Raw genomic sequence first — 144179 nt, 5'->3', positions numbered from 1 at the left:
CCATGTCCTCCCATAGAGGCTGTGGCCTGGCCCGCAGAGCTGGGACTGCAGGGAACAAGAGCCACAGTGGGTGAGAAACCAGACAGTTGGGCTGCCCTGAACTAAATTTTATACCAATTTTTTTTAATCTACTGCACAACTTCTTAATTATTTATACATATTGTGAAAGGAATTAAGGATCTCTTACTTTTTGAATACGTTAGTTTTCTAAATGTCAAATTGATTTCTAAGAAATATAATTGCCATAAATGGCCTTGATTATATAAAGTATCCATGTATCTCATTGTATAAACATTCTTTTATGCATAATAGATAAGCATGTAGGTACCTAAATGCTACTCATGTTCAACTCTTTGCTATACCATGTACTAACTTTGTGATTTGGGGCAAGTTACAGATCTTTCTGTGCCTCAATTTCCTCATCAGTGATTGTTGGCAATCCTGAACTACCTAACTTTAACTATTGTGAGAGTTAATAACAGTAAAATGCTAGTAGAGAGAATGTGTCCCATAGCAATTGTTTATAAATATTTTTGGTTCTGGATATTTAAGTGCTCCAGCCACTGCCTAAAATGCTTTCATTTTTTAAAAACTTTTATTTAATGAATGCAAATTTCATAGGTACAACTTTCAGAATATGATGGTTCTTCCCCCCATTCCCACCCCCACTCCTGTCCTACCTCCTACTTCCTCTCCCATCCCATTCTTCAATAAGTATCATTTTTAGTTAACTTTATATACAGAAAACCCACTCTTTAGTAAGTAAAGATTTCAACAGTTTGCACCCACACACACATACAACATATAAAGTACTCTTTGAGAACAAGTTTTGCAGTTAATTCTCATAGTACAACTCATTAAGGACAGAGATCCTACATGAGGAGCTAGTACACAGTGATTTCTGTTGTTAATTTAATAATTAACACTCTTATTTATGATTTCAATGATCACCCGTGGCTCTTGCCATGACCTGCCAAGGCTATGGAAGCCTTTTGTGACCAAAACTCCATCAGTATTTAGACAAGGCCATAATCAAAGTGGAAGTTCTCTCCTCCCTTCAGAGAAAAGTACATACTTCTTTGATGGCCCCTCTTCCCACTGGGGTCTCACAGAGATCCTTCATGTAGGATATTTTTTCTATGGTGTCTTGGCTTTCCATGTCTGAAATGCTCTCATAGGCTTTTCAGCCACATCCGAATGCATTAAGGGCTGATTCTGAGGTCAGAGTGTTACTTAAAGCAATTGTCATTCTATGCGTATGCTATGTGGACTGCTTCCCATGTTGGACATTCCCTCCTTTTTGATTCTGTCTATTATTATTACCAGGCACTTGATGCTATTTATATGATCTCTTTAACACATAATCCTACCTATATGTTCACTTTGACACTTAATATGATCACTTTTACAATTAAGATGACATTTTTACCACCACCTTTAATGGGATTTTGAGTCCCATGACAAGTTTTTAAACTGTACTCTTAGAAGTAAGTCCATAGGGCTGTATGGAGAACTATACAGCTATACAGTTACAAACTTCCTCCTCCCTCTTATTCCTCTTCTTATTTTTTACTGTGATCTATTTTCAATTGACTTTATGTAAATATGAATAACAATGTTAAGTAATGAGTTCAACATATAGTACGAAGAAGAAAAAAATAAATTAAAATGTAAAAACTGTTCCTTGATAGTCAAGACAGGGACTGCTCAAGACATTGCTTCTCAAAGTGTCTGTTACATTTCTGAAGATTTCAATTGAGGTGTGCTATTATTTCTCACAGATCAGGGAGAACATATAGTAGTTGTCCCTTTGGGACTGACTTATTTTGCTAAGTATGAACTTTTCCAGATTGGTCCAATTTGTTGCAAGTGACCAGATTTCATTTTGTTTTATTGCTATGTAGTATTCCATAGTGTACATATCCCATAACTTCTTTATCCAGTCTTCAGTTGAAGGGCATTTGGGTTGATTCCATGTCTTAGCTATTGTGAATTGAGGTGCAGATAGCTCTTTTGTTTACTTATTTCATTTCCCTTGGGTAAACTCCCATGAGTGAGATGACTGAGTCATATGGTAGGTCTATATTCAAATTTTTGAGGTATCTCCATACTGTCTTACATAGTGGCTTTACCAGTTTACATTCCCACCAACAGTGGATTAGGATACCTTTTTCCCCTCGTCCTCTCTGACATCTGTTGTTTATTGATTTCTGCATGAGAGACATTCTAACTGGCGTGAGGTGAAACCTCATTGTGGGTTTGATTTGTATTTTCCTGACAGCTAGGGGTCCTGAAGATTTTTTCTTTTTCTTTTTTTTAAAGATTTTATTTTAGCACTCTGACCTCAGAATCAGCCCTTAAGGCATTCGGATATGGCTGAAGAGCCCATGAGGGTATTTTAGGCATGGAAAGCCAAGACACTCTGGAAAAAAAAAAGAGGACCTAAATGAAAGATCTCTGCGAGTGAGATCCCAGTGGAAAGAATGGGGCCATCAAAGAAGGAGGTACCTTTCCTGAAGCGAGGAGAGAACTTCCACTTTGACTATGACCCTGTTGGAATAAGATCGAATTCGGAAAATTCAACAGGCTTCCATAGCCTTGGCAACTCATGACTAGAGCCTGGGGAGATTACTGACGCCATAAACAAGAGTGTCAAATTGTTAAGTCAACAACAGGAGTCACTGTGTACTTACTTCTCATGTGTGATCTGTCCTTAATGTGTTTTCCAATGTGAAGTAATGCTATAACTAGTACTGAAACAGTATTTTACACTTTGTGTTTCTGTGTGGGTGCAAACTGATGAAACCTTTACTTAATATATACTAAATCGATCTTCTGTATATAAAGATAATTGAAAATAAATCTTGATGTGAATGGAATGGGAGAGGGAGTGGGAGATGGGAGGGGTGTGAGTGGGAGGGAAATTATGGGGCGGGGGAAGCCATTGTATTCCATAAGCTGTACTTTGGAAATTTATATTTACTAAATAAAAATCCAATAAAAAACAAAAAAATAAATAAAATCTATTAAAAATAAATAAATAAATATATAAATAAAAAATATTAGTTCTGTATTCCCTTGTTACCATTGCTACATAACTGTCATTGATGGATTAGACAGCTTTTAAAACCAGTGCTGCTGGTTGTTTGTTCCCATGACTACAGAATAATCACTGTTTCTTTGGGAGTTTGGCCTTTTTAATTTCTAACCCTCTTTTTGTCCCTGTTAAACCAAAGTTGCACAAGAAAACACTAGACCATGAATACCAATAGGTCTTCATCATTGCTGTCAATTTGTATGAAGTAGACGCAGAAAGACAAAGTCTAGAAAATAAGAGAGAACAATTAAAACCAAACCATTTATAAGAGAGGACCTAAAACCATTTTTGTAACTCTGACCAAAGAAACAAGAAGCAATGACTTCTTTATCTACCTTATTGAGAGTGTAATTTTTAAAATTTGCATAGTTATTAAGGGTGCAGTTTTATGAATTTTGGCAAATATTTTTACTTGTGCAAATGCCAGTACAATTAAGACACAGAACATTTTCAACATCCGGAAGTTTCTTCCTGTCCCCTTGCAGTTAATCCCTCCCCACTTACACCTAACCCAGGTAATTGCTTCTCTGCCTTCTTTCTCTATAGATTAGTTGGTTTTGCATGTTCTATAATTTTGAATGAATAGGATAACACAGTATATGTACTTTTGTGTCATTGTATGTTTTATTTTGAAAATGTAATATTTTTGAGATTCAACAATGTTGTGTGCAACAGTAATTGTCTTTAAGTTTCTAAGTGGTATTCCATTGTTCGCAGCACTTAACGTGTTTCAAGCTGTTATTTTGAATAAAACTGTTATAAAATTTCATTTACATATCTGTTGGATTTCATTTATTTATTAGATAGCATCGTACTATAGTTTGAATATAGTCCACAAAAAGTTCATGTGTTACAAGCATAATCCCCAAATTCATATGTTAATACTATTATAAGATGGGGCTTTGAGGAGGTAATTAGATGAAGTTGTGAGGGTGGGACCCCCCATAATGGCATTTGTACCTTTATAAGCAGAGGAAGAAATACCTGAGCTAGCACACTCTTGCTTCCTCTCCCAACATATGACCCTTCAGCCTTACCACTGTGTTATGAATTAGCATGAAGCTATCACTGAAAATGGAATAGGTTCTGGTGCCATGCTCATACTTCCCAGCCTCCAGAATCGTGAGCCAAGGTGAATGTCTATTCTTTATGAATTACCATGTTGTGAGATATGTTACAGCAACAGAAAAGAGACTAAGACGTGGTACACATATATCTATTAAAAATTGGCCAAGAAGTTCTTCAAATTATATGATTTCATAACTTCACCATAAATATGTGAGACTTCCATTATCAACACTGGTAGTTGTCTATTGTCTTATTCCATTTCAAGCTACCATAACAAAATATCATAAAATGGGTAGCTTATAAAAAACAAGATCTCTTTTCTTGTTCTCAAGGCTGGGAATTCCAAGATCAAGGTGCCAGTCGATCTGGGGTCAGTCAAGCACCCATTTTCTAGTTTATATTTGATGCTTCTGCACTGTGTCCTCTCATGGTGGAAGGAACCAAGAAGCTCTCTGGGACCTCTTTTATAAAGGCAGCGTTCTCATACCTAATCATCTGCCGGAAGTCCCAGTGCCTTACAGCATCAGATTGGTGAATATGGGGGCATATATGATAGCATCTGTCCTATTTATCTTGAAATGTTTATATAACATTTATTTATATAACATTATTATATCACACTGTAACTTTAATTTTTATTTTTGATGATTAACCCTGTTGAATATCTTTAATATATTTTGCTACTCATATATCTCTATTTGTGAAGCACTCATATCTATTCAAATTCTTGCCTTTTAAAATACTGTGTGCTATTGAGTTGTAAATATAGTTTAGATATACGTGATTTGCCACATCTGTGTATTGCAGATATTTTCTCTTAGCCCACAGCCTTTAGTTTCAGTTTTATAATGGTGTCTTTGTAAGAGAAAATTCTTTTAAATTTGAAAAAATCTTTTTATGTCTATGTCTATGTGGTCCATTTTTAGCTCATTTTCTTACATAGTGTGGGGTAAACATTGAGAATTTGTCCCTGATATCTAGTTGTTTGAGCATTGTTTGTTGAAAAGAGTGTTCTTTACCTCTTGAATAACCTTGATATTTTTCTTGAAACTTAGCTGATTATATAGATATGGTTATATTTGTTAAATGTCTATGTATCTGTTCTCACCCTCAATACAATACTAATTATATACTCTGGCTTATAGCAGAGCCCTGAGTTCAGACAGTATAAAAGTCATCCAAAATTATTCTGTCTTTAAACATTTTTTGGCTATTCTATACTTTTTATATTTTAATGAAAATGTTAGGATCTTCTCAATTTATACCTCCCATCCCAGCTCATCTTAGAATGTATTTGGGATTCTTTGGTTCTATGTATCAAGGAACATTGATCTTTGACAACACATACTCTTTTAATATACAATATGGTCTCTTAGTGAACTTTTTTTACATAATAAAATGCCTGAGAGAAACTAAATCTATATAGTAATGAGTTTATTTTGGCTCGTGATGCTGGAGATGCAGTCTGAGGTTAAGTGGGCCCATTGGTTTAGCCTCTGGTGAGTGCCTTCTTGCTGGTGAATCCTGAGGTAGCACAGTGCATCACATAACAGTGTGTGTCAGTGTCTGTGTCTACTTGTCTTCTCTCCCTCAACTTATAAAGCCGCCAGGATTCACTAATGGGGGCTCCACCCTAATAACATAATCTAGTCATTTCCAAAGGTCTCACATTTAAACTCCATAGTCAGAATAAATTTCCACCCTATTAATACTATTAAATTATGACTTTGGGGTTTAAACTACTGTATGTTCTAGAGGAGACATGTCTTATTCAAACCATAGCAAATTGATATATCACTCCACTTATTTGGGATATCTTTAATTTCTCCTATCAATATTATTTTTATTATTTGAAAGGTAAGAGAGATCTCCAGTCTGCTGTTTAACTCCTCAAATGCCTATAAAACTTGGGCTGGGCCAGGCCAAAGCCAGGAAACAAGAACTCAATCTATGTCTTCCACTTGAGTGGCAATGACCGAAGTACTTAAGTCATTACCTGCCACCTCCCAGCATGTGTATTAGCAGGAAGCTGGGCTCAGGACTGGAGCTGGGACTTGAGCTCAGGTACTCCATATGGGTTCAGACTTCCCTGGAGTTGTCTTAATCACTGTGCCAAATGCATGCCTTTGCACATAAGTATTTTATGTATATATCAATATTTGTTTCACTTATGTATTGTCTGATTTATCCTGAAGTATTTTTATGATAAATACTTCTAAATACTCTGTGTTACTTTTGATTTAATCAGTAAATTATCTCTCTCTTTTTTTTTTTTTTTTTTAGCAACAGATAACCAATTTATGAGTCACTTGCAGATTCTCATCTGGAAATGATCCCATATCTTACAACATTCACAAGAAGGTGTTTTTTCTTATAGTAATTCTTTCACCTTGAGTTTCTTTTCCTTTGATCCTCTAATCAAACTTTAGAACACACCATCTCCAGAGATCATAAGTTGTAATTGATTATGGCAATTCTTTTTTTCTCCTAAAGGTTATTTATTATTTATTTGAAAGGAAGAGTGACAGAGAGGAAGTGAGAGAGAGAGAGTGATCTGCCGTCCACTGGTTTGCTCCACAAATGGCTTTAATGGTCAGGGCGGGGACTGGGCCAAGCTAAAGCCAGGAGCCTGGAATTCTACCTGGGTCTCCCAGATCTGTGGCAGGAACACAAATATTTTAGCCGTCTTCTACTGTTTTCCCAGTTGCATTAGTAGGGAGCTGGATCAGAAGCAGAGCAACTGAGACTTGAACTGGTGCTCTGGAATTGGACGCTGGTGAAGCAAGCAATGGCTCACCCTGCTGCACCACAACACACAACAGTGGCCATTGGTTATGGTAATTCTGATTCAGTAGACTACCAACTCTGGTCCCATGAATATCTTTGCATTATGTTTAAATGTCAAGGTTGTGGCATGGTTTCCTGACTTGTTTCTCAGGAGTAACAGCAGTGAGTCAAGCCAGAGCAGATGACTAGTGCTCCACAATACATATAAATACATCTTTATCTAAAACACAATTATCTTTTTAAGACATGTAACTGTGATAGAATGAACATGACGTAAAGCTTGCCATCTTATCCATTTTAAAAGATTTATTTATGTCTCTGAAAGTCACAGTTATATAGGGAGGGAGAGGCAGAGAGACAGACAGAGAGAAAGAGAGAGAGAGAGGAAATTTTCCATCTGCTCATTCAGTCCCTAAATGACTGAAGCAGCCAGGGCTGGGCCAAGCTGTTGTCAGGAGCCAGGAGCTGCTTCCAGGTTTCCCACATGAGTGGCAGGGGCCCAAGCATTTAGACCATTTTCTGCTGCTTTCCCAGGCCAGTGGGGAGCTGGATCAGAAGCAGACCAACTGTGGCATGAGCCATCACCCATGTGAAATGCCGTTGTTGCAGGCAGTGGCTTTACCTGCTATACCACAACACCAGCTCCAGTCTTATCCATTTTTAAATGCCCAGTTCAGTAGTATAAACTGTATTCACATAGTAGTGCAATGGATCTTCAGAACTTTTCATCTTGCAAAACTGACTCTATACGTATTAAATATCTCCCCATTTCTCTCTCCCTCTAGCCTGTGGAAAACAACATTGTATTTTCTATTCTTTATTCTAATTGAAGTGGGATCACGCAATATTTGGCTTTCTGATAATGGCTGATTTCACTTAATTAACGTTTTCAGAATTTATCCATGTTGTGGCATGTGATAGAAGACTGAACAATATTCCATTATGTATGTGTCTGTCTATAACCTGCATACCTACCAGTTTACATACATTTTTTTCCATTTATCCATCAGTGGACATCTAGATTGCTTCTACCTCTTGTTCTTTGTGAATAATATTGCCATGATCATGGTTGTGTTAGCATTTCTTCAGGATCCTAATTTCAGTCCTTTGTATAAATAACCAGAGGTGGGGTTGCAGGAACATAGTATTCAACTATCTCTTAAAGAATCCGTTAAATGACAAAAGATAGTATTTGATATTTCTCCTCATATTGTCCATTTCAAGCACTCTTTATTTCTTTGGAGAAATCCTAGTTTTCATTTGAGTTTGTTTTCTGTTTGCCTAAAGAATTTCATCTATTGTTTCTCCTTGTATATACCTGCTAGCAATAGAATTCACTAGGAATATATAATTTCAAGCTGATATACTTTTATATTTCCTTTTTGAATGAAGCACTTGTGGGCGTTCTCACCTTTGTTTCCCTAGTTAACCATATAAAATATAGGAGAGGCCTCATAAGGATATGATTACTAGGAAATGAGGATCAGTGGCAGTCATCTTGGATGTCCTTGTTTTTGTTCTCAAAGATTCCAATTCTTACTATATGTAAAATAAAAATCACAATGCTAATGCCTTTAAATGCTTCATCCATTGCAATGTTATCTTTTTTTTCGGATTTTATTTTTTGAAAGGTAGAGTAACAGACAGTGTGAGGGAGAGACAGAGAGAAAGGTCTTCCTTCTATTAGTTCACTCCCCAAATGGCCGCAACGTCCGGAACTACATCGATCTGAAGCCAGGATCCAGGAGCTTCTTCCAGGTCTCCCACGTGGGTGCAGGGGCCCAAGGACTTGGGCCATCATCTACTGCTGTCCTAGGCCACAGCAGAGAGCTGGGTTGGAAGAGGAGCAGCTGAGACTAGAATCGGCGCCCTCATGGGATGCCGGCACCATAGGCGGAGGATTAACCTACTGATCCACAGTGCTGGTCCCGGCAATGTTCTCTTAAAAGTTCAAGATCTCATCATGCCAATCATGTCAAAGTGTGGATATTTCCCTTAAGATAGGAATCCTTGAAGACAATTTCTCTTTATCTGAAATAAAGAAAAATTATGTGAGTCAAATGGGGATAGAATATTTGCTATAGACCTTCAGTTACAAAAATATGGCAAGATGGAATATGTAGGATTCACTAGTTGTAGAAGTTTGGAAATCCAGCATGACACTGGTGGATTACTACTTGATTAGTTCTCAAGGTATAGTGTAGCATGACATAGCTCTTGGATACACCCTCTGAGAACTTGATTTCGCCTTCAGAACCATCATCCCTATTCAGTGAAAGCCATTGTTTCTTTCCTTCATATAGTTTTCTTTCCTGGTTTCTGCTGCTTGAAGTCTGAATGTCAAAAGGCCTGTATTCACTTTGTACTGTTTCTGTATCTTTAAGTCCACGTATGTTGTACTTCCTTCAAGAAATTTAGCTTAAAATCTTTGTCATTCTCATGTGGAACTTAATAGGCTCCACTTCATTATTTCAAACTCACACTTATACATCTCTTAGAGACAAGTCATTGTCTACTGTGGGCTTCTGTTGAGACCCTTGAAGAGCAATGCTCCTAAACTTCCTAGATGCCTTGTTGTTTGGCTGAATGGTTCTTCAAGTCATAATCTTTGGTCTTCCTTGGGTCTTGATAAAGAATTTTACAGTTATATCTTTAGCTTTATCTTCTTAAAATATTTATGTATTTATTTGAATCCCATAGTGACTTAAAGGAAGGAAGGGATGGAGGGATGGAGGGAGGGAGGGAGGGAGGGAGAGAGAGAGAGACAGAGAGAGAGAGAGAGAGAGAGAGAGAGAGAGACTGAATCTGCTGATTTATTTTCTAGATGCCCACAATAGCCAGGGCTTAACCTGACAAAGCCCTGAGCCTAGAATTGCATTCAGATCTTCCACATGGGTGGCAGGGGCCCAATTATTTGAGTCATCATCTTCTGCCTTCCCAGGTACAGTAGCAGGAACTGGATCATAAGCAGAGTTATCAGGACTCAAGCTATCACTCCAATATGAGATGTTTGCATCCCAGATGGTGGCTTAACCCTTGATGCCACAACATCCACCCCTTAGCTTTGTCTTTTGATCATATTTTATTGATAGTATCTTATGGTTGATTTTTTTATTGGAAGCCATTCCATCACATTTTCATCCTCTGGATATTCAGATGAAAAATTCCTGGATCCTTTTAGTTTAAATCTTTCCTTAGATTGTATCTCTTCTCTCACATCTGAATTTAAGCAGTAAGAAGAAAGAAGGTGATACCTTCAAAAAATCCAGTAAGATCTTTTAGAATATCAAAGGATAAGACTGCCACTTAATATCTCAAAATAAATAGAGTATATTGCTCAATTAAGGGAGAGCTACTGTGCTTAAAAGTAGTCTGAATGGCAGCTAAAAAGCCCATGAGAGTTTTTCAGGCATGGAAAGCCAAGACACTTTGGCAAAAATGACCTAAATGAAAGACCTCTGTGAGATCCCAGTGGAAAGAACGGGCCATCAAAGAAGGAGGTGCCTTTCTCTGAAGGGAGGAGAGAACTTCCACTTTGACTAGGGCCTTGTCTAAATAAGATCAGAGTTGGTGGACTCAAGAGGCTTCCATAGCCTTGGCAGCTCATGACAAGAGCCTTGGGTGATTACTGACGTCATAAATAAGAGTGTCAATTGTTGAATCAACAGCAGGAGTCACTGTGCATCTGCTCCCCATGTAGGACCTCTGTCCTTAATGTGTTGTACTATGCAAATTAACAGTAAAACTACTACTCAAACAGTACTGTATACTTTGTGTGTCTGTGTGGGTGCAGTCTGTTGAAATCTTTACTTAGTATATGATAAGTTGACCTTTTGTATATAAAGATAATTAAAAATGAATCTTAATGAAGAATGGTATGGGAGAGGGAGTAAGACATGGGATGGTTTGTGAGTGGGAGGGTCATTATGGGGGGAAAAACCACTACAAACCAAAAGTTGTACTTTTGAAATTTATATTTATTAAATAAGAGTTTTCTAAAAAAATAAAATGAAAACAAAAAGAAAAAGAATACTCTGAATGAACAAAGTAAACTGTTGAACTTATATAGAAAATTATAAAGGGATTGTTTTCAGTTACATTGACTATAAGGGTAGGAGTGAATTGTCTGTAGCTTTGCAAAGTTGATTTGTGTTGGTTACAGGAGACTGACTCCTACAGTCTTAATGATTACACAGATTTAAAAGAAGTTCTAGAATTATTTGCTATCGCAGATTTTATTTTCAAATTACATAAACTCTAAAGCATTTTCAAATAGAAAACTTCTGTGTTTCTAACCTACTTATCATTAACCTTTCTGTTTAAATTCCTTTATGCTCTTATCCTTCTTTGCTTATAGACTTTTATCCATTTCCTCACACACCCAGGAAAAGTTATTCAATTTATAAAATCTTTACACAAAGGTTATCTACTTTTTTCCAGCTCCTTTTTCTCACCTACACACTGTCTTCTGAAACAGAATACCAATTAGATCCTTAATTTCTTTGGTTCCTCACATCTCAATCTGTGAATCATCTTATTCAGTAATGAAATAAATTTAACAATTAATCTATGACTTGCTAAGCTATTTTGAAAGATAAATGTCATGTTACAGCATTTTGCTTATAATAAAAATGTCATGAAATTGATTATATATTTGTAAAATATTTAATATAAAAAGGTCATAAAAATATTACAAAGAAATAAGAACATGGATTACCAAACTTTTTCTGTACATGACTAAATGACAAATATTTTAATTGTACTCACCAAGAGAAGAATAATTCAGGATATTATATAAATACTCCTATAGAAATCAATTTGACACATAATTATAAATGAGTAAGTACTTTTGTAAAATACATCAACTAATGAGAAGAATTAAATTCTGGAGGGCTATACCATTTTGCTTAGTTGAGGTTCAATGTTACTGTTTCTGTCTTGATTGAAAATGTTCATCTGTTAATACAGATCTGTAACAACATTTTATATATTTCATCTTTGGAAATATCTTTTAGTGTTAAATATGGATGTCAATCCACAAGCATGTGATTTTAATTGGGCAAACTTATCATTTGGAATAGATTTATAAAATTCTATTAGATCCTTCTCTTGATATTTTCCTTTTAGCATGCCCTTAATTTTGATGAATTACTTCCAATTGATTTTATGAGAAAACTCCTCAATGGCACAACTAGAAGGAATTGTAAATATGAACATTCTCTTTGTACTGACACTAAGGTTTAAAAAAGATTCCAAGACCTGAATGCTAAACTTGGAAGATGTACTTGTTACAAACTTACATATTTAGGGAGGCCTAACTTCTTGTTTTAACTTTTGAGAAATGTAGAAAGCAGCTTGATATTATTTTAGATTCAAACAAAGTTAGTTATTAAATGGCTTTACCGCAGTGTGTTACCTATAAACAAAGTAATTCTACATTGAATTTGTTAAGATATATAATCAAGTCTGCAGCAAAAACTAATTTCCACAGCAGTTAGTATTTGATAATAGTTCTTTTCATTTAGAAAAACTTAATCTCAATCCTGACCTCATAAATTCACAATAAAACTTTACCACTGTGAAATTATTGACGTGGTATGTGGTAGGAAAAAAGAACATTCAGTTTCTGTTCATAACAAAATGTTGCAGAACTGATGATGGTTATGAGAACAAATGAAATAGACAATTGAAATAACTGATGAGATGATCGACTGATCTTCTGCAAATTACTTGCTGCTGAACAACTTAATGTGTATTTAGGATCTTTAAACCACTGTATTTTCAAAGCTTTGTAAAATTGTTTATCTTGAGATATATTTTCTATCAACATCAGTTGGTAAAATTAGCTGATTCCACTCCAATTTACATTGAATTTGTTTCTTAAATTATTTGAAAATATTACTGCTGATATTTGTTCCACACAATTTCTTCAGTGACTTCAAAGCTAGCTATACAGCTGCAGTGGGCAACAACTGAATAGTGTTGTTAACATTTGTTCATCAGGAAAAGCCAATGATTTGTCTTATTTTGAAAATCACCATTCATAGATGTTGGTCTCAAAGTCTTAAATTTTTGAGAAGTTGCCCTTACCAAAAGGTTAATTATAGTTTCCTTAATGTAAAATTGTTTAATGGAAATACCATTATTAGCTCCCAGACTACCCAGAAACAGGTGATCCCTAGGGAAAAAATGACCAAAGAAGAAGTTCCTCCTGGAAGAATATGACAGTGTCTAAACTTAAGAAATAATAATGGATACCACAGAAATAAAAAGAATTATCAGCAATTACTACAAAGAGCTGTATGCCAACAAATCTGAAAACTTAGAAGAAATGGATAGATTCCTGGACACATACAACCTACCTAAATTAAGCCATGAAGGCATTACAATCTAAATAGACTGATGACCAAAATGAACATTGAATCGGTAATAAAGACCCTCTCAACAAAGATAAGCTCAGGACTGAATAGCTTCACATCTTTTATAATGAAATAAGTTCACAATCTCTAGAAACTGGTCTGTGTAGTTTTTCATAATGCCATTAATTTACAGTCATCAAATGAGGCAAAGCATTCTCATAGCTCTTCTATAAGTATAAAGGCAAAAATTAAGTCAGAAATTAAATAGGAAATATATGACAATGACAATGACATTTATGTATAATTAACTAAATTGTGAGTTATTTCTTTTCGTGAAATGAAAATGCTGCTTATGAAAAGACAGTGATTCTTTCTCCAGGATGGTTCACTGTTTCATTTCATTTTTTTAAAAGATTTATTTATTTATTTAAAGGTCAGAGTTACACAGAGAGAGAAGGAAAGGCAGAGAGAGAGAGAGGTCTTTCATCTGCTGGTTCACTTCCCAATTGGCCGCAATGGTCAGAGCTGCGCTGATCTGATGCCAGGAGCCAGGAGCTTCTTCTGGGTCTCCCACATGGGTTCAGGGGCCCAAGGTCTCAGTCCATTTTCTACTGCTTTCCCGGGCCATAGCAGAGAGCTGGATAGTATGCGGAGCAGCCGGGACTTGAACTGATGCTCATATGGGATGCCAACACTGCAGGCGTTGGCTTCACCCACTATGACACAGAATTAGCCCCTGTTTCATATCATTGAACTTTGACATTGTGAGAATACATCAGTTAAGCACTATGTTGGTTTTCTCATTGGCTAGTATAATTAAGGTGATATAATTATTGCTGACATAAAGAAATGTTGGTAATAAAACCAGAAAGCCATATTGGTTATTTTGCAGTTCATGAATAGTTTCTAGATTATTATCAATATGATAGTAAAACAATTTGCTAATTATACAAAAATATTTTTTTGAAGTGTGGCAGAGTGGAATTTTTATTTTTTTATTTATTTGACAGATAGAGTTAGACAGTGAGAGAGACAGAGAGAAAGGTCTTCCTTCTGTTAGTTCACTCCCCAAATGGCCCACAGCCGGAGCTACGCTGATCCGAAGCCAGGAGCCAGGTGCTTCCTCCTGGTCTCCCACGTGGGTGCAGGCGCTCAAGCACTTGGGCCATCCTCCACTGCCTTCCCAGGCCACAGCAGAGAGCTGGACTGGAAAAGGAGCAACCAGGACTAGAACCCGGCGCCCATATGGGATGCCGGTGCTGCAGGTGGAGGATTAGCCAAGTGAGCCACGGCACCGGCCCCAAAAAATATTTTAAATATCAATTTTGTTGAAAAAAGATCTTTTCTAGATTGCACTGTCATGGGAGAAGAGTTTAGATTATCATTGCAAACATTTTTATCTATATTTGTCCTTCCTTATATTCCGGTTATTAATATTTTATCAGTTGAATAATTTGCAAATAATTTCTACCATTTTGTCGGTTGCCTCTTCACTTTGCTGAGCATTTCTTTTGCAGTTCAAAAGCTTCTCAATTTGATGTAATCCTATTTTTCAATCTTGTCTTTAATTGCCTGTAGCTCTGGGGTCTTTTCCAAGAAGTCGTTGCCTATGCCAATGTCTTGCACTTCTTTGCACTGAGATGATTCTAAAATAGGCCAATTACTTGGTAAATTATATATGGATCTTTGTGTAGGTGGTGTGGCTTATATTCTAAAACTGACCTGCAAATTTGGTGAATAGGCACAAAAATTACTCAACTTTATAATTTTCTTTTCTTCCACACATTCTGACCATCTTTGCCATAAAATTCCTTTGAACTAAATCAATGGACTTCCCTCTTAGTTAGGAAAATTGTTTTGTATCTCTGTTTCTTCATCGGAAAAATAATAGTAAAGCCTGATTCATGTGGTTATTGGAGGTACTAAATGAAAACACATTGGAAAATTTCTGTAATGTAGAAGCTAAAAATATCAATTTCCTCTCTGCTTGACACCATCACATGTAGTAGAAAGGTAGCAGAAGTGATGGCAAATCTAGTTTTAGTCAGAAGTCAATTTTGGTTAACTAATAGAAAAGATAATTTAGCTAGTATTGATTAGGAGTATTCATGGCATTGCTTCAACAGATTCATGAATACATAAACTGTAAAGTGTGCTGGGAACTTAAAAAATTTGCTTTGAAATATTTCTATAATATACTTTATATAATATAAAGTATTTATATATGTTATATGGGATATCAGAGTACCAAATAGGTAAAAACCATATATTTGATATCCTACATTTTGATAATTTCCCAGATACAATTTTACTCACTTAATTGAGGGAGATTGCATGAGTAGGCTCTGAAGACTTCTGTCCCTTCACATGAAATTAACATTGATTGGGAATCAGTGCTTTAAGGTAGTATAGATGACGAAGTATTAGGTAGAATAGCAATCATTTAACCATGGCATAAATTCAATTATAATTGTTTCTTACATTATAAGGTATAATTAGGCAAAAAATTAGGTTGTGATTCCAGTTCACATAATTACTGTGGTAAAAGATGTATTATAGTGTTTGAGTTAAGTACTTAGATTTTTTTTTCCTGGGTTTTTGTATTCTGATTCTCTCTCACAGTTTCTGCTTCTCAACGTGTTTTTTTTCTTATTCGCTGCCCTAGACATTCTAAAGTTGCAATATGCGCTTTTTCAAGAAATTTCAGCATAACTTCATTTCCTATGAATGATGAAGCAGCTCAGCTATGAAAGGAGAAGTACAATATCAACATTTCAGGGGTGGGGACATACAGCCCACATATTAGACCCACAAAATCATTTGGTCTGGTCCTGCCAAGGCAACAGTAAGCAGACTCAAAGTTCGATAAATTTTCAAAAGGCTAATTTTTTTTTATTTAATAAATGTGAATTTACAAAGTGCAACTTGTGTATTGTTGTGGCTCCCCCCTCCAACCTCCCTCCCTCCCGCGGCCCTCCCCCTCCCACTCCCTCTCCCATCCCGCCCTTCATCGAGTTTCATTTTCAATTACCTTCATATACTGAAGATCAACTTAGTATACACTAAGCAAGGATTTCAACAGGCTGCACTCACACAACCGCACAAGGTATAGGGCATTGTTTGACTAGTAGTGTTGTTTTCAAGTTTCATAGTAAAACACATTAAGGACAGAGATCCTACGTGGGGAGCCTGTACCCAGTGACTCCCGTTGTTGATTTAACAATTGGCACTCTTATTTATGGCGTCAGCAATCACCCAGGCTCTTGCCATGAGCTGTCTAGACTATGGAAGCCCCTTGAGTTCACCAACTCTGAACTTGTGTAGTCAAGGCCGTATCACAGTGGAGGTCCCTTCCTCCCTTCGGAGAAAGGCGCCTCCCCCTTGATGGCCTCAACAGGGTAATTTTTAAAGTGATATTTTTGAATGGCCCACAGATGCTATTATAAATATCCAAATGATCACAATGTTCTTAAATCTGTGTATATGGAATATATGAAACTTGTAAACATAAATAAATAAAAAAATTTTTTATCTGCAGATCAAAAGATTCCCCACCCCTGCGAGTGTGGGCAGAGTTAAAGGCACTTACCTTTCTGCTGTTCTTGGACTTCAAGTCACTTAAACTCTTCCTGAAAACAATTTTGTGTTAAATACTTACATGACATGAACATCGACTAAATTAAAGACGGTAAAATGCTCACTGTCTTTTTAAAGTAGTTATGAGAATAAAACAAGGTGATGTTTCTCATTACATTGTTCTTTTAAAGGTCTATTGATCTACTATGTTGAAAGGCTGAGCCCACAGGAGAGGAGAGCTAGAGAGTGAACGATCACCCATGTGCTGGTTTACTTGTAAAACAGCCTCAATAGTCAGGTCTGGGACAGGCTGAAACCAGGAACCTGTAACTTCATCCCATCTCTCAAGTGGGTGGTAGGAGCCCGACCACTTGGGCTGCCTTCCCAGGTGCATTAGCAGGAAGATGTGTTGGAAGGAGAGTAGCCAGGACTCCAACCCACTGGCACTCCCATGTGGGATGCCAGGATCTTCAGTGACAGCTTAACCTGCTGCACCATAACACTGGTCCTCTGATTATATAATTGTTAAGTAAGAATGATCATGGATGTAAGGAATTTTGTAGACTTTGTTTAGGTAAAGCAGAACATAATTTGAAAGTGTGTGTGTTGTATTTCCAAGCTTCCTCTGAATTGTTCTTAACTACCATTGAACTTAATTCAGTGTTACATGTCAGAACTAATACATATAAGAATATATATTTTCCTTGCGGCGCCGGCACACCGGGTTCTAGTCCCGGTTGGGGCGCCGGATTCTGTCCCGGTTGCCCCTCTTCCAGGCCAGCTCTCTGCTATGGCCAGGGAGTGCAGTGGAGGATGGCCCAGGTGCTTGGGCCCTGCACCCCATGGGAGACCAGGAAAAGCACCTGGCTCCTGGCTCCTGCCAGGATCAGCGCGGTGCGCCGGCTGCAGCGGCGGCCATTGGAGGGTGAACCAACGGCAAAAAGGAAGACCTTTCTCTCTCTGTCTCTCTCTCTCTCACTGTCCACTCTGCCTGTCAAAAAAAAAAAAAAATCAGAAAAAAAAGAATATATATTTTAAGTGTTAGTTTGCTAAATAACCTTTGAAAAACATTGTTTGAAAGTGGAAAAATGTAACAATACTAGATAATAGATGTTTTAGGGTTAAAGTAATTGTTGCATTTATTTAGTGGCATCTAAAATCAATTCTTCTCTTATTTTACAACATTGCTGTAAATTTTACATGGCCATGCCAATAACACAGCATGAAATATTCTCTGTTTGCCTTTTCTGATGTTCCAGTGGTTCCTGGATAAACATTCCCTCTCTCTAAAAAAATTCGACAGAATTCAATCCACTGAATTCTGATTCACTTCAATGTATTCTCACAACCTTGTTTTGAAGGTTGTTCTTTACATAATGCCTTTTAAGATACTCTTTTATTTGTCTTTTGGTACTCTTTTCTTTTTTGAGCCAAACCTTTTAAACTCTTGTCAAAAAAAAATTCGCATTGAGACTATTTGGTTCTTATTCAAGCTTAGAAAATCAAGTTTTGAATTCAATCCTTGTTGAATTATTTATTCATAATAATGCATCACATTAATTCATTCTTTACATTTTAAATTACTTTTGGGAGTAGATCTTTTTAAAGTCAGCACATTCGCATTTTTATATTCATAATGGGTACTTTGTGATAAAGAAATGAAAGTGTGACACGTTTGTGGTCATCGAATCCAAATTAATAGAAAACTATGTCAAGATCCTGGGATTATGAACTCACCTCTTTCCAAAAGACTTCACTGCCATGTCCACCCTCCACTTGTTTTTGTTGCGTGGTTTCCTTTTTGTGTCCTGAGTAAGTAAGGGAAATGCAGCTCTTTGCAGTTTTGCAGCTTTGGGAAGTAAAGGGAAGGGGTCTGAAGGGTCAGCATGATAGGGCCCTCCCAGGGCTTTCTTAGCCAGGCTGCTGCGCAGCCTTGTAGTCCTGCCGCCTTTGGCAACACGCTCCTGACAGTAACTTCTGCCAGTGCAGGGGTTCAAAGATGGGCAAACCCTGTGCAGTTTACCAAACATAAAGGATCATCAGCTTCAGGTACATGTGTTGCAAAGGGTAATAAGAGAAATAGTGTGTGTTAATGTACCTCTTATGGCATTCAAGATGTGGTGACAATGCAAATTACCATAAGGAGTTAATCTATATTCAGATAAGTGGTTGATTAGTGATTATAACATTTTTCTGTTAATGAATTATTGAAAAAAATAATTGCTTCATAATTATATCATGAGAATGGATTAAAATTCCAGCATAATTATTTTCTATCTCACAATGCTACTGCTAGAAAAGTGTTTATTTTTGTTTTTATATATTTTTAATTTATTTCAAAAAAAGAGAGCGCACACATGTGTGATCTTCCAGCTACCGGTTTGCTTGCAATTGAGTGCAACGGTCGGGGCTGAGTCAAGCTGGAACTGGAGCAGGGGACTAACTTTGCGTCTCTGGGTCCCCTCTATGGGAGGCAGGGACCACCATCTGCTGTCTCCCAGGGTACTCGTTAGCAGGAAGCAGAAAAGCTACAAGGTGAGCCAGGCATGGTAATATGGGATGCTAACTTCCCAAGCAGCATCTTAACCCCTGGAACAAACACCTGCCTGAAAAATATTTTTTGAAATGAATAAAAGCAGTAGACCTTGTTGACACAGCTGACCTGTTTAGGAAATCAAGGAACAAAAACACTGCATATTGTGTGATTCATTATCTTGTATGTATACCTAGTAATAAGACTATTAGATCATATGCTACTTTGGTGCTTAACATTTTGAAGGACTGCCAAAAAGTTTTCAAAGTGGTTGTACTACTTGAAATTCTGACTAATAGTACGAAGCTTCCTGTTTCTTGACATCCTTACCATTGTTATCTTTTTCATTATAGCTGTACTAATGAGTATAAAAAGTAAATCACTATGGTTTCTTTTTTTTTTAACGATATATTTATTTGAAAGAGTTACACAGATGTCCTAAACAGCACTCTGGTCTCAGAATCAGCCCTTAAGGCATGCGGATCCCGCTGAAAAGCCCATGAGAGTATTTCAGGCATGGAAAGCCAAGACACTCTGGGGGAAAAAAAAAAAAAAAACCTAAATGAAAGATCTCCGCGAGTGAGATCCCAGTGGAAAGAACGGGTCATCAAAGAAGGAGGTACCTTTCTCTGAAGGGAGGAGAGAACTTCCACTTTGACCATGGCCTTGTCTAAATATGATCAGAGTCAGTGAACTCAGGGGGCTTCCATAGCCTTGGCAGCTCATGACAAGAGCCTAGGGTGATTACTGAGGTCATAAACAAGAGTGTCAATTTGTTAAGTCAACATCAAGAGTCACTGTGCACTTACTCCTCATGTAGGATCTTTGTCCTTAGTGTGCTGTACGTTGAGATTTAATGCTATAACTAGTACTCAACAGTATTTTTCACTTTATGTTTCTGTGTGGCAGCAAACTGTTGAAATCTTTACTTAATGTATGCTAAACTGATCTTCTGTATATAAAGAGAATCAAAAATGAATCTTGATGTGAATGGAAGGGGAGAGGGAGTGGGAAAGGGGAGGGTTGCAGGTGGGAGGGACGTTATGGGGGGGGAAGCCATTGTAATCCATAAGCTGTACTTTGGAAATTTATATTCATTAAATAAAAGTTTTAAAAAAAAGAGTTACACAGAGGGAGAAGGAGAGTCAGAGAGAGAGAGCGTCTTCCATCCACCGGCTCACTCCCCAATTGGCCGTAATGGCCAGAGGTGTGCCAATCTGAAGCCAGGAGCCAGGAACTTCTTCCTGGTCCCCCTCATTGGGGAGGGGGCCCAAGGACTTGAGCCATCTTCTACTGCTTTCCCAGGCCATAGCAGAGAGCTGGATTGGAAGTGGAGTGGCCGGGACTCAAACCGGCGCCCATATGGGATGCCAGCACTACAGGTGGCAGCCTTACCCCCTACGCCACAGTGCTGGCACCACTATTGTTCCTATTGCATATTCCTGATGGTTTATGATGCTGAGCATCTTTTCATGTCTTTATTCATAATTTTTATATTATCTTTGGAGAATTGTATTTTTGGATCCTTTGCCCATTTTTTACTTGGGCTATTTTTCTTGTAATTTTTTTTTAATTTATGAGAGAGAGAGAACCAGATAGAGAGAGAGAGCCTCCATAAGCAAATTCACTGCCCCAAATCCAACAATGGTCCCCTGGCCTGGACCAATGAATTCAGGAACTCAATGCGAATTTCTCATGTGGGTGGCAGGAACTCAATACCTTGAGTAATTACATGTTGCCTCCCAACCTTGCATTACCAGGAGGCTGGGTTCAGGAGCTGGAGTGGTCACTGAATCCAGATACTCTGATGTAGGAGATGACTGTGTTAACCAGGATTTTAACTGCTAAGCCAAATGCCCACCCGATTTGTATTTTTATTATGGAATTATAAATTTTTTTTTGACAGGTAGAATTGGACAGTGAGAGAGAGAGAGACAGACAGAAAGGTCTCCCTTCCATTGGTTCACACCCCAAATGGCCGCCACTGCCTACCCGCTGCGCCAATCTGAAGCCAGGAGCCAGGAGCTTCTCCTGGTCTCCCATGCGGGTGCAGGGCCCAACCACTTGGGCCATCCTCCACTGCCTTCCCAGGCCACAGGAGAGGGCTGGACTGGAAGAGGAGCAATGGGGACAGAATCCAGTGCCCCGACCGGGACTAGAACCCAGGGTGCTGGCGCCACAGGCGGAGGATTAGCATAGTGAGCCGCGGCATGGCCGGAATTATAAATTTTATATATGCTTTCAATTCACTTATCAGATATATGGTTTGCAAATGTTTCATCCCATTTTCTGTGTGTGGTTTTCTTCCTCCTTTTTTTTTTTTTTTTTTTTTTTATTTGACAGATAGAGTTAGATAGTGAGAGAGACAGAGAGAAAGGTCTTCCTTCCATTGGTTCACTCCCTAAATGGCTGCCATGGCCTGAGCTATGCCGATCTGAAGCCAGGAGCCAGGTTCTTCTCCTGATCTCCCATGCAGGTGCAGGGCCCAAGCACTTGGGCCATCCTCCACTGCCTTCCCGGGCCACAACAGAGAGCTGGACTGGAAGAGGAGCAACCAGGACTAGAACCCAGTGCCCATGTGGGATGCTGGCGCAGCAGGCGGAGGATTAACCAAGTGAGCCATGGCACCAGCCCCTCTTCTTCTTTTTTTAAAAATTTATTTATTTATATGAGAGGCAGAGTTACAGGCAGAGAGAGGGACAGACAGAGAGAAGTCTTCCATTTTCTTGTTCATTCCCCAAATGGCCACAATGGCCACAGCTGATCCAAAACCAGGAGCCAGGAGTTTCTTCTGGGTCTCCCATTTGGGTAGAGAGCCTCAAGCACTTGAGCCATCTTCCACTGCTTTCCCAGGACGTTAGCACAGAGCTGGATCAGAAGTGGAGCAGCCGGGACTTGGACAGGTGCCCATAGGGGATGTCAAAACTGCAATTGGAGGCTTAATCTAATACACCACAGTGCCAGCCCATGTGTGTGTGTGTGCGTGTGTGTCTGTGTTTTACTTTCTTGTTGATAGCAGCACAAAAGTTTTAATTTCTATAAATTTGAATTTTATTCTTCTTCTCTATGCCTTTAGTATTTTATGGCTGATTAGGCTTTGAATAATCCAAGGTCCCAAAAGTTTATTACTATGTTTTCTTCTCAGAGCTTTATAGTTTTAGCTTTTGCATTCAGGTCTATGATCCACTTTGAGTTCATTTTTATTCATAGTATAAAGAAAGAGTCCAACTTTTTATTTTTTTAATATGTGGATGTCTGGATGTCCCACTTATTTGTTGAAAAGATTTCTTTTTAAATGGAATGGTCTTGTCGCCCTTTTTGAAAATCAATTTACTATTAATATTAGGGCCATTTCTGGATTTCACTCCTGTTCCATTTATTCATATGTTTAATCTTAAGCCAGTATCATAGTATCTTGATTCTATAGGTTTGTAGTAGTAAAATATGAAGTGTTGATTCCATCAAATATGTTCTTCATCAATAGTGCTGTGACTATTCTGGATCCCTTACAATTCTGCATTAGTTTTATGTTCAGCTTATCAAATTCTAAAGAGAAAAACACTTATTATTTTATAGGCATTTTGTTAAATATATAGAACAATTTTTGAGTATAATCATCTTAAAATATTATGTATGCTAATTAATTTTTGCCAAATATGCCAAGGTTATTCAACTGGGAATGTCTTGTCTTTTCAAGACAAGATGGTACTAGATGATAGACCTAAATGCAGTAGCTAAATTATTACACTTCTAGAATGAAACATAGGAGAGAGTCTATGACTTTGAGTTGAGCAAAGGTTTCTTAGGTACAACACCAAAAATAGAATTCACAATAAAGAGAATTTGATAACTTGGTTCTGAGCAAAATAAAACTATTGATCTTTAAATAACCATTACAAAATTGAAAAGGCAAACTGAAATTTTGGAAGAAATGTTTCCAAAATTAGCAATTCAATAGTAATAAGAAAATTCCCCCACTATGTTCCTAAATCTGTATATGTGAAATATATGGAACTTGTAAAACCTAAATAAAATTAAGTGAAGGCAAAAGAAAAAAAAAAAAGAAAATTCACAAATTCACAACAAATTCCATAGTATAATATTTGAGACAATATTTTACCAAAGAAGACATAAAATAAGAAAATAATGTTCAATATTACTGGTTCTTTAGAAACGGGCCAACTTGTGGCACTGCAGATTACGTTGCTGCCTTTGACACTGTCATCCCATAATGGTTCAAGTATCTGCTGCTCCAATCCTGATCCAACTGCTTGTTAATGTGCCTTGGAAGACACTAGAAGATGGCCTAAGTACTAAGACCCCGTCACCCACAGGGGAGATCTGGATGGAGTCGCTGGCTCCTGGCTTCCATCTGGCTCTACCCTGACTACCATAGCCATCTAGGGAGTAACTACCAAATGGAATGTACCATTCTGTCTGCCTTTCCTTCTTTCTGTCACTGTGCCTTTCAAATAAATCTTTTAAAAAGAAACTAGAAATTAAAACCACAACCACTAAACATCCATAAGAATATCTGTAATCAAAAAGTCTGACAACACAAATTATTGTTCTGAATGTGTCAAAACTGGAAATCTCATACATGCTGATGGAAATGTGTACAATGCAAAACCACTTTAGAAAATACTTTTGGTAGTTTCTGAAAAAATCAATAGACACTTTGCATATGAGCCAGAAATTTCATTCCTTGACATCTACTCAAGAACACAATCCCACAAAGTCCTGTCTGTGCAAGCTTATAACAGCAATTACTCATAATTTTAGGACAGAAACAATTATAATGCCCAACAACTACTAACTGAGTGAGCAAAATGTAATATATTTGTATAATGATAGTCTTTCATTATTTGGCAATGGAAAGGAAAAGAATCAATTGTTCTGTGAACAAGCTGTATGAAATGCAACGTAAGTTGCAGAGTGGAAGTGTGATTCCATTTATATAAAGTTCCAGAAAAAGAAAAACTTTAGTGACAGAAATAAGAACAATTTTTGGCTTGCATTAAAGTGGGAGTATGGGCAGATTATAAACTGGCAAGGGGGAAGAGTTCGAGTTAACAGAACTGTTCTAAAACTGGCATATGGTGACGGTTGCACATCTGTATAAATTTACTAAACTTAAACCTCAATAAAACTGTGCAAAAGGAGATACTTAAGAACAATAGCTTACAATTTGTGGGAATTTCATGTATGTTATTAATTTAGCATTCAGTTGGAAACAATTGCTTAGTTTTATTTTTCCCATTTGCCAGTTTTTCCTACTTTCTATTGTATTAATGCATCAGAATGACTTTGGGAGAGTTCTTTAGTGAGCAATTTCCCTCTGTTTCATGAACGTAAAATTTACAACTTTTCTGCTACTTTCAGTAGGTAGACCTTCCTTTTGAATTCTCTCTGTCTCATCTCCTGAACTTTGCTAGCACCTGGGGAATATTGCTGTTGGATAGTGCTTTCTTATCTGTTTTGTCATGTATGCTTATTTTGTTTTAATATCCTGAATCAAAAGGAGGGCTGGTTCCTTTTATTCTGGCTGTTGTTGAACTATCTCAGTCATCTATGTTTTAGTCATTTTTCACCTACATAGTCTTAGTTGACACTATCTTGCCCATTGGTCCTTTTAACATATCTAGTTTAATATTAGTGCTTATAATATATATACATATATATTATTCTCCCATTTTTAAACAATGAGCATGTTTTGACAAGTAAATAGGTATGTTAGCACCAGTTTATAAAGGCCAATTTTTGTAGGGGAGAATTAGGTTTTGGATTGTAGCTATAATTCTTATCCAAATACCTGTCACTATAGTCACTACCCAAGTATCCATCTCCTTCGGAAGATGCCTTCTTGGCACTTATTTTGCCAGAGGATTTTCTTAAAATATGACCCAATACAATTTCTAATGGCTGTAGAACATTCAGTTCTGTTGGCAAGACTTATTTTCCAGCTATTATGTATTGTTATGACTGAGCTTCAGCAAATCTTTATACATGGTTGCTTCCCTCTCTAGCTACAATTACCCATTTTTATCCATTTTTATTCTAAGTACTAGAAATGATACTTATCCTACTGCCAAGGTTTTTGTATATCCTACTCCACAGTTTTCAGTTGTTTTTGGGTGAGCAGCTCTTTACTAATAGTTGACTAATAATAATATCCAGGAATACTTAATGGGGCTGTAGAGGATGGGGCTGCAATATGACCATTTTCTTTTCAAGAAGCAATGAAAATTACATATATGTGTATATTTGTTTCATTGTTCCCTTTTATTAAGTTAGATATGTGAATTAACAAAAATCTTAATGATATTTATGGTTATTCATGTCTCTAATTTTAGAGATTCATTTTTTAAAATATTTATTTATTTATTTGAAAATCAGAATTACACACAGAAGAAGGAGAGGAAGAGAGAGAAAGAGAGAGGTCTTTCATCCACTGGTTAACTCCCCAATTGGCTGCAACGGCCAGAGCTGTGCCAATCTGAAGCCCAGAGTCAGGAGCCTCCTCCGGGTCTCCCAAGTGGGTGCAGGGGCCCAAGGACTTGGGCCATCGTCCACTGATTTCCCATGCCACAGCAGAGAGCTGGATCAGAAGTGGTGTAGCTGGGACTCGAACCGGTGCCCATATGGGATGCTAGCACTGCAGGTGATGGCTTTACCCACTATGCCACAGCACTGGCCCCTGGAGAATCTTAAAATGCTAACCTTACTTGGAAGTAGGGCACCACAACCATTGCTTAAGCCAAAGTCAGGATCCCAAATGGTGAATCATGGTTATAGTACATTTGCTATATCTACAATGATCACAATAATTATTATGAGAAGAGTAGGAGGAGGATGATAATGATGACGAAAAGGATTGCAATGTTGTTCTTGAATGCTATCTGGAAACTCAGAATTACAGAGGGACGAAAATTATTCTGGAAACCTGTAGCAAAAAGAAGAGTGAAACATATGCAATATATTACAAATTTATTGCTTTGGATGGCAACACTTTAGATATGCCTTTTTCAATATTTAACATGTATCTATTAATAAACTTTTTGTGTTCAAGTTACATATTAAATGTACATTTACCGGCCAGCATTGCAGCTCACTAGGCTAATCCTTCACCTGCAGCACCAGTATCCCTGGTTCTAGTCCCGGTTGGGGAGCCAGATTCTGTCCCGGTTGCTCCTCTTCCAGTCCAGCTCTCTGCGGTGGCCCGGGAAGGCAGTGGAGGATGGCCCAAATGCTTGGGCTCTGCATCCGCATGGGAGACCAGGAGGAAGCACCTGGCTCCTGGCTTCAGATCAGTGCAGTGCACCGGCTGTAGCGGCCATTAGGGGAGTGAACCAATGGAAGGAAGACCTTTCTCTCTCTCTCTCTCTCTCTCTCCCTCTCACTGTCTAACTCTGCCTATCAAAAAGAAATGTACATTTACCAGGGAACAAGACAGAAAAATCCATAGAATCATAAAATTTACAATCTAATTAGGAATAAAGAGAATCAATAATAAAACAAGTAAATATAAAAATAAAAATTGTCACCATAACAGAATATTTAAGAACAAGCAATTTTAGAAAAGTCAAGGAGGGTCTAAAGAGGTGTTTTGGGTTTTTCATATTTTAACTTTTTAAATTTTTCATTAGTTTTTTAATAGATTCATTGTGCTTTATGCATACAATTCTCTTTTTTCTAAAGATTTATTTTTATTTGAAAGAGTTACAGAGAGAGAGAGACAGAGAGGTCTTCCATCTACTCGTTCACTCCCAAAATAGCTGCAACTGCCAGAGATGAGCTGATCTGAAACCAGGAGTCAGGAGCCAGGAGATTCTTCCATGTCTTCCACATCTGTGCAGGGGCCCAAGGTCTTGGGCCATCTTCCACTGCTTTCCCAGGTGCATTAGCAGGGAGTTGGATTGGAAGTGTATTAGCCAGGACTCAAACCAGCACCCATATGGGATGCCGGCACTGTAGGCCAGGGCTTTAATCTGCTGTGCCACAGCGCTGGCCTCTTGTAGATATAATTCTAAGAATGTAATGATATTCTCTTCCTCCCCTTCCTCCCTTTATCTACCTCTCTCCCACTCTGTTCCTCTTTTTCCCTTTCTTTCTTTTTTTGTGAGTTTTTTAAAATATTTATTTTATATATTTGAAAGACAGAATTACAGAGGGAAGCAGAGACAGAGAGAGGTCTTCCATCCTCTGGTTCACTCCCCAGTTGGCCGCAATGGCCGGAGCTCCTCCAATCTGAAGCCAGGAGCCAGGGGCTTCCTCTGGGTCTCCCATGTGGGTACAGGGGCCCAAGGACTTGGGCCATCCTCCACTGCTATCCCAGGCCATAGCAGAGAGCTGGATCAGAAGAGGAGCAGCCAGGACTATAACCAGCTTCATTCTATTGATGTGATTTATGACTCTTAATGATTTGTGAACATTGAGCCACCCTTGGCATTTCTGAGATAAACCCCACTTGATCATGATGTATAATCTTTTTTATGTTGTTTTGGGTTTTATTTACTAGTTTTTTGTTGAGAATCTTTGCATCTATGTTCATTAAAGATATAGATCTGTAGTTTTCTTTTTGTGTTGTGTCTTTTTTTAGATTTGGTATCAAAGTAATGTTGCCCTCATAAAAGTAGATTAAAGAATTCTATCCTATTCAATATTTTGGAATAGTTTGAAGAGTGTTGAAGTTACTTCCTCTTTGAATGTTTTGTAGAATTCAGTAGTAAAGCCATCAGGTCCTGGACTTTTCTTTGATGGAAGATTTTGATTACTGCTTTAATCTCATTGCTTGCTATGGTTCTGTTTAAGTTGTCTATATTTTGTTGATTTAATCTTGGTGGAATATATGAATCCAGGAATTTATCCATTTCTTTGAGATTTTTCAGTTTATTAGCATATAGTTTTTCGAAGTAGTTTCTTATGATCTTTTGTACTTCAGTTGTGTCAGTTGTAATGTTTCGTTTTTCATCTCTAATTTTATTTAATTGAGAGTTTTTGCCTTTTATTTGTTAGTCTGGCTAAAGATTTATCTATTTTGTTTATCTTCTCAAAAAAAAAAAACAGGTTTTTGTTTTGTTGAACTTTCGTATTTTTTTTTAGTTTCAGTTTCTTTTATTTTTGATACTTATAATTCTTGCTCCCTGCTGATTTGTGGTTTGGTTCTTATTTTTCGAAGTCTTCAAGATGCATCATTAGATCTTTAATTTCAGACATTTCTCTTTTTAAAATGTAAGCACTTACTGCTATAAACTTCCCTTTTAATATTGCTTTTGCTGAACCCCATGGGTTCTGATATTTTGTGTTTTATTTTGCTTTATTTCAAGGAAGTTTTTTAATTCCTTTTTAATTACTTCAATGACCCATTGTTCATTCAGTAGCATGCTGTTCAATTTCTAAGTATCTAAGAGTGTTCAATTGTTCTTCTTATTGATTTCTAGTTTTATTCCTTTATGGTCTGAGAAGATATAAGGTATGATTTCATTTTTTTAAACTTTTATTTAATGAATATAAATTTCCAAAGTACAGCTTATGGATTACAATGGCTCCCCCCCCCATAACGTCCCTCCCACACGCAACCCTCCCCTTTCCCACTCCCTCTCCCCTTCCATTCACATCAAGATTCATTTTTGATTCTCTTTATATACAGAAGATCAGTTTAGCATACATGAAGTAAAGATTTCATCAGTTTTCTCCCACACAGAAACATAAAGTGAAAAATACTGTTTGAGTACTAGTTATAGCATTAAATCTCAGTGTACAGACTACTTCTGGGGGGGCAGAGCCAAGATGGCGAAATAGTGAGGGCACGCACCGATAGTCCAGGAAAATTTAGTTTAATAAAAGTGGAGTTACTGTAGCCTCAGAAAAAGGATCAGGAAAAAATTGCAGAGGAAACTCTTCCGCATCTAGTGGCTATGACTCGGAGGACCTACTGGGAGAACAAGGTCACCCACCGCGCGGAAGCCGAGCCGCGGGAGCCGCAGGGTCTGCGCGCCAGTGCAGGAAGGGGAGTGCATGTCACACAGACACCAGTGGGGAGAGCAGGGATGCCCAGGGCTCTGAGTCCACACATCGGCGCTGGAAGGGGAGGTGAGCTCAGTAACCCGAGACGTTGGCGGGGAAACGGCGGTCAGAATCTAGAGGGGAGCGGGAAAGTTCACCAGACTGACTACAGGAGAGAAAAAAAAGGTGTGGGGGGGTACTGGTACAGACGAGTTTCTCTCTAGTTTCTCTCTCCGCCAACCTTGCAAAGGCGAGCAAGAGACAAAGAGCGGGCCCCACTCTGGATATACATAACAACAGGGGAGAGCTGAGGAACTGAGTCGCTACAATTCAGTAGCCTAGGCAACCCAGTGGGAGTCCAGAGGAGAAACAGAGCCTGCACAGACTCTTTGGGTAGAAGCCAGAGATCGGAAGCTAAATGCCATCAATTCTGCACAGCCGTGCGGTATTACTTACCTCCTGAATAAATAAATAAAATAAATAAATAAATAAAAATAAATAAATAAATAAAAAGAGAGAGATTTACCACGCATAACCTGAGGGTGTCACCTTTGCAACCCGTAACCCGGAAGAACCAAGCAGAGTTCTCAGGCTACACCCATCTCAAGCCTCCAAGGCTCCTCCAACAGCAGGCAGTCCACTTAACACAGACATAGTATAAAAAAAAAAACACAGTGAGGGAAGAAGAATTAACTATGCCAAGAAACAAACACAAAAATCAAGGGAACAAGATCAACGATGACACTATGACGCCTCCAAATAAACAAAACACCCCAAGCCAAGATTATGAAGATGATGAGATAGAAGAAATGCAAGATAAGGATTTCAAAAAATTTATGATAAGAACATTTAGAAGTTTTCAAAAGCAAATCCTTGAACTACAGAAATCCTTATTGGACAGGATTGAAAATCTCTCTCGTGAAAATGAAATTTTAAGGAAGAATCAAAATGAAATGCAGAAACTAGTAGAACAGGAAAGTGTGATAGTGAAGAGAAATCAAAATGAAATGAAGAGCTCAATAGATCAAATGACAAACACATTAGAGAGCTTTAAAAACAGAATGGGTGAAGCAGAAGAGAGAATATTGGACTTAGAAGACAGAGCACAGGAAAACATACAGTCAAACCAAAGAAAAGAAGAGGAAATTAGAAATCTAAAAAATATTGTTGGGAATCTACAGGATACTATTAAAAAAACCAACATTTGAGTTCTAGGAGTTCCTGAAGGCATGGAGAGAGAGAAAGGATTAGAAGGCCTTTTTAATGAGATACTAGCAGAGAAATTTCCAGGTTTGGACAAGGACAGAGACATCCTAGTACAGGAAGCTCATAGAACCCCCAACAAACATGACCAAAAGAGATCCTCACCACGACATGTTGTAATTAAACTCACCACAGTGAAACATAAAGAAAAGATCGTAAATGTGCAAGAGAGAAACGTCAGATTACTCTCAGAGGATCTCCAATTAGACTCACAGCAGACTTCTCATCAGAAACCCTACAGGCTAGGAGGGAATGGTGAGACATAGCACAGGTGCTAAGAGAGAAAAATTGCCAGCCCAGAATATTATATCCTGCTAAGCTCTCATTTGTGAATGAAGGTGAAATAAAGACCTTTCATAGCAAACAGAAATTGAAAGACTTTGTGGCCACTCGTCCGGCCCTGCAAAAGATACTTAAAGATGTGCTACACTCAGAAACACGGCCATCAATATGAAAGAAGGTAAAGGAAGAAAACCTACCAGTAAAAGAGCATGGGAAGCTCAAAGCATATACTAGAAAATATCTCCGGGAAAATGGCAGGGCAAAGTCACTATGTATCAATAGTCACATTAAACATTAATGGACTTAACTCTTCAGTAAAGGACACCGATTGGCTGATTGGCTTAAGGAACACAACCCAACTATTTGTTGCCTACAAGAAACACATCTCTCTAACAAAGATGCATGCAGACTGAAAGTGAAAGGGTGGAAAAAGATATTCCATGCCAACAGAAACCAAAAAAAAAGCAGGTGTAGCCATATTAATATCAGACAAAATAAACTTTAATACAAAAACTGTTAAGAGAGACAAAGAGGGGCACTATATAATGATGAAGGGTTCAATTCAACAGGAAGATGTAACTATTATAAATGTATATGCACCTAATTACAGGGCACCGGTCTATTTAAAAGATATGTTAAGGGACTTAAAGGGAGATTTATATTCCAATACAATAGTACTGGGGGATTTCAATACTCCACTCTCAGTAATAGACAGATCATCCGGACAGAAGATCAACAAGGAAACAGCAGATTTAATCGACACTATTGCCCAAATGGATCTAACAGATATCTACAGAACTTTCAATCCTACATCTAAAGACTTCACATTCTTCTCAGCAGTGCATGGAACCTTCTCTAGGATTGATCACATACTAGGCCATAAAGCAAGTCTCAGCAAATTTAAAAGAATTAGAATCATACCATGCAGCTTCTCAGACCACGGCGGAATGAAGCTGGAAATTAGCAACTCAGGAAACCCTAGAAAGCACGCAAACACATGGAGACTGAACAACATGCTCCTGAATGAACACTGGGTCATTCAAGAAATCAAAAGAGAAATCAAAAACCTTCTGGAAGTAAATGAGGATAACAACACAACATATCAAAACTTATGGGATACAGCAAAAGCAGTATTGAGAGGCAAGTTTATAGCAATAGGTGCCTATATCAAGAAATTGGAAAGGTACCAAATAAATGAGCTTTCAGCGCATCTCAAGGACCTAGAAAAACTGCAGCAAACCAAACCCAAATCTAGTAGGAGAAGAGAAATAATTAAAATCAGAGAAAAAATTAACAGGATTGAAACCAAAAAAAAAAAAATCACAAAAAATCAGCCAATTGAGGAGCTGGTTTTTTGAAAAAATAAACAAAATTGACACCCCATTGGCCCAACTAACTAAAAAAAGAAAAGACCCAAATCAATAACATCAGAGATGAAAAAGGAAACTTAACAATTGACACCACAGAAATAAAAAGAATCATCAGAAATTACTACAAGGAATTGTATGCCAGCAAACAGGAAAATCTATCAGAAATGGATAGATTCCTGGACACATGCAATCTACCAAAATTGAACCATGAAGACATAGAAAACCTAAATAGACCCATAACTGAAACAGAAATTGAAACAGAAATAAAGGCCCTCCCAACAAAGAAAAGCCCAGGACCAGATGGATTCACTGCTTAATTCTACCAGACATTTAAAGAAGAACTAATCCCATTTCTTCTCAAACTATTCAGAACAATCGAAGAAGAGGGAATCCTCCCAAATTCTTTCTATGAAGCCACCATCACCTTAATCCCTAAGCCAGAGAAAGATGCAGCACTGAAAGAAAATTATAGACCAATATCCCTGATGAACATAGACACAAAAATCCTCAATAAAATTCTCGCCAATAGAATACAACAACACATCAGAAAGATCATCCACCCAGACCAAGTGGGATTTATCCCTGGTATGCAGGGATGGTTCAACATTCGCAAAACAATCAATGTGATTCACCACATTAACAGACTGCAGAAGAAAAATCATATGATTATCTCAATAGATGCAGAGAAAGCATTTGATAAGATTCAACACCCTTTCATGATGAAAACTCTAAGCAAATTGGGTATAAAAGGAACATTCCTCAATAAAATCAAAGTAATTTATGAAAAACCCACGGCCAACATCCTATTGAATGGGGAAAAGTTGGAAGCATTTCCACTGAGATCTGGCACCAGACAGGGATGCCCACTCTCACCACTGCTATTTAACATAGTTCTGGATGTTTTAGCCAGAGCCATCAGACAAGAAAAAGAAATTAAAGGAATACAAATTGAGAAGGAAGAAGTCAAACTATCCCTCTTTGCAGACGATATGATTCTTTACTTAGAGGATCCAAAGAACTCTACCAAGAGACTGTTGGAACTCATAGAGCAGTTTGGCAAAATGGCAGGATATAAAATCAATGCACAAAAATCAACAGCCTTTGTATACACAAGCAATGCTACGGCTGAGAAAGAACTGCTAAGATGAATCCCATTCACAATAGCTACAAAAACAATCAAATACCTTGGAGTAAAGTTAACCAAGGATGTTAAAGATTTCTACAAAACCTTAAAGAAAGAAATGGAAGAGGATACCAAAAAATGGAAAAATCTTCCATGCTCATGGATTGGAAGAATCAACATCATCAAAATGTCCATTCTCCCAAAAGAAACTTATAGATTCAATGCAATTCCAATCAGGATACCAAAGACATTCTTCTCTCATCTAGAAAACATGATGCTGAAATTCATATGGAGGCACAAGAGACCTTGAATTGCTAAAGCAATCTTGTACAACAAAAACAAAGCCGGAGGCATCACAATACCAGATTTCAGGACATACTACAGGGCAGTTGTTATCAAAACAGCATGGTACTGGTACAGAAACAGATGGATAGACCAATGGAACAGAATTGAAACACCAGAAATCAACCCAAACATTTACAGGCAACTTATATTTGATCAAGGATCTAAAACCAATTCCTGGAACAAGGACGGTCTATTCAATAAATGGTGCTGGGAAAACTGGATTTCCACGTGCAGAATCATGAAGCAAGACCCCTACCTTACACCTTACACAAAAATTCACTCAACATGGATTAAGATCTAAATCTACAACCTGACACCATCAAGTTACTAGAGAACATTGGAGAAACCCTTCAAGATATTGGCACAGGCAAAGAGTTTCTGTAAAAGACCCGGGAGGCACAGGCAGTCAAAGCCAAAATCAACTATTGGGATTGCATCAAATTGAGAAGTTTCTGTACTGCAAAAGAAACAGGAGAGTGAAGAGACAACCGACAGAATGGGAAAAAATATTTGCAAACTATGCAACAGATAAAGGGTTAATAACCACAATCTACAAAGAGATCAAGAAACTCCACAAAAACAAAACCAACAACCCACTTAAGAGATGGGCCAAGGACCTCAATAGACATTTTTCAAAAGAGGAAATCCAAATGGCCAACAGGCACATGAAAAAATGTTCAAGATCACTAGCAATAAGGGAAATGCAAATCAAAACCATAATGAGGTTCACCTCACCGTGGTTAGAATGGCTCACATACAGAAATCTACCAACAACAGATGCTGGCGAGGATGTGGGGAAAAAGAGACACTAACCCACTGTTGGTGGGAATGCAAACTGGTCAAGCCACTATGGAAGTCAGTCTGGAGATTCCTCAGAAACCTGAAGATAACCCTACCGTTCGACCCAGCCATCCCACTCCTTGGAATTTACCCAAAGGAATTTAAATTGGCAAACAAAAAAGCGGTCTGCACCCTAATGTTTATTGCAGCACAATTCACAATAGCCAAGACCTGGAACCAACCCAAATGCCCATCAACAGTAGACTGGATAAAGAAATTATGGGATATGTACTCTTTAGAATACTATACCACAGTAAAAAAACAATGAAATCAGTCATTTGCAACAAAATGGAGAAATCTGGAACACATCATGCTGAGTGAAATAAGCCAGTCCCAAATGGACAAATATATGTTCTCCCTGATCGGTGACAACTGACTGAACACCAAAAAGGAAACCTGTTGAAGTGAAATGGACACTATGGGAAATGGTGACATGATCAGCATAGCCCTGACTGTTAATGAAAAACTTAATACATTATCCCTCTTAGTATTTATTTTTGTCTGTTCTACTTAATACTACTTTTTTAATTCTGTAATTAATACACAGTTATTCTTAAGTGTTATAATTTAACTGAAATGTGATCCCCGTTAAATATAGGAGTGGGAATAAGAGAGGGAAGAGATGTATAATTTGGGACATGCTCAAGCTGACTTGCCCCAAATGGTAGAGCTAGAAACATACCAGGGGATTCCAATTCAATCCCATCAAGGTGGCATGTGCCAATGCCATCTCACTAGTCCCAGTGATCAATTTCTGTTCACAATTGATCGTAATGATAGGACTAGGAACCAAAGGGATCACATAAACAAGTCTATTGCCTGCTAATAGTAACCGATAGAATAAATAAAGGGGAGAGTGATCCAACATGGGAAGTGAGATACTCAGCAGACTCATAGAATGGCGGATGTCCTAAACAGCACTCTGGCCTCAGAATCAGCCCTAAAGGCATTCGGATCCGGCTGAAAAGCCCATGAGAGTATTTCAGGCATGGAAAGCCAAGACACTCTGGCAAAAAAAAAAAAAGAAAAAAAAAAGAAAAAAAAAAGAAAAAAACCTAAATGAAAGATCTCTGTGAGTGAGATCCCAGTGGAAAGAAGAACAGGTCTTCAAAGAAGGAGGTACCTTTCTCTGAAGGGAGAACTTCCACTTTGACTATGACCTTGTCTAAATAAGATAAGTGTCGGAGAACTCATAAGGATTCCATAGCCTTGGAAACTCATGACTGGAGCCTACGGAGATTACTGATGCCATAAACAAGAGTGTCAATTTGTTAACTCAACAACAGGTGTCACTGTGCACTTACTCCTCATGTAGGATCTCTGTCCTTAATGTGCTGTACATTGAGATCTAATGCTATAACGAGTACTCAAGCAGTATTTTTCACTTTGTGTTTCTATGTGGGTGCAAACTGTTGAAATCTTTACTTAAGGTATACTAAACTGATCTTCTGTATATATAGAAAATTGAAAATTAATCTTGATATGAATGGAAGGGGAGAGAGAGCGGGAAAGGGGAGGGTTGCGGGTGGGAGGGAAGTCAATGGGGGAGGGGGAGAAGCCAATGTAATCCATAAGCTGTATTTTGGAAATCTATATTCATTAATTAAAATTTAAAAAAAAATCTCAGTGTGCAGCACACTAAGGACAGAGATCCTACATGAGGAGTAAGTTCACAGTGTCTCCTGTTGTTGACTTAACATATTGACACTCTTGTTTATGGCCTCAGTAATCACCCTAGGCTCTTGTCATGAGTTGACAAGGCTATGGAAGCCCCCTGAGATCACCTACTCTATATTCAGATAAGGCCATCGTCAAAGTGGAAGTTCTCTCCTCCCTTCAGAGAAAGGTACCTCCTTTGATGACCCGTCCTTTCCACTGGGATCTCACTGGCGGAGATCTTTCATTTAAGTTTTTTTTTTTTTTCCCCAGAGTGTCTTGGCTTTCCATGCCTGAAATACTCTCATGGGTTTTTCAGCCAGATCCGCATGCCTTTAGGGCTGATTCTGATGCCAGAGTGCTGTTTAGGACATCTGCCATTCTATGGGTCTGCTGTGTATCTTGCTTCCCATGTTGGATCATTCTCTCCCTTTTTTATTCTATCAGCTAGTATTTGCAGACACTATTCTTGTTTCTGTGATCCCTTTGGTTCTTAGTCCTATCATTATGATCAATTTTGAACAGAAATTGATCACTGGGACTAGTGAGATGGCATTGGTACATGCCACCTTGATGGGATTGAATTGGAATCCCCTGGTATGTTTCTAACTCTACCGTTTGAAGTAAGTCAGCTTGAGCATGTCCCAAATTGCACATCTCTTCCCTCTCTTATTCCCTCTCTTATATTTAACAGGGGTCACTTTTCAGTTAGGTTTCAGCACTTAAGAAGAATTGTGTATTGATTACAGTATTCAACCAAAAGTATTAAGTAGAACAAACAAAAAAAATACCAAGAGGGATAACATATTAAGTTGTTCATCAACAGTCAGGGCGAGGGCTGATCAAGTCACCATTTCTCATAGTGTTCATTTCACTTTAACAGGTTTCCTTTTTGGTGCTCAGTTAGTTGTCACCTATCAAGGAGAACATGTGGTATTTGTCCCTTTGGGATTGGCTTATTTCACTCAGCATAATATTTCCAAATTCCTAACAGGGATCACTTTTCAGTTAAAATTTAAACACCTAAGAATAATTGTGTGTTAATTACAGAGTTCAACCAATGGTACTAGAACAAAAAAAATACTAAAATGCATAAAGTATTACATTGTACATCATTCTTTTTTTAAGATTTATTTATTTATTTGAATGTCAGAGTTACATTGAGAGAGAACGAGAGGTAGAGAGAAAGGTCTTCCATCCACTGTTTCATTCCCCAATTGGCTGCAATGGCTGGAGCTGCGCTGATCCAAATCCAGGAGCCAGGAGGTACCTCCAGTCTCCCATGTGAGTGCAGGAGCCCAAGGACTCGGACCATCCTCCACTGCTTTCTCAGGTCACAGCAGAAAGCTGAATCAGAACAGGAGCAGCTGGGACTAGAAGCAGTGCCCATTTGGGATGCCCACGCTTCAGGCCTGGGCTTTAATACACTGTGGCTGCCCTTATTTCATTCTTTTTGGATTTTCTGAGACTTGATTTGTGGCCTAATAAGTGGTCCAGCCTAGAAAATGTTCCAAGTTCTGATGATAAGAATGTATATTTGGTAGCCATTGGATGAAATGTCTTGTAATTGTCTGTAAGGTCCATTTGGTTAATAGCATGTTTCAACTCTGATGTATCTTTGATTTTTGAGTCTGGATGACCTATTCATTGATGAGACTGGGTGTTGAAGTCACCCACTATTATTGCATTGGAGTCTGTCTATCCCTTTTGGTCCAATAGTCTTTGCTATATATATATCTGCATGGTTTATGTTGGGTGCATGTATATTTATGATTGTTATCTCTTCTTGATGAATAGAACCCTTTATCAAAATATAATGTCCTTATTTATCTATTTTTACAGTTTAAGTTCATGTTTTAAATATTATTAAGTACACAAATTTCATATATAAACTTTCAAGAAGACAGTGATACTTCCCACCCTACACTAATTCCTGCTCACAATACCTCCTTCTTTTTTCTCCCTCTATTTACACTATTAATTTTTATAAAGACCTGTTTTCTATTTACTTTGTATGCATAAGATTAACCCTACACTAAGTAAAATCATATGAAGGGAAAAAAAAAAAAGAAAAAACCCTGTTCCTCAGCCATAGAGAGAAGGGCTGTAAACAATCATCAAATCCCAAAATACCAGTTTCATTCCAGTACATTACATTTTAGATACCCTATTAGTTACCACAGATCAGGGAAAACATATGGTATCTGTCTTTTGGGGACTGGCTGACTTCACTAAGTATAATGGTTTCCAGTTCCATCCATTTTTTTTTTTTTTTTGCAAAAGACAGAATTTCATCTTTTTTTAAAATCACTTAGTAGTGCTCCATAGTGTACATATACCATAATTTCATTTTCCATTCATCAGTTGATTCCATAAGTTATTTATTGTGAATTAAGCTGCAGTGAACTTGGAGGTACAGATAACTCTTTTAACTCTTTCATATACTGATTTCATTTTGTCTGGGTAAATTCCCAGGAGTGGGGTTGCTGGGTCATATGGTAGTTCTATATTCAGCTTTCTGAGGTATCTACCATCCTGTTTTCCACAATGGTGCACCAGTTTACATCTCATATTAGGATAGCTATGCCTGCTTGTTTTTGGTTTCCATGTGCCAGTTATATCTTTTTCTAACCTTTCACCTTCAGTGTGTGTGTATCTTTGTGAAGTGACTTTCTTGTAGGCAGCATATAGTGGGGTCCTGGTTTGTTATCCATTCAGCCCACCTAAGTCTTTTGGTTGGTGAATTTAATCCATTTACATCCAAAGTTATTGTTGATAAATAAGAACTAAGCTCTGTCATTTGTTGATTAGATAATGCTTCTACCTGCTGTGTCAGTGAATTTGGAGGTGACTTGTGTTTCATGTTTAGGGACAGAACTAGGGTGTCAGAACTGAAGACCTTGAGTTTGTGTTTATTTGCAGTTAGCAATGTTGACACTAGATTAGGAGAAAAAAGTTAGTAAAAATATTAACCAATATAGTGGATAATTATTACAGGCATCTTTTTTTAAAAAATTTATTTATTTATTTGACTGTCAGAGTTACATAGAGAGAATAAGAGAGGCAGAGAGAGGGGTCTTCCATCCACTGGTTCAAACCCAATTGGCTGCAATGGGTGGAGTTGCACTGATCCAAAGCCAGGATCCAGGAGCTTCTTCCAGGTCTCCCATGTGGGTGCAGGCGCCCAAGGACTTGGGCCATCTTCCACTGCTTTCCCAGGCCACAGCAGAGAGCTGGATTGGAAGAGGAGCAGCCGGGACTTGAACTGGCGTCCATATGTGATGCCAGCTCTGCAGGCGGCAGCTTAATCGGCTACACGACAGTGCTGGCCCCTTTACAGGAGTCTTTAGATTCACCAGGAAAAAACACTTTATCTCTTCTTGTATTTTTATCATTAATAATTAGCTATTCCTCAATTTTGGTGAATGGAAGTATAACTTGAGTGCCATAAAATATATGCTTATTTCTTTAACAGGCTGTTGCTATGAGAATGACTTAAACTGGCAAATTATCTCAGATGAGGAAGCTTGAAAAGTCTTATACCCAGTGTATGAATCAATTTTCAATGTTAATAGTTTTAGAATTTTAATTCTTTGTCTTATTACAAAACAAGCACTCATTGTGCGATATTTACAAATAAAATTAAGCAAATGCATTCCTAAAATTTCTCATAATCCCTATACCTGAAGAGATAAAATGCAATTCATTGTTTTCATTGTCATTAAAATGCACATTAAAAATGTGCACCCAAATTTATATAACAAAACTAGAGTTCTAGTGTGTGACTTATTACATACTGCTTCAAACAAAACAAATTTTCTTTAAATTCAAGTATCTGCAGACTTCTAATTCTGTGGATACAGTTGCAGGTATATAACCTCTCTGGAGTTTTTGACTTTTGTGTTCACCTTCTTTACAGAAGGTGTAGCCTTGGTCAAATTGCAAACTAATATCATTATTCTGTCTGGGAATGTTCTAGTGGTTCTTTCATTTGTTTGTAACTTGCTCTTTTGTGTTCCTTGATATTACCATGATATCACTAAGTCCTCCTGGTGCTACAGTATTCCCCTGATGGTTGTAGAGACTTTCTGTACCCCAGAGGATTCCACATTGTTCTGCCGGATATGACCACTGGTCTCAGGGAAGCTTGCAGAGTGGATTATGCAGGAAGTTCAATTGTGCAGCTGAAAGACCTGTCTTTGTTTTATTCTGTTAGAGGGATACTGAAGGAATGATCACGTACCCTGGTGTCGCAAGAGGGAAACATGAAATCATCCAGAGCAGACACCTTGCATGAAAGGGAGCCATTTAAATTGGTCTTTATAGGAACTGAATTTTTGTATATACTAAGTAGATGAATCATGTATATCATCAAGCCTTGTGAAGTCAGAGGCACCTGCTGCTCAGAAGGTACTCCAGGCCTCAATCCAAACAGTAAAAAGTAGTAAATGGAAATCACTGTCTGATGCGAGAGAGTGACTACAAATGGGGACAAGTAGATGACAAGAGAAACTGATTTGCTCCTGTGCAATTCTTCCCACTGACACTCTCCCTACCCACTCTGACACTATATCTCAGGATGCATTTTGCTTGTGACCTTTTACAGATACCTTGTGTATTCATGGTACAATAGAAATAGTAGGGAAACTCAAACTTCCCCTGTTGTATGCCTTGAATAATGCAGAATTTAAACCTTACCTCTTTGAGGAAGTCTCCAATTGTGATTGGAGTTCAAGTTAAATACATTGTGTTCTCAAATGAATACTTTCCACAGACCTCTACTGAAGTCTATATAATTTTCTCACATTCTCTTCCCAAACCAGATTCCTGATGGTACAGATTATTGAGCTGCTATTTAACTTACACTTCTCATGTTTCCTCTAGAGATTGTCACACCTTAGGTCTGGGTGTGTGCAAGAAGCATTTCCAGAGACACTGATTATCAGGAACTTTGGCAAACATTTTTCTCAGTGTGTTCTTACTGTCTCTTTACTTTTAGGCCTCAGTTTACTAGCCTGACTGGAATTTAGAATCTTGGATCCCACTCCCAGAAACTTAATTCTGATTGGTTTGCAGGAAGACCTTGATTTTAGAGTTAGTTCTAATGCTCAGTCAGTGTTGACAGTCACCACGTTGGGAGATGTAAAATCAGAGGCTATAAGAATCAGCAATTGTTGAACTGTGAGCATCCTTTGGAGTATCTAATATAAATTTTTCTGGCTGCCAAGTTACTTTTAAAATCGAAATTTGCTCTATGCCCTTGAAGTTCTTTTAAAAGAAAAGGCTTTTCTGAGACTTTTGAAATAAGCTATTGTTTCTCTGACCCCACAGCCCTAAATATTTTTTGAGCTTCAAACTACCTTTCTTTATCTGCCATGCTTCCAGCTTTAAAGAAAAGTTATTCGTGTTCACTTGTTGTGTTTTCAAATGAGAAACTAGGTGACTAGATCCACTTGAGGATTTTGAGGATGAAAACATGTCTGAAATAACTGTTATTTAGGTTGCAGCAACAAGCCTAACTTAAAACATGCAAAGCCACAATGAGGTGATTTGAGGACTGATTTTTTTCCACTTGCTGTTGTTGGGATCAAGTCAAACTTTGTCCGTCATTGAAGGAGCCCTATGGATGTATTTGCTCTGGCATTGCTAACCAAGCTAAGTCTACCACTTTGGGCAGGAAGCTCACAACATTTATTCTGACTGGTTGACAGTTTTATTTGTGGTCCCTATTTAAAATGGAGAAATTCCACCCAGCCCTTAAACCTTTGGCTTTGACGAAGCTGCCTTGGACAAGATACAGAAGGCTAACGAAGGAAAGGGTGAATTTTTTCCTTCATAAACCTTTCCTTTGTAAAATTGGCAAGCTGTAACCTCCTAAATGGTGGGTGAGTTAAGCATGCTGTTCGGTGCCAGCATGACCTAGAATTTCTTTACCAGGAAGCACACTAGCTCCTTGTCATAGACAGTGTGGGCACTTTTCAGTCAGGTATCCCAAAAGAACCTTGTAGATGTTTGAAGTTTTATAAATATCAATTTGTGGCCTTGGTGTATGTGTGGGGAGCTATGTGTGGCTTCATAGATGCTTGACAGCTGTTTATAAACTTTTCTAGGGACAGCTTAGAATGATGAATCAGCAATTAAAACATGGAAGAATATTCTCCAAATGAATGATTTATGTTTGCAACAGCAAAAAAGAAAGATTTACCAAGGACAAAATGTTAGTCGTGAATTGAAAGTTTTATCAGAAAGAAGACTGGAAGCCAATTGGAATGGCACTATGAGTTATAAATATTGTATTCAATTAAACAATATTTTTATGTTTGTTTTGAAATATAAGGGGAGGATTAGGGGAAGGTATTTATGAGTGAGACTCATAAACTATGCTATTCTCAGATATTTGAAAGATGTTCAATTTGGGCAGCGATTCATTTCACCAATGCATGGAATTTCTATGGGCCCTTCTCACATAACTTGCTCTATATTTCTCTTCATTTTGGTCCTTTATAATATCCTGTACAAGAAACTAGTGAACATAAGAAAGTGTTTCCCTGAGTTCTGTGAGTTTCTCTAGCAAATTAATCAAACCCAAGAAAGGAGTCATAGGAACCCCAATTTTCTGCCAGCCCACCAGAAGTACAGGGCAGTCATGTGCATTAAACCCTAACCATGTGGGTTATGCCACCTCCTGATAGATAGTTCCAGAATTGAACTGAATTAGAGGACACCCATCTGATGTCTGCTAGAGATTTGTCTTCAGAATTATTTGGTGTCTGTGGGAAGAAACCCTACATAGCTCATGTCAAAAGTGTTGACTGCATGGATAAGAATAAGAAACACACTTTAATTTTTTCTCTATATCCTTGCAGTAGTCTTAATTTTATCTGCCAGCAGTGCCTAGATTAGTGTTTAGATAACCAGAGAATAAATATTTTGTGGGAAACCTCCTTCGAATTCTGCCTACCAAATGAGGTCATGTCTTGGGATGATTCATACTCAAATGCAGAAGGTCTTTCTAGAGTGGGAAAGAGCAGAAGGGAGCTATAGTACTACAACATTTGTTCTCTGGGGAAGAACTGGTAAAAGACAAGTGATTCAATTACAGCTATTGATAGTTAATGGGTGATGAATTGTGTGTGGTGGGGGAGGTTGATTTTTGAGAGGTATTCCAATCTATATTGCAATATAGTAAGAGTTCTTTTACAGCCAGGTCAGTAATGAGTTAACCAGAAAGCAGAGAATATTGAGATCCAAATGGATAGATGGTCATCATTTGTAGAATTGACCTGTTCTATAGGCATAATTCTCCTTTATTGGGTAAGGTGCATAATGTGTCTCTGGTCTTTAGATGGCAAAAGGCTATAAGGGAGGGCATAGGAAACTAGGTAGATGACAGGTCAAAAGTAAATTATAAGGTTTATAACAGAATAAGAAGACAGAGAAAGCAGGGCTGTAATAATGGCAATTTAGGGACAGGGAGCCAGCTGTGTTCAGCCTTTGATGGCACCAATTTCTGGTTCATACTTGAAATAACACATTTTCCCATAAACCTAACAGTTCTCCACTAGTACTGTAGGAATACAAATCTTTCAGTCTTTCTGTATCTGGGAAGCGCCCCATTGTAAATGCAATGACTTGGTTAATTTAATATATAACAGGGGTTGATAACTTACAACATTTTAGAGGTGAAAGGGAGCAACAGCCCTAAACCAGCTATTGTATTGACTTAAAAAACTTTACTTTATGCCTATTTACCTTCAATATGTATTACAAGGAATTTTAGGACTGACGAAAAAGTCGGGCTGGAAATAGACTTTATAGATCAAGAATAAAAAATTGTGTTTTTAGTTGCAGGTGCTTTTTTTTTTTTTCTTTTGAAGCCAGGAGCCAGGTGCTTCCTCCTGGTCTCCCATGCGGGTGCAGGGCCTAAGCACTTGTGCCATCCTCCACTGCCTTCCCGGGCCACAGCAGAGAGCTGGACTGGAAGAGGAGCAACCGGGACAGAATCCAGCACCCCGACTGGGACTAGAACCCAGAGTACTGGTGCCACAGGCGGAGGATTAGCCAAGTGAGCCGTGGTGCTGGCCCTAGTTGCAGGTACTTTAACACCTTTGTGTTTGGTCTGAAATGGGGGGTTATTTCATGATAACCTAGAGAATTCTTGGGTTTGGGAGAATGGTCCCTTTTGATTTATTTATTTATTTATTTGAAAGTTAGAGTTACAGAGAAAAAGTACAGGCAGAGAGAGAGAGAGAGAGAGAGAGACATCCACTGGTTTACTCCCCAAATGACAGAAGCTAGGCGCTTCCTCAGGATCTGCCATGTGGGTGTAAGGGCCCAAGGCTTGGGCCACCTTTGCTGCTTTCTCAGGCACATTAGAAGGGAGCTGTATTGGAAGTGGAGCAGCCAGGACTTGAACGAGTGCCCATATGGGATGCCAGTGCTGCAGGCAGTAGTTTTACCTGATATGCCACGTGCCTGCCGTGGGAGGAGAATCTTAATTGGTCCTTTGGGGAAAGCATCATCCATAAACTAAGAGAAACAAAGTGAAGATTTTCAGTGTATTTTTAGAGTTCATTCCTGGGATATGTTTCCTGGGCCCTTGCTTGTTGGTCTTGAAACAAAATATTTTTATCAAAGAGATGCATTTCTTATTAGATGTGTATATATGAAGATGGAGAAGTTGGATGGAAAAAATGGCTAATTGTTGAGAAGTATTCTGTTTTTAATCAACTTGCACCTCTATAATGAGCAAGTTTCTGCTTCACATTTTTTCATAGCTAGCTGACCTGGCCAAAAATTAATCTGTCATCATCTAATCAGATGATTGAGTATGGCATTAGCCAACGCTATACTGCCTCTAGTTTCCTGCCCTGGGCTGCCTCTCCTGGGGTTATTATATTTCATGTCTGGTTCTCTACCAGATGGCTCACTTATCACAAAAATTGCTTTAATGTAATGTGGACAGGTTGTGACGTGAGTTAAGTTTCAGAAACCTACCCTCTATCTACTCACTGATGGTCTTTGCAAGTTATGTTAGCATCTGTATGTGAATCCATATATCTGTGCCAGGTAAAGGTAAAATAAATGCTCTAATAAGTGTTAATATTTTAGATAATCATACAGAATGGTGTACATTTTGCTGTAGACAATTGATATTTTTATAAGGCACACAAAAGTTGGGATAGCACTGATTACAGTTAGTATGGAAGGTAGTCAAAGTAGGATAAAATAATAAGAAAAAGGCAGTGCTTAAATTTTCAAATGCATGGAGGCCTGCAAGTGATATCATATCATTAATATATTTCTACCACTTCTCAGTGATCATGTCCTTCCTGGAAGTCAAGTGAATCTGCCTTATCGAATCCAGTGAGTTGCTATTTGGTGTTAAATTGGCTAAAGTTAGGACTTCATTTCCCCATAATTGACCATAGATTATATATTTCTTTCTAAAATTGAATTATAATTACATTCTATTTATAAAAGACTGTATGGGGATATCAGAACAATCTTCCCCAATCTGGAGAAACTTCTACTCTTATTGCTCTCTTAATAAGAAATTATTATTCTCATTGACAGAAGATTAGATATATAATTATCATATTCAGAGGAAGTTTTAAGATATGAATTTGAAAGTATAGAAAAGGGGCCATCACTGTGGAGTAGCAAGTAAACTGGCGCCTGCAGTGTCAGCATCCTATAGGGGTACTGACTGGAGACCAGACGACTTCACTTCCAATACAGCTCTCTGCTATAGTCTGGGAAAACAGTAGAGGCTGGCCCGAGTGCTTGGGCCCCTGCAACAGCATGTGAGACCCGGAAGAAGTTCCTGGCTCCTGGCTTCAGATTGGTTCATTTCAGGCCATTGTAACCATTTGGGGAGTAAACCAGTATATGGAAGACCTATCTTTTTCTCTCTGCCTCTGCCTCTATAAAACTCTGCCTTTCAAATAAATAAGTCAATTTTTTTTTTTTTTTAAAGCATAAATAAGAGAAGTGCAGCCAGCACATGACAGCTAGTTCTCTGGACATTTTCTGATAGGGTAACCATATCCTGGTGTGAGGATCAGAATGTACATGTAGTGGCAGTTATCTAAGCTCAACTAAATTCATAGGAGACCTATTACATAAAAGAGAATGCCAGTTTTGTTTGTTTCAAAAAGAGAAAGCATAGGGAAAAGAATCCTTGATGAAATTGGATTAATCCTGTAGAGATGCATTATCATCCCAATGCCAACATTACAAGTAAATTAAAGCGCTTTCTAACTTGAAATATTTAATGTAGCTATTTTGTGATCCTACTTTTAACCTTTAGAGTAGTATAGATATCTGAAGATTTTGATCTCATATATTTTACTGAATTACTCCAACCAACAATATTAATCAAAGATTCCTCCGTTTTTGGAATATTTTCAGCATATATATATATATATAATTTAAGGTATATAAATTTTATGTATTTCATATATACAGATTTAGGAACATAGTGATTCTTCTTACCCTGTGCTCTCTATTCCCGCACTCCCATCTTTCATTCTCTTTCCTGTATTCCCACTCTTAATTTTTACATAGATCTATTTTCAGTTTACTTGATATTTAATCCTACAGCAAGAAAAGAGTTCAACAAATAGTTTGAGGAACAAAGCCATTATTCTTCAACAGCAGAGACAAGAGTTATAATAATCTTTAAATATCAAAATATTAATTTTGCTACTATACATTACAATTTAGATACTTTATTACTTACCACAAATCAGTGAAAACATATGGTATTTGTCTTTTTGGAATCAGCTAATTTCACTAACTGTAATGGCTTCTACTTGTGTACATTTTGTTGTAAAAGATAGGATTTCAGTTTTTGTTACTGCTGAATAGTATTCCATGGTGTATATATGCCATAATTCCTTTATCTAGTCATCATTTGATGGAAATCTGGGTTGATTCTGTATCTAAGCTATTGTGAATTGAGCTGCAATGCATATGAGGGGCACAGATCAGTCTTTCATATACTGATTTCACTTATCTTGGTTAAATTCCCAGGAGTGGGATTGCTGGGTCATAGGAAAAATATACTTTCAACTTTTTGAGATATCTGCATGCTGTCTCCTATAATGGCTGTACCAGTTTACATTCCCACCAACAGTGGATTGTGGTATCTTTTCCCCTACATCCTTGCCAGCATTTGTTGTTTGTCAATTTCTGCTTGAGATCCATTCTAACTGGGGTATTGTGAAGCTTCATGGTGATTTTTATTTGCATTTCCTGAATGGCTAGTGATCCTGATAATTTTTTCATGTGTTTGTTGGCCATTTGAATTTCTTCTTTTGAAAAATGCCTGTTCAAGTCATTTGCTCATTTCTTACCTGGATTGTGTTTTGTCATTGTTGAGTTTCTTGAGCTATTTATAGATTCTGGATATTAATCCTTTTTCAGTTTCATGGTTTCCAAATGTTTTCTCTCATTCTGTTGGTTGCCTCTTCACTTTCCTGAGTGTTTACTTTGCAGTGCAGAAGCTTCTAAACTTGATGTAATCCCATTTGTCAATTTTGTTTTGTTTGCTGTGCTTCTGGGTGTTTCCAAGAATTCTTCACCTATGTCAATTTCTTGTAATGTTTCCCCAATGTTTACTAGTAATTTGGTGATAGCACATCATAGATTTAGATATTTTTGATCCATTTTGTGTGGATTTTTGTGTAAGGTGGGGTTCTTGCTTCATGCTTCTACATGTGGAGATCCAGTTTTTCTTGCAGCATTTATTGAAGACTTATCCTTTCTCCAGGGATTGATTTTATCTGCTTCATCAAAGATTAGTTGGTTGTAGATATATGGATTGATTTCTATTCTGTTCCATTGGTCTACATGTCTTTTTTTTTTTTTTTGCAACTACCATGCTGTTTTGATTATAATTGCCCTGTCGTATGTCTTGAAATCTGGTAATATTATGCCTTAGGCTTTGTTTTTGTTGTATAAGAAAGTTTTAGCTATTAGGGATATCTTGTGAATCCATCACAAATTTTAGCATCATTTATTCTAGATCTGAGAAGAATGTCATTGGTATTTTGATTGGGATCACATCAAATCTGTAAATTGCTTTTGGTAGTATGAACATTTGGATGATATTAATTTTTCTAATCCGATCTTATTTGAAATGTTTTCAACTTTTCTTTTTTTTATTTTTTTTTTTATTTTTGATAGGCAGAGTGGACAGTGAGAGAGAGAGACAGAGAGAGAAAGGTCTTCCCTTGCCGTTGGTTCACCCTCCAATGGCCGCCGCTGCAGCCGGCGCACCGCGCTGATCCGATGGCAGGAGCCAGGATCCAGGTGCTTTTTCCTGGTCTCCCATGGGGTGCAGGGCCCAAGCACCTGGGCCATCCTCCACTGCACTCCCTGGCCATAGCAGAGAGCTGGCCTGGAAGAGGGGCAACCGGGACAGAATCCGGTGCCCCGACCGGGACTAGAACCCGGTGTGCCGGCGCCGCAAGGTGGAGGATTAGCCTATTGAGCCACGGCGCCGGCTCTAAATGTTTTCAACTTTTCTCCAATCAATAAGATGCCAGCTGTGTGTTTGTCATAAGTTTTCTTGATTGTGTTGAGGAACGTTCCTTCTATATCCAATTTCTTTAAGGTTTTCATCATGAAAGGATGTTGTATTTTATCAAATGCTGTCTTTCATCTATTGAAAGGATCATATGGTTTTTGTTCTTTAATTTGTTAATGTGATGTATCATATTGATTGATTTAGAATGTTGAACTATCTCTGATTTTTTTTTTATTCCATTAGGTAGTATTTTGTTGAAGGTTTTTGTGTGTATGTTCATCAGGGATATTGGTCTATACTTCTCTTTCTCTGTTGTATCTTTTTCAGATTTAGGAATTAAGGTAATGCTGGCTTCATAGAAGAGGTTTGGGAGGATTCCCTTCCTTTCAAATGTTTTGAATACCTTGAGAAGAATTGGCATTAGTTCTTATTTAAATGTCTGGTAGAATTTGGCAGTGAAGCCATTAAGTCCTGGGCTTTTCTAGTTGGGATGGTCTTTATTACTGCTTCAATCTCCATCTTGGCTATTTGTCTTCTTGGGTTTTCAATGTCCTCTAGACTCAATTTATTAGACTGTATGTGTTCAGGAATCTATCTATTCTTTCTAGATTTTTGATTTGTAGGCATACAGCTCTTTGTAGTAATTCTTGATATATTTTTTTTAAATTTCTGTGGTATCTATTGTTACATTTCTTTTTTCATCTCTGATTCTATTGATTTGGGTCTTCTCCCTCTTTTTAAGGGGTTAGTTTGGTCAATGGTGTATCAATATTTTTTGTTTATTTTTCAACAAATCAGCTCTTCATTTCACTGATCTTTTATATTTTTGTTTCAATTTTTTAAATTTCTTCTCTAATTTTAATTATTTCTTCCCTCCTACTAACTTGGGGTTTGGTTCCTTGTTGTTTTTCTAGGTCTTTGCAATGAATTCATGGCTCATTTATTTGATGCCATTCCAATTTCTTGATGTAGACAGCAATTGCTATAAACTTCCCTCTTAATTCTGTATTTTTGTATCCCATGAGTTTTGATATGTTTTCTTCTTCTTTTCTTTTAATTCCAGAAATTTTTTGATTTGGCTTTTGTTTTATTGTGTGACCCACTGTTGATTCAGGAGCATGTTGTTCTGTCTCCATGTGTTTGCATATGTTCTATAGATTCTTAGATTGTTAATTTCCCACTTCATTCCATGTGGTCAGGCAAGATGCATGGTATGATTTCAATTTTTGAATTTGCTGGGACTTGCTTTAAGGTCTAGAATATGGTCTATTCTAGAGAAAGTTCCATGCACTGATGAGAAGAATGTTTATTCTGCAACTGCGGGATGAAAAGTTCTGTAGATAACAGGTCAATTTGGTCCATAGTGTTGATTAGCTCAGTTGTTTCTTTGTTGACTTTTCTGTCTGGTTGATCTGTGAATTGATGAAAATGAGGCATTGAAGTTCCCAGTACTATTGTTTTAAATTCTCTGTGTTGGAGTCTGTGTCTCCCTTTAGATACACTAACATTTCTTTTAAATAGACAGGCACCCTGGAATTGTATGCATATACATTTATTATAGTCATATCTTCATGTTGAATTGATCCCTCAGTCATGGTGCCATTCTTTGTCTCTTTTAACAGGTTTTGTGTTAAACTCTATTTCTTCTGATATTAGGATGGCTATACCTGCTCTTTTTTGTTTCTGTTATCATGAGATATTTTTTCCATCCTTTCACTTTCAGTTTGCATGTATCTTTGTTGGTGAGGTGTGTTTCTTTTATGCGGCAAATCGACGGTTCTTTTTTTTTTAATCCATTCAGCCAGTCTGTATCTTTTAACTAGAGATTTGAGGCCATTTACATTCAAGGTTACTATTGATAAGTAATGACTTGGCTCTTTCATTTTTCTCTGAATACTCCTATTGTTTACTTTCATTTTTCTGAGAATATTCCTATTTTTTACTTTGGATTTCCTTTGTACATTTATTCATGTTTTTCTGCTTTCACATTCTTTCATAATGATGACTTTGTGTTTCTACGTGTAACACATCCCTAAGCATCTTTTGTAAAGCTGGATTAGTGGTGACAACTTCTTTAAATTTCTGTTTCTATGGAAGAACCACACAAAGGATATGTAGAGTCCTCAGTATGAGCGTAGATCCCATTGCAGTGATCTAACCCAGGCAATCAGAGCTCTCAGCTTATGGAACTGCTCATAGTGATTGCCTAGAGATACAGCTAAACCTTGCACCCTATCTTGCAGCCACAATGTTCCAATAAATTCAGCACACAAAGCTCCCACAGTCCTAGGGTGCAAAGGATCTGTTCCACCTCATTAGTCTGTCCTGTCCACAGAGAGGCAGAGATGCTCCTAGAGCCAACTGCCTATGAGTGCTCACATAGGTGGTTTGAGCCCCAGAGCTTGTGATATTTTGAGTGACTGGGGGCACCTCACAGTCCTCTGTGGGTGCCCAGCCCTTTGTCAATCCTCCCATCCAGACTCAAGCATCTCCTTTCAGCTGGTTGTTGGGCATGTACACAAGGGCTATAGCCCTATCTCAGGCAGTAGTCAGGTGCTGTTGTTGGAGGGGAGGGAGAGAGAAAAACATGCCCCTTTCATCCCTCTGGGATAACAGGTATCCTATACCTCACAGGATTCCAGGCCAGACTCATACCAGGCTCTCCCTGCAGTCATATCACCAATGGCACAAGCTGCTATTTTCTCTCACCTCACTCTCCAAAGCTGATGATCTCTCAGGTTCTCAGGTACTGTGGTCTTTTCTTGTGTCTGTACTTATCTTGCATGTTCATATCCTTCACGTAGATCCACAGCATCCATCTTCCTTCCATAGAATTTCCACAGAAGCTTTCACACTAACTCTTCCCTGGGAATGCACCCTCTCCACTTTTTTTTTAAACTGTCTTCATCTAGTCTAGAGCAGTAAGCTTGATTTCAGCACATTAAATATTCTTTATAAATATTCATGGATATGAAATAATATTCAACAAAGGATTCTACTATATAGCTATCCATTCACCAAGTTTTCTGGTACTGTTAAATGGCTACCTACTGATAAACATTGATACAAAAATCCTCAAAAAATATTAGCCAACCGAATTTAGCAACACATGAATGATCATTCACCCAGACCAATTGGAATTTATCCTTGTTGTGCAGGGATGTTTCAAAATATGCAAATAAATAAATGTGATGCATAACATTAAAAAATAAAAGAATAAAAAAGCATATAATTATCTCAATAGATGCAGATAAAGTGTTTAATATAATAAAACATAACATCTTTCCTTGAAGAAAGCCTTAAGCACTTTGGGTTTAGAAGGAAAATTCCTTAACACAATCAAAGCAATATATGACAGACAGCCAGCATCATATTGAATGGGAAAGAGATAGAAACATTTCCACTAAGCTCTGGAACCAGATAAGGATGCCCATTGCTATTCAATATGTTTCTGGAAGTTTTAGAGCTGTTAGACATGAAAAAGAAATCAGAATAGAAATTGGAAAGGAGGAAGTTAAATTATCTCTGCAGATTACATAACCCCATATATAGGGAAATCAAAAGACTCCACTAGGGACCAGTGCTGTGGCATAGTGGGTAAAGCCACAAACTGCATTGCCGACATCCCATATGGGCTCTGGTTCAGGTCGTGGCTGCTCCACTTCCAATCCAGCTCTCTGCTATGGCCTGGGAAAGCAGTGTATGATGGCCAAGTTTTTGGGCTCCTGCGCCCATGGGGGAGCCCTGGAAGAAACTCCTGGATCCCGGCTTCAGATCAGCTCATCTTTGGCCACTGCAGCCATTTGGGGAGTGAGCCAAGTGGATGGAAGACTTCTTTCTTTCTATGGCTCTACATCTCTTTGTAACTCTCAAATAAATAAAATAAAATTTTAAAAAGGGAGACTCTACTAAGAATGTTTGGAACTCAGTAAGAATTTGGTCAAATTGCAGCGTATAAAATCAGCACACCAAATTCAATAGCTTTTGTATGCACATAAAATGCCATGGCTGAGAATGAACTTCTAATATCAATCCCATTCACAATAGATATAAAAAATTTAAATACCTTCCAATAAATTTGACCAAAGAAGAGAAATATCTCTCAATGAAAACTACAAAGTGTTAAAAAAAAGGAATGAAGGTACAAAAAAGGGAGAATCATCTATGTTTATGAATTGGAAGAATTAATATCAAAATGTCCATACTACTGAGAGTAATTGAGATATTCAACACAATCCCAAATCAAAATACACATGACATTCTTCTCAGATCTAGAAGAAAGGATGCTAAAATTTATATGGAATCACAAGAGACCCCTAATAGCTAAAGCAATCTTATATAACAAAAACAGAGCTGGAGGCATCACAATACCAGATTTTAAGACATATTAAAGGGCAGTTATGATCAAAACAGCCCAGTACTGGCAAAAAGATAGACATGTAGATCAATGGAACAGAATAGAAACCCCAGAAATTAGTCCATACATATATAACTAATTTTTTACCAAGGAGATAAAATCAACCCCTGGTGAAAGGACAGTCTCTTCAGCAAATGGTGCTGGGAATATTGGATCTCCATGTGCAGAAGTATGAAACAAGATCTCTCCCTTATACTGTATATATAAATCAACTCAAAATGGATCAAGAATCTAAATCTATGACCTGATACCATCAAATTACTAGAGGAGAACATTGAGGAAACTCTTCAAGATATTGGCATAAGCAAAGACTTCTTGGAAAAGACCTCAGAAGCATAGGCAGTCAAAGCCAAAATTGACAAATGGAGTTACATCAAGCTGAGAAGCTTCTGCACTACAAAGGAAAACCCAACAAAATTAAGAGGTAACTGACAGAAGGAAAGAAAATATTTGCAAACTATACCACTGATAAAGGATTAGTACACAGAATCTATAAAGATTTAAGAAACTCAAAAAGAAAGCCATCTAGTTAAGAAATGGGCATAGTACATGAACAGGCATTTTAATTGATGAAATTCAAATGACTAATGGCCAACAGACATATGAAAAAAATGCTGAGGATAACTAGCCATCAGGGAAATGAAAATAAAAACCACAGTGAGATTTCACCTCATCCCTATTAAAATGGCTATCATGCAGAAATAAAAAAAAATAAATGTTTCTGAGAATGTGGGGAGAAAGGAACCCTAACACACCATAGGAGGGAATATAAATTAATACAGCCATATTGGACAATAGTATAGAGATTCTTCAGAAATGTGAAAGTAGATCTACCATATGACCCAGCCATCACTTCTTTGAATTTGATCAAATTAAATGAAATCAGCTTATGAAAGAGTAATCTCTACCCCATGTACATTGCAGCTCAATTCACAATAGTTAAGATATGGAATCAACCCAGATGTCCTTCAACCAATGCCTGGATAAAGAAAATGTGGTGTTTGAAAACTGGAAATACTACTCAGCCATAAAAAAGAGATGAAATCCTGTCTTTTTTAACATAATGATTGCAACTGGAAACCATTATATTTAGTGAAATAAGCCAGTCTCAAAAGAACAAATATAATAGGTTTTCCCTGAGCTGTTGTAACTAATAGAGTTAAAAAACATAGTGTATTTTAGAGGAGTTGACGTTTTGAGATTTGATTATTTTTTATAGCCCTGTCTCTACTGTGAGGAACAGTGGTTTTTTTTTTTATTATTTGTTGAATTCTTAGAGGAGAGTTAAGCTTATGATTATAAAATAAACTGAAAGTATATCATTACGAAAATTAAAAGACAGAACAAGAAAGGAGAGAGGATGGGAGCAATCATAGGAGGGAGGGTAGGGTAGTAGGAAGCATCACTATGCTCCTAAATCTGTATATATGAAATACATGAAATTTGCTCACCTTATATAAATAAAATATTTTTAATTACATGTAATAGCTCCCCAAAATAGATTTTTATCAAAGTGTGGGGTCAGAGAGTTAAAATGATTTAAGTAAATACAAATATTTATAAAATTCCAAGACATGAAATTTCCCATTTTTCCATATGATTCCTGTGACTTCCAATTATTTTTTTTCATATGTTGACATTTTGAAGTGGAGGTGTAGAGAGACAAAATAACACCATATTTCTTTATTCTTAGGTAGCTTGCTTTGTCTGGCAGTTGTGATGCTATGATTTCTTGGTGAAGAGAGCAAGGTAATAGGGTAGTTACTTGTGTAGTTTCTATTAATTCCTCATCAATTATCATCTTCAATGCCTGGCATTTGTGAGACTCATGGTTGTCTTATAGCAACATATTTTTCTCCTCTTATACATTAGGTACAAAAAATAAGAGTTAATCTATACCATGCTTAAAATTCAATCTTGTAATCCCTACTAAGTGGTGTTTCTGCCTTCTACCATAAAATACAGATCTATTATGTTGTACACGGCTATAAATTCATTCCAACATTTTTACTTGGTTAAATATAAGAAATAATTGCTGCTTATTTTCCAAATATGGAGTCTTTTGCCTTGGTGGGTAGTCACCAGAAGCTTTACAAATCAAGCTAGGCAACTTCTTTGGTGAAATTGATGAACTTCTTTTATCAGAACTTTCTCCTCTATCACTGTTCCTTTGGTTTCATCCTATTAGAAACATTTTGCTACATGTGGTAGATTTCATGATATTATTATTCAATGCAATGAAATGAAATTTTAAAATGTTGGCAATCATCTATAATAACTTTTTATTGTTTCTTCTGTATATTTTGTACTAAATATTTTAATAGTGACTAATTTGTTGCCACTGTAGAGTACACACAATAGTTTATTCAACATCCATTTCTAATTTCTTTCTTGCTACTATAACCCCAGTATTGTGGAGAAAGGCAATATTCTCTACCTCATATGATCAAATATGACTCATCTTAAGCCACACAGGCAATTCATGTTCCTTTTACCACATACTGGATTTGTAACCTCTATTGTAATTTGTGGTCAAATCTTAGCAAAGAATATAGAAAGAAAGTGAATTAGAGAATTTGGTGGAAGATTTTGTTGAAATGAAGAGGCTTATTTGATGCTACCCTCCTTTCCTCTTTAAATGTGTCAAATGAGCATGACTTTTGGAATTGCAACACACATTTTTGGCAGCATGAGGCTATATGAAAGAAGGAAAAAATCCCAATAAACTAAAGATGGGAAAATACAAAGAGTAAAAGAGTTTCTAACTTTGCTGTTATTCCGGAGCAGGCAGCTTCACTCCATGATTGGCTCACTTGCAGACTTGTGTTTTGAGATAACTAAATCTCTAGTTAAGCTACCCTGATTTATATATTTATTTATTTATTTTTGATAGGCAGAGTGGACAGTGAGAGAGAGAGACAGAGAGAAAGGTCTTCCTTTGCCGTTGGTTCACCCTCCAATGGCCGCCGCGGCTGGCATGCTGTGGCCAGCGCACTGCGCTGATCCGATGGCAGAGGCGGAGGATTAGCCTAGTGAGCCGCGGCGCCGGCCTAGCTACTGTGTTTTTTGATATAGTTTTTTCTCTCTTAGTACATTATATTCCTAATTAATGAACTAAATAGTTATGTAAGCCTTCAAGATGGGTTATTACAATATATTCAGGATGTAGATAAGAATTGTTGACTAAATTATCATGAAACTTGGTGAATCTTTATACAATTACTTTGTAAAAATACGTAAGTAATAAAGTCTTTACACATACAGCTACCATTTTCAGTGCTCTGTTTTTGGAGTAGACACATTTTATCTGCTATAATTTTACTTCTGTCTGAAGGACTTTTCTAATGTTTCCGATAGCACAGATCTGCTGTTTACAAGTTCTTTCAGAACTTTATTCATGGTCTGGAAAAGATGTTTGCCCATTGATGTCTTGCTTACATTGTGTCTGACATAAATCTACTGTCATCTTAATTTTGTTCCTCAGTATATAATGTTTTCCCCTGACTTGCTTTGAAATTTTTCTTTTATCTCTAGCTTTAAGAAGTTTAATTATAACATACATTGATATAATTTTATTTGTATTTCTTGTTTTTGGAATGCATTGGGATTATTGGCTTTGTATATTTATAATTCACAGAAAATTTGGACAAACTGGCCATTGTTTCTCTAAATATATTTCTGCTGGGACCAGAGTTGTGGTACAGCAGAAAAAGCCACTGCCTGCAACACTGGTTTCTCCTTTGGGAGTGCTTGATGGAAACCCAGCTGCTTTGCTTCCCATCTAGCTCCTTGCTAATGTGCTCCAGGAGGCAGAAGATGGCTTAAGTATTTGGACCCTTGCCACCCATGTGGGAGATCCAAGTAGATGGAAAAACCACTATATTACTCAAGTTTTAGGTATGAAAATTGTATTCATTAAATAAAAGCTTAAAATTATCAGGTAGTTTTTACTAATGTATTGACTTCCTTGGACTCTGCAGAGTTTTGAGTGAAGAGTAGCTTAATCTGTCCTTGGGAGCTACTGTATATTCTCTCTAGGAAAAGATGGATCAGGGGATACAAATTCAGGCAGAAGAGAAGTATCTCCTTTCCTTCCTTGTATTTATCCTCCTCCTCCTCATCATCATCATCAAACACCCACAATGTGAATTGCATGTGATGAGCAGTGTATGCCTATAGTTTGACAAATTACAAGATCAATTTCTTTTGTCTTCTACATGTCTATATAGGCAGCTTGTACAGGGGTAGGGTCGAGGTCTAGATTGCTTGAATTACTGCAGCTTTTGTACTTGTAGATTTTTTTGTGTGTGTGAAGAACATGGTGTCCCTAAGGGAGAACCCGACTTCAATTAAGAAGAGAGTTTACACAAGTCATTTAAACATACTGGAGTGCTTTATTTCTGGAATGAAAGACAAGGAAGTGCTTTTGCAAGAGAATTCATCAATGATTATGGGCACTACATAATAAAGAAGAAGTAGAATATAATGGATGTGGGGGCAGTGGGTTAAGATAAAAATACATGTAGTTGAAGAAGTTTTCATCTATGTTTTGTATTATGTAGACCTCAGGGATAAGAGTTATATTTGGTATAGATCTGATGTGCTATAAAATAATTTCAATGTTAAGTATTTTGCCAAATACCTTTCATACTGTCAAGTCAATGATGACATGTACAATTATTCAGCTGACAGAAGCAGAAAAGGTGTGTTTTTTTGTACCATATTTTAATAAGTTCAAAATTTAGGGCAAATGATTTTAAGTTCTGCTTATGAGAGTTCTTAATTTTTAAAATTAAGATCCTTGTGATTCAGGATTTTACTTTTAGTCACTTTGGGATTTTTAGTTTTAATCACTTCAGGATCTGTATTTATTCAAAATAACTTCTTATTCATTGAAAAAATATTAATTATTATTAAAATTTTAAGAGGAAATGGTTAGAAGAGCACTCTTATTTGTGCTCTAAAATTTCAGCTATTCCTCAGCTGATCCAGTAAATATTAGTATCATTTCAATTTCTTTTGGTAGGTAACCATCTTTTTACCCCAAGTGTTTCAAATCTCAGCCTAAGAAGAACATCCAAAGGTTCATAGAAGGAACAACCTCGTATTGCAGAGGGTGAAGTTGCCACTTGGGATGCCCACATCTTTTATGAGAGTTCCTGGGCTGGAGTCACTCTTCTGCCTCTGATCCAGTTTACTGCTAATGTGCACCTGAAAGGCAGCAGATGATGGCTTAAGTTCTTGACACCCTGAGATTCAAGTAGGAGACCATAGTGGGGTTCTTGGCTCCTGGATTCAGCCTGAGCCAATCCAACTCTGTTCCAGGCATTTGGGGAGTGAACCAGTGAATGGAAGATTCTCTCTCATTGCAGTTCACTGTCACTCTGCCTTTCCAATTACTAAAAAGTAAGACTTCAAAAAAAAAAGTTTAAGCAAAATACATATTATGGAAAAACTGCATAGATTTTTTTTAACTTTTATTTAATGAATATAAATTTCCAAAGTACAGCTTATGGATTACAATGGCTTCCCCCCCAATATGGTCTCTCCCACCCGCATCCCTCCCCTTTCCCACTCCCTCTCCCCTTCCATTCACATGAGGATTCATTTTCGATTCTCTTTATCTACAGAAGATGAGTTTAGCATACATTAAGTAAAGATTTCAACAGTTTGCTCCCACGCAGAAACATAAAGTGAAAAATAATAGATGATTTTTAAAATGATGATGAAATCAGATCAGACCCATTGTCATGTTTAATCCCAGTGAGAGTCAAGTTGGGAATTGATAATTTCTTCTTTTTTTTTTTTTTTTTTTTTTTACAGAAGATAAGTTTAGTATACATTAAGTAAAGCTTTCAACAGTTTGCACCCCCATAGAAACACAAAGTGAAATATACTGTTTGAGTACTCATTATAGCATTAAGTCTCAATGTACAGCACATTAAGGACAGAGATCCTACATGAGGAGTAAGTGCACAGTGACTCCTGTTGTTGACTTTACAAATTGACACTCCTGTTTATGGCATCAGTAATCTCCCTATGCACCAGTCATGAGTTTCCAAGGCTATGGAAGCCTTTTGAGTTCTCCGACTCTTATCTTGTTTAGACAAGGTCATATTCAAAGTGGAGGTTCTCTCCTCCCTTCAGAGAAAGGTACCTCCTTCTTTGAAGACCTGTTCTTTCCACTGGGATCTCACTCACAGAGATCTTTCATTTAGGGTTTTTTTTTTTTTTTTTTTTTTTTTTTTTTTTTTTTTTTTGCCAGAGTGTCTTGGCTTTCCATGCCTGAAATACTCTCATGGGCTTTTCAGCCAGATTGGAATGCCTCTAGGGCTGAATCTGAGGCCAGAGTGCTAAAACTGCATAGATTTAAACATTTTCTGCACAATAAATGTATATTTTATTTTCATTATCCATGAACTTTGTCAAGCACCTTTGGGTTTCATGAAAACAATGTAGCATTTAATCATTTTGTCTAATATTTATAATATTTTCTTATCCTTAGTTTAAGATACAGGAATAAAAGTTATTTAGCTAAATGTACTTTGACGTATATACACATCTAGAAATTCCTTTTTGAATAAATTGTTCATTTGAATTTAGTTGAATTTCATTATAAATCAATAAAAGAACTGACCATGCCACTTTACAATCTGTGAGCAAGATTGTTAACTGAAGCAAAGACTGAAACAAGCTTTCCTTAGAATAAATTTTTAGAATCAGAAAATTATGATTTTCACTATTTTAGTCAATGTCCTTTGAGATTTTGTCATCATTCAAACATATTATCGTTTTAGCAGGAAGAATTGCTTCAGTTGAACCTAATCTGCCTGACTACAAATTAAAGGAAGGGTAAATTACTATCTTTTAAAATTTTAGGAACTTCTTTGAAACAAAAAGTTGGAACTCAGGTTTATTTCTTGAAGTACAGACATTGTCTACATTTCTCTACATTGTTTTTTTTTTTTTTTTTTTTTTTTTTTTGGGTTAACCATGAGTCAGGTACTAATTTACTGCCTGGTGGCTGTGTTCTGTGTAGAAAGCTGAGTTGCTTTCTCATGTTGTTAAGAAGCCAAAAGTTAGTTGCTGTGAAACCAGTTTCCTAACTTGATAAAATGGAAAATTTATATGACTTATTAGATTACATTTTGAAAGTTAGTGTGTGTAGGGAGTTACATCTTCATTTTCACCTCGAGAAGGGTAGTTTGAATGTAATTTATCATTTCATTTTAACTTTTTAGTTCAGAGGGAGAGAGAGAGAAGGAGAGAGAGAGAGAGGGAGAAAAGGCAGGCAGGCAGGCAGGCAGGCAGGAAGGAAGGAAGGAAGGAAACACACTCTCATCTGCTGTTTCATTCCCCAAATGCCTGTAATAGCCAGGATTGGGGCATCCCAAAGCCACTAACTAGGAACTCATTTTGAGTCTCTCATGTTGGGTGGCAGTAACAAGTACTTGAGCTATCATGCTGCTTCCTGGGGTCTACATTAGCAGGAAGCTGGAGTCAGGAGCCCACGCAGGGAACCAAATCCAGGTACTAACTGTAGGAGTGGCTATCTTAATCACTAGACTAAAAGTCTGTCCTTGTCATTGCATTCTAACTTGTAAAGTTGTTTGTTGTTAGTCCCTTTTCAGGTACAAATGGAGTCAAATTACAAGCAGCACTCTATTTTTACTGAATACAAGCATTTTGAAAAGCCAGTATCTTTAATGATACATTAGGAGGTATGCCCAGTTTGAAATATATATATATATATATATATGTATATTGTTTTCCTTTTTACAGTGTGCAACCTCAGAGGAAGTTTAACAAAATCACCACAGGACATAAAATTATGATTTAAGGAGATTATTCCTGGGTTTCAGGTTATAGCAGCCACTACCCCCTACCCAGCAAGCCCTGCCAGCAACAGTATTACCCATGGTTTTTCATTTAGTTTTGAATTAGTTGAACAAAGTTGTACTCTACAATCTAGATGAAAATGTTTAAATTTCAGTTACCAACAGAATGCTCCCGAGCTTTTCTGGACTTTAAGCATTGCTCTTTACAATTCAGGGGAAATGCACAAGTTTCTTTTGTATGTGCAAATACTGTGCTTCTGTCCTATACTTTATATATGCATACTTGTTTGGAAAATGCATTGTTAATGTAGGTCCTTATAACAGCCTAGATGGGAAGTTAATTTCCAGTGTGTTCACAGTACTTTCTCTGATTTGTAATTCTTCAGTGGCTGGGATCTGAGCAGGTCACTGAATGTCTTGAGGATTATTATTTGATGAGAAATTCTGATAATCATCTCCCTCAGACATACTGTCTCCTACCTGATCCAATCACTTTATCTCTTCTAGAGACATATAAATGTCATATGTTGATATAATATTTTCATTAATTCCTTGATTAAAGTATTGGCATCAGCTCATGACAAAGATAATATAATTATCTAATAATCAGCTTTATGAAAGCTATCATAATCACTCATAATGATAATTATTGTCTAGGGTAAGTTCATCAATGTTATTCAACATACTGCTAAATGTTTTCATGTATGTTTATCCTGTGTACTAAATCTTTTAAGGTATTACTTCTGGAAGAGTACAATATTTTATTAATATATTTAAATTTTTTATATTAATGAACATTTTCTGAGAGATTCTGATTCTATCCAGAAAGATAGCACATAAAGAATTCTATTGCTAGAAACAAACTAGCAAATCAATCAGCCAAAAATCTGCTTTCTTACAAAGAAAGGATTTAGGTGAATGACCCCTCATTCATTAATGAAACTATTAACAGGAAATGCAGTTTTGAGGGAAAGCCCAGGCTGATTGTATACAATATGAAAGATTGAGTGCAGTTATTTTTATTTACTAAAATATGACCAACATTAAGAGGGTACACTTTATGATTCTTTCAGGAGAATTTTTGATAATGTGGCGAGGGCCATAATCACCTCCTGAAAAAAAATTACTCCAAGCAAGCCCACAATCTCAGTCTGTCACAGTTCAGACTGCATTTGGAGAAATGGATTTTCCTTTAAGTTGAAGAAAGAACACAGGACTCAGGATTGCAGTTGGTCCTGCATCTAACTATCTTGTGCAATAGAAATGATTAGGGAGAAAAGGTAACAAAGAACTGATAAGCCTTGTTATTATGATTTTAAAATTCTAAGGAGAAAAAAGGTGAAGAAAGTGTGAGAATTTCTCAAGGAATATAATTCAGGTTAAGTACAGAAAAAGTGGAAATTTTCCTTGACCTTTGGCATACAATAAAAAATAAATTACAGTATATGCTTTGCAATATATGCTTATATGTTCATTTTAAGATAACTTGTGTTTATACTGCTTAAGGGAGGGCTGCTGGAGACAGACTGAGAAAATAAAAGGACTCAACCTTTGGGGGCCATCTTATACTGAATCTGTAATGTCTGGTGATTATGGCACTGTTTTGTTTAGTAAGAGACTACAATAAAAATCATTTATTTCATACATAATGTTCACTTCTTTATTCCTTATTAAATAAAACACTTATTGGATAATGGAATATTCAAGTGTTTCCCATATTTGGAAGATCAAAAAGTGATGTTGCCCTGTCTTTGCTCCTAATGACTTACTATTAATTCACAGTAAATACACAGTTATAATACAGTCCAAAAAGTGCTGTAACGGAGAAAAAGCACTACAATGGGAATTCTGAAGATGCAGATTCAAACTAGTAAAGGGCAAAGGAAAAACATTTCTTTTGTGAACAGCCAGGGATAATTTGGTGTTTTTTAAAGAAATTATTTTAATTGTACATATTTATGAGGTACAGTGTGATAATTAGATAAATGTAAACAATGTTTAATTATCAAACCAGGTTAGCTAATGTGTCCAACTCTTAAACATGAATGGTTTTTGATTAGTGCTTAATAATTGTACATATTTTTCCAATGCAGTGTGATATTTTAATACATGTATTTGTATAAATGTACAATATGTACTGGTCAAATCAGGGTAAGTATCATTTCAACCTCCTTGACATTACTTCATGTTTAGAGCATTTGAACATCTCTCTCCTACTTATTCATTAAGGGTATGAGAGTACCTCAAAAGTTTGTGGAATTAAAAATATTAATGGAATTAAAATATAAATCTATTTTGAGACAGTATTTTTGGTGCAAAATTTCTTTTTCATACTAAATGGAAAATTCACATTTTGAAATAATGATGTGTGCATTTCAAAATTGTTTTTGCACCAGAATAAAGTGGTATTTTAATACCATTATTTTCTAGGAATGCATTGCAATACTGGTGTATAATAGGTTATTATGACCTATAGTCATCTCACTGTGCTAGAACACTAGAATTCCTATAATTCCTCCTATATAACTGTGTTTTGTTGTATATTACTCTACCCCCCTCTATCTTTGCCCATATCCTTTTCAACATCTAGCAATCATTATCCTAGGTTTCATTCAAGTCTCTCTTTTAAACTTCCACCTATGTGGGAGAATGTGTGTTATGTCTTTCTGTGTCTGACTTATTTCACTTACTGTGATGTCCTCCAGTATCCTCTATATTTTACAAATGACTCTATGGCTGAATAATATCCCATTGTGTGTATATATACCACCTTTATCTGTTCATCTGCTGAGGGACAACTAGCATAATTTCATATTTTAATTAACATAAATAGGGCAGCAATAAACATCGGAGTACAGAAATTTCTTTGATACATTTGTATCACTTCCTTAAGTTATAAATGCAGAAGTGAGATAGCTGGACCATGTAAAGGATTATTTTTAGTTTTCTAACTACCATATGGTTTCCCATAACTACTGTACTAATTTACATTCTTTTTTTATTTTTTTTTATTTCATTTTTTTTGACAGGCAGAGTGGACAGTGAGAGAGAGAGACAGAGAGAAAGGTCTTCCTTTGCCGTTGGTTCACCCTCCAGTGGCCGCCACGGCTGGCGCGCTGTGGCCAGCGCACCACGCTGATCCGATGGCAGGAGCCAGGTACTTATCCTGGTCTCCCATGGGGTGCAGGGCCCAAGCACTTGGGACATCCTCCGCTGCACTCCCTGGCCACAGCAGAGAGCTGGCCTGGAAGAGGGGCAACCGGGACAGAATCCGGCACCCTGACCGGGACTAGAACCCGGTGTGCCGGCGCCGCAAGGCAGAGGATTAGCCTAGTGAGCCACGGCGCCGGCCTAATTTACATTCTTACCAACAGTGTATATAAATTGTCATTTTCTTCATATTCTCACTAGCATTTGTTATATTTTATCTTTTTGATAGTAATCATTCAAATTTATGTGAGACAATATATAATTTGGTTTGATTTGCATTTCCCTAATGGATGATATTGTTGAACAACAATTTTTTCATAAATTTATTACCAATTATTTCTTCTTTTGAGAAGTGCCTATTTGCCCATTACTTAATTTCATTTTTACTGAACTTTGTTAGTTTCTTTTTTTTTTTTTTAAAGTGAAAAATAATAGATGATTTTTTTTTAAATGATGATGAAATCAGAGCAGACCTATTGTCATGTTTAATCCCAGTGAGAGTCAAGTTGGGAATTGATAATTTCTTTTCTTTTTTTTTTTTTTTACAGAGGATCAGTTTAGTATGCATTAAGTAAGGATTTCAACAGTTTGCACCCCCATAGAAACACAAAGTGAAATATATTGTTTGAGTACTCGTTATAGCATTAAATCTCAATGTACAGCACATTAAGGATAGAGATCCTACATGAGGAGTAAGTGCACAGTGACTCCTGTTGTTGACTTTACCAATTGACACTCCTGTCTATGGCATCAGTAATCTCCCTATGCACCAGTCATGAGTTTCCAAGGCTATGGAAGCCCTCTGAGTTCTCCGACTCTTATCTTGTTTAGACAAGGTCATAGTCAAAGTGGAGGTTCTCTCCTCCCTTCAGAGAAAGGTACCTCCTTCTTTGATGACCTGTTCTTTCCACTGGGATCTCACTCGCAGAGATCTTTTGCCAGAGTGTCTTGGCTTTCCATGCCTGAAATACTCTCATGAGCTTTTCAGCCAGCTCCGAATGCCTTTAGGGCTGATTCTGAGGCCAGAGTGCTATTTAGGACATCTGCCATTCTATGAGTCTGCTGAGTATCTCACTTCCCATGTTGGATCACTCTCCCCTTTATTTACTCCATCGGTTAGCGTTAGCAGGTACTAGACTTGTCTATGTGCTCCCTTTGACTCCCAGTCCCTCCACCATGACCAACTGTGAACTGAAACTGATCACCTGGAACAGTGAGATGGCATTGGTACATGCCACCTCGATGGGATTGAATTGGAATCCCCTGGTATGCTTCCAACTCCACCACTTGGGGCAAGTCAGCCTGAGCATGTCCCAAATTATACATCTCTTCCCTCTCCCATTCCCACCACCATGTTCAACAGGGATCACATTTCAGTTAATTTTCAACACTTAAGAATAACTGTGCATCAATTACAGATCTAAACCAGTCATATTAAGTAGAACAGATAAAAAAACTACTAAGAGGGATAATGTATTAAGTTGTTCATTAACAGTCAGGGCTATGCTGATCAAGCCACCGTTTCCCATAGTGTCCACCTCACTCCAACAGGTTTCCCTCTTGGTGTTCAGTCAGTCGTCACCGATCAGGGAGAACATATGGTATTTGTCCCTTTGGGACTGGCTTATTTCACTCAGCATGATGTGTTCCAGATTCCTCCATTTTGTTGCAAATGACTGGATTTCATTGTTTCTTACTGCGGTATAGTATTCTAAAGAGTACATATCCCATAATTTCTTTATCCAGTCTATCGTTGATGGGCATTTAGGTTGGTTCCAGGTCTTAGCTATTGTGAATTGAGCTGCAATAAACATTAGGGTGCAGACCTCTTTTTTGCTTGCCAATTTAAATTCCCTTGGGTAAATTCCAAGGAGTGGGATGGCTGGGTCGAACGGTAGGGTTATCTTCAGGTTTCTGAGGAATCTCCAGACTGACTTCCATAGTGGCTTGACCAGTTTGCATTCCCACCAACAGTGGGTTAGTGTCCCTTTTTCCCCACATCCTCGCCAGCATTTGTTGTTGGTAGATTTCTGAATGTGAGCCATTCTAACCGGGGTGAGGTGAAACCTCATTGTGGTTTTGATTTGCATTTCCCTGATTGCTAATGACCTTGAACATTTTTTCATGTGCCTGTTGGCCATTTGGATTTCCTCTTTTGCAAAATGTCTATTGAGGTCCTTGGCCCATCTCTTAAGTGGGTTGTTGGTTTTGTTTTTGTGGAGTTTCTTGATCTCTTTGTAGATTGTGGTTATTAACCCTTTATCTGTTGCATAGTTTGCAAATATTTTTTCCCATTCTGTCGGTTGTCTCTTCACTTTCCTGACTGTTTCTTTTGCAGTACAGAAACTTCTCAATTTGATGCAATCCCAATAGTTGATTTTGGCTTTGACTGCCTGTGCCTCCCGGGTCTTTTCCAGAAACTCTTTGCCTGTGCCAATATCTTGAAGGGTTTCTCCAATGTTCCCTAGTAACTTGATGGTGTCAGGTCGTAGATTTAGGTCTTTAATCCATGTTGAGTGGATTTTTGTGTAAGGTGTAAGGTAGGGGTCTTGCTTCATGATTCTGCATGTGGAAATCCAATTTTCCCAGCACCATTTATTGAATAGACTGTCCTTGCTCCAGGAATTAGTTTTAGATCCTTGATCAAATATAAGTTGGCTGTAGATGTTTGGGTTGATTTCTGGTGTTTCAATTCTGTTCCATTGGTCTATCCATCTGTTTCTGTACCAGTACCATGTTGTTTTAATTACAACTGCCCTGTAGTATGTCCTGAAATCTGGTATTGTGATGCCTCCAGCTTTGTTTTTGTTGTACAAGATTGCTTTAGCTATTCGAGGTCTCTTGTGCCTCCATATAAATTTCAGCACCATTTTTTCCAGATCTGAGAAGAAGGTCTTCGGTATCTTGATTGGTATTGCATTGAATCTGTAAATTGCTTTTGGGAGAATGGATGTTTTGATGATATTGATTCTTCCAATCCATGAGCATGGAAGATTTTTCCATTTCTTGGTATCCTCTTCTATTTCTTTCTTTAAGGTTTTGTAATTTTCATCGTAGAGATCTTTAACGTCTTTGGTTAAGTTTATTCCAAGGTATTTGATTGTTTTTGTAGCTATTGTGAATGGGATTGATCTTAGAAGTTCTTCCTCAGCCATGGCATTGTCTGTGTATACAAAGGCTGTTGATTTTTGTGCATTGATTTTATACCCTGCTACTTTGCCAAACTCTTCTATGAGTTCCAATAGTTTCTTAGTAGAGTTCTTTGGGTCCCCTAAATACAGAATCATGTCATCTGCAAAGAGGAATAGTTTGAGTTCTTCCTTCCCAATTTGTATCCCTTTAATTTCTTTTTCTTGCCTAATAGCTCTGGCTAGAACCTCCAGAACTATATTGAATAGCAGTGGTGAGAGTGGGCATCCCTGTCTGGTTCCAGATCTCAGTGGAAATGCTTCCAACTTTTCCCCATTCAATAGGATGTTGGCTGTGGGTTTTTCATAGATTGCTTTGATTGTATTGAGGAATGTTCCTTCCAAACCCAGTTTGCTTAGAGTTTTCATCATGAAAGGGTGTTGTATTTTATCAAATGCTTTCTCAGCATCTATTGAGATAATCATATGGTTTTTCTTCTGCAGTCTGTTAATGTGGTGTATCACATTGATTGTCTTGCGCACATTAAACCATCCATGTATACCAGGGATAAATCCCACTTGGTCTGGGTGGATGATCTTTCTGATGTGTTGTTGCATTCTATTGGCGAGAATTTTATTGAGGATTTTTGCATCTATGTTCATCAGGGATATTGGTCTGTAATTCTCTTTCAGTGCTGCATCTTTTTCTGGCTTAGGAATTAAGGTGATGCTGGCTTCATAGAAAGAATTTGGGAGGACTCCCTCTTCTTCGATTGTTCTGAATAGTTTGAGAAGAATTGGAGTTAGTTCTTCTTTAAATGTCTGGTAGAATTCAGCAGTGAATCCATCTGGTCCTGGGCTTTTCTTTGTTGGGAGGGCCTTTATTACTGTTTCAATTTCTGTCTCAGTTATGGGTCTGTTTAGGTTTTCGATGTCTTCCTGGTTCAAATTAGGCAGGTTGCATGTGTCCAGGAATCTATCCATTTCTGATAGGTTTCCCTGTTTGCTGGCATACAAGTCCTTGTAGTAATTTCTGATGATTCTTTTTATTTCTGTGGTGTCTGTTGTTATGTTTCCTTTTTCATCTCTGATTTTATTGATTTGGGTCTTTTCTCTTCTTTTTTTAGTTAGTTGGGCCAATGGGGTGTCAATTTTGTTTATTTTTTCAAAAAACCAGCTCCTCGTTTGGCTGATTTTTTGTAATGTTTTTCTTGATTCAATCCTGTTGATTTTTTCTCTGATTTTAATTATTTCTCTTCTCCTACTAGATTTGGGTCTGGTTTGCTGTAGGTTTTCTAGATCCTTGAGGTGAATTGAAAGCTCATCTATTTGGTGTCTTTCCAATTTCTTGACGTAGGCACCTATTGATATAAACTTTCCTCTTAACACTGCTTTTGCTGCGTCCCATAAGTTTTGGTATGTTGTGCTGTTATCCTCACTTACTTCCAGAAAGTTTTTGATTTCTCTTTTGATTTCTTCTATGACCCATTGTTCATTCAGGAGCATGTTGTTCAATCTCCATGTGTTTGCATATGCTCTAGGGGGTCCTGAGTTGCCAATCTCCAACTTCATTCCTTTATAGTCTGAGAAGCTGCATGGTATGATTCTAATTCTTTTGAATTTGCTGAGACTTGCTTTATGGCCTAGCATGTGGTCAATCCTAGAGAAGCTTCCATGTACTGCTGAGAAGAATGTAAAATCTTTAGCTGTAGGATTGAAAGTTCTGTATATATCTGTTAGATCCATTTGGGCTATAGTGTCGTTTAAATCTACTGTATCCTTGTTGATCTTCTGACCGGATGATCTGTCTATTTCTGAGAGTGGAGTATTGAAGTCCCCCAGTACTACTGTATTGGAGTCTAAGTCTCCCTTTAAGTCCGTTAATAAATCTTTTAGATAAACTGGTGCCCTGTAGTTAGGTGCATATACATTGATAATTGTTATATCTTCCTGTTGAATTGATCCCTTAATCATCATATAGTGTCCCTCTTTGTCTCTCTTAACAGTTTTTGTGGTAAAGTTTATGTTGTCCGATATTAAGATGGCTACGCCTGCTCTTTTTTCATTTCTGTTGGCATGGTATATCTTTTTCCAGCCTTTCACTTTCAGTCTGTATGGATCTTTGTTGGAAAGATGTGTTTCTTGTAAGCAGCAAATAGATGGGTTTTGTTCCTTAACCCAATCAGCCAATCGGTGTCTTTTAAGTGGACAGTTCAGGCCATTCACGTTCAAAGTGACTAATGATAAGTGGTAACTTTGCCCTGCCATTTGCCAAAGATAAGTTCTAATATATGCTTCGAATTCCCTGTGATCTTTTGCTGTGAGGTTTCCTTCCTTGGTTTCCTTCCTTTACCTTCTTTCATATTGATGACCGTGTTTCTGTGTTTTTGTGTTTCTGTGTGTAACACATCTTTAAGCATCTTTTGCAGGGCTGGACGAGTGGCAACAAATTCTTTCAATTTCTGTTTGCAATGAAAAGTCTTTATTTCACCTTCATTCACAAATGATAGCTTGGCAGGATATAATATTCTGGGCTGGCAGTTGTTCTCTCTTAGTACCTGGGCTATATCTCGCCATTCCCTCCTAGCTTTTAGAGTTTCTGATGAGAAGTCAGCTGTGAGTCTAATTGGAGATCCTCTGAGAGTAATCTGACGTTTCTCTCTTGCACATTTTAGGATCTTTTCTTTATGTTTCACTGTGGAGAGTTTAATTACAACGTGTCGTGGTGAGGATCTCTTTTGGTCGTGTTTATTAGGGGTTCTGTGAGCTTCCTGTACTAGGATTTCTCTGTCCTTCTCCAAACCTGGGAAATTTTCTGCTAATATCTCACTAAAAAGGCCTTCTAATCCTTTCTCCCTCTCCATGCCTTCAGGAACTCCTAGAACCCAAATGTTGGGTTTTTTAATAGTATCCTGAAATTCCCGACAATATGTTTTAGATTTCTAATTTCCTCGTCTTTTCTTTGGTCTGACTGTATCCTTTCCTGTTCTCTGTCTTCTAAGTCTGATATTCTCTCTTCTGCTTCACCCATTCTGTTTGTAAGGCTCTCTATTGTGTTTTTCATTTGATCTATTGAATTCTTCACTTCAGTCACTATCACAGTTTCCTGTTGTACTAGTTGTTTCGTTTCATTTTGATTCCTCCTTAATATTTCATTTTCACGAGAGAGATTTTCTATCTTGTCCATTAAGGATTTGTGTAGTTCCAGAATTTGTTTTTGAGAACTTCTTAATGTTCTTATCAATTTTTTGAGATCTGCTTCTTGCATTTCTTCTATGTCATCATCTTCATAATCTTGAATTGGGGTGTCTTTTTCATTTGAGGGCGTCATAGTGACTTCCTTGTTTTTATTACCTCGGTTTTTGCGTTTGTTATTTGGCATCTTGGAGATATTTGGTTTCTTCACTGTGGTGCTTTTTCTTGTTATACTATGACTCTAGATTAAGTGGACTATCTGTTTTTGATGGAGCCTTAGGGCTTGAGATGGGTGTGGCCTGAGAGCTCTGTTTGGTGTGCCAAAGTTGACACTCCCAGGTTAGGCGTGGTAAATCTCTCTCTCTCTCTCTTTTTTTTTTTTGATTCAAAAGGGAAGTAATTCCGCACAGCTGAACGAAGTTGGAGGTAGTTAGCAGGCAAATAATATACCCACAGGAGCCAGAGATCGGAAGCTCTTTCCCAAGATCCCCACAGGGAATCTGTTCGGCCCTCAGAGTGGGCTCAAATTCTCCTTCAGCCTCCCACTGGGTTGCCAAAGTTACGGAATTGTAGCATCTCTGGAGAGTGCTCACGTGAATTCCATGAGTTCTCTCCCCCACCGTCTCTTTTTTCATAGTCTCAGTTCAGTAGCACCACAAATTTACTAGGTCTTAATCTCCTGTTAATTCGCCCCGCCCAGAGTCAGGTTTTTCTGCTAGGCTGAGGGCTGGTGCAGACCTGAGGTCGCTCTGCTTATGACGTATGTCCAAGATGGCGCCTGCTCTTTGTCTTGCTCGCCCTTGAGAGGTGAGCGGAGAGAGAGAAACCCGTGTCCGTACTAGTCACCTTTTTTTTTTTTTTCTCTCTCTCTCTCTCTTCCAGTTAGCCTTGTGAACTCCCCCCCCCCGGGGGTCGTTCCCTCTAGTCTCCTCTCTCCGCTTGCCTGCCGGTGTCTCGGGCTATTGAGGTTCGGCTCACCTCGCGTTCCAGCGCTGGTGTGTTGAGTCTGCTGCTGATGTCCCGAACTGTGGGCTCCCACACTCTCCACGCAGGTCCGCTGTGAGTCACGCGTTCCGGAAGAGTTTCTTCTGCTGTTTCCTCCCCTACTCTTCCTTGAACCTGCAGTATCTCCACTTTTATTAAACTATCTCTCCCCAGACTATCAGTGTGCTCCCTTCCTATTCCGCCATCTTGCCGGAAACTGAACTTTGTTAGTTTCTTATCTATTTTGAATACCAATAATGTCAGATGGATACCTTGCAAATATTTTCTTTCATTATGTCAGTTGTTTCTTCCCAGTGTTTTGTTTCTTTTCTGTGCAGAAGTTTCAGGTTTACTGTTGACTATGATTCCTGGGGTTTTATCTAAAAAGGCCATTGCCTATATAATGTTTCCCCTTTATTTTTTTCTAGTAGTGTTATAATAGTTTTTGCTCTTATATTTAGGGCTTTAATCCATTTAAAGTTGGTTTTTGTATAGTGTGAAAAGTAAGAAAAAGGGGTCTTTCAATCTTCTGCTATGTATACAGTTTTCCAACAACATTTATTTGAGAGGCTGTCCTTTCTTCACAATTTTTGGTCCCTTTCATTGTGAGTCAATTGTCTGTAAACATGTGATTTTATTTCTATTCTGTTCCTTTGATCTGTGTGTCATATTTCTGTCACTACCATTCTGTTCTGGTTACTATTGATCTACAGTATGTCTTGAAATCAGGTATTGTGATACCTCTGGCTTTGTTCCTTTTGCTTGGGATTTCTTGTGCTTCCATTTGAATTTCATGATATTTTTCCTAGTTTTGGGAAGAATGTTGCTAATATTTTGGTGAGAGTTGTATTGAATCTATAGATCGTTTTATATAGTAAGGACTTTTCAATACCATTCATTCTTAAAATCCATAATATTGGGAGAGCAGTTGTTTTTTATCTGTATCTTATTTAATTTCTTTGAAAGGCATAGTTATGGGGGGAGGGGCAGGGGGCTAGAGAGAGAGAGAGAATCTTCCATCTGATGCTTCACTCTGAAATGGCTTCCTTTGCTGGGACTAATCTAGGCTGAAGCCAGGAGCCTGGAATTCCCTCTGGGTCTCCCATGTAGGTGGCAGGGGCCCGAGTACTTGGACCATCTTCCACTGTTTTCTCCGACGCATTAGTAGGAGCTGGATCACAAGTGGAGCAGCTGGCAATTGAACCTGAGCTTATATGAGATGATGCTTGTTTGTGAAATTATATGTGCACGGATTCACTCAGAATAAGAAACTCCATCAGTCTTTTGAATATATGAAATTCTGAAGATTCATGTTACGTTTCACCCTTGAGAAGTGATGCTGAGACAAAGATAGTGAAAGAGCTAAACTCTCTGAGGGTGTCTTTATTACTAAGGGAGGTGCAGAACACAGTGGAAGCATTCTACTTTCTCTGAGGAGAATTTAATTTTTCATAGCTTGGTATATGAATGGACAGTTAGTTATTCGGTTGCTCAATTTTAGAATCATATGCAAACAGTAATTGACTATTTAGAGACAAAAAAGAAAATCAATAAATCACACTATAGTAAGCCTTTACTGAAACCTACTTGGTTCTATGAGAAAAAGTCACATTAAGGTCATAAAGAAAATGCAGACATGTTTCTTATCGTTCCTGGTCCTCTTCATCACTCAGTAAAAAGGAAGGAAATTAGCATGAGATTTTAGGAAGATGGAGGCAGTAGCCTAAATTTTGATTCTTCCTGGTGTTTCCACAAATGCAGAGGAAGAAAGTGTAGCACTCTGAGGACAGTTGTCAAAACTGCAAGGAGTTTTTCAGCATCTAATTTGCTGGTTGGTGCATGGAGACCACAGTAAGGTCTGGGTCCTAAGGACTTTCCTACCAGAAATGGAAGCTCTCTTTTAGGTCAAAGTCTCTAAATAGAAGACAATTCTAGGAGACAAATCTGAACTGATCAAGTTGATGACAGCAAAATCAACAGAAAGTGTTGGTCTAGGACTCAGGAGTTGGCAAAACTTTTCTTGTAAAGAGCAAACTTCTGGGGAGCACATTCAGACTCACTCTTTCCTTCCTTAACTTCATAAACCTTAAAACGTAGTGCTAGCTTGAAGAAGCACTGAAACAGGCATAAGGTTTATATTTGGTCTAATAGGTCCTATGTTTTCTGCTTTGAAGGAGGGAAAGAAAGTAAGGGACGTATAGGAAGTGGGTTTCAGATAGGACTCCATGCTTCCTTGTTCACATTGCGAAAATAGCAACAGAAGAGCTGTGGAGCTACAAAGTTGGAAAAGCTAGCAGGGTTCAGCCCTTTAAAAAAGGACACTGGAAGCCATTTAGAATTGAGCAGTAGAAAAAGGGGTGTCAAATCTCACACCACTTTAATACAAGAGAGTCAGGAGGCCCAGAACATTCTTACAGATGAAGAAAATGCTTAAAAGGGATGAGCTCAAGGAAATGAAAACTGTAACCTAGTAGTTCAAAAACAAAGTACCTTAGGAATATAATGAAAAATATAAAGAAGATATGAACAATAGAAACCCAAATCATGAAAACACAAAGGTGCACTAAAATACACTACTCTGAAGAAAACTGTTAACATAGTGTCTCTGTGTACCTCCCACATACAACATTTTTAAATTTATGCTTATTTCAACTCTCTAATAATGTGAGCATGAGGAAGTAACCTCCCCACCTTTATTTTCTTATATCTTAGGGAGAATCTCCATGCTTCCACAAGAATATAAATATGAATATATTGCCTTAATCTTCTATCCTTTCTCTTACCAAGTATTTTGTCTAAGAGAATTTAAAGCCTTCCAAATACTGGAGTATTTAGAAAAATGATACCACTGTATTTTGTGAGTAATCTTATTGAACAGGTGTATGGTAATGGAAATAACATTTTAATTTCAAAAGTTAGACTACATTAGTACTGTTTATAGGAGGCAAATGATATGGGAGAGATGGATATTTTCTTGCATCCATTTCTTACTCCATTGTTTTGATCAGCTCTCAGGGGATGATTAAATCTGCTGAAATTCATCAAATTTATCATTTATCTGAAAGATGACCTTTTCTAAACTACGTAGTGCACTTAATCCATTATATGAACGTACACCATTCCGGGAGGAGAGGATTTCCATTTTTCTAATATTACCCTTGAAATCAATGCTATTCTCAAGAGGATTTTTGTTTCATGGACTAGATGTTCTTTGTAAATTCTCAACATGACCTAATATAAAAATCGATGCATCTTTAGGTAAGTTCATTTCTATTATTAGATCTGGCTGTAGCTTCATGCTAACGTGTTTTGAAATATAAGCAGTGCCCTACCACAGGGTATGGCTTTTTCCTGGTAATGCATTAAATTTCATTATGGTAAAAACCATTACAACAACAATAAAATCAACCACAAGTTTTAAAAAAGTCTCTCAGCTCCAGCCAATTGCCAGCAGTGTTTGTGTTTTAATGTTCTCATTGATATTAGTCTTGATTAAATTAAAATGTGTTTGTTCAGGTTCTCTATTAGCAATCTCCCCCACCCCAATAGGAATCAGGGTTTCTGACTTAGCAAGGACCACTCTGCTGTTACCCTTGACTCAGGAAGGGGCACAGAGCAAAGGAAGAAAGTAAGGCAATGCAGTAGAAGGTAGATTAGCATGAGCACTTTATTGCATAAAGAAATTATGATTAATGCTACATTTGGCATATTCACGACAGAACCTGCCCAAATTAAAGTTAGGCTACCAAAAGATGTCCTGGGGCATTTGAGCTCTCCTTTCTTTTATTCTCATTCTGAGGAAGAAGGTGATTAATTATCCCACGATGTGGTTTTTCTAGCCATAATAATTAGAGCATTCCAGCACAAGGAAAGAATGAAGATACTCTATGAAGTGGTTGCAGAAGGATTTGTCTTGAACTATAATTTCTCTAGAATGTAGAGTACTGAGAACAGTTCAGCAATTATGTTTTCTAGTGGGCTTACTCTCCCATCTGAGCACTACTTTTCATAATTCTCATATGTATCTGGGTGTGTGTGGCTTTCCGTTGGTCCACTTAGATTTTGGGTGCTCCATTTTAAACAACTCACTTTCAAATTCTAACCTTCTTAATTATGTGCTTGATTGGAACATGTTTTTCCAAGGTTGGAAGAAGAAGGAATGGCAATTTTAAAACAAATCCAGTGTCATCTGTACTCAAGGGAGATTGGAGTCAGCAAGTTTTCAGAGACTCTTTGATCATAATGGCAATGCCTGTTTGAGAGGTGGTTCAAGATGAGTTCAAAAGTGATATAAAGGTGCTAATGGTACATAATACAGAAAAATGGTAATCAAAGTTTAATGCTCACATCTCCATATTTAGTTTTTAGTTTTTCCAGAATAACAGAGGTGGTCAAAAATCACAATGTATAAAAATAATTCTTTTTCAAGACAAATAAGTCATAATTAGAGTGCCATGGCACTGTTGAGTACAGAATATTTTTCTCTTTGTTAGTGTTCTATTCTTATAATTGCATCTTATAAGATGCATCATCTTGACTCTTAAAAGCATGAGCATACAAATGATGTCCCTTAAAATTCCATTACTCTGTGCTGTGAGAATTTTCCTAACATAAGGGGAAAAAATCTGCATTACTATCACAGGATCCTGATGACTGGACTCTCCCTGTGGAGAAGTGGAATGAAAATGTAGAGGTGCTCTTTTAAAATTTTAACCCATTATTTTACATCATCTGTATAAAGGGCATCTCTAAAAACTTCAATGGAGCAGTAAATATATGAGTTGTGGTAACTTTGAGATAAATACTATGTGATTGAAATCGTCACATAATTGAAAACTTGGGATTTAATGGGTTAAAGAGGTTTTTGGTATAAACTCTCTTTCTCTGAGTGTTAGTAGAGATTGCAATACTGTCTCTTCTTGTATTATTTGCCAGCTTTGCATCACAGTTGGCGAGCGTATTTTCCTATTTGGTACAATTAGCCTTGATCTTCATGAGCAAATAATTGAGAAATAATGAAGAATGTTGAAATCTCTTACAAGTGCATAGACCAAGCAAGACTGATGACAATAGCCTATCTACCGGGGGACCTAGATGTTGTAAGGCTGATTATCTGTCTATGAAAGAATTTCCAAAGGTTCGTGGAAAAATGGAAATAGAGGGTAAGTTTATTTTAGTACTCAGAATTTTGAAATCCATGCACAATTTTTCTTTCATAATAAGAATTTTCATAAAATTCTTGAATACCCCTTATATTTGAGGGGAACTCTTATTCAGTGGAAAAAGATAGGCATAAGCTTCAGAGCTCAGTGATTTTAATCCTATTCTGCTAGTTACCAGCACTCTGAATTTAAAAAGGACTCTCAATAAATCAGGATCTCTATTCCATAAAAGACATTTGACAGGTTCTGTTTTAACATTTCATGATTTACTTTTATTCATTATATTAGTATTGTTGGGAGATTTGTATACCTTAGTGTATAGAAAGGATGACATCTTTATCATTATTTTATGCAGTTTCCTAAGTAAATTTATGTAAGGGATGAAGAAGACACAGTCTAAAACATTTCTAGAGAAGCCATTTTTCTCTGTGTCTCGTCTGGATTTCTTAGAGTTAAATTTAAGAGAATATAAAGAGAAGACTGAGAAGAAAACAGTGCTATTCAGTTGTACATTTTCAGTGTCAAAGAGTTATTGAACACTTTTTCTACCAAGATTCTTGACTGAACAGAGAAGGTTATTAAATTCAATGTTTTCCAGAAAAAGAATGATTTTTAGAGTAATCAATATTCTTTGTCGAATTCCAGGACACACCATCTTAGCTCTTCAGTAACAGACTTCTCTAATTCTTGTTTGTAATTGCAGTACAGCCTCTCCAAGGATTTATCTCAAGCGATGCACGCCAACAGTGTGTGGCCTTTTCTTGAACCCGTCAGAATGGTGACTTTTCTTTGAACTCTTGGCCGCTTGGTGCTACTGACCTTGTTGCTCGTTTATAACTTAGGTGCCATTTATCACTCCCAGACTTACAGATATTGTTGTGGAAAGAGACTGAATGCAATCATTCATGCCTTTGCCTCTTTCCAGTGGTGCCTTCCAGCTTCCTTCCTTACAGGATAACTGATAGGGAGAGATTAGTGACAAAGCTGTAATTCTATTGAGGGATTGTGATGTAACTGTATCATAAAGCATGAAGTGAGACTCGAGAGATTTGAGATCACCAGGATGCTGAGATTAAGTTACAGCAGCCACAGTCAATCTCTGTCAATATGTGTTTTGTGATGGTTTGTAATCTCCCTGTAAAATATTAGCTACCTGTGGAAAATACCCCTTTTTATAGGATTGACTTTAATATAGCATCTGCAATTACAGGGTTTAAAAGAAATATTGACTTTTATTTTATTTTTACAAATACATATTGGCATTTTAGAGAACCTTAGGAAAACTTGCTCTTTGATTTGGTTATATATATATTTCAATTCTGAGAAACTTTTTTTGGTTTCCCATACAAGTCTTGAAATATTTATGTTTTGCTATTTTGAAACTAAGCCTTTTATGCATGTGAGAAATTTTGAAAAAATAATTATTGAGGTAAAATTCACACAATAAAAAAAATTTCAGAGTAACAGCTCAATGGCATTTGGTAACTTTGCAGTGTTGTGTGTAGCCATCATCTCTGTCTAGTTCCAAATACTTCTATTGTCCAAAGGTAAAACCCTGCACCATCTGGCAGGTTCTCCCACTTCCCCTTTCTTCTCACCCCAGCTGTGAAATTTTCAAAGTAAAACCAAGTCAGTTAATTTCTGATTTTATTTACTTAACACCTAGAAAGAATAAAAGCCATTTTGTGAGTTATCCATATCATTTCAATAAGCCTGTGTCTTTAGCAGTACTTTCATAAGCCATATGTGTAGTGAAATTTATCCAGGTAGCACAAGTCTTTGGAGATATTAATTATTATTATTTAGTAAGTATGCTAAAAAAACCTCTGGATAAGCTATTTTGAACAGAATTCTTTCTTGCAGGATTTTTCAGAAACCCACTATGGATTAATAAACTCCGCTTTTCTTAATTCTAGAGCTACAGTATCTAGTATTTTCTGAATTATTTGCCTTACTTTCCCTGGAATATCCTCAGTCTAATGTTAAAATACATTCTATGTTGAGCAATAACCTAGACTTAATTAAGCCATTATTGCAAAAAAGTTTCAACAGGAAATTTACTAAAGGGATTTTAAAAATATCACATTCATATCATACTTTTTGTTAGAAAGAGCAAAAAAACTGAGATCCAGGGTTTCTGAAATTTCTTCTAGTAAATTAATATAGCAATTAATGTTTTAAAAACATTTTTATACATTATTCACATTTTTATCAGTAACTCTGAAAGCTAGATATTATTGTCCCACCATTATGGACCCATACACGGAAGTTCATGATTAAATTAGCTAACTTTAGGTGTGTCAAGATACCTACATTTGAGTTAGATGATATACCCAAAGGTGTGCACTAATAAATGGTGAAGTCATTATTTGAATTCAGGTGCCTGGGCTTCCAAATCCTGCAGTCTTTCGTTTCACTCTGCAGCATTTTTGTGTAAGCATGAGCTTGAACTCTTTTTCTGGGTCTTAGGTTAGAAATATAGACAAAACATTCTCTGTAAGGTCTCTCCCGGTTTTGAAATTCTGTTTTTAAAATCCTGTCTTACCTCCTAGCTTGTCTAGAGATTTTATTTAAAAAAGTTATATCTATATATTAGAAATCCCAAGATCTCAATAAAAGTGTTAAAACACATTCTTGAATTAATGAACAATTATGACAGCTGACCTTTATACAAAGCTCCCAGAACTCAGAATCAGTTATACAATCAAAGGATGAACTCTGCTCTGCTTTTATGGCTAAGACCAATGTCAATACATAGCTTGCCTTAAACACATTGAGGATTTTTGGATATAGATGGAACTTCCTAAGAGGGCATGTGTGTTTGCCTGGCCATCCTGGTTGATCAGATAAAGGAGTCAGTTCTGGAGGTTAGACCTATATCCATGGAGGGTAGGGCAGAGGTTCAAATGGATTGACAACCTTTAAAATAGCTCCATTGTTATTATATTAAATGAAAAGATTAGAATTGATACATTTGGTCAAATGTCAAATGACCAAATGATTTTATTTTTTTCCTTCCACATTTAAAGTATTTTATTCCAGTTTATTAAAATCAAATTTCTTTCTTCATATTTTTCTATATACTTGCACCATCACCCCCAAAATACCCCAATTTTCCTTTCTTCTAATTATGATAAACCCTCTTAAAATCACTACATTACATGCATATTACCACCTAATAAAATTTCATGATTTTATTTTCTATAATTTATGTTGTATGCTACTGTGATGCCACAAAATACTATGATTGCTTTATAAAATTTCAAATAAATGTAATAGATATAGTTTTGAAGCTATGCGTTTTTCTCTCACACTTTTTGAGGCTTCAGAATAAATTTCTGATCTCACTTCATTTTCACAAGGAGAGCTGCCATCCATTATTGGATAAGGAAGCTGCAAGCAGAGTACATAAGGGAGAGCTAATTGGTAAATAAAATTGCTACAGGTTAAATGGATCACAACAGGAATGGGAATAATCTCTCAGTAGATTCAATTCTCTCAGCATTTACAACAATTAAAAAGTAATAGGAGTAGGCATTTGGCCTAGTGGTTAGAATGCTATTTGGTCATCTGTAGCCTATATCACAATGTCTGGATTCAGTCCTGACTCCAATCTTGATTCCAACTTCCTGCTGCAGCACACCCTGGGAGGCAGCAAGTGATGGCTCAATTAGTCGAGTTCCTGCCACCCACATGAATTCTGAGCTCCTGCTTGGGCTTGGCCTCACCCAGCTCTGGCAGACATTTGGGGAGTAAACCAGGGGTGGGAAAACACGTCTATCTGTTTCTCACTCTGTGTCTCCCTGTGTGTCTCTCTGCCTTTCACACTGCAAAAGCAAAACTCGTCCTGAATGAGGATGGTATGAAAATTAATTAAAAGATCTGAGACTTCTGTTGCAGCAGACTCAATGGGCTTCAACTTCACACTTAATTTTTATAATTACCAAGAACAGCAACTTTGAAAATAAAATGCAATCTTCATAACTGTTCCCCAAATCCCTCTTAATCCTTTGATATTTAGTCATTTGCTTTTGAGTCAATTGTCTTTTCTTCAATTGCTAACAAGAATTAAGCCAGCTAAATTTTCATTGTCACTTTCTGTGCACTTCAAATACACAGTCTTCCAAAATCATTTTCATAGACAACTTGAAATGCCACATCTTTTGCAAAGTTTGTAATTTTACTTAGCAAGCAATTTCCACTGTCAGATTTTTATGACTGCTGTCAGGAAGCCAAAAGACTGGTTCTATTAAATCGTTGATATGATGGGCAGGAATGGAAGTTAGCACCAGGTGAATGGGAAAGTCTGAGTGGAATCTAATTTCTTGAGTCACAATTTTGTGATGGATTTACTCATGCTATCTGGCTTCAAGACAGGGATGGGTCAGAAAAGAGATATCCAGGTGTCATAGATCCCTTTGAAACTACCCCAAATGTTCTGGAAAAAGATCATTAGTGCATGCAGTATAGTTATTCTTCACACTTGATTATTTTAACCTTAATAAAATTGAGTCTCTTTTTGTATATCTTGCTACCATGCAGTTTAAGCATTTGATTACATTTGTAAGCCCATACCCATTTATCCCTGATCCATCCCTCAAGAGAGAGAAAGCAAAAATGAGCATACAGTCAGCGTGGCCAGTAACCAGCACTCCTAACGTACCCTGGAGCTCATAGCTTCCTGACTGTAGCATATGGCAAATCCTTCTTATAGGGCGTCCCAGATATTGACCTGTTTCTGGATGTGCAGCACTGCTGCTCAGCAGTACCCAGAGGCCTTTGATGTCCCCTTGGAGAAATGTGGCTTGTCCTGACTCAACGTGGATCTGTGACAGGAACTATGAAGTCCACTGATTTATCCTATGCAAACACTGGATCATTGCCCACACTGGTCCTTTCTACGTGGTAGGGGCATACAGCAAGCTATTCTTGCTTTTCATTAGAGAATATTCATGGCAATTGTCATGATTTATTTCATTGTCAAAAAGATTGATTTTCCCATAGGAACTATCATAATGGGTGCTAGGTATTGTATTTCTAGCTAAGGATGGAGTAAAACCTGTAACAACTATAAAAGTCTACAATAATTTGAACTAGTAAAATGTTGCCTGATGCCACAGAATAAAAAAAAATAGCTAAACATATCAATTGTATTGGTTATATAAATAAAACTTTTATTATAGACTAGACTAAAATATGGCTTATGTGATAAACACTTAATAAATGACTGTTTTATTTGCTTTCTAAGAAATTAAAGTGAATTCTCTGAAATGACTTCTCTTTTTTTTAAAGCTGGCTTTAAAAGCTGTCCAGGAAATTTTGAATTAATGCTTTATTTTTCTTTCCACACATTTTTTTCTGTAGTAAGCAGATATGTTGTGCAAAAATTATCTGGTTTCTTTCCTTTTTTGAAAAAACAAACTAGTGATTCACTAAATGTTGAGCAAGACTTGCAAAGAAGTCAAAATTGAATAAGGCTAGCGGTGAAATTTCCAAAAGCAGTTAGTTGTGGAAATGAGAGGGCCTCACAAGAGAATATTCAGGGCAAGTGCCCTAGGGCAAATTTAGGGATTTTTAGCAGTGTCAGTGTTAGCTTTGATTGTGCCATGTTCAGGTCTCCAGAGAACTCTCTAGAGATGATATTTAAGGAGGCTACCTCGATAATGCCACTACATAAGCCTTGGGTGAATATCTTGGAACCAGAAATTTACTCTTTTTCCATTTCTAGTGGATTGAGCAGTCGTGTGCCAGTGACATCTGCTTTTCGGGTCCTTCGTTGGCATCTCGATGTCTACCTACACACTCCTTGTCCAGGATAAAGCCTGTTTTATGGAACCCATACATACTCATTCTCAGCAAAAGACTGGTGTATAATACATGTAGAGAGGAATAATAATTAGCTTAGGAGATCACTGGACATGCTCATCCAACACAGCGCGGAGCCAAGTGTGACCTTGGGGACCCACTGTGAAGCTTTCTGTTGAACACTAGACTGCAACTCAGAACAAGTGTGCTAGCACTGACGGTTCTGCTGCTTGGTTGCTGTATGTCTTTGGGCAAATGTTGAGCCTCACTGCATTTTAGATTCTCTCTCTGTGAAATGGACAAACTCTAGCATCAATGATTGTGTACAGTTAGAATTTATTTTTGTTCCTTTCTACATATCTTAGCTGGTAATTGGCAAGTACCTGGACTAGAGTAAGTATGGAAGAATATTAATTTTGACATTCTCTTCTTAACTTCCCTATATAATTCTTCATCTCATTTATATCTAGCTTTATTAGGGTGATCCAGAGAAACAGAACCAACAGGATGTGTGTGTGTGTGTGTGTGTGTGTGTGTAAGGGACTGGATTACATGATTATGAGGTTCAGAAATCTCAGCACCTGTGGTTCTCAAGCTAGAGATGCCGGAGAGCTAACTTGTAGTCTCAGTTGGAAAGTCATCAGGCTCAAAACACAGAAGAGCTAATGTACATGAGAATCAGAGGTGCCACCCTCAACCTCATGAAATGGGGTGCCTCTGCCTTTAGTAAAATCACTTTGTGGCAAAAATAGCAGTGCTTTTCCTTGATCTTTAACACGAGGTGAAGATATTGGAAGCCCTGAGATGATAATTTCTGTTTCATTGGGATCTTTCATCCATGATGTCATCTAAGAATTTCTTGAAACCCCTGATTTGAATCTTTACCACCATTCAGTGGTTTTGAATTGATGAAGTTAAAGTGTGCAGTCATTTTCTAAAAAGGCCTCCTTCACATTTAATTACATCAACGTGAGCATGTCCTCCATGTTTATGTATTATTTCATGGCCGTTAGCTTACATACCCTAAACCTTAAATTGTCTTTGATCCATTTTCATCTACAAAACCTGTATTTCACAGGAATTGTTTTAATTGTGCTTGAGTTACAATAACTGCCATTGTGCATGAATGAATAGGTGGGAATTGGGAAATGAGGATTCTGAATAACTAACTATGGAAGAAAGATGGTGATGTCATGGTGAGCATGTTGGGTTTTTATGTAAACAATGTAGTGCTCTCAATGTTCACAGAAGTCCTGCCCATAATCTTCCCTTGTGAGCACTGAGTCAGATCCAAAATCCATGTATCTTATACTTTGGTTGTCTCACTCAGGTACACTTAGTTTTCCTTTCCACTTTTCCAGACAACAAATGTGAATATATGTAAAGCAAAAGATAGTACAACTGCAATTGGTTATGACTTGAGTCAAATTTCACTCATTACAGACATTAGAGCATTTTTGGCAATTTTAGCTCCATTATGGATGTACTTAAAAATGTTTTACTAAAACAAGTGAAAAATCATATATTCGCGATCCAGATATTTATTTTAAAAAGTGGAAAAAATTTGCATAAAATAATGGAATAGCAACCAAAAGACAAAAGTAATTAAATAAATTAAATAAAAGTAATTAAAACTTTTCTAACATGGAAAAACAAATTGTAACAAAAATATGTTAAGCACCTGGCTCCTGTATTTGGATTGGCACAGCGCGCGGCCGGCGTAGTGGCCATTTGGGGGCTGAACTAACGGAAAAAGAAGACCTCTCTCTCTCTCACTGTCTAACGCTGCCTGTCAAAAAACAAAACAAAACAAAAATATGTTAAAATGACTGAACACCAAGAGGGAAACCTGTTGGAGTGAGGTGGACACTATGGGAAACGGTGGCTTGATCAGCATAGCCCTGACTGTTAATGAACAACTTAATACATTATCCCTCTTAGTAGTTTTTTTATCTGTTCTACTTAATATGACTGGTTTAGATCTGTAATTGATGCACAGTTATTCTTAAGTGTTGAAAATTAACTGAAATGTGATCCCTGTTGAACATGGTGGTGGGAATGGGAGAGGGAAGAGATGTATAATTTGGGACATGCTCAGGCTGACTTGCCCCAAGTGGTGGAGTTGGAAGCATACCAGGGGATTCCAATTCAATCCCATCAAGGTGGCATGTACCAATGCCATCTCACTGTTCCAGGTGATCAGTTTCAGTTCACAGTTGGTCATGGTGGAGGGACTGGGAGTCAAAGGGAGCACATAGACAAGTCTAGCACCTGCTAACGCTAACCGATGGAGTAAATAAAGGGGAGAGTGATCCAACATGGGAAGTGAGATACTCAGCAGACTCATAGAATGGCAGATGTCCTAAATAGCACTCTGGCCTCAGAATCAGCCCTAAAGGCATTCGGAGCTGGCTGAAAAGCTCATGAGAGTATTTCAGGCATGGAAAGCCAAGACACTCTGGCAAAAGATCTCTGCAAGTGAGATCCCAGTGGAAAGAACAGGTCATCAAAGAAGGAGGTACCTTTCTCTGAAGGGAGGAGAGAACCTCCACTTTGACTATGACCTTGTCTAAACAAGATAAGAGTCGGAGAACTCAGAGGGCTTCCATAGCCTTGGAAACTCATGACTGGAGCATAGGGAGATTACTGATGCCATAGACAGGAGTGTCAATTGGTAAAGTCAACAACAGGAGTCACTGTGCACTTACTCCTCATGTAGGATCTCTATCCTTAATGTGCTGTACATTGAGATTTAATGCTATAACGAGTACTCAAACAATATATTTCACTTTGTGTTTCTATGGGGGTGCAAACTGTTGAAATCCTTACTTAATGCATACTAAACTGATCCTCTGTAAAAAAAAAAAAAGAAGAAATTATCAATTCCCAACTTGACTCTCACTGGGATTAAACATGACAATAGGTCTGCTCTGATTTCATCATCATTTAAAAAAAATCATCTATTATTTTTCACTTTATGTTTCTGTGTGGGTGCAAACTGTTGAAATCCATACTTGATGTATACTAAGCTGATCTTCTGTATATAAAGAGAATCGAAAATGAATCTTGATGTGAATGGAAGGGGAGAGGGAGTGGGAAAGGGGAGGGTTGTGGGTGGGAGGGACGGTATGGGGGGGAAGCCATTGTAATCCATAAGTCGTACTTTGGAAATTTATATGCATTAAATAAAAGTTAAAAAAAAAAGAAATCTGAAAAAAAAAAAGAAAAAAAATAACATCTACAACAGTAACTAAGAGGGCAAGTTATTGTGAGCTAATCAAATTAATGAAAAATAATGAGTCATCTGAACCCATTGAAAAAAAGACAAATTTATTGCTGATTAGACATGGTTACTGACTTCGATGAGGACAAAATGAAACTCATAATAACATCAAAGTAATGAAGATACGTGGAACAAACTGGTAATAAGTCTTGTCAACTCATAGTATATGAGAAAGTCAGTGTACTAGAACATCTGTAATACCTAAATCTTATTTATTTGCAAGGAACTTCATAAAAGCTTTCCAAATTGTGAAACAATCTAAAGATTTTCATCACTATCAATAGCAACGCGTGAAAATTAAAATTTCCTAAATTAATAATAAATGATATGAATAATAATAATTTAGTAATCATAAAATTATGTTAAGAGATCATTGATTTTGCTGATTTTCTGACATTTGTGTCAGATTTTACATTTATGATGTATTTTATCATTCAGATACATGACTAAGTTGATATTTTACACTTTTTGAAAGAATGTTCCCCAAATTCAATGTTTCAAACACTAGAAAACCTGGATTATTCTGCACATCATATTCATATTCTAGTAAGTATTTTTATTTGTTTGTATGTTAACTCCTTATAGGAGGAAACCAGGATTTTTATCTTTAAAGCCTCTGTGCTTTGTACACTACCTGATACATGGTACTAGTAATTTCTTGATAAGCAATAATACATTGCATGAATGTCTGACAATGAATGGGGCTGATCTTCTGAAATCCTCCCAAGGAGGCTTTGAGTCTCTGGCTTTCTCTAGGAAAAGGCATTGAGATGTTGAAGGTAAGCCATGAGATGACTGGGATATGATTTATTTTTATTTTTTTATTATTATTTTTTGACAGACAGAGTGGACAGTGAGAGAGAGAGACAGAGAGAAAGGTCTTCCTTTTTCATTGGTTCACCCTCCAATGGCCGTTGCGGCCAGCATGCTGTGGCCTGTGCACCACGCTGATCCGAAGCCAGGAGCCAGGTGCTTCTCCTGGTCTCCTATGTGGGTGCAGGGCCCAAGCACTTGGGCCATCCTCCACTGCATTCTTGGGCCACAGCAGAGAGTTGGACTGGAAGAGGAGCAACCGGGACAGAATCTATCACCCCGACTGGGACTAGAACCCGGCGTGCCGGTGCCGCAGGCGGAGGATTAGTCTATTGAGCCACAGCGCTGGCTTTATTTCTGAGGTTTATTTCCTCAGAAACTTGATTACTATTGTGGTATGTTGGGAGATGAGACCTTTAAGAGTTGCTGATGTTGGTTACAAACTTCAGTGATGTCTGTTCAACAAATGGTGCAGGGAAATTTATATCTCCATCTGCAGAAGTATGAATGAAGACCCAAGCCTTACACCTTACACAAAAATCTCAAAATGGATGAAAGACCTAAATCTAAGATCTGATATTATCAAATTATTAGAGAACATTGGAGAAACTCTGCAAGACATTGGCATAGGCAAAGACGTCTTGGAAAAGACCCCAGAAGCACAATCAAATCCAAAATGACAAATGGAATTGCATTAAATTGAGAAGCTTTACACTGCAAAAGAAACACTTAGCAAAGTGAAGAGGCAACTGACAGAATGGGAGAAAATATTTACAAACTATGCAACTAATAAAGGGTTAATATTCAGAATCTAAAAAGAGCTTAAGAAATTCAACAACAGGGGCACATGCTGTAGCACAGTGGGTTAACACCTTGGCTTGAAGCGCCAGCATCCCATATGGGCACTGGTTTGAGACCCGGCTGCTTCACTTCCTGTCCAGCTCTCTGCTATGGCCTGGGAAAGCAGTACAAGATGGGCCCCTGCACCCACATGGGAGACCAGGAGGAAGCACCTGGCTCCTGGCATCTGATCAGTGCAGCTCCGGCCATTGCGGCCAATTGGGGAGTGAACAATTGGATGGAAGACCTCTCTCTCTCTCTCTCTCTCTCTCTCTCTCTCTCTGCCTCTCCTCTCTCTGTGTAACTCTTTCAAATAAATAAATAAATCTTTTAAAAAATTCAACAACAACAAAACAAACAATCCAGTCAAGAAATGGGCAAAGGACCTGAACAGGAATTTTTTAGGAGAGGAAAATAAAATGGCCAATAGACACATGAAAAAATGCTCATGATCATTAGCCATCAGGTAAATGCAAATCAAAACCACAATGAAATTTCATCTCACTCCAGTAGGAATCACAAAGTACAAATGCTGGCGAGGATGTGGGGGGAAAAGATACCCTAATCCACTGTTGGTGGGAATGCAAACTGCTGTAACCACTGTGGAATACAATATGGAGATATCTTAGGAATCTGAATATAGACCTACTGTATGATCAGCATCCTACTCCTGGGAAAATACCAAACCAAAATAAATCAGCATATGAAAGAGTTATCTATACTCCCATGTTTAACAGATCAGTTCACAATAGCTAAGATATGAAATCAACCTAGATGTCCATCAGATGTTGACTGGATAAAAAAATGATTGTATATATACACTACTGAGTACTATTCAGCTGTAAAAAAAAGAAAAAGAAAAAGAAATTCTGTCATTTGCAACAAATGAAAGCATCTGGAAAACCATTATACTTAGTGAAATAAGCTGGTCCCAAAAAGACAGATATGATATGTTTTCCCTGATCTAGGCTAACTAACAGAGTATGTAAAATGTAATGTAATGGAGTAAAATGGGCATTTTGAGATTTGTTGATTGTTTACAGGCCTTGTATCTTCTGTTGAGAAACTGTGTTCTTTTTCTTCATACTGTTTGTTGATCTCTTTACTTAGTGTAGGGTTAAAGCTCTGAGTATAAAGTAAACTGAAGATAAATCTTTGTAAAAATTGTGAGTGGAAATAGGAAAGGGAGGAGGAAGAAGGAGTGAGTGTGGTGGGAGGGAAGGTAGGGGGAGAAGTGTCACTAAGTTCCTAAATTTATATATATAAAATACATGAAACTTGTATACCTGAAATTTTTTTTCTTAAAAGTTCAATTTCTTCTGGAGCAGGTGAGCTCTTACATTTCCATACATTAGTGATTGTGAGCGTGGGTTTTGAATAGTGAGGTCACCTCTTGTGCTTCATCTTTCGTGGGTGTTGACCATCCATTTGCTTTTCTGCCATGTTATGATGCATTGTAGATCTCTCCACCAGAGAGATCTCAACAACTGTGCCCTTGGCTTTCCTGTCCTCCAGAACCTTGAGCCAAATAACTTGTCTCTTTACAGATTACCAGTCTTGGCTCTTCTGTCCCAGCAACAGAAAATGAACTAAGACAGAGTAGTATTTGGAAAATATTGCTTTGAATACAATGGATATTGAATCCTCCAGTGAAACACAGTTTCATTTACTTTAGAGAAAACACTTCTACAGGTGTCAGATTTCATCCTTGACTAAAAACATAAAATTCTATCTCAAAAGTAATGAAGACCATTTGAGAATAAAATTTGGATCAGAAAAAGTCTTACAACTCAACTTTCTTTTGACTTTGTGTGCAAATTGCATACAAAATAAATTCTATTATGAGCTCCCTTTAACTTGAGAGAATGTTTGGATGTGGTTATTAGTATTGTAATTGATTTTTCTACCTTTTGAATGTATCTGGAGAATATAATTACAGTGAATCAATACAGTCAGTTATGTGAGGTTAAAGAACAAAATCTGAACTAAAGATAACTCGAATTCTTGCTTCACTGAAGGTGGGATATTTTCCTTTCAAAGATGAGACAATTCATACTGGGAGGAAATTTAGTTCATTCTGTGTGTGGATAAACAAGGTTTAGGAAAGGAATAATAACAAACTCTAAGTGTGGTGATGAGATTGTGTACTGCACTGAGAAGTATGAATTCAAATTGTAGGTATATAATTAAACACATTTTCTTATCATTGCTTAGGATTAAACAAGTGAATACAAATTTCTATAGAATGTGCCATGTAACACAAAGTTATGTCTTTCTCCTATGTTCTCTAAATACTGTGATTTAGAGTATGCAATTAAAATGAAGTTATCCAGTCTTTATCCAGTCTACTGTTGATGGGCATTCAGGTTGATTCCAGGTCTTAGCTATTATGAATAGAGCTGCAGTAAACATTAAGGTGCAGACCGCTTTTTTATTTGCCAATTTAATTTCCTTTGGGTAAATTCCAAGGAGTGGGATAGCTGGGTTGCATGGTAGGGTTATATTCAGGTTTCTGAGTACTCTCCAGACTGACTTCCATAGTGGCTTAACCAGTTTGCAGTTTATAAGAAATTATGGGATATGTACTCTATAGAATACTATACAGCAGTAAAAACTAATGAAATCCAGTCATTTGCAACAAAATGGAGGAATCTGGAAAACATCATGCTGAGTGAAATAAGCCAGTCCCAAAGGGACAAATATCATATGTTCTCCCTGATTGGTGACAACTAACCGAGCACCAAAAAGGAAACCTGTTAAAGTGAAATGGACACTATGAGAAATGGTGACTTGATCAGCCCTTGACCTGATTGTTGATGAACAACTTAATACTTTATCTCTTTTAGTATTTTTTTCTGTTTGTTCTACTAAATACTATTGGTTGAATTCTGTAATTAATACACAGTTATTTTTAAGTGTTGAAACTTACTTGAAAAGTGACCCCTGTTAAATATAAGAGTGGGAATTAGAGAGGGAGGAGATGTACAGTTTGGCACATGCTCAATCGGACTTGCCCCAAAAGGTAGAGTTAGAAATGTGCCAGGGGATTCCAATACAATCCCATCAAGGTGGCATGTACCAAATGCCATCTCACTAGTCCAAGTGATCAATTTCTGTACACAATTGATCATAATGATAGCATTAAAAGCCAAAGGGATCACATAAATAAGACTAGTGTCTGAAAATATTAATTGATAGAATAAAAAAGGGAGAGAACGATCCAACATGGGAAGTGGGATACACAGCAGACTCACAGAATGGCAGAATGTCCTAAACAGCACTCTGGCCTCAGAATCAGCCCTTAAGGAATTTGGGTCTGGCTGAAAAGCCCATGAGAGTATTTCAGGTATGGAAAGCCAAGACACTCTGGCAAAAAAAAAAAAAAAAAAAAACAACCTAAATGAAAGATCTCTGTGAGTGAGATCCAGTGGAAAGAACAGGTCATCAAAGAAGGAGGTACCTTTCTCTGAAGAGAGAAGAGAACTTCCACTTTGACTATGACCCTGTCGAAATAAGGTCGAAGTCGGCAAATTCAACAGGCTTCCATAGCCTTGGCAACTCATGACAAGAGCCTAGGGTGATTACTGATGCCATAAACAAGAGTGTCAATTTGTTAAGTCAACAACAGGAGTCACTGTGCACTTACTCCTCATGTGGAATCTCTGTCCTTAATGTGCTGTACATTGTGATTTAATGCTATAACTAGTACTCGAACAGTATTTTTCACTTTGTGTTTCTATGTGGGTGCAAACTGTTGAAATCTTTACTTAATATATACTAAATTGATCTTCTGTATATAAACGGAATTGAAAATGAATTTTGATGTGATTTTAAGGGAAGAGGGATCAGGAGAGGGGAGGGTTGCGGGTGGGAGGGAAGTTATGGAGGGGAAAAAGCCATTGTAATCCATAAGCTGTACTTTAGAAATTTATATTCATTAAATAAAAGTAAAAAAAAAAGAAAAAATGGAGTTGTACACCTTAAAAAATAAAAAAAAAGTTATAATAAAAAAAACAAACATGGAAAATATCTATCACTAAATTTCATTTTTTTGCTTTTATTTTTATTTTTTAAGGTGTACAACTCCATTTTTTCTTTTTTTTAAACTTTTATTTAATGAATATAAATTTCCAAAGTACGGCTTATGGATTACAATGGCTTCCCCCCCACAACGTCCCTCCCACCCGCAACCCTCCCCTTTCCTACTCCCTCTCCCCTTCCATTCACATCAAGATTCATTTTCGATTCTCTTTATATACAGAAGATCAGTTTAGCATACATTAAGTAAAGATTTCAACAGTTTGCTCCCACACAGAAACATAAAGTGAAAAATAATAGATGATTTTTTAAATGATGATGAAATCAGATCAGACCTATTGTCATGTTTAATCCCAGTGAGAGTCAAGTTGGGAATTGATAATTTCTTCTTTTTTTTTTTAATAGAATATCAGTTTAGTATACATTAAGTAAAGATTTCAACAGTTTGCACCCCCATAGAAACACAAAGTGAAATATACTGTTTGAGTACTCGTTATAGCACTAAGCCTCAATGTACAGTTTTTAAAAGTGCTGAATTAAAATACTGAAATTAGGAATTCCAGTGATATCTACCTCTCAAGTGTTTAGAGTCAGTTCTTATATATCTGGGAAGACTTAGATATATTTTTCCTTTTAAAATGAGATGTCTAATTTCCTAACAGTCCAGTGGAGAACATGAGGACCTTTGGATTCTCCCAAGGGAAAGCATCAGAAGTTGGGGAGGAGGCAGGGGGCAGCGGGGAGAATTTCTTTCTTGGGTTTCAAGATTGAGAAAGAGAAAAATATCTAAAAATGTTTTCAATGATTCACTGTAGAGGTACTTTTCAAATAGATGCTTTAAAAGTTAACAAATGAATTCTCTTTCACAGCCCTAAAATCATTATTTTATACAATTTCACTCCTTTAATCAGTAAATATTTTTTGAATGACTGACACTACAAGTGCCAGACATCATGTTATTTTATGTTGATGAGATAAAGAAACTGGTAAAAATGTAGCTTGTCTTTGATGAATGCTTGATCTATTTTGCAGGAAAATGTTATGATAAATGCTAATATTACAAATGGTGATGGATCTGGGGGGAGTAGGAAGGTGAGGGACTAATTGGTAAATCAGGAAAGGAGTCATCAAGAAGATGGAGCACACATGTGTTCATTCATATTAGAGTGATAGCATGGGGGGGATTGATACCATATTAATCCATGGATCAGGTTCATAGTAAAAGATGAAAAATTACAGTCAATGCTGACACTTTCCACTGATTATACAACAAATGATCATTCAGTACCCCTTTGTGCTCCACACTTTTATATAGGCACTGGGATTAATAATGGTAAAAACAGCAGCATAAATTCTTGCCCTCATGAAATATAGTAATGAAGGTTACACAGTGAAACTAACCTAAAACTGGCATTGAGAATTACAGAAATAGGTGAAATAGCGAATAATCAATAATAAAGATATGTACACTAGGGTGTAGATTTTTTTTTAAGTTTTATTTATTTATTTGAAAGAATTATGGAGAGAGAGAGAGAGAGAGAGAGAGAGAGAGAGAGAGAGAGATATTCCAGTGGCCACAACGGCCAGGGCTGGGCCAAACCAAAGCCAGGAGCCAGGAGTTTCAACTCAGTCTTCCACATGGGTACAGGGGCCCATGCACTTGGGACCATCTTTCAATGCTTTCCCAGGTGCATTAGCAGAGAGCTGGATTAGAAGTGGAGCAACCAAGTCAAACTGATGACCATATGGGATGTTGGTGCTGCATGCGGTGGCTTTACCCACTATGCCACAGTACCAGCCCAAGGTGTAGATATTTTTACCAACACTCAGTCTATTAAACAAAAAGTCTTCAGTGTACTATCTGTAACAAAGTAAGGGCCAACACATTTAATTTTATAAAATAATAATAAAATATTTGTGTTTTTAATGGTAGATTTCAAGATGATATTTGCTGACTCCTTGCACATCATAAGAGTATTTCTGAAGATGTATAGGCAAGTGTAATGTTGAATTTTCTGCATGCACTATTTTGTAGTAGGGAAATTAAAGTGAAAGATCTTTATTTAGAAGGCTGGTTGGAAAAACAGGAACATATCTGTGTTATAAATGGACTACCTTATGGAAAAGTTTTTGTAATTCTATGCAATTATGAAAATATAATGCTGCTATAATTGGTTGAGAACTAGCTACCGTACTTTGGGAGATTATGATTTACAACGTGTTTCTATCATATTTTGTCATTTACCCTTTTCACAGAAGTTGTTAAACCCAGATTCAAGCTCAGAAGTGGTCCTTTGCTCTTTGTAGAGTTGCTGGCTAATCTTAGGAATGAAGTGCCAGTTAAGCACATAGCAATTTATAAATTATAATGAAAGTTCTTGACTTCTCAGAGTTATTGAATAAAATGGGTAGCTTATTCTTAATTCTTCAAGATTTGTGAATGATAAACAATTTCTCCATATTACACAAAACATAATATACCACAATTTAAAAACTCACAAACCACCCTTGGCGAACATCTCGCCTGGAGTTTGGACATAGTTTATGCATCTAACAAATGCAATTGGTAACTTGTGAAGTTGTTACTTTTCACACATCTGGGAGGAAAAAGTTTAAGGTTGTTTGAATATTTCAAACTCTAAGGATCAATCCTGAAGTTTTTCTGAAATGTTTCCTTTTCTACTTAAAGTTCTTTTATTCTATATGGTACTATTTCAAAAGTGCTATGATTCATTTTCTTTGTAATACACAGCTGTTCTTTTTTTCCCTATCCCATAAACTACTTCTTTTATATATTTCTTTCTTTCTCCATTTTCTGGGGAAGAATATTTTGTCCCTGTTTTCTGAAGTACACGGAAGTTCATGGTATAGTTATGAGTTACAAAAACAATTAACTGGTATTCAAATAGTGTTTTGGGGCTGGCGCTGTGGCTCACTAGGCTAATTCTCTGCCTGCAGCGCCGGCATCCCATATGGGCGCCGGGTTCTAGTCCCAGTTGCTCCTCTTCAGCTCTCTGTTGTGGCCCCGGAGTACAGTGGAGGATGGCCCAAGTGCTTGGGCCCTGTACCCGCATGGGAGACCAGCAGGAAGACCTTTCTCTCCGTCTCTCTCTCTCTAACTGTGTAACTCTGCCTGTCAAAAAATAAATAAAAAATAATAAAATAAATAAATAAATAAAGCATAAAAGTAAAAAAAAAATAGTGTTTTAAAAATAAATAGAAGAGAATGTAAAATACTAGAGTGTACAGTATAAGGATAGGTATTGTTTTATCAAAACTTTATATATATATATATATATATATATATATATATCCATGATGTAAAATATATTTTTTTATAGGGAGTCTCAGTAAAATGTTAAAAGCCACTGGAGTAATTACTATCAAGGACTTTATAAAATTGTACAGAATTATTTTGAGCAATGTATTTTAAACACTCAATGAAGCATGGGTGTGGGTCATAAGCCAGGGCTTATGACTATTTTTCTTATGGTGAATATTTGTTTTAAAATTTTTGTGGTGATAGAATTTGGGCCTGTTAACATTTGCTGTAATACTTATTCGTATTAAGCATATTCAGGTTGGAATGGGTTCAGCACACAGAACAATCTGGCCCTCAGTAAAGAGGTGAACTGAGGGGAGATGTTTTTGACAGTCAGAGCTAAGAACAGGCAGCTACCTCCTCTTGGCGTTGTCTTCCCCTTCCCTATCCATGCACTCCTATACACAAGTTATGTTTCCAAGGTCATTTGCCTCCTGAAAAATTTCCTTTGCAATGACTGATTCGTGTACCAACTGACTACTAATCAAAGCTTAATGTGAAAATGTTGGATGTGGTTTTGTATTAATAAAATAAATCTGATGCTCAGTCTTGATTTGGGATTCAATATTTCATTCTTCTTCATTGTTGCAGGAACAAAAGTGAGAAGGAATTTTTAAATTGTTACTTTTTCCTTAAGAAGTACAATTTAGAGTTTTGCCTAAAGTAAGGAGGGCAAAAACTACATGACCTATAATTACTTGGTTATTTTTAAAACCAGTTTAGAGGTTACGAAGTTATTGAGGACTTGCTATCTGAATGGCCGATACACAGTATGAACAAATTGCTACTATTTTGTGCAAAATAAACATCGAAGGACCAACTAATACTGGACAAAAAGGGCTTAGAAATGGATATATGTTTACCCATCACCCATCATTTGTCCTGACCCACTATTCCTATTTGCCATCAGTGTTCCAGATTCACTGTACTAACAGTGAAGGCACAGAGTATGTTATTATACTGTGGTTATGCAAAAAAGTGTTTTTTGAGAAGGTAGATGTCATATATCCTCGAGATTCAATCAAGGCCAGCATAAACACAAAAGCACAGAATTTTGGTGTTTGAAGGACCCTAGACATCACAATTTAGGTCAGAGCTGACCTCTAACCCATGGCTTCTGAGATGGTTTAAGTGCTGGTTCTGGTGATGGTTCAGGTCTCTCTATCCCAAGTAGTTTGGCATTATGAGCCCTAAGACATGGCCAGGCACAAACAAAAGCCAAGTGTGTGGTAATATACCCTATGAACTTGAATTCTACGTATCTATCCAAATGTTTCAGTAATACATGGTTAAAGTAATATATGTGCCATAAAATTGTGCTGTATTTTATCTCTGGCTTGGTGAGCTCCCAGATATATCACAACTTAATAGTAAAGGTATGTGTGTATACCATTTATTGTTACTTTAACTTACTGTGTCAAGACAGAAAAACAAAAGAAAAGAAAAAGGGCATCTCACTTCATTGCAAGATGATGCTTACCAAGTTGTACTTAAAATAGAACAACTATTTTAATGAGTCTTTGATCATGATAACCTTATAACATGATGTTATTTAAATTTCTGTTGGATCATTTTATACCAAGTTAAATTTTAGATTAGTATAGTATATGAGGGTTTATGGATTTCATAGTTTTTAGCACCAAAATACTTATCTTTTATTAAAATAATATTTGTCTATTCTTTTGAGAGGCAGAGAAACAGAGAGAGATGAACAGAGACAGTGCTTCCATCACAGGATCACATCCAAACGATCGCCAGTAGTTGTCAGGTAAGGGAGGGGAGTGAGGACAGCAATCTGGGTCTCCCTTGTGAGTGATAGGAATCCAGTTACTTCAGCCGTCACCTGCATCCTCCAAGGTCTGCTTTAGCAGGAAACTGCAATCAGGAGCCAAAACGGAAAGTCAAACCTAGGCACTCCTATACGAGACATGGGCATCTTAACTGGTGTTTTAACCGCTGATCTAAACACCTGTCCACAAATCTTTAATTCCGTTTTTACCCGCTGCTTGAAGTCATTTCATACTTGTTAAAATATATTTGGTTCGGATTTAATCTCCCACCTATTTGTAGCTGCTGTGTTCTCTCCCCTGATTTCAGGGAATCCAGATACGTTCATATGACTCATTACATCTCCAATAAGCTGTACTTTGAGTAATCCCATGCATCATAGGAGATGCTCTTTCAAGATTGTATTGACTTGCAAGTATCTTTACTAAGCTTGGCTTGTAAATCATCACTAACATTTTTAATAAGTTTTAATTTTTTATGAACTCTTTTTAGTGTCCATCTAGCATTTCAAATAATGCAAGGGGAACAAATGAGTTATGATGTGATTCTTATGGCTACCAAATAGAACAGATGCTTTTTATAGTTCTAAGACATACTTCCCAGCCAAATCATAAGAACCTGGTGCTTTTAAAGATGTTTCTGAAATTAAGCACTCACACAGTGTGCTGTACTTTTCCTATGTTAGCATTCATCACTGTTTTCTGTTCTGGTTTGATACTCTTTAGTTTCTCAGCTGAGACTTTACAATCTAGGACCTCAGACCAAGTCCGTCTTGTCACCACACTGTCCACTGTCATTTAAACCTAATATAATGCCAAGTACATTTCAGATAGAAAACAAATTTTGTTGAATTACTGACAGGTACTTTGACCAGCATTAAGGTTTCATTGGCTATTTGATCTGTACATTGGTTGAAACATTGATGTTATTTGAACAGCATCATATTTAGTACTTGAAAACAATGTCTGCTTTTTTTTTCAAATTTATTTCTTGAATTACCTGAAAGGCTCAGGAACTACCTGGAGTGTGCAAAGGACACTTTTACTGCAAGGTAGATGGCTCGGTATTTGTAAGAGCTTCCAAGATCCCTCCCAAAACTGGTGGAACATGCTCCTCAGAACATATGCAAAATCCATTCCATTTATTCTGCTGAAATGTTAACTGTTGAATGTTAAAGTTGATGGTAGAATATGCATGTAATTTGCAAATAAGCATAATGTATTGCAGGAGTACTCCATTTTTCGGACAAAGATAAATATGTGATTCAGAAAGTTGTGAATATCACTGTACAAAGCAGTCATTGATACATATCCAGAATATGATGATGATGTGAAATATTACACGATGTGTGAACCATTGACATAAGTGCAGATGGTGTAAAGTACACATTATAAATGTGTATATATTTTAAACTTCCTTTTAGAGATCACTTTGTAGAAACTTCTGGAGATTATAAGCAAATGACAGATACAGAGAAATCCAGTAGAATTTAGGACTTACAAAAAAAGTAAAGTAGAAAGTCAATGAAAAATTGATATTTCCCAGCAAACCTTGGAAGACTTCCCAAATTGGAATTAACAAGAGCTTGGCCAGCATAGACACTGTGGTTGTTACTGGGATAATTTATTGAAAACTCTAAGCAGGCCAGTTCGAAAAGCCACTTGGACTGTGGACACGTGTGGCATCAGCAGCAATATGGAAATTAGATTCAGAAGAATATTATCTTCAAGAAGTGAAGGATAAACAATTGTTTATATACTATCTTGTATCAGTAAACATTTAGGGAAAAAGATAAAGAATTTTGTAGACCAATGCAATGGATAGCATTTTTCATGAGCAGTCTTATGATAAAAGTGAATTGATGTCCCAGTTGCTCCTCTTTCAGTCCAGCTCTCTGCTGTGGCCCGGAGGGGCAGTGGAGGATGGCGCAAATGCTTGGGCCCCCGCACCTGCTTGGGAGACCAGGAGGAAGCACCTGGCTCCTGGCTTTGGATAGGCGCAGTGCCGGCCATAATGGCCATTTTGGGGGTGAACCAATAGAAGGAAGACCTTTCTCTGTCTCTCTCTTTCACTGTCTATAACTCTACCTGTCAAATAAATTTTTAAAAAAAGTGAATTGATGTCAAAGGGAAATCTGAGATAGAGGAAGAAATGGTGAAGAATTAAACTATAAGTTATCTGTGGAACACTGATTCAGCAGACAAAAAAATTTCAACATTTTTTAATTTATGAGATAAAAATCAAGAGAAATACGGAATGATAAGGATGTAAATGATGGGGCCAGTGCTGTGGCATAGTAAGTTAAGCCTCTGCCTGGTACACCCTCATTCCATATGGATGCCAGGTCTAGTCCCAGCTGCTCCATTTATGATCCAGCTCCATCCTAATGGCCTGGAAAAGTAGAGGAAGATGGCCCAAGTACTTAGGCCCCTGCACCTATGTGGGAGATCCAGAAGAAGCTCCTGGCTTCTGGTTTCGGATTGCTCAGCTCTGGCCATTGCGGCCATTTCAGGACTGAACTAACCGATGGAAGACCTCTCTCTGTCTCTCCTCTGCCTCTCAAGTAAATATATAAAAATATATAAACTGAGAAATCACTAATTAGGCAAAAGTATTCTGAGTTTGTTCAGGAGCAGTATAAAGGGAGTGGTTAACTTTAGCGTTTATGTGAAATATTATATTGAGAGACCTTGTGCTGAGAAAACAGCGATGGGCTAGAAACAGAATGTTTAAGCAGAAACATGTGGAAAGAAAAAAACTTATGTTTTAAATAAAATAATTGAATAAGAGTTTAGTAAAACATGCAAAATTATAATACTGACACTAGAGGGCAGAGTGTCCCTTAGACTGTGTCAATAATTTCTTGAAATTGTGGAGTTTCTCATGTTATCCCTGAAATCGTATATTTCATGTGTTGAGATAGATCTACAATGGATTTTATGTTTAAAATATACTGAAGAGGCAATTTGCTTTTTATTAAAAACAGAGAACTTGCTATGATCTATGTGATAATAAGACAGCTTCTAGACAAGGAAATATTGTATTTTGTTATTAGTCTTTGGGTTTAGGAAATATTTTGAGGTTTGCTAATGTACTTTTAAGAGTCAATTCTTTTTTGTTGAAAAAAGTTTCTGGGTTAAAAAAGAGAAAAATATAAAATTAACTATTGGACAGAGTAGTGAAAACCTCATTTGCTAAGTCTGTAGATAATCTGATGAACAATACTGTTTCTGCATGTTTTTCTTTGGCTATATGTTTTCTTATTCTGAAAATAACTTAAAATATGACTTGGAATATTAATCCCATACAGCATCTTGTGGTCAGTATACACAAAACTCGGTGTCACATCCTGTTTTAAGTAATTATGTTAACATAGGAAACATGCAAATGCTTTTCTCTTTTTGAGTAAATGAAATGTTTTATGTGGTTGCCCTTTCATGTTAATTATTCTAATTAAAGTGTCAAAGGGTAATGTATAACTGGACTTTGACGTTTTATTAATTATTCAATTAGGGTAGCCTAGACTATCTTGTGATAACAACTGACCTAAACTGTTGGTGACTAATGGCAACAGAGGTTTCTCAGTTATGCTACATGGTCTCAAGCATTGGTATCAGCACTATGCTATGCCATTCTCACTCTGGGCCCCAGGTTTCTGAAGCAGCTCTTATCTGGAATACTCTGGTCTTTATTGAAAAAGAGACAAATGAGCCTGGCAAACCGCATGCTGGCTCTCAAAATCTCTGCTTGCCAGTGGTGTGTGTCATGTCTCACTTTTCATAAGTCGTCTGACCAAGGCTGACATCAGTGAGTGGGTGAGTATAATTCTTCCTGAGAGACAAGTTACAGACACTTGGGAACAATAACACCATCTACTACAATCTCCTTATAATATTTTTTTAAACATCTTGATACAATCGTAGTCAATTGATTTGTGTGAACTACTTATTTACAGGGAATTTATGGTCTATATATCCTGTTTGGGTTTTGGTGTCTGAGAATTCTGAAGAAAACATGCGCACATACCATGTTGAATAGAAATCACTGTATTTTAGGCTGGTGGTCACTAATATAAGGAAAATTTTAAAAGGTCCTTAAAGTTGAAAGAGTAATAGGATTATGCATTTCCTTTGAAAAGAATAACAAAGATTCCAAACTCTAAGCCTCTTCTTTTCTACATTCCTGATGAAAAGGATCCTGGGTTTCTAAAGGAAAAAGGGAGAGAAAAGAAAGCAACATTTTTTTTTTTTTGTAAATACTTGTTAAGTCTTTTGAGACCCCCTTTGTAAATACAGTGCTTTAAATTTATGATATGCTTTTTTAAAGATTTATTTATTTTAAAGACAGAGAGACAAAGGTAGACAGATATTTTCCATCCACTGGTTCACTCTCAAAAGGCTACAACAGCTGGGGCTGGTGCAGGTTATAGTCAGGAGCCTAGAACTCCATCCAGGTCTCTCATAGCGGAAGCAGGCACTCCAATAGTTGGGCCATCTTCCGCTGCCTCCCCAGGTGAATTAGCAGGGACCAGGATTGGAAGTGGAGCAGCCAGAACTTGAATCAGGGATGCCCATTGTCATAGGCAGAGGCTTAGCTCACTTGCTGTGCCATGACACCTGCATTTATTATTATTTTTTCATACCACTTTCACAGGTAGCCTTGTAAACTAATAGGTGATGGGTCAGCTATTTTGATGTGAAGGACTCAGATTTAGAAGGAATAGTCTTGAAGTACCTAATAATGTTAAGATGAGGAGTTAATGACTCCTCTTTCTCTTGCCCCTAAATCATGTAACTTTTCAATTGTCTTCAATTGTCTTCATGTTACCTCGATTCATTCTTTATTTATATATGTGACTTTCAAATAAATTCTAGTTAAGACTGCTTTAAAAAAATCAAATAGCTAGCCTGATCTATTGATTATTTTTCAACTTTATAAACATAAGAAAAGCTAAACTTGACTTAAAATGTCTTTCTCTATTAATTTGAATTTTAAACAACTGAAGAGCTATAATGTCCAATATTATACTTATGAAACAATTTTTATTAAGGGACAGAAATCCTTAAATAAAATAGACTATGTATAAATTGTAAGATTTGGTTCAACTAAATATTTCTATAGTACAAGAGAGTCCCAATTTATCTTTTCCTTTTCCCCCTCCTCCGTTTTTAGAAGATCTGTTTCTGCTTGCATATTCACTCTAAATCAGTACTGTCAGATCCACTTTTCGTTAGGGGAGTTCAGTATCTGGATTATGGTCTCTGAGCATGCAAACCTCTTTGCTCACCAAGTCAGAAGTCACAATTCACATTAAGTAGTCAGTTTCTTTAGAACAGAACTGTATAGAGAGGCTTCATAAATGGAACTAGTGCGCTCCCACTGTACAAAGAGAAACTCACTTGTTTTCTATCCTTTTCTTGTGGGGAAGTTTAGATATTCAGGGTATAGATTTGAGTCTGAATCTTACTTTAGTACTTTCTAGAGCAGGGGTTGGCAAGCCATGTCCCACAGACCCAAAACTCGTCTAACTACGTTCATTAATTTAAGCATTGTTTAATATAGTTGAGTATTTGTGACCTAGATCCTATGTCCAGTGCCACCAAAATATTTACTCTGATCCTCAAGAAAGTTTCTTCACCGTTGTTTAGACAGATACTCTTGGCCAATATACTTAAAATTATTTACATAAACTTTTCTAAGTGTAAATGTGAGGAATAGTTTCTACCAGTTGGGGTTTTTGTCAGGATTGAGTGAGTTGGTCCATATTAAAAAAAAAGCACATCTTGAAAAACTGATAAATACATAATCACATCCAGAAATATAAAATGGCTACATCACCTCTTCACTAAGACATTGGTAAGAGCTTTTGAACAAGAATAGCTCTTTGGTTATATTTGGTAAAGGTTCTGGCTTCTTTCTGCATGATTTCATTTCTGCTGACTCTCTTTTCTGTGTCCCACGTAATTCTAGCCTCGTGCAAGCCTGTTCTTGTACTGTCACTCCTCGTAGCAGGCCCTTTCTTATTATTTGTGGAAAAACTTCTATGTCTACATCTGGAATTGTTCAAAGGTCACTGTAAGTATTGGGTCTTTATTAACAGTCCGTTCCCCGCCAAAGTGCTTGCCAAAGTGCCAGCAGCCAAAGACTTATAGCTGGGGAACAGTTTTCCAAACTGTGTGCAGAGACCTCACAGCTTTGCTCTTTATTTTCTCTCTCAATGAAGAAGAGAGGTTTTATTCTGCTTGCTATTAGGCATGAAGTTTTCACGAGTTACAACAAGTTCATGGGTGGACATTCAGTCAATTTCAGCATTCCAGATTGGAACAGATTTAGGGACTTTTCTGTATCTTAATAGTATGTCTAACATCAGCTGAACTACAAAGTATGCAAAGTCTTACTTCTTCAACTTTATGCCTATTTTCTTTTTTTTTTACCTTATAATATTTTCTTAAATAATGTTTTTTAGGTGACAAGTAAAATATGTACAAATTTTAGGAATTCAAATGAATATCAAAGAGGATAAAAGAAATTTTAAAAGTAAGTTGTAGCACTTTCTACAATGTGTCTTCCGTAAATATATTTCTATATAATAAAATAGTATTATAATGTAACTTTGGTTTGCTAAAAGTATACTATATCTTTTTACTTGATATAGTCCTATGCATAATTCCCCATATCATTAATTTCTGCGACATGGGATCTTAGTCTGTGAAAGTATCAGAATTTATTTAAACATGTTCATATTGAAGGCTTAGCAAAAGTAAACTGTTACAATTTTCCCAAAGGGTAATTGTTAATATAATGCAAAATATTAAACTTAAAACTATTCAACATAGAAAATTGCATTTCTAGGAATTTATCCGCAGGGAAATAATAAAGCAAACTCACTCAAATAGGTGTATTGAAATGCCCACATTAGAGTGTATAATAGGGAAAATAATTTTGCAGACTAAATGTCCATCAGAAGATTGTATAAATAATTCATGGTACATTCTTCCTATGTAACAGAGTGTGATTTAAAGTGAAGGAGCTCATTTGTATTTATGTACATTAAAATTGCTTATGTTACTTTAAGTGAAATAGAACAAATTAAAGGATAGTTTAACAGAACGTATACTGGTGGACCTCCATGCACACACATATAAATGTGAAAGGATATTTTTCTTAGTACCAACTGGTTATCTAAATACTAGCATTGTGAGTGGTAGTTCTTGTCCAGGCTTTTATTTGTTAACATTTGACAATGAGCCATGTGATCGGGGACAGAAAAGATAACTTCCAAAAGATAAGACATGATTTATTAGGACTGAGATTTCATAAATCTGTATTTCTTTTTATTTACAGTAGAGGAGAGATACAGGAAACGATTCTTACTTCTTAGTAGAATTTTTTAAAGTACCTACAAAACTTTGTAGTGACTCTACTTCCAGTAGAACAGGATGAAATTCAAGGCTTGTGACGTCAGCCTGGCCCAGCACTGGCTGTGGTTGTCATCTGGGGAGTGAAGCAGCAGATAGAAGATCTCTCTCGTTCTTCTCTCTTCTCTCTCTCTGTCTCTCTCTGTCTCTCTCTGCGTGTGTCTTTCTGTAACTCTTTCAGAAATAAATCTTTAAAAAACAAAGAAATTCTAATTCTCATCCTCTTATTATTATATATCGCTATGCCTTAAGTGGACTTATAGCTTATCTTTATTACTAATAGAAACTTTAGTTTTATAAAACTAAAACTACTTGGGGCTTCTTGAATATTTTTAACATAATTTTACTCTTTTCTTTTCTCCTGTTACTCATTGCTTTTCCACTACTTTTCCCCTGTCCTACTTCTTAGTATTTCCTGCTAATGACTTTTTTGTTCTGTTGATACCATACGGTATCATTACTCTGATGGAGTATTTTTTTTTTCAATTAAGAAACAAGTAGAAAGCCAGTGCTGTGGTATAGCAGGTTGAGACATGGCTGCAGTGCCAGCATCCCATATGGGCTCAAGTTTGAGTCCTGGCTGCCCCACTTCTGATCCAGCTACCTGCTAATGCTCCTAGGAAAGCAGTGGAAGATGGTCCAGGTGCTTGGGCCCCCACACCCATGTGGGAGACCCAGAAGAAGCTCCTGGCTTGGCTCTTGGCATTGGCCTGGTCCAGCTCTGGCCATTGTAGCCACTGTGGGAGTGAACCAGCAGATGGAAGATATCTCCCTCTTTTTCTCTCTTTTTCTCTCTCTCTGTCCTTTCCTCTCTCTCTCTCTAATGCTGACTTTCAAATAAACAAATCTTAAAAAAAAGAACCAATTATGTTGTTATATAGCTTTTTAAAAATACATGATTAGTCACTAGATATTTTCACAATTTAAGAAATGGTTGTGAATTCTTCTCATTCATACTTCTACTATGATTCAATCCATTGTTTTATAAGTGTTGCTTCACTTTGGTAGTGATCAAATAGTGTTACTGTGACTTTTCTATGTATCCATGATCACTGGCTTTTATAAATATGGATAGATACAAATCACTAGTTTGCATGATAATTTTCCTTTCTTTCCTAGACACCGGTAAAGACTTCCCAGCCTTATAGTGTGAACTAGGACTGTGAGAGGAAGTGACAGTTGTCACTTTAATTCTTATTTTTTTTATGTACAATCACATCTTTTGATGTGGCCAACTCAGGAGCCACAGGTTGAAATGGCAAGGGTGGAAACAGAGGAATGACCAGTAGTTGATTCTGTGGTTGACTGTATTGAGGATGTTCCTTTAGGACTTTTGCATTTCATAGGAACAAGGAGTTCACCTGTTGCTCTAAGACACTGAGATTCTGTGATAAATTTGTTGCCATGGTATCACCTCATCTTTTCTCATTAATATAGAAATTAGCTTTACAGGGGCTGGCGCCATGGCTCACTAGGCTACTTCTCTGCCTGTGGCGCTGGCACCCCAGGTTCTAGTCCCGGTTGGGGTGCCGGTCCTGTCCGGGTTGCTCCTCTTCCAGTCCAGCTCTCTGCTGTGGCCAGGGAGTGCAGCAGTGGAGGATGGCCCAAGTGCTTGGGCCCTGCACCCACATGGGAGACCAGGAAGAAGCACCTGGCTCCTGGCTTCAGATCAGCACAGTGTGCCGGCCGTGGCAGCCATTTGGGGGGTAAACCAACAGAAAAGGAAGACCTTTCTCTCTGTCTCTCTCTCTCACTGTCTAACTCTGCCTGTCAAAAAAAATAAACAAACTTAAAAAAAAAAAAAGAAATTAGCTTTACAAGCAAGTTTCTACAGTAATAAAACTTGGTTGGCAGTGGACAGCAGTGAGAACACTGATCCTGAAGTAAACAAAGAAGAAAATCTATGTTAAGTAGTAGTAAAAGTTTTGATGAAACTGTCACAGTCAGAACTTGGCACATCTTAGGCCTACAGAACCCTTAGTTCCAGGACAGGAAGGGAAAAATAGAACCATATTTATGTTAATGAACATTGGCTATGTTCAATGAGGTATTTAAAAAATAAAGATAAATTCAAGAAAGAATTGGCTGGTTCACAGCAGAAACTGGAAGAAATAAGAAGAATCTAGAAATGTGGGTTCCTACAGTAGTAGAAAAACCAACTGCTTCTAGACCTCAAACTGTAAGAAAAAGAATGTTACCAAGACTGTACATGACAAAACCTTTCAGTTGATTGAAAGTGATGAAAGGTTACAAGTTGATTAAAGTCATTAGGGTGAGTCCTTCCCACTTGTTCCTACAGATTGGTTTAGGGTAGCCGCCATCAAGTTGAGAGCAAACAACATGGGGTTAGAAAACAAAGAGCTCTGGGAGATTTGAGAAGTAGGTGCTTAAAATTGTGGGTGTGGGTGCTGGCACGTGGAGCCCACTGGAAAGCAATAGAGAAGAAGCCTCTTAAGTAGTCGAGAGAAATGTACTGCCAAAGAAACCACAAGTCTGGCCTGAAGAGCCCTTTGACTGCTGGAAGCTGAAAATGGCCTCTGTGCACTCAGGCTTCTGTGGACAAGGAGGCCGCTGAGGAGGCTGTGCATTCTCCAGCAGATATTTTCAAATACAGTCAAAGAGATTGGGAAAAAAGCATCTGTTATAGGATGGAGATGGAAGCCACACACAGGTAGGGAGCCTTCTTTGGGTGCTTTGCTGGACCCCAGGATGTGAATGGGCTGGGATGTGTGTCCCATTCTTCCCCTTCTCAAAAGTCTGTTGTTATAATTACCCTGGCCTGGTCACACCTTTGTTTATTGAAAATTTATGCATGTGATTGTGTGTGTTTTGAGCCAGGTAACTAGGTTTTTAAATTCACTGGTCTCTAAACCAACAGGAACCATACCTGCACCTGTTAGGGATAATGACCTTTCACCTGCATAGGATGGTCTTTGAGGTTCAGCCACTGGCTTGCTTGGGCTTCAGTCTGTTTCCTATGTGAAGGTGTTGGGTATGTGTTATGTGTGGGAAGAAGAATGAACTGAAAATTTAATGAGTAGGAGACGGGAGAGATTACTAGTCATCACCATAATTGTATCCTCTCCCTGTGCGTCAACATTTCCCAACATTCCTTGAAGTTATGTCTGGGGCATAATTTGTCAATGAAGAGTGAGCAGAAATGAAGTACTTTTCTTAAGGGCATTTATGAGTTTCCCTACCACTCTCATCCCTTGTTGTGGTCAATGCTAAAGCCATGTGCCACCATCAAAAGGTAGTTAAGCTGCCCTCAGCCATCTCCCAAAAACATCCTGAGGAAAAGAAACCTTTGTCCCTCCACACCAGATTTATATCTGCACAAGAAGAGATCATCTGTTATTTGAGATTTGGAGTTAGCAATTTTTAAACTCAGTTTTGCAACAAATTTCCTGTTTTAAAAACCTCGCTTAGAATTAGCTCCAGGTAGACACTGGTCAATACTGCTTACATAAGAAAGCCAAAGCTTCTTAGAGTGACGACTTTTATACGGTTTCAAGCTGGGAGAAAGCTGAAAACTACTGTTCAGCAATTTTCATGCCGTAATCGATCGTTCCTAAGTCAGGAGAGGTACATTACTTGTTTCCAAACATATCCCATTTTTAACATTAACTGCCCCCAAAGACTAATTAGTGCTCTGTGTATTTTCTTTTTAGTACAAGATACTTGTTTTTCGTCTATGATTATGGACACGTAGAAAGCCACATAGAACTCGATTTAATTCGACTGGTCTCATTTTCTACATTAATTTATTTTTACCTTAGGACATCCGAGAAGCTTGCTAAATATTTTATAAGAATCTGAACAAACAACAGTGTTTACATTAGGGAAATAAAGCATCACTTATTAAAAAGGATTTCAAGGACCTTAATAGGCAGTTAACAAATTATGCCCATGTTTAATATGTGGCAATGAGTCAGTAACCTCTATCCAAAATATGACTTTACTAGAATATCTATTCTTTTTCACTGGCACGAACTTTGACGGAGAATGGACTTTTATAGGAAGAGTAAATGAGCATAACTAAAAATGTGTAGGGTTCACTGATGGGAAACTTTGGAAACTGAAACAGCTTTATAGAAGGAAAAAAAAAACCAAAATAGATATGTAGAATTGATCTTCCATATATTTCTTAGGATATATACACACATACATCAATTTTGTTTCTGTAAGCTATCATTTCCAGCTATGCTGTTTATTCCAACATGGAAACTGGCAACCTTTCATGTTTGTAAATTAAAATTTGCCTTGAAATTGCCTAAACTATGAAGGGCCATAGATATTCCCCAGGCTTTTCAGTGTGATTTGCTAATGTCGTGCCTTGCATTCTTGTTTAAACTTAACTCTTTTCTTTGGAGTACAGTCTATTTTTTATCTCTCTCATAAGCAGACTCAGATCTGCACTCGACCTGCCCATAAATATGACACCGATGGAAATGAATAACCCACTCGAAAATCCACTTGATGCGAGTACTGCCTTTTACATCTTACAGCACTGGAAATGTGTCTGACTTTGAAGTCACTGCAGCACTATATGACACTTAGGGAAAATAAATCTTTTTCCCCTGCTAAGCTAGAGCTCCCTGGCCTTTGAACTTCTTGCAATAATGAGCTCACTCATATTGCATTTGCCAGGTTGTTGTTTTCAGTTCTAGGACAAGAATGCTTATTACAATTGGATAATATGTTTCTCTCCTGGTCAAAGAGGCTTTCTAAAGTGTACTTCACAGGGCAGAAAGAAAAGTGAGTCTCACTCATTTTTAGTAGCAGATTTGTATTGCTTTGTTATAACGTAACTTTGCAAAAGGTTTTATAAACCCAATATGCAAGCTAACAATGATTACAGCAACACATAAAAGGTTCTAAATTTTATTTCCTAAATTATATTAATTTCAAGTCATTTGTATATATTTCCTGGTGAGAGATGATGTTTCTTTCCTTTCCATGGTCTCCCAGAAATTCTTAATGCAATATTACTGCATTGAGGATAACTCTTGGTTTAGAGGACTTCCATGAATTTCTTTGCTATAGTAATAATTAAAGCCTAGTGTCCACAAAGACTTTAAATTTTGTGAAAGCAAAAGCAAACATGTTAGAATATGGGACTGATATTCCACAATTTTTTACCCTAAAATTTGAAATTAAAGCAACTGATAAAGACAATTAGCCTACTAAATAACTATCTCCTGGAGCTAACTTTCACTTCAGTAAGTGAACAGAACTTTGAGGGAAGGCAGGCAGAGTGCCAGAAGGGTGAATTTTTGAGATACTGATGTCCCCCATTCGTAGACTCATCTCTGCTGTTCCTTGAGCACTTTTGGGCAGATAATGTCTCTACATCTTCCTGTGTTTAATGAGAAACGTCTTTTTGTTTTTAAAATGATTGAACTACTTTCACTTTGAGGGCTACCAAAGCCCACCTAAAGCTTCTAGCTGATTAATCTGAACATTGAAGTTATAAAGACAAATTAAAACTTCTCTATCAGTTGAATTCTTCTGCCTTAACAAAAACAAGCAAGAGTAGCCTGCTTATTTTTATTTAAAACACTATCAAAATATAAACAGGGGTACTAAATGCCAGTTGTGCCTTGGACTACCAGCAATTTCTGAAACAATTAATGGGAAAAAATCACTTGCTTCAGTTACTTGAGAAGCAAGCTCCATAAACATTACTTACAACTTTTGAAATATTTACATGAGTCAGAAGTGCTAAAATTGCAGTAATTCAAAGATGTTTATTTGCCTCAAATTCTACGCCAGGAACATACTTGATGCCACTGAACACAGATTTTTTTTTTGTCATATGTATTGATATATGTACTAATTATTCATTTTGTCAGAACATTTGAAAAATATATCTTAGATTGCTTTAGGAACCCAATTTAAAATATTTTTGGATACTCAAAATCAAGTGCAGAACTTTGGTACAACTTAAAAAAAATCTTTAAAAAAATACAAGAATTTTCATTAATTCAATCTTTCATTGCTACAGTCCTGAAGTTTATTTTATCCTCCTCATTATAAAGATAAGGAAACTGAATCTTAGAGAAATTCACTTGTCTCAGGACTCAAAACCACAGGGTAACTGAGGTGGGACATGGAGTCCAGCTTATAAATATGACACAAATTCTGAGCTTTCCCTATCCCTTCCTATGTAACATGGAGGTGAGACCCACCTCTCATTATACTTAGTACCAGAAAATGAGTAGCACATCTGAAAATACAGGACACATGTTGGATAAATATTATTTATCCTCCTTAATCAACTATGCACATCACTAAACTCTGTTATGTGTCACTGTATTTAAATAATGTGTGTATTCTTTATGAATTCTGGGAGGAGTTGATCAGAGCCATGTTTTAGTATTTCTGACTACTGAGCACTGAGTACACACTGCTGGACACAGTAGCTAGCAATCAATAACTGTTGACCTCATGAGTAGTGACTGAAAGATAGGCAAAGGGACACAACCAATTACCTTATTTGGGAGCCAGTTGAACAACATGGTTTGATTCTAAAATACGCTGACTCCTTGACTCCTCAAGTTCACTTCTAAAAATGTATTCTAAGGCAAGGATGGGGCTTGTGTACCAACATAGATTTTTCAAAAATGTGATTTCAACAGGGAAGAATTGGAAACATCATAGTTGCCAGTTTGAAACCGGTGCAACAGACCAACCATGAAACACTGTGAAGTCATTACAAATGGGGTAGAAGTGCACTTACTAGTAGTGAAAGAGTCTGACGATATATTTGCTGATAAGGGAAAAGAGATGGTGATGCAAATAGACCAGAGTACTTTCAGAAGCTTTTGTAAAAGTGAAATTAAGAGATAAATTTACTATGAAGCAAAGATTATTTTAAAACAAACACATATAAGGGGTCATATAAAATTCAATGAAAATGCATGTTATAAAATAATTGTGTATATATTTCATTTTTACAGCAAAAGTAACTTATTTGTTAATCCCATTTTTACTTGAGCTTTATTGAAGTATCTCACATGATTGCCTTTCTGATAAACACATAAAATATACTATAAATTTATAAGAAAAAAATTAGCAAAGGTTACACCTGGGTAAAGAGTCCCAAGCTATACATCCTAAATATCACATGTTCTCCTGTATATGTGATAGCTAAAAATTTTTTAGAAAGAGAAAGAAGGAAAAGAAATTCCTATGTATGTCAGCATCAAAGCAAATATAATTTTGTACTATGTTGTCTTAATGTCTTTGTCAAACCAGTGGTTAGGAATGTTATACTACTATAGCTTTAGTGTGTGATGTGATTAATGTAAAAATTATTGTATATGGATGAAATTGTCATTTTTTTCATTCAATTATTGTTTATAGCCATTGTCTATATTCCCAATAAACTGGAGTCATTTTGCTTTTTACTTGTTAAGCTTCTTATTTGGTGAAGCATTAAGCCTTTTTATTGTAATGTAAATTTAAGATATCTCATCTTAAAAACTAAAAAAAGGGAAAAAAAGGTAGAGGAAGAGAGAGTATAAGGAAGGGAGGGGGAGGGAGCAAGGGAGGGAGAATGGGAAAAGCAGTATATTTTTAGAATTGTAGCTACAGACTATATTGAATCTGTAAGACCTAATTAAAAATTAAACTAACTTAAAATATTTTCTAAAAAGCACTTTTATTATATTTTATGAATTAATAGATATTTTTAGAAAGGAATGGAATCATTGTCAGTAACTAAGCCTTGGCATCGGTCGTTAGCAATGGATATTGTTTAAAATCTTGAGTAGATCTCTTCTCCGCCTTTTGCTAAGCTCAAGTGTAAAATCTTGAGTAGACTACATCTTAAAAGCTTCATACAGTGTTAATGGAATTATTAAAAACAATTCACTTGGGGCTGGCTCTGTTGCATAGAAGGCTAAGCCTCCACCTGCAGTGCTTGCATCCAATATGGGTGCCTAGTTGCCTAGGTGCCTAGTTCGAGTCCTAGTTGCTCCATTTCTGATCCAACTCCCTGTTCGTGCACCAGAGAAAACAGTGGAAGATGGCCTGGGTGCTTGGGCTCCTGCACTCACATGGGAGACTTGAATGAGGTTCCTGACTCCTGGCTTCAGTCTGGCCCAGTTCTTACTGTTGAGGCCATTTGGGGAGTGAGCCAGCAAATGGAAAATCACTCTCTCTCTCTGTGTCTCCTCTCTGTACTTCTGCCTTTCAAATAGATAAAATAAATCTTTAAAAAAATTCATCTAATGGTAGTTGTCACTTTTGTTTTTTTTTAATATTGACTTTTACTTTAAAAAAAAAAAGATTTATTTATTTGGAAAGCAGAGTTACAGAGAGGGAGGAGGATAGACAGTGAAAGAGGGGTCTTCCATCCGCTGGTTCACTCCCCAAATGTCTCCAGTGGCTACGGCTAGGCCAGGCTGAAACCAAGAGCCAGGAGATTTTTCTGGGTCTCTCATGTAGATGGTAGGGACCCAAGTGCTTGAGCCATCTTCTACTGTTTTTTCCAGGCTCTTTAGCAGGAAGCTGAATCAGAAGTGGAGCAGCTGGTACCTGAACTGGAGCCCATATGGGATCCCAGCTTTCAGGTGGTGGCTTAACTCATTATACCACAATGCTGGCTCATAGTTCTTTCTTAATAACTAAACATTGGAGCCATTTTGGAGTTTCTCAGTGTATTATTTTTTGAAAAGTGAAGTAACAGGGACAGAAAGAGCCAGTAGCCAGGAACTCCATCCTGTGGTCTCCAATGTGGGTGGCAAGATCCCAAGTCCCAGGGTTATCATCTGCAGCCTTTCAGGAACATAAGCAGGGAATTGGATTAGAAGCACAGGGTAGTCAGGATTCAAACTAGGCACTCTTATATAGGATGCTATGTTCCAAGCAGTGTTTTAAACTGCTGTGCCACAATTCCTGCCCCTCAGTTTACTTTTTTCTACTTTTTGTTCTTATATGAGGTCAAAGATACACCACTTTATCAAGGTGGCATGTACCAATGCCATCTCACTAGTCCAAGTGATCAATTTCAGTTCACAATTGATCATAATGAAAGGACTAAGAGTCAAAGGGAGCACATAAGCAAGTCTAGTACCTGCTAACACTAACTGATAGAATAAATAAAGGGGAGAGTGATCCAACATGGGAAGTGAGATACTCAGCAGACTCATAGAATGGCAGATGTCCTAAATAGCACTCTGGCCTCAGAATCAGCCCTAAAGGCATTCGGATCTGGCTGAAAAGCCCATGAGAGTATTTCAGGCATGGAAAGCCAAGACACTCTGGCAAAAGATCTCTGTGAGTGAGATCTCAGTGGAAAGAACAGGTCTTCAAAGAAGGAGGTACCTTTCTCTGAAGGGAGGAGAGAACCTCCACTTTGACTATGACCTTGTCTAAACAAGATAAGAGTCGGAGAACTCAGAGGGCTTCCATAGCCTTGGAAACTCATGACTGGAGCATAGGGAGATTACTGATGCCATAGACAGGAGTGTCAATTGGTAAAGTCAACAACAGGAGTCACTGTGCACTTACTCCTCATGTAGGATCTCTGTCCTTAATGTGCTGTGCATTGAGATTTAATGCTATAATGAGTACTCAAACAATATATTTCACTTTGTGTTTCTATGGGGGTGCAAACTGTTGAAATCTTTACTTAATGCATACTAAACTAATCCTCTGTAAAAAAAAAAAAAGAAAAGAAAAGAAAAGAAAAGAAAAGAAAAGAAAAGAAACTATCAACTCCCAACTTGACTCTCACTGGGATTAAACATGACAATAGGTCTGATCTGATTTCATCATCATTAAAAAAAATCATCTATTATTTTTCACTTTATGTTTCTGTGTGGGAGCAAACTGTTGAAATCCTTACTTAATGTATACTAAGCTGATCTTCTGTATATTAAGATAATCAAAAATGAATCTTGATGTGAATGGAAGGGGAGAGGGAGTGGGAAAGGGGAGGGTTGTGGGTGGGAGGGACGGTATGGGGGGGAAGCCATAGTAATCCATCATTCGTACTTTGGAAACTTATATTCATTAAATAAAAGTTAAAACAAACAAACAAACAAAAAAAACATAGAAGTGGCCCCAGAATATGACCACAAGTGCTCTTCTACAGAAAATTACTGACCTCATACCAGACTATATGCAAACTCATTGATAAATTAATAAAACAAAGGGTTTTTTAAAAAAAAAAAAGATACACCACTTTGAATCTCTGAGTTAATGATATATTGGTGTGTTTTGATGATGGAGAAAGTCACAGAGTATGTGTTGCAATATGTTCAAGATTGCTTTAACAAATATCATAGGCTGGGCAGAATAAGCAATAGAATTTATTTCTCAACATTCTGGAAACTGAGGACTCCAAGTCAAGACACCACCAGTGTCTGGTGAGGGCTAGCTTCCTGCTTCACTGCATCACTGCATGGCAAAACAGGCAGGGTGGCTCTTCAGGGTCCTCTTTTAAAGAATCAGACCCATTCACCAGGGCTCTGCCCTCATGACCTAGTCCTTTCCTGGAGACCCATCTCCTGACACCATCACTTTGGCACTTAGGTTTTAACGTATGTATGCTTGGAGGACACAAACATTCAGACCATAGCGACATGCTTATAAATTTGTTAGATAAAAATATAGAGAAACCCAAGGTGGTCTGTTGAAAATTACAAAACATCAAGGAAAGAAATAGAAGACACACAAAAATGGAAAAATCTTCCATGTTCACTTGAAAGAATTAATATCAAAGTGTCCATACTGCCCAACAATTTACAGATTCAATGTAATCACAATTAAAATATCAAAGATGCTCTTCTCAGATCTGGAAAAAATAACCCAGAAATTGACCTGGAATCACAAGAGACCCAGAATAGCTAAGCAATCCCAAATAATAAAAATAAAGCTGGAGGCATCACAATACCAGATTTCTAGACATGTAACTTTGCAGTTATTATCAAAACAGCTTGGTGGTAGTTCAATAACAGACATGCCAACCAATGGAACAGCCTACAGACCTCAGCAATTAATACATGCGTTTACAATGAACTAGTTTTTGATAAATGTGCTGAATCCATCCCCTGGAGAAAGGTTGTCCTCTTTGACAAATGGTGTTGGGAAAATTGGATCTTTGCACATGGAAGTATGAAACAACACCCCTACCTTACACCCTATAAAAAAGTCACCTCACAATGAATTAGGGATCTAAATCTAATCCCAGAAATAAAATTACAGAGGAAGGGAAACAATGAAAAGGGCATAGACAAATACTTCTTGGCGAATACCCTAGAAGCACGGGCAATAAAACAAAAATAGGAAAATGGTTTTACTTCAAGCTAAGAAGTTTCTGCACAGCAAAGGAAACAAGCAACAAAGTAAAGAGGCAAATGTCAAAATGAGAGAAAATATTTGCAACCTATGCATCTGATAAAGAATTAATATACAGGGTATATATGAAAAGCTCAAGAAAATCAACAACACCAAAATAAGCAATCCATTTAAGATATTGGCTAAGGATTTGAACATTTTTCAAAGAGTGAAATTCAAATGGCCAATGGACACATGAAAAGATGCTCAGGATCACTAGCCATCAGGAAAATGTAAAAAAAAAATAAAAATGAGGTTTCACCTCACTCCAGTTAGAATGGCTGTCATTCAAAAAGCAAAAAAGAAAAAAAGCAGACAATGCCGTGGCAAAAAAGATACTCTAATTCACTGTGGGTTGGAATGTAAACTAGTACAGCCATTATGAAGACAGATGGAAATTCATTAGAAATCTGCAAATAGATCCACAATATGACCCAGCCACCCCAATCCTGGGAATTTACCCAAATGAAATAAAGTCAGCATATGAAAGAGTTGTCTGTATTCCTCTGTTTATAGCAGCTAACCCACAGTAGGTAAGATATGAAATCAACCCAGATGTCCATCTACTGATGACTGGTATATATACACAATGGACTACTACTCAGCAATACAAAAGAATGAAATTCTGTCTTTTGCAACAAAATGGTTGCAACTGGGAACCATTATACTTAGTGAAATAAACCAGTCCCCAAAAGTTCTCATTTTTGGTAACTTATATAGAATACAAACCAGTGTAATATATATTAGCAAAATTGTTATTTTGAGATTTAATAATTGTTTATAGCCCTTGTCTATACTCTTGAGGAACAGTAGTTTTTCTAGTTACTACTTGTTGAATTCTTTATTTAATGGAAGGTTAAGCTTGAAAGAAAAATAGAAAAGGAGGGAGAGTGAGGGAAGGAGCAAGGATTTGGTGGGAAGTATCATTATGCTTTTAAAAGTATATATATGAAATACCTGACATTTACTTTCTTTATATAAGTACAGTATTTACAAGAGAAATATTTGTTGAATATTCTTTTTAAAATTTGAAGCAGATTTAAATGATCACAAATTCATCTTCAGTGGCAAAGGTCCTGGCAAAGCTGGAAAACTATTGCCCTGCCCTTTGTCCTTAAAGGGAAAGTTCTTGGCTTGCTGTTGCCTGTGGACATCTTGCAGCTCCACATTCCACAAGTGAAGCCCTAGATGGTGAATGTGAATTACAGCTTGAAAGAACTTTACCACATTGGTGGCTATCTTTTACATAATTCAAGTTTTCCTGTCAAATACTGTGATCGTTTATAAATCCTACTTGGTTGGTGGTGAAACTTCCTGTATGAAGAAAACAAAAATGTTTTGTGTGAATTAAACCTGTGGGATATAATACTGGACCAGTATTTCCCTTTCATTATGTGAAATAATGGGCTGCACATAGTAATATTAACTTTGGAACGTCAACATTTTCTTGTCACATAACAGAATCCACATGCTTGACTAAGGTGTACACGTGCTGTTTATTATTCAGATTTTTCTGTTCCTGATGATACAGCATATAATCACATATAATTCAAGCCAATTCACCTCTTCCCTATGCCACGATATTTGTGGACAATGGTGGTGGCTAAGGAATCATGAGGAAGAAGAAAATACTTTTGCTTATTGAATGTAATACAATGCAGAGGGTTTGTGAGATATTCTTATTTTCTTCCCAATGAACCCTCTTATTGGATAGCAATATTAACTATTTTCGTTATATATCCTCCTCTTTCTGTGGTTATTTTGCTCAGCTTTTGAAATCTTTCTAGTACTAACATACTATCTTACAAGCCACATAGAATTAAAAATTTAAAAAGAAAGCTGATGTTGGCTTAGTGAGACAAAGGATTTGTTTTTACTTATTTGCTTAGCTTTAGAATCTGCTGGTTGCCTCTTTGTCAACTATTTCTTTTGGTTTGCAGAAGCTTCTTAGCTTGATGTAATCCCATTTGCTTATTTTTGTTTTATTGCCTGTGCTTCTGTGGTCTTCTCTATGAAGTCTTTTCGTATGTCAACCGGCAGATAGAAGATCTCTTTCTCTCTCACTCCCTCCCCTCTTAACCTCTCCCTCCCCTCATCCTCTTTCTTTTTGATTAACTTTCCAAGTATTTGTGTCATTCAGGCTATGGTTTTTGGACATGTTCTCAATTATCCAAGTATCCTTATCAATACTATTCTCTCCCATAAGAACATTAATCAACTGTAATCAGGAAATCTGTTTCCATCCTAAATTCTTTACGAAATTCCAATTTACAGGGCATTTCCAGTTGACTACTTATTAGCATTTGCAATTCTTTCTTTCTAAATTTAGTTCACTGTTTCTATTACTCACACTTAATGCTTTTCCTAGCTTTTATATTTTTTCACTGATAGATTTCCAAATAGCCATCCCAATAAGAAAGAGTGGATATTGCTCTGCTTGTCTCTCCTAACACTCATGGTGAATCAACAATCATCTTACCAAGTCCAGTATTTTTACTCAGCCATTGGTCTGCTGCTGAATTTTCCCATATCTCACATGATTGCTTCCCATTTTTGATTATCATTCTTCTCTGTTATCTTAAAATCATTGCTTCCAGAGTGAGTTTAATAAAATATAAATCCCATCCTAGTCCTCTGCTTAAAATGTTTCAGTGACTTCCCATTGCCTACAGGATCAAACTTATACCCATTTTATATGGCTTCAATATTTTAGGAGATCTGATTCCCCATCTTTGTTCTTTCACTTCTCTTCAGCATATTCCTTTCTGTGACTGTTCCTGATACAAATACATAAAACAAGAAGATCTGATATGTACAGACAACTAAATAAAATAGTTGTTCAACATTCTGATGAAGGCTGAACATTAAAATTTCTATTTTAAAAATTTATATTAATCACATATGAATTATAGTGATTCTTTTTACTCACAAATTTGAAGGTCATTTTCATTAAAGATTTCATAATAACTTGCCTACCAGTAGGAAGGATAATAAATACTTTTGAAGTTGAATCAATTAAATGACAAAGAATATGTATTTGTGCTGTGATCTATGACATAGACAAAGGTTCAAAATGTGTAACTTGAATCATATTTTGATATCTCAAAAATTCACTGTAGTCATATTAGCTAAGAATGGCAATATTTGGATTACTTAGAAGCAGTATAAGCAAGAAGGTACCATGGAGTATAACATTTCAGAGTTGCTTGAGCTGAATGATTTCAGAGAATATTTGGGAGCTTGCTATTCTGAATTACAATACAACCTGTAAGAAAAATATGTAGAAAATGGAATTGGCTGAGAAAAGCTGTTGTGTTCCTCAGTGTGTAGAGTTCTGAACAAGGTAATTGGTGAGAAAGCTCAGAAATTCAATATAAACTACTTTAAACTGCCTGAGTTCTATTTAAATCATATCATCACAATATGATTTTTCTCTCCTATCGTGTATGTACCCTACAAACAGATGAACAGAATGACTGGTAAAAGCCACTAAATAATTTTATAGTTTTTGCTATTCAATATATTGGTTTTTTTAAATTGATAAGCTTTGAATTATTGTTCTTTAAAAGTCAACATCTTATATGAAACAAAAAGTTCTTCCTTGTAAGAACATATTTAGAGTATATAAAATAATCACTAAGCTTGTAATGACGGAGGGTCAATAGTTCAGTCTTATTTCAGAAATAAACCAAATAATTTTTTAGAAATAGTATAATTTGTCTAGGCAACTATGTAAGAACCTTAATAAAGCTAAACAGCTAAGGATGTTCTGTCTCTGGGGGAAAAATATGTAAGAGTTAATCTACTGAAAAAGATAAATTCTGTTAAGACTGGGTGTAGTCAAAACATAAAGAAGAAATGGAAGTGAGTCTTTCTCTCGGTTTTTGTTTGATGGTTTCTATTTAAAATGTCACCTTTGTCCATCCTGAGGTATATTCTAATGCTGCTTTTTTTCAGCTATTGAGTTCCTGGAAAGCCTTTTAGTTTGTTTTGTGTATCTCCGAATCCTGAAGAGGATTATTTTTTTGTCACGCATCCTTTAAGTGATTTTTTTCCGTAAATAAAAATTCACTCAGGGAAATACAATGTAAACAACTCTTCCTAGTACTGTGCCTCAGGAGAAAATATTACTCTGTGTGATTTCAGAATTTGGCTATTCTATTCCAAAAATGTAAACAGAAAATATAGGTGGATATGGAGAGAATATATGCACTCTACTGTAACTCACACACACAATATAGTTTTGTTCTGTGTATGTTTGATTTCTATTGTCACAAGAAATAATCAGAAGTTTCACTGTGATTACAATATTCTTAACTACTGATGACACACTGTTGGAAAGACCTTTGATTAGCATGAATTACTTTGCTAGAATAACTGTAGTTATCAGGAATTTCAGAATATCAAGACCAGTGCCATATATGGAAAATTACTTGGCCATTTGAGAAATATGAACTGTCAATTTGTGGTGTCAGAATTAATGGGGAAACCAGCAGGAAAGGGTTGACTACAAAGGTTATATAATATGATGATTAATTTATCCAACCTTAGAGCCTACTGTTCGAGGTTAACTGTTTGTAGAATGTGTACAAACACTTGAAGACATTTCTCAGAATGAGACATATGGTCCTGAAGAAGGGGAGCTTGCCACTTCTCCTAGATACTAATTTAAAGCAAGCAAAATAATGAATGAGCTGTATCCATAGGACCTAATATTTTGTGAGTCTACCCATCTACACCAAATCATCAAAGTGGAGACTTAGATAGTAGAAATGATTTTGAAAGGCCATTTTCTCCATCATTTTGCACATGACTGAATATGAAAACAATGGAAGCAAAAAGGGACTTGCTGAGGATCCAACTACGCATTCTAATAGGCTCAGAACAGCAAAGCTACTGTTCTACTGTTCTCACCCTCTACAATCCCACATTTCTAACTTAATTTTGACCACAATCGCAAACAAGCCTTATATACTACTAAATAGAATTGTATTGAATATGCTATGCAGCATAGAAAAACCATTTTATATTATTTTTACTCTATAGCTTTATAATTCTGAACTGTCATGGCTAAAAGGCTTATTTTTCTCTCTACTATTTTCTCCATTACTAATTTGTGTGAATTGGCCTGGGCTCAGTGAGTGCTTTTGATTTCAAGATCTTGGTTACTGATGGCAGAAATTTCTTAGTCTTTGCTCATGCATTCTTTCAAAGTAGAGCTTGTAGCACAAAGTCTTTATCTGCTAACATCAGGTTTTGTTTATGTGTTCAGTGAGTACTTTGGCTCTTCATTGAAATTTTCTTTCTGCTCATGGTGTACAATGGCTATGCCTGTGTTCTCTCTGAAGCTTTGGCCTCATGATGGGTTTGCTGTTCTAAGTGGTATGAGTCACTTTTCTCCTTGGCAAAGACATGGAAAACATCTCTCTCCCACTCTGAAGTGTGATGTTATGTTTGAGTTATTATCTGCAAAATTTCCTTTAAAATACTAGTTGTGGATGTTACCATTTAATACTTTTTTTCCAGAATTGTAGAGGCTGTGTATGTACAATATGGAGAAATGTGGAATTAAGAAAAATAAGCAGATTAAAAAATATAGTGTCATGACCCAAGCACATTTTTATATGCCTATTTCAACCTAGTCATATTTCCTGTCCAACTGATTTAACCATTTTCTTACTGCTTTCATGCATTTCTGTCTTGCTTTTTAACTTTACATTGTAGCACAAGTACTTATGTGTCATAGTTTTTATATCACCCCCATGTTATTCCACAAAGCAAACTTTTCAAAGCCTATGTGATCACTTTCCATGAGAGTTGCAAAAGCTATTTCCCCTAAGTTTACAGCAATAGCCTCATTTGTGCATTGAATCGCCCCCGCCCATGTTTCAGAAAATTCCATAGAAGATACTGTTAGAATCTATGCGGGAGCTTGCAAAGTTGCCTAAAATTCTCCATTGCCCTTACAACCATGTTCCATAGCAATATCATTTTGCAATTTCTCCTGTTGAGAGGTGAAGACTCTTTCTTGATTATTTGAATATGAACTTGTGACATGCTTTGACCAGTAAAGTGCAGCAGAAATGACAACTGGGCAAATTTCAAGTCTAGAGCTCAAGACTTGCAGCTCTGTTCTGCTCTGATTTTTGGAAACCTTTCTGCTGCCACTAAACCAGTAGTTGATGGATCAGAGTCACATAACCCACTTGCCCCTGTTACTTCACTCAGCTGTCAGCCCACTGCCGAGCCAGGACTGCCTGCCTGAATGACAGCTGATGCCGATGCACAAGTGAGCTTGCCATGACCGGAACTGCCCAGTTAAAGGAAGAGTAATCGATGGTTTGATTTTATTTAGGGAACTTAGGGGGTGGTATTTCATCTGATACAGTATGATGGGTCAAAAATGAACATTTTTAAGCCTTGTAATTCACACTGGTAAGTTATTTTTCAAGAAAATTGACATTCTTGTGGTTTCACAAAGAAACTGGTTATCTGCAATTTAGTAACACACAGCAGGAAATCACATTTCGCTAGTTTACTTAATAATCTTGGTGTCAATTTTAAAAACACAAATTCTAAGCCAGAAGTTTGCTGTTTCACAATTTTTAGAACTAGACGATAGAAAATTGATACTGTGATACTGAAAAACACTTTCTATTTTGTCTCTATTTGTATATTTTTTCCCATTTGCTATTTTGAAATAAAGTTGGCAATAAGAAAGTTAAAAAAAAAAACACTGTAAAAAATTGCCCTGCCATTGATTTTTCTGCTTTCATCAGCCACCGTTATCATATTTCTAAAACTCTACTAGTTTGGTAAAAGATAATTGTTGTTTTAACTGTAAATGTAGAATGTTAAAAAGCCATATTACTCTTATTTCAATGAAATACTCAGTTGAGGTAATTTCATTGAAACAAGTCACATTTCTTTGTGAATATTTCCCAAATTATTTTCCTAAAGTTAATATATTTTCCAGGCTTACTTTGTTTTTAAAAATATAGAAATGGCAGGATAGATTTGGGTTTTCAGCTTGCAAATTGTTTTTTAAAATGTCTGTTAAGTTGTAGCCCGCATCTGAATGATTTTAGTTGTAGAACCGGCAAATACAAAAATCGCATTAGTTTTGTACTGAAGTTTCTACTGACCTCGCATGACTGCGCTGGATGCTGATCTCCGTGATTGTGACTGTTTTCGGTTGTTAAATGTCATGTGATCATTTTTGGCTCAGAATAGAAAGCAAGAAGATGAGATAATTATATTCAAATTGGAAAATTTGCTTCTGGGTCAAGCAGATGTGCAGAAAATATAGACAAAGCATTGGCCATTATACTTGTGAGACTTTGAAGTGTTGCCATCACTAATCCTTTCTCATTGCATGCCGAATGAATACACAGATTGCATCATCTATGTGGTCTTTGGCTGTAGGTAAGAGAAAAGACTCCCACCATGCTAAATTATGAGATTCTTTAGTCATACCAAGATAGTGAAACTAGTTTTTCAACTTGAAATGGATTTTAACTGGTTGCTAAAAATTACAACTGCAATAACAAGCAAAATTAATCACTGAAAATAAACTAGCATATAAAACTTGCATCTGCTCTCTTTGACCACAAAGGCTCAGTGGCATACAACACTGACATTTAATTACCTTATGATTTTGTGAGATTTAGATGAGTTCATCTATGCTCAACTGATCTCTGATGAGTTTGTTCTCGTGGCTCCTGTTAGCTCACGTGCCAGCTAGGTACCTTTACTCCCGTTGGCTTGCCTTTCTCACATCTGTTGGGGATGACACTGGCTTGCATAACAGGAGTAGCTTAGCTCGACTTCATGAGCCTCATCTTACAGAAGAGGAGCCGACTACGTCCTCAGGGAGACGGCAGAGGAGCAAGCACGTAGCCAGTTACACACTTTTTAAAAGCCTTCTCTTGGCTTTCTGCTAATGTCCTATTTTATACGAGCAAGTTCCCAGACACAGAGTGAGAAGGCACTACAAAGTTACATGAAATTTCACCTGCTTATTCCATGGTGTCCAGGGTGAATGGGCAGAGAGGTTAAAGAAAGGACTGTTTCTGTTCTTGGAATGAGTCAGGGGGGATTCTGAGAGCTGTTTATGGGCTCTGTGGAGCCAAGCCTATTGTCTGGTACCCAGATCACTTGAAATAAATTTCTGAATTAGTACCTTATTCTATAGTATATATAAATGTTTATCCTTTATCTCCTATATATAAAGCATCTAATTATGGTGTTTTGTTTCCCCCTTTTTCTTTTGCTACATAATTGGACAAAACCATGTTATCAACAGTTCCTTGATGTTGTTTAAAACTCAGCCTTCTTATCCAAGTGCATGTTTGAAAGGAGTGAGAGACAGGAGTCAAGTTTCAAGGGAGTAAGAGCGAGGCTGGCAAAGCCTTGGGGTTTAACTGTCTTCTCTGCTGCTCAGTTCTCCAGAACTTGACTGGCAAACTAGCCAGGATGTAAGTTAGAAGACACCTGTGAAAATGGAATAGTGGAAATCTGGGCTTCTAAACTTTCTGTTAGTGAAAATCTAAAACTCCTTGGTTTCCATTATCTTAATTATTAAAGAATCCAGCAGTATGAAACAGCTCCAAAGAATTTTGGCCCAGGAGAAATTTATATTTTTGGTAAGTCATAAAATGTTGAATATAAATGAAAACCACCCTGGATTTTAGCAACTGTATCTCTACTACTCTATTTCCTTTCAGTGTTTTTCAAATGCACACTTTTAAAATGTACTTCTCAGAATATTAAAATTAAAAATTTCTCTGTCAATCTTAAAATTATCCACTTGGTCGGTATGATTTTTGTAATTATCAAGGATGTAATCAGTGTAGTCAATTTTCCCAAGGAACACTTTTCAGTTTCATAGTTATCATAACCTTGCATTAAACAAATTAATTCATTATACATTTTTTTCATTTTTTGAATTGTTTCACTGGACTAAATTTCCAGGAATAAAAGTTACTAAATAAAAACTTCTGAAATACTTATGGCTCATTATATTAAATGCCATTTTTTAAAAAAATTTAATATTGCATACCATACACTACGTATGTGTGTTAGTCTTGCTATTCTTCAATATTATGTATTACTTTTAACTTTTTTAAAAAATTATTAGTGCCTTTCTTCAAGATTTTAAAATTTCTACTTGAGAAATAGAGTGTATTTATTTAATTTTGTATAAAAATAGAACAATGCCTAACAATGCTAAATAAATAGTGTTTGTTGCACTGTTTCAAATTAATAATGGAAATCCTTTATCCTGTTCTAATAACTGCCAAATTACCTCATGTTTTGTCAAATTCACTATGACTTTAGCATTTTTCATTTAACTGAGATTCCTTTTTTCTGCATTTTTTTTAACGTAGGGACTGGCATTGTGGATTAGCAGGTAAAGCCTCCGCTTGCAATGCTGGCATCCTGTATGGGTGCCGGTTCCAGATACAACTAGTCCACTTCCAATCCAGCTCCCTGCTAAGGGCCTAGGAAAAGCAGTGGAAGATGCCCAGGTGCTTGAACCCCTATCACTCACATGGACGTCTCCAATGAAGCTCCTTGCTCCTAGCTTTGGCCTGGCCCAGCGCTGGCCATTGTGGTATCTGGGGAGTGAAGCAGCAGATGGAAGATCTGTGTGTGTGTGTGTGTGTGTCTGTCTGTCTGTCTGTCTCTTTCTGTCTGTACCTTTGACTTTCAAATAAATAAATACAGCTTTACAAAATATGAAATGTTTTCTGTATCAGTATTACAAGAGGACACCTGTGTTTTCTCTGGAGTGTTCTAATTTTGAGGTTTTTTTTTTTGACAAAAATGTACCATATAATTTAATTTTTCTACTGTGGTAAGCAATTATTTCATTGGGTTGACAGTTTGCATTTGAGATTAAAGCTAAACATTTTAATGCTTACTTACCGAAGTATTATTTATTTTATGAATTGTTTGCTCATGATTTTGCCTTTTTGATTCCTGGGCTTAATTTTTAAAAACACACACACACAAATTGCTATAATTAAATTTTAATCTTATCCTATGCAATTTGCTCTGGATTTTTTAAAGCTGTTTTTAGATTTTTATTTAAGGCTGAAATTCACAAATTCTGAATTTTCTAATATGATTTATTTTCCAGAGGGGAAATCCCTTTTTCCTTATGTAGTTCAAAAGCTCTTGATGGCCACTGTGCACTGCTCCATAATAAGCTAAATGTCCAGTTTTATTCTGTTTGAGGCATTCTGGACATTGGAAGGGTTTTGTTTAATGATACAGTGTACATTTAGGATGTATTTAGGAATGAGACATACTTTTTGTGGTGCACTTAATAGATTATCCCCAAATGTGCAAATTTATTATCTAAGGGTATTTTAATACTTTCATTCTGTTACTTGTTATTTGTTAATTTCATTATTCATTTTAATACTTTCATTTAATACTTTCATTTTGGTGTATGGGTCAATTTTTAGTTTTCTCTACTTTTCAATATATATAATTTTTTAAAATTTGAGGCATAAAATAGAAAGTGATAAATATAGACACAGAGATACAGATAGAGCTCCCATCTGCTGGTTCACTCCCCAAATCCTGCAGCAGCCAGGTCTGGACCAAACTGAAGCTGGGAGCCAGGAATTCAACCCATGCGTATGATGTGAGTTGTAGGGACCCAGTTATTTGAGCATCACATGCTGTCTTCCAGGATGTCCATGGTAGAAATCTGGAATTGGGAGCCAGGGCCTGGAATTAAACTGAGACACTCCAATACAGGGAGATGGTGTCTTAACTGATTGGTGCATTATTATTGTTGGTGTTGTTATTTGAGAGAGGGAATGAGAGAAGAGGAAGAGGATGAGGAGGAGGAGGAGGAAGATAGAGGGAATGATTTTATCTGCTGGTTCACTCCTCAGATGCCCATGATGGCCAGCACCCAGCCAGCAAAAGCGAGAAGCCAGGCACTCAGTCCAGCTCTTCCACCTGGGCAGAAAGGACTCAACCACTTAAGCCACCACTGTGCCTCCCAGAGTCACACTAGCAGGAAGCTGGAATAGAACCCAAGTACTCCATTGAAGATATAAGTGACTTCACTGCCAGGCAAAATGCCCACGCCTTAGTAATGTATTGAATTTTGTGCCACACTGTTTCATTTATTGATTGTTTAGCATATATTTTAATATATTGGTTAAATCTAGTTTCCCAGTTATGTTTCTTTTTCAACTTATTCTATTCTACTCTTTGTTAACAATTCAAACAAAATATATCATCTCTCTGCCATGGCCCAAGAAAGAGATATGTTGACTGAAATTTGTCAAACAGTAACATTATTTTGTAAAGGCCCAATGTTATAGTGACTGTCTTTCCAATCCAGGAACAAATTGCATCTTTCCACTTGTTCAAATATATTATTTTTCCAGTAAAGCTTTAGTTTTACAAAGTTTGTCCTATATACTTCTCATAGTCTCAAATTAAGATTTAATTATTGTTACAATGAAATGCATTTTAAAGCTTTATTTATTTGCTTTTATGTTTTGAAAAACAAAGAGATAGAGACAGAGATCTTTCTTCCTCTGATTTATACCCCAAATACTTGCAACTGTCAGGATTGGCCAGTTGAAACCCGGAATTGAGAACTCAATCCACATCTCCTATGAGGGGGGTAGAGACCCAAGTATTTGAATCATCATCCACTGCCTGTCAGAGTGTTTATTAGCAGGAAGCTGAAGATAGAAAAAGGACTGAGACTTGAACCCAGGCACTCTGATATGGAATGCAGCCATCAAAGCACCAAATGCCTGCTCTAAGATAATTTTTTTTTACAACTTTACTTGGTTATGCTAGGGGGCTGTTAAGTATTATATATTAATTTATTTGAGAAACACACACACATACCCACCTACCCCCCACCCCCAGACACACAGCCCCTATAATGACAGCGATTGGGATAGTAGAACTTGGATTGGATCTGGGTTTGCCATGTGGGTGGCAGAAACCCATTTACTCAAACCATCACCGCTGCTTGCCAGGGTCTGGATTAGAGGGAAGCTAGCTAGAGTCAGAGGCCAAGGCCAGGAATCAAACACAGAACCTTTATGTGGGACACAGGTATCTAATCTGGAGTCTCAACCACAAGGCCAGATGCCCATCCCAAGTATTAGATATTTATTCATCTCATTCTCATACTTCATTATATTTAATAGTTTGATTTTTTGATAATGGTGTTCATAGCTCTCTCCTGAAGAATAAAATTTCTTCTCAGTTGCTAAAGCTAACAGTCGCTTCAGGGTAGACACTCTTCTTTTTCACCTGAAAATTTATTTTATTTTATTTGGAAGGTAGAAGGAGAGAGAGGGAGAGACACAGAGAGAAAGAGATCTCCCATCCACTGGTTCAGTCCCCAAATGGCCACAATGGCCCTGGGCCGGGTCAGGCTGAGGCCAAGAGCTTGAAGCTGCATCTGGTCTCTCATATGGGTGGCAGGGCCCCAAGCATGTGGACCATCCTCTGCTGTTTTCCCAGGAGCATTAGCAGGGAACAGTCTGGTAAACAGAGCAGCCATGAGTTGAACCAGCACTCAGATATGGGATACAGGTGTCACAGGTGGCTTAACTTGCTGCCCCATGCTGGCCCCAGTGCAAACCCTCCTTGCCATGACAAATTATCAGATTTATTTCTATTTTTAATTGTGTTGAATTACAACAATTTCTTTTTAGTGTTATGTATTGGGATTATCGTATTTTTGCACAAACTTATTAAATCTTATATTATGCGATATCCTTCTATTGAATAATTATGACATTTTGAGCTAAATTTTCTTGATCATGAAAGATTATCATTCCATTCAATCCTTTATACCATTTTCTTTAAGATTTATTTATTTATTTGAAAGTCAGAGTTACACAGAGAGAGGAGAGGCAGAGAGAGAGAGAGGTCTTCCATCTGCTGGTTCACTCCCCAGATGGCCACAACGGCTGGAGCTGTGCCGATCCAAAGTCAGGAGCCAGGAGGTTCTTCCCAGTCTCCCACATGGGTGCAGGGGCCCAAGGAGTTGGGCTATCTTCCTCTGCTTTCCCGGGCCATAGCAGAGAGCTGGACAGGAAGTGGAGCAGCCGAGTCTCGAACCGGTGCCCATATGGGATGCTGGCACTTCAGGCCAGGGCGTTAACCCACTGCGCCATAGCGCTGGCCCTCCTTATACCATTTTCAATAGGGAAGGAAGCACAAGGGAAAATTGCTACAATAGAGTTTACTCAAATATCGAATGGTTTTAAGCAATCTTGCCACATCCAAGTACTCTGCTTTGGCAAGGCTTACTGGCTACATTCACTGCAGGGTGCTTACAAAGGGATGCCCACAATTCCTTACGGTTTGATCCGTCTTCCAGGGCTCTCCTGGGGTAGCTGTCAGGGTGCTGATGACTTTGGAGGCATGTTCTCATGATTTCCACGCCGACTTTCCCTTGTGGCTTCCTTTAGAGTCCAGCCTCTGATCCTCGCTTCCGTCGCGTCTCTGCCTTATGGCAGAACTTCTGCAGACGTCACAGAGCCGAAGCCCGAGATGGTGTGCACTGCCTCAGGAAGGGCTGGTGCATTCTAACACTTTTGTTCCAGGCTTTCTACCAGTCTCCTTGTTTTACACCTTCCCCCCACATTCTTATCGCTGTGCTCTGCAGAAATAAGCGGCTACCTTCAGTCCCTGAGTGTTTCTAAAGTGTTATGACATGAGTTGGCTTACTTACCTTGGCTCTTCTCCAGGAAGCCATTTAAGTTTCTGGGACTGTTATTTCACCCATATGCTGGCCTCCAAGATTTTATTACCCTCATTAGGGTGCTTTTAGTTCCTTTATCATTTTCTTTGTCCTCGTGGGTTAATGCATTTGTCTTTTAATTGTGTTCCAGGGCTCGTTCAGTCAGGTTAGGGAGGGGGCCCACAGAGAGAGCCTGTGTCAGCCACGCTGTGCAGGAAGTCCCTGTCGTGATGTGCTCTCTTAGGTCTGTTGTGGCCAAGCCCACCTGCAGGCCCCCTGGCATCCGTTTTACCAGTTATGAGGTTTTGGAGGCGTGGACTCTTATTGACCCAACACTAATCATCATCGTTGGTGCAGAGGAAGCTGAAGAATCTTGGGGCTTTATTTTCCCTTGTAGAGAAATATCAAGATATTAGGTGAAATAACATTTTTTAAAGGTTTTTATTTACTTATTTGACAGGTAGAATTACAAACAGTAAGAGAGAGATAGAGGACAGAGAGAAAGGTCTTCCTTCTGTTGGTTCACTCTCTAAATGGCCTCAATGGATGGAGCTGTGCCGATCCGAAGCCAGTAGCCAGGTGCTTCCTCCTGGTCTGCCACGTGGGTGCAGGGCCCAAGCACTTGGGCCATCCTCCACTGCCTTCCCAGGCCACAGCAGAGAGCTGGACTGGAAGAGGAGCAACCGGGACTAGAGCCCGGTGCCCATATGGATGCCGGCACTGCAGGCGGAGGATTAACCTAGTGTGCCACAGCGCCGGCCCCTGAAATAACTTTCCATGCCCCACTGTCTTTCCTCTGGAGAAAGAAGTGACAATCAATTAGCAGTTGGAAACGGAAACTGAATTTTCTCAATTAAATCCTTGCCTTCTTAGATTTTTTTCCTCCTCAGCAAGGCAACATGAAGTAAGTAAATTGGTCCAGGTCTTACCTGAAGGAAGGCCTCGAGAGAACTATGGCTGAAAAGTGAGCAAACACATATGACCGTAACCTAAGCTCCGTTCCCTGTTGACTCAGTCAATAAAGGGGCTGACAGTTTCTTTATGTCAATTCCCTGGGTTTTTATTTTTTTTATTTTTGAAATTGAGAAGGGAAGATTTTATATATATATATATATATATGTATATAATCAGCTATGTGTCTGTATATGTATACGTGTATGCATATACACATGCATACTACCTACTCTGCCGTTCCTCTTGTAACAAACATGCAACCCAACAAGTTGAATCTTTTCCCACATAGAACAATGTTTGGTGTAGTGATGGGCAGAGTCCAGCATCCCTTTGGCTATGGTGACTAGTTCAAAGGATAAGCAGAATCTTAGCTACCTGTACAGAGTGAAGCCCTGGCTTCCCCTGGATTTTTAAACCAATATATTGATTCTTATTCAGGGTGGTTTTTAAGAAAATGTACACTGAAAAAAACAACAGCAATTTCCCACCTGTGACAAAGCCAGCCAGATCCTGAAGGAGGAATTCTGGGCACAGAACTGAGACAGAGTCCGGATGGAACTCCACCTGGAGCCCACATTATTCTAGACTTTTGTTTTATGTATCTCTTTTTCTGGTTATAGCCGCCTGAGATGGGTTGCTAAGGATGAAAAACAACTAACTTCTGCACTGTTGAATCTGCTTTTCTAGGATATTTTCAGAATTTTTACGTCTTTCCAAACAGTGTTTTCCTCCACCATCAGTGCTGAGCCCCATCTGCTCAAGCAGAACATCTACTTTGGCCTTCACATTGACTCTCAAATTCATGGGCCAAAATAAGTTTCCCTCTGTGATAAGATGACTCAGTGTGCTAGGCCACACTTCATGAATGACTGCAACAGAGCAGAGGTCTTGAAGTCTTGACAATCCTGGGGGTATCTTCTGATGTCTTCAACTATTGCTGAGATCAATGTGGGAGTAAAAGATAAGGCACATATAAACCCCTGCAAATCAGGAGAACCATACACTCTAGGGATCCTTTCTGCTTTTATGTGTTGTAAAATATGCATGGCATCCTCCTCGAATGCTTATGGCTGGTACCTGTCCTCCAGTGGAGCAGAATTTCATCAATATTGTTATGTTTATTGTTATGCAATAAGCAGTCCCTACAATGAGGCACATCTTCGTTGAATTTGCTGAGTAGCTATTGTTGGGCTGTTTTTGCCAGAAAAACAAAGCAAGTAACTATGTGAAATGATGTTAATTTGCTACTGTAGTAACTTCTTTACTATTTCTATTTATCCTAGAACATTATGTCCTGTGCCTTAAATACACTAATGACTTCTTTTTCAGAAACCTAATGACTGTGTCAAATCAATTTACAAATCCTGGCATTTCAGTTTCAGTTTCTTTATCTTAAAGTATATACACACACACACACACAGACTCACACACACACACATATATATTTGAATAATGTTATGAGGAAGTATAAGATAACCTGCATAATTAATCTAAGAAAAATATTAGGCCCCCATCCCCTTTATGATCAAATACACTTAGGAAAATCACAAGTACTATATGTATTTTTATTAGCATAATCCTTTTAGTGATGATAAAATGAAAGTTTCCCCGTTAGTTTGCAGCCATGACTTGATAAGAGCTTTTGTGAATTGCAGTCTAAATTTTCAATATTGAGACTTGCTTATCCTTCAAAGCTTTTAGAAGAATGCTGTTGTGGTCATAGATTCCTATATCTCCAGACATAGGGATGACTAAGGTGCCTACCACTGGCACAACTCATTACCAGGTTTGCCATGTCCTCTCACAGGCCAGGACTAAGCATGATACGGAAACCAAGCCAGTGTCCTTCTCTCTCCCTGGGAGATAGAAGACTCCCTTGGAGGACATTTGGCATGGGGACTCTACTCTTATGCTGCTTGCTGCTTCTTTAGCTAACTGGAAACTGTAAAGAACTATATCACATATGACTTAGCCATTCCACTTCTGGGAATTTACCCAAATGAAATGAAATCAGCATATTAAAGAGCGATCTGTACCCCCATGTTTATTGCAGCTCGCTTCACAATAGTTAAGATATGGAATCAACCCAGATGTCCATCAACCAATGACTGGATAAATCAAATGTGGAATACAACTCAGCCATAAAACAAAAGGAAAACCTATCTTTTGCAACAAAATGGATGTTACTGGAAATCATCTACTTAGGAAATCAGTCTCAAAAATTGAAATTTGAGATTTGATTAGTGTTTACAACCCTTGTCTCTAAATTTGTTGAATTATTTACTTAGTGGAAGTTTAAGCTTATGGGTATAAAATAAACTGAAAGTAATCAGCGTAAAAATTGAAAGAAAGAATAAGGAAGGAAGGAGGAGGGGGAGCATGGGAAGGGAGCATAGTCTTGAGAGTATCACAATGCTAAATTTGTGTATAAAATACATGAAATGTGTTCAGCCTATACACATTAAAAAGTTATTTAAAAGAGAAACCCTGATACTGATGTACTTGTGGAGAGTTTGGCGAAATCTATTTGAAATCCTTTGGCGTCAATTATCTTGAAATTAAGGGTTTTGGTTTTTGTTGGTTAGATGTGTGTGTATGTTTTGGTGGAACACAGTGGTGATAAGGAGGCTGAAAGTAGCTATCACAATTCCTTGCCTGGGTTATTGCCCCAAGTAAATATTTCACATCCCATCCCATTGCTGCAGGTCTATTGATTGGTGAGAAATGCTCATTCTCATTATGAGGAGGAGGGATGGAGTTAGGAAGGAGGAGAAGAGGAAAAGGAGAAGGAAAAAGAGAAAAAGGGATCTTGTCTATCTGATCATTCACTCACCAAGTATCCTCCAATAGCTGAGCAGACCAGGTTAAAACTAGGAGGTAGGAACTCAAACTGGGTTTCTCATGTGCATGGCAAGGACCCAACGACATGAGATACCACCAGCTTCCTCACAGAGTGTGCAACAGAAGGATGCTGGAATTGAAAACAGAAACAAGACTAGAACCCAGGAACTCCAATATGGGATGTGGGCAACCCAAGCAGTGTCGCTCCCCCTATTCGTGGAGGAACGTGTCTGCTCGGTCCTTCCCGGGTTTGCTGCTGGTCCTTCCCAGGTTGGCTACCGTCCCTTCCACCTCCGTGGAAGGGCAGCTCCCCCTGCCACTTTCCCCACTTCTGCGGGGGAGTGGCACACTGCCGGCAGGCTCTCTCAGGGGCTGCTCAGATGTTCCTCAGGTGTTCCCCTTAGATGTTCCTGGTGCATGTTGAGTCTCTCCTCCTTTATAGTCCTTTTCCACCAATCCCAACTCTGCTACCCACATGCCGAGTACGCTGCTCTCCTCCAATCAGGAGTGGGATCAGCTCCTGCAGTTTGTCAAGTTGGTGAGAGGCAGCTGCGTAGAAGTTTACTCCTCCCCAGCGCCATATTGTAGGAGAACAGATGCATAGGATAAGTCTTAATTCCAGTAACTTAGTCTAGTCTCAGTTGCTCCCCACAGTTCCCCCTTTCTTTTTATTTTTTGGCGTTGATACGCACCTGTCTTCGGTGCCCCGCGGCACACACTCTGCTCTGCTTGCTAGAGTTGCCCACAGGTGCTTACAAGCCCTACCAATCAGGCAAACCGAATCCGGGTCCTCTCTTCGCCATGTTGTGAGGAGGTTTTTAGGCGCTGATGCGTGCCTGTGTTCGGTGCCCTGCAGCGCATGCTCTGCTCTGCTAGAACTGCCCGCAGGTGCTCACAAGCCCTACCAATCAGGCAAACCGAATCCGAGCCTTCTCATTGCCGTATTGTGGGGAGACTTATTGATGTTGATTCGTGCCTATCTTCAGTGACCTGCAGCTCATACTCTGCTCGAGCTGCCTGCTGGTGCTTATCGCCTAATCAGGCAGACCGAATCCAAGCTCTCTCATTGCCATGTTGTGGGGAGGCCTTATTTTTCTCTATTTCTCTATCTCCGGGCATTCCTATTTCTCCTATTTTACTTCTATCTGCCAGCATTCCTATTTCTCTCATTTTACTTCTATACTTCTGTTTCTCTTATCCCCGCTGCTTCCTGGCGCCCGCCCCGAGGCTGCTTCTCGGCGCCTCGCCCCGCAGCGGCTTCCCGGCTCTGCGCAGCTTCAGCCCGCGCTTCTCATCTGCATGGCTTCCCGGCTTCGCGCACGCTCCGCGGTCTCCGCGCCCCTTCGCGCCCGCACCACGGCCTCCGCGCCAGCCCCGCGTTCCCTATCTACTTGCGCCCCGTGCGCTCTCCCCGCTTGTGCAGCACGTGCTCTCTGCACGCGGCGGCTTCCGCGAATCACACAGCCTAGCTCACGTTTCTGCTTCTCGGTTTTCAGTCCAAGTTCCTCGGGCTAACCTGGCGAAATTCAACCTAGCTTACATCTCCGCCTTACGGTTTGGCTTTCAGTCTTTTGCTCCCCAGGCTAATCTGACGGATTCCAACCTGGCTTACGTCTTTGCCTTTGGTTTTAGATTTTCACCTTTTGTTCCCTGGGCTGACTTGACGAATCCCAACCTAGCTTACGTCTCCGCCTCAGCCTGCCCCCGCGGCTTCATTTTCCCTAACATTTTTCTCTACCCGGTATGTTTCCTAACTTTTCTTCCAACAATATTCCCCTCTCATTTCTCCTGGCTTCTCCCCACAGTCCGTATCCGAGTCTAAGTTTCTTCTAGGTTTCACTTTCGCTTTCAACCATAGATTTCTCCTAACTTTTCTCCCACAGTCCGTATCTGAGTCTATGTTTCTTCCAGCTTTCACTTTCACTTTCAATCCTAACTTCTTCCAGCACTTTTTCCATCCGGCTTTTCCCTAGGCTCTTCCCTAGTCTCTCCGATTTTTTCCTGCTTCTTCCTGCTTCTTCCCTCCTAGGTTTCCTATCCGAGTCACGGCACCATTATGTCGCTCCCCCTCTTCATGGAGGAACGACACAGGACCCTGCGCTGTTCTTTTGTCTGCTTGGTCCTTCCCGGGTTTGCTGCTGGTCCTTCCTGGGTTGGCTACCATCCCTTCCACCTCCGTGGAAGGGCGGCTCCCCCTGCCACTTTCCCCACTTCCGCGGGGGAGCGGCACACTGCCGGCCGGTTCTCTCAGGGGCTGCTCAGATGTTCCTCAGGTGTTCCCCTTAGATGTTCCTGGTGCATGTTGAGTCTCTCCTCCTTTATAGTCCTTTTCCACCAATCCCAACTCTGCTACCCACATGCCGAGTACGCTGCTCTCCTCCAATCAGGAGTGGGATCAGCTCCTGCAGTTTGTCAAGTTGGTGAGAGGCAGCTGCGTAGAAGTTTACTCCTCCCCAGCGCCATATTGTAGGAGAACAGATGCATAGGATAAGTCTTAATTCCAGTAACTTAGCCTAGTCTCAGTTGCTCCCCACAAAGCAGCATCTTTTTTTCTTTTTTTTTTTTACTGTATATATACAATAAATTTTTAATTATGTACTGAAAATAAATTACAGGAAATAACTTTAAAATGCAACAAAGGACAAAGTCATGATAAACATTCCCATTGAATTCCCTTGGGAGGTGAGATTGCACTGCTCAAGATAGATATCACAAATATATCAAAAACTTCCAACTGTTGATGCATTCACACACTGAATGAGCCAAACATTCCTTTCACAGGGACTGTGCTTCTTAGCCTGCCACAGCCAAGCAGCATCTTAGCTGCCCAACTTGGACCTCAGTCTGCTAACCAAAATTATTGCACATTAATTTTTATATATTGTATATTATTCAACGATTTTAATTTTGACATTTAATATAATCTTTTTCTTTCATAATATGAATTCAATACCTGGTTACTACTATAAATGTTTATTTTACCCATTGTATGATGAGACAGAAATAAGATGTAAGGTGGAAGAATAAATCCTATCTGTTGAGCATCATTGTGATAAGTTGCTAATAAAGGTGGCGAAATTCCTATTATCTGCTGTGTATAAGTTGCGTAACGAGGAAACTTAGTGCTGCATTTCAGTCTGAATCCAGGGGAGCGAATGGTGTAAATCCAGTCACAGGCTAAAGACCCGAGAACTGATTAGCACTAGGGGGGGCCTATGTAAGTCATGGAGGCTGAAACCCCGAAAATCAGGAGCTTTGATGCCTTTGGTTAGGAAAAGATAGACGTCCCTGCTTAAGGAAGAGACAAGTCTCCTTTCCTCTGTCTTGTTATTCTGTTTAGATCTTCATCAGATTGGCTGATGCCCGCCCACACACTGATGAGGGTGGGTCTTCTTATTCAGTCCACTGAATAATGTCCATCTTTTCCAGAAACATCGTCATAGACACACACAGGAATAATGTTTTACACTTAACTGCTTTTCAACAACTCAAAGTTTTCTGCTCAGGCCAATTCAGAAGTCCTTGAGTCCGGGACTTATAGCATCTTTCCATTAAGTGAAGATGACATTCAAGTTATGAAACCTGTAACAGCCCTGAAGATTACTGCACATTAATTTTTATATATTGTATATTATTCAACGATTTTAATTTTGACATTTAATATAATTTTTTTCTTTCATAATATGAATTCAATACCTGGTTACTACTATAAATGTTTATTTTACCCATTGTATGATGCTGCATCAGCCACTATCCCTGCTTTTAGAGTCTGAAGATCAAATTCCCTGGAAATAAGCTGGGGCTGCATCCTCTGTGCTCAGTAACATAGCATCTTCATTTCCACTCCCACTCCTTCCCACTGACTTCACTGTCATTCAATACTACTGAATTCAACTTTTCTTAGTTGTACGTCAAACATAATCTAAAGATGTAACTTGATCTAAACTCTTGTAATCCAAATCAGTAATTCCATATATAAATTATTATAGGCAGTTTTTTATGTCAACTTCTTAAATCACTTTTATGTCAACTTCTTAAATCACTAGTTCAGTATTTGGATTTATTCTTAAAATTCTTCAGATTGTCTTCACCCCCTACCCTGATGGGAAAAGAAAAATGAAGGTATACAGTTTCTAACTTTCCTGTATATTTGAATTGTTCTCTTTCTTTACTAAGTAAATGTCAACTGGGACAAGAATAGAATTCTGAAATCAAACTCCCTCTGTCAACCATCCAACTACAATTCAATATTCTTCTGGTATTTATAATCTTGTATATGGTGAAGTCTGGTTCATTTTCATTTGTGTATTTTTGTTTCTGTGTTCCCAAACAGCATGGCTGAATGGAGACCTCTGGGGAGTCACGCTGATGAGAAGAAGCTTGTAGAACCTTTAATTGGTGCTGACCAATGCTACTTTACCAGACTCCTTGTGTTCTTTGTACTTGCCAATTTTGTCTGTCACACAATAAGTACTTTTTTAGAAAGCTTTTATTTCATAGGTACAACTTTTGGATTATAACAGTTCTTCCACCTATACCCGCCCTCCCAGTCCCACTCTGTCCCACCTCTTACTCCCTCTCCCATCCCATTTTCCATTAAGATTCATTTTTAATTATCTTTGTATACAGAAGACCAACTCTATACTAAGTAAAGATTTCAACAGTTTTCACCCACGCAGATACACAAAATATAAGTACTGTTTGAAGACTAGTTTTACCATTAATTCTCATAGTAAAACTCATTCAGGACAGAAGTTCTACGTGGGGAGCAAGTGCACAGTGACCCCTGTTGTTGATTTAACAATTGACACTCTTGTTTATGATGTCAGTGATCACCCGAGGCTCTTGTCATGAGCTGCCAAGGCTACGGAAGCCTTTTGAGTCCACCAACTCTGACATTATTCAGACAGGGCCATAATCAAAGTGGAAGTTCTCTCCTCCCTTCAGGGAAAGGTACCTCCTTCTTTGATGGTCCCTTCTTTCCACTGAGATCTCACTCACAGAGGTCTTTCATGTAGGCCATTTTTTGCCACGGTGTCTTGGCTCTCCCTGCCTGAAATGCTCGCGTGGGCTTTTTGACTTGAAGATTCACATATTCACTTCAGTCTTATCTATTATAGATTTGAAGATTTTTATAGCCTCATTTATGTTCTTTTTTATTCAAAAACAGTATTTGGTAGATTGAGTCACCATTATATGCCTTCTGTATCTCTTGTCTTCTTTTAGATCTCTTTTATTTATTCATTTTTGTATTATGGAGGATTTGAATTGATGTTTCTCATTTTCTACCATATTGTTTCTATGGCCATTTTAAATTTTGATATAGTTTTTTAATTTACTTAAACTGTTTTTTTTAGTTTTATAATGAAATGCAATGTGTAGACTTCTAAGAGTTCTGATGAAAGTATAAACCTGTGGAGCCACAATCCAAAGGCAACAAATGCTTTGATCTTTGTCACCATAGATTATTTTACCTGTTTTTTAACTTCACATAAATAATATCATACAATAGCATATAATAATGTTGTGGACCGGCACGGCGGCTCAATGGGCTAATCCTCCGCCTGCGGCGCCGGCACCCTGGGTTCTAGTCCTGGTCGGGGCACCGGATTCTGTCCCGGTTGCCCCTCTCTCACTGTCCACTCTGCCTTCCAAAAAAAAAAATAATATTGTGATACTTTTGCTTAATGTTATATTTGGGAAATTTTTAAAGTAGCCATATTATGTTTATTCTCAAAATATCTAATATATTTCTGAATTTTAAAAATTTTTAGTATATTCTGTTGATGAGCATTTGTGTTTTTCAAATTTGGAACCATTATTTATATGTCTATGCATATTCTCAAAATCTCTTACTGAACATATGTGTTCCTTTCTAGAGAAGAAATTACTGGGTCATAGGTTATACGACTACACAGTCTTATAAATGCAAGTTACATTGATTTCATCAGTTATTCCCAAGGACAAAAGGTCTTGGTAATCCCCATTTCCTCAGACACATATTTCTAAATAGCTACCTGTGGGGATCAGGGTGTTGTCTCCCTGACGGGTGGCTGCCTTCAGGGACTAGCGCTTTTCTGGAATATAAATTGAGCAAATGCAGAGGGGAAGCATTCCCTTTGGTTCTGGAAGCCCCTTCGGCAGGGTATATTTATTATTTATTAATTATTGGCTTTTTGAGTTCACCTTTTGCAGAATTTTCATGTGAGCTCTGCTGTTTTTGTACATACATGGTTGGTACCTGGGCTATCCAGATTTAATCATGCTGTCATTATTTACTTCTTGTAGGATGACAGGAGCATACTCCTCAATCATCCCACAGCAATGGGTCATGGGAGCAAGTACAGCCATCAGCAATCCTGGCTGAAGAAACTAGCCCTTAAAAATTGTTCCTCTATATTCCTAGAAATTATTGTTCTCAGATGTCTCTTGCTTTGGGACAACGGCTATTTTCCATTGTTGGGGATGACTCAATTTCAGTTCGTTCACTCTTGGAGAAATCCTGAGTCTTAAAGCTCCACGTATAAGGAGACCTCAACAGGTTCATGCCTGGTGCGGGCCGGTGCTGTGGAACAGTTGGTTAATCCTTGTGGGTGCTGGTTGTAGTCCCAGCTGCTCCTCTTCCGATCTAGCTTTCTGCTATGGCCTGCGAAAGCAGTGGAAGATGGCCCAAGTGCTTGGAGCCCTGCACCCACATGGGAGACCCAGAGGAAGCTCCTGGCTCCTGATTGGTGCAGCTCCAGACATTGCGGCCATTTTCGGAAGGAACCAGCAGAAGGAAGACCTTTCTCTCTGTCTCTCCTTCTCACTGTCTGTAACTCCACTTCTCAAATAAATAAATAAAATCTTTAATAAAAAAGATACATGACACATTTGGCTTCATGGTTTAGAACGCCTGCATCCCACATCATAGTGTTTGGGTTCCAGACCCAACCCTTGGTTCTAATTCCAGCTTCTTGCTAAAAACAGATCTTGGGAGGCAGCAATGATGGCTCCAAGAATTGGATTCCTGCCACCCACATGATTGAGTTCCTGCTGCCAGTCCTGGCCATTGCAGGCATTTGGGGAGTGAGTCAGCAGATGAGAGTCCTCCTTCTCTGTCTCTGTGTCCCTCAAATGATTAAAAAATTTTTAAAAATCATTTGACAATTAAAAGTTCATGGAAAATAGAATTAAAAGATAAGTCTGTTTTCATGTAAAATATTTTGGCATTCATACATAGTTCTTCATAATACACATTTTCCATGAACTTTGCATTTGTCCTAATATTATTTGCTGATGTTTGCCTGTAACAGCAAATTGACTCCAAGTCAGTTTTTATTTTTATGACTTCAGGCTTCAGTATGGCCTCAAATCTTGCCTCCCAAGTAAGCAAGACTCTTATGCAATCAGGAGCAAATCCAACCTCCTGCTGGGATTCTATACTACAGGAAGTGCAAATTCTCCTCACCTGGCAAACCATTAAAATCCTGTAGCTTGGGGCCGGCACTGTGGCGCAGTGGGTTAACACCCTGGCCTGAAGTGCTGGCATCCCACATGGGCGCCGGTTCTAGTCCTGGCTGCTCCTCTTCCCATCCAGCTCTCTGCTGTGGCCTGGGAAAGCAGTGGAGGATGGCCTAAGACCTTGGGCCCCTGCACCAGCGTGGGAGACCCAGAAAAAATTCCTGGATCCTGGGTCCTGGCTTTGGATCAGCACAGCTCCAGCTGTTGTGGTCATCTGGGGAGTGAACCATCGGATGGAAGACCTCTCTCTCTCTCTCTCTCATTGTGTGTGTGTGTGTATAGTTCTGACTTTCGAATAAATAAATAAATCTTTAAAAAAGCTGCATCTCATGGTGGGGGAAAGCTATCTGTCTCCTTCATGTTCCCTGTAACATCCCTTCTGTTTTTATTTTTCCAAATTGGAGAGTGTTAAAGGACTTCATTGCAATTGTCTGATTATCTCCAATTATTTGTCATAAAATCAAAATACAGGCCGGCGCCGTGGCTCACTAGGCTAATCCTCCGCCTTGCAGCGCCGGCACACCGGGTTCTAGTCCTGGTTGGGGCACCGGATTCTGTCCCGTTTGCCCCTCTTCCAGGCCAGCTCTCTGCTGTAGCCCGGGAGTGCAGTAGAGGATGGCCCAAGTGCTTGGGCCCTGCACCCCATGGGAGACCAGGATAAGTACCTGGCTCCTGCCATCGGATCAGCGCAGTGTGCTGGCCGCAGCGCACCAGCCATGGCGGCCATTGGAGGGTGAACCAATGGCAAAGGAAGACCTTTCTCTCTGTCTCTCTCACTGTCCACTCTGCCTGTCAAAAAAAAATCAAAATACTTTATTGAGAAAGGAGATTGTTTCAGCTTATTTTTTAGTTTGATCCAAATTGTACTATATCCAATAAAATTACTTTTGTGTCATGTGGTTTTTATTTACTTGCTTTTACTGATTTACCTGATTTATTTGAAAGGCAGAGTTTAGAGAGAGGGCAAGACACACACACACACACACACACACACACACAACAGAGTGCTCTTCCATCCACTTGTTCACTCCCCAAGTGGTTGCAATGGCCAACTCAAAGCCAGGAGCTTCTTCTGGGTCTCCAATGTGGGTGGCAGGGGCCCTACTGCTGGACCATCATTTGGGGCTTTCTCCTGTGCATTAGCAGGGAGCAGGGTCAGAAGTGGAGCACCCAGGAATCAGGCTCATATGGGATGTTAGCATAGGTGGTGGCTTAACCTGCTGGAACCACAATACTGGCCCCACACTACTCAAATTAGAAACCAGACCTATTACTCAAGAACCATCCTGGAAATGAGCCAGATATACAAAATGTATATACTCCTAATAGTATCCAAAAATTAGAAAATAAAATCACTTAGTCATAGCACAAAAGTAAATCAATCATATATAGTTTATGTCATGTGGTTTTATAGTTCCTTTCATCTATCATTGGATGGGTTCCCCTTTCTCATCTAGCTTCTATTTGGTCTTCACAGTTAATTTTTGGCATAGGGTTGTTTTTTTTACAAGTCAAATTCTTAATATTATTCCTAGAATGCCCATTCACAACTTGCCTAGACTGCTTTCTGAAAGGTTTGTGGCTGGACATGCCTCCATGGTGGTTACTCTCGAATATTTCATTGGTGTTCCGATTCTTTGGTGTCTCTTTTTAACCCCCCTCTTTTTGGTTTTCCTTGCTAATCTACAAACACTGCCACTTAAAATAATGAAGAATAAGAATGAAAAATAAGTTAGAGAAAATAACACATGAAGCCATTTCATTCCCACACTCTTATCAACAGGATAATATTTCAAGAATCATCTTTCCAACAGGATACTCTTGCTAATGCCCACCTGCCAATCTGAGTTTCCTTTCAGAACACATCATCCCTTTTAGAATATATGTTATATATATATATGTTAGAATATATATATACTCTTTTAGAATATATGTCTCAGAGTCTGAATTACTAGAAATATGTCAGCGAGACTGCTCCTAGGGGAAAAAAATGAAGAACATTTAATTTATTATTGTTTTTATTCATTTATTGGAAAGGCTGAGTGACAGAGGGAGGCAGATCATCTATCTGCTGATTCACTCTTCAAATGGCCACAACAGCCCAGCCTGGGCCAAGCTGAAGCCAAGAGCAGAAACTTCAGCTGGGTTTCCAATAGGAGTTACAGGGATTCGAGAACTCAGACCATCGCATCCTCTGTGCCTTCTCAGTCACATTAGCAGGGAGCTGCATCCGAAACAGAGCAGCTGGGACTCAATTTGGCACTCAGATGTGGGACGACAGTGTCTCAAGTGGCAGCTTCCCCTCTGGGCCTCAACACTGGCTCCTGGTATATTTGATTTTACAATACTCTCTCTCCTTTTGAAATCAGTGTGTTTGTGTAGTCAAAAATTAGTGCGTTTTTTCTGTTTTAAAAATTATTGTCTGTGGCTTAAGAAAGATTAAATGCACAACTAAATTCTAATTCTTTGGTAACACTAAAGAATAAGGGTTAAAAATTTCATTAAAAAAAGTCAAATTTACTCCTATGATTGTATTGCTGCTGTTGCCTTTGTTTTTGTCTTGTACAGCTTTTCATTAAAGTATGTACTAACCTCTTTTTAGACAAAAAATAAAATATATCTCTTACATAATAATAATCATTTGATTTTTATCAAATACCAGCTATATTTTAACATGATATAACTTAATATGACCAGAGAGATTTCCTCCGGTCCAAGAGAGTTTTATGTGCGGGCTTTGTAAATTACAACACATTTATCATGGAAGTTGTGAAAAGAGCCCTTCAGCAAGAGCTGCTCATCATTCCAGGGCTAATTCTGGAGAGACCAGGCCTCCCCAGCCCTTAACCCCAACGGCCTCACCTCCCAAGCCCCACAGCAAATAGCTGGGGGAGAGCACATGATGTCAACATGACTCATAAAATTCTCTCTCCAGGAAATTTGCAAAGAGGTCCTAGAATTATTGGCTGATAAATTCCTATACGCTCTCATGTTTCCTGCAATTGTGTTCCTGGATGCCCCTAATTGTTCCAGTATTTACCACAATTGTATCCTTTGTATCCTTAAGGTATATGTTTACAAAAATCTATTTTGAGTAGGATTTTTTCCTTTCTAAACTGAGTGCTTTCTGGAAAGGTGCTTCAAACCGGACTGAATTATTATTGCAGTCCCTGCAGGTTACACATTTGCTACAGTTGTTTGCCATGAGATGTCTTCTCTCTCCCCATCACAGTATTATTCAATATTATTTACCATAGTCACTGTAATTATTTGTGTAAATATCTGTTTCACAAAATGGAATGATTTTATTTCTCTTAATATCTACAGCATCTAGCATTGTGATTGGTATACAATATCAAGCACTTCTTGAGAATAAACACATTACTGCCCATGTGGATAGCAAGTCTTGCTGAAATTCTTGGATGAGTTTGCTTGGAAGGACTCAGAAAATTCCCAAGGTTCCATCTACTTATAAAATGTCGGTGCTGACTTCTAGGTTCCTTGTGTTGATCTGGGTATCTGTTTAGCATTCTTTTACTATCTTTGGTGCTGTTTTCTTGAGCAAGTACTTGCTTCTCATCTGGGGAGAAAAATATTTAGCTTTTCTGATATTCCTTTCTTTGTTTCTGCACATATCTATGTGTACATAGATATATCCATTTGGTTCTGGCAAGTCTCAGCTCAAGGCATAAGCAGTGTCTGATG

The 144179-nt window shown here is 37.7% G+C and overlaps 1 pseudogene; it reads right to left on the bottom strand.

Annotated features, from left to right (window-relative positions):
• Positions 1 to 95, bottom strand: part of LOC100348587 (phosphatidylserine synthase 1 pseudogene) — a 1623-nt pseudogene extending 1528 nt beyond the window's left edge.
• Between the last annotated feature and the right edge of the window lie 144084 nt (positions 96 to 144179).

Source organism: Oryctolagus cuniculus, chromosome 4, assembly GCF_964237555.1.
Source record: "Oryctolagus cuniculus chromosome 4, mOryCun1.1, whole genome shotgun sequence".
Taxonomy (NCBI): domain Eukaryota; kingdom Metazoa; phylum Chordata; class Mammalia; order Lagomorpha; family Leporidae; genus Oryctolagus; species Oryctolagus cuniculus.
The sequence above is the reverse complement of the archived record's forward strand: the minus strand, read 5'-3'. Positions and strand labels throughout refer to the sequence as shown.